The 144,179-nt window shown below is 35.0% G+C and overlaps 11 protein-coding genes and 1 long non-coding RNA gene across 23 annotated transcripts; 10 read left to right on the top strand and 2 right to left on the bottom strand.

Annotated features, from left to right (window-relative positions):
* Positions 1-15,780: 15,780 nt before the first annotated feature.
* LOC108982021 (DDT domain-containing protein DDB_G0282237) lies at positions 15,781-25,060 on the top strand. 2 transcript variants are annotated; one of them, XM_018953288.2, is made up of 11 exons: positions 15,781-15,945; positions 17,090-17,254; positions 17,435-17,607; positions 19,298-19,740; positions 19,830-19,899; positions 20,117-20,463; positions 20,633-21,075; positions 21,163-21,328; positions 21,441-21,602; positions 21,723-21,811; positions 24,610-25,060. In XM_018953288.2, exons 2-11 carry the CDS (start codon positions 17,142-17,144, stop codon positions 24,758-24,760), a joined length of 2,157 nt encoding a protein of 718 aa, XP_018808833.2. In that variant the 5' UTR covers positions 15,781-15,945; positions 17,090-17,141; the 3' UTR covers positions 24,761-25,060. The 2 variants fall into 2 exon arrangements, with proteins under 2 accessions (XP_018808833.2, XP_018808842.2); XM_018953297.2 differs by having other exon boundaries at positions 15,796-15,945; positions 20,120-20,463.
* A 997-nt stretch (positions 25,061-26,057) lies between these two features.
* Positions 26,058-27,793, top strand: LOC108982034 (UDP-glycosyltransferase 88B1-like). Its single transcript, XM_018953304.2, has one exon. The coding sequence runs from the start codon at positions 26,221-26,223 to the stop codon at positions 27,661-27,663; it is 1,443 nt and encodes a 480-aa protein (XP_018808849.1). The 5' UTR covers positions 26,058-26,220; the 3' UTR covers positions 27,664-27,793.
* An 11,077-nt stretch (positions 27,794-38,870) lies between these two features.
* On the top strand, positions 38,871-50,273 carry LOC108982043 (ferrochelatase-2, chloroplastic-like). 2 transcript variants are annotated; one of them, XM_018953317.2, is made up of 11 exons: positions 38,871-39,065; positions 39,153-39,337; positions 41,012-41,339; positions 42,950-43,093; positions 43,919-44,020; positions 44,909-45,012; positions 45,107-45,233; positions 45,490-45,642; positions 47,060-47,160; positions 47,374-47,575; positions 49,770-50,273. In XM_018953317.2, the coding sequence occupies exons 2-11, from the start codon at positions 39,228-39,230 to the stop codon at positions 49,992-49,994; spliced, it is 1,596 nt and encodes a 531-aa protein (XP_018808862.2). In that variant the 5' UTR covers positions 38,871-39,065; positions 39,153-39,227; the 3' UTR covers positions 49,995-50,273. The 2 variants fall into 2 exon arrangements, with proteins under 2 accessions (XP_018808862.2, XP_035550503.1); XM_035694610.1 differs by lacking the exons at positions 38,871-39,065; positions 39,153-39,337; positions 41,012-41,339 and adding an exon at positions 41,392-41,972.
* Positions 50,274-55,395: 5,122 nt separating this feature from the next.
* Positions 55,396-58,236, top strand: LOC108983839 (probable glycosyltransferase At5g03795). The gene is made up of 4 exons (XM_035694791.1): positions 55,396-55,891; positions 55,989-56,218; positions 56,964-57,312; positions 57,465-58,236. The coding sequence occupies exons 1-4, from the start codon at positions 55,511-55,513 to the stop codon at positions 58,128-58,130; spliced, it is 1,626 nt and encodes a 541-aa protein (XP_035550684.1). The 5' UTR covers positions 55,396-55,510; the 3' UTR covers positions 58,131-58,236.
* Positions 58,237-59,004: 768 nt separating this feature from the next.
* On the bottom strand, positions 59,005-64,939 carry LOC108983840 (serine/threonine-protein kinase SAPK7-like). Its single transcript, XM_018955617.2, has 9 exons — positions 64,479-64,939; positions 63,949-64,023; positions 63,758-63,859; positions 63,615-63,668; positions 63,400-63,492; positions 63,217-63,309; positions 61,521-61,625; positions 61,322-61,420; positions 59,005-59,587 (listed from the first exon to the last, which is right to left on the bottom strand). Exons 1-9 carry the CDS (start codon positions 64,596-64,598, stop codon positions 59,255-59,257), a joined length of 1,074 nt encoding a protein of 357 aa, XP_018811162.1. The 5' UTR covers positions 64,599-64,939; the 3' UTR covers positions 59,005-59,254.
* A 7,510-nt stretch (positions 64,940-72,449) lies between these two features.
* On the top strand, positions 72,450-75,718 carry LOC108983836 (patellin-3-like). The gene is made up of 4 exons (XM_018955614.2): positions 72,450-73,996; positions 74,088-74,212; positions 74,309-74,444; positions 75,052-75,718. The coding sequence occupies exons 1-4, from the start codon at positions 72,668-72,670 to the stop codon at positions 75,304-75,306; spliced, it is 1,845 nt and encodes a 614-aa protein (XP_018811159.2). The 5' UTR covers positions 72,450-72,667; the 3' UTR covers positions 75,307-75,718.
* Positions 75,719-82,333: 6,615 nt separating this feature from the next.
* LOC108983837 (defensin-like protein 1) lies at positions 82,334-83,116 on the top strand. The gene is made up of 2 exons (XM_018955615.2): positions 82,334-82,468; positions 82,596-83,116. The coding sequence occupies exons 1-2, from the start codon at positions 82,408-82,410 to the stop codon at positions 82,763-82,765; spliced, it is 231 nt and encodes a 76-aa protein (XP_018811160.1). The 5' UTR covers positions 82,334-82,407; the 3' UTR covers positions 82,766-83,116.
* Positions 83,117-96,530: 13,414 nt separating this feature from the next.
* On the top strand, positions 96,531-97,312 carry LOC108983841 (defensin-like protein 1). Of its 2 annotated transcripts, none has more exons than XM_018955619.2 (2): positions 96,531-96,674; positions 96,787-97,312. In XM_018955619.2, the coding sequence occupies exons 1-2, from the start codon at positions 96,611-96,613 to the stop codon at positions 96,951-96,953; spliced, it is 231 nt and encodes a 76-aa protein (XP_018811164.1). In that variant the 5' UTR covers positions 96,531-96,610; the 3' UTR covers positions 96,954-97,312. The 2 variants fall into 2 exon arrangements, with proteins under 2 accessions (XP_018811164.1, XP_018811163.1); XM_018955618.2 differs by having other exon boundaries at positions 96,538-96,674; positions 96,784-97,312.
* Positions 97,313-105,084: 7,772 nt separating this feature from the next.
* Positions 105,085-107,182, top strand: LOC109021468. The gene is made up of 2 exons (XR_002001090.2): positions 105,085-105,480; positions 106,600-107,182. It is a non-coding gene; the product is annotated as an uncharacterized LOC109021468 (long non-coding RNA).
* Positions 107,183-108,671: 1,489 nt separating this feature from the next.
* LOC109021469 lies at positions 108,672-110,827 on the top strand. Of its 9 annotated transcripts, none has more exons than XR_002001092.2 (4): positions 108,672-108,791; positions 109,036-109,286; positions 109,572-109,665; positions 110,212-110,373. XR_002001092.2 is itself a non-coding variant. In XM_019004098.2 (4 exons), exons 2-4 carry the CDS (start codon positions 109,099-109,101, stop codon positions 110,222-110,224), a joined length of 240 nt encoding a protein of 79 aa, XP_018859643.1. In that variant the 5' UTR covers positions 108,672-108,791; positions 109,036-109,098; the 3' UTR covers positions 110,225-110,372. The 9 variants fall into 9 exon arrangements, 6 of the variants coding, with proteins under 6 accessions (XP_018859643.1, XP_018859640.1, XP_018859636.1 ...); XM_019004098.2 differs by having other exon boundaries at positions 109,036-109,231; positions 110,212-110,372; XR_002001093.2 differs by lacking the exon at positions 110,212-110,373 and adding an exon at positions 110,431-110,824 and having other exon boundaries at positions 108,732-108,791.
* A 21,329-nt stretch (positions 110,828-132,156) lies between these two features.
* LOC108987534 (defensin-like protein 1) lies at positions 132,157-132,953 on the top strand. The gene is made up of 2 exons (XM_018960462.2): positions 132,157-132,313; positions 132,477-132,953. The coding sequence occupies exons 1-2, from the start codon at positions 132,259-132,261 to the stop codon at positions 132,644-132,646; spliced, it is 225 nt and encodes a 74-aa protein (XP_018816007.1). The 5' UTR covers positions 132,157-132,258; the 3' UTR covers positions 132,647-132,953.
* A 7,546-nt stretch (positions 132,954-140,499) lies between these two features.
* LOC118349711 lies at positions 140,500-141,804 on the bottom strand. Its single transcript, XM_035695255.1, has one exon. It carries the CDS (start codon positions 141,802-141,804, stop codon positions 140,500-140,502), a length of 1,305 nt encoding a protein of 434 aa, XP_035551148.1.
* Positions 141,805-144,179: the final 2,375 nt, after the last annotated feature.

Raw genomic sequence — 144,179 nt, 5'->3', positions numbered from 1 at the left:
TGTTATGTTATGTTATACCATATATTCATTTTTCACTCTCGATGGACATATAATGTGTCTAGTTTTATTGATTGGGATGAAAAGGATGGCAAAAGGCATCTTGATTCATGATGATTTATGTTTTCTATGGTTGTGGGAAGATATCCCGTTGAAAGATGACTTGCTCTTCAAGTGTTCCCCCTTTGGCATATATATGTATGAAAATATGTTTTGACTCGATTGTTTGATGGGAACACTTGTCTATCGGTGGTGGTGTAACTAATATAAGATAGACCACTTAACTCAAATTTCTCCTCCTCCTCAGCCACTACTTAGAGCATTGGCAATATGGCAATTGGCCATTGCCACGTCTAAATTTTAGCTAGAATTTCAAGTTTTGGCTATAGCCTTAATCTTTGGCTAGATGAATACATATTGGACTAGCCATTAGATTAGTCATAATATTAATATAATATTATTTTTTTAATAATATTATTTTTAATTTTCTTTTTCATATTTTACAATTACACTAACCATATGTTAATTAATAATTTAATTTGATACTTAAATTATTGTTTCCCAACTAATTCTTTTCCTCAACCTATTATTTTTCATCTACAAAAAATATAGAAGTTCCAAATGTGAAGTAAAAATATAGAAGTTACAAAAAATATAGAAGCATAACCTACTGAGAAAAAAATAGACGAAGAACCTGAAAACTAGACAGAAATGTGAAGTAAAAAAAAAAAACAACCAACAAGGTTGTCATGGTAGACCAGATATGGGGAACTATCTGCCAAAGCAACCTAACCCAAGCAATCCAAAACATCTCCATAGTAATGAAAGAGAGAAAACAAGGATCCCAAACATGTGTTAAATGCTCCCTTTATTTGTTTTTTGCTATGCATCTCCATAGTAATGCATCAGTGGAGTAACTTATCAAAAATAAAAGTAATGCATCAGTGGAGAATGTGTGTCCTTGTATGCTAAAACATAACCATACACAAGCCATACACAAACCAACAACACAGTCCCATACAAAAGAATCCCATACAAAAGAGTCCCACAAATAAATGTCAACATAGTCCCATTCAAGTTCAGCAACACAATCTCATTCAAGTCCAGTAACATAGTCCCAAACTTAGTGCAAATACAAAAGAGTCCCACAAATAAATACCAACACAATCTCATTCAAGACTAACAACACAATTCCATTCAAGTCCAGCAATACAGTTCACTATTCAAGTCCAACAACACACGGCACCAACAGTTCATATAAATACCTCTTTATATACCAAAAGAGTCAGAAAAGTTACCAAAACAATCCACAAATTAGTTGCTACCTAGCCACATATTTATCCAGCCCACATGTGGTTGGGCAGCCACTAAATTCTCAAAATATTTAGTTCTATAAATATTAGAAGATAGATATCTACATAATAAGGTGTCGAATGAGAGTTAGATCTACCTTCGAAATGAAATTTCGATTCCTAAAAATTTGCGTGTTGAATATTATGGAAATATTCTTGTTGCATGGCATTCATGTCACGTAGATCTAGTATCATCATCTTGCCTTCAAATTTCTTCTTCTCTAGTTCAAACTTCTTCTTCTTTAGTTCAAATACTTTCTCGCTTTTTTGGTCTGCCTTCAACGCAGCATTTCTCCGCTCTTCCATGGTCGTGGCTCTATCATCGGTCATTTTAGCGAAGGAAATGCTTATCTCAGACTCTTTGCCTTCCATCGACTTCCACTTTCTCTCCCTTTCTTTCTCAGCTTTTTTGCCTAGAGGTCTCTCAACAAAAACCTCCATGTTCTCCTCCACCATGTCAATAGCTACTTCACCTTGTGGCCTTCTCCTCGTCCTAAGGGTGGAGATGTGTTTCTGCCATTTTGGTTGGTGTCTCAGAAGACACTAACAATACTCCATTGTAAAGTTATTCTTCTCCATCTTTCTGTACAAAATTTTTGCCTTCTCAATCTACAAATCCATAGGAATATTGTTAGTTCATAAATCAGTCCTACATAATTGTGATAATTAAAGGAAAATGTTACATACCTTGTCTTGCTCCGTTGGCTCCGTTGCACAACTCGGATGCAATGACTCTACTTGTGCTAAAAATGCACAAAACTTATTTATGCATTTCTGAATAAAGGACCATTGATTCATAAACGAAACTACAGAATAGTTTACATTGTTCTGTTTTTTATATTGATGATAAAATTCTGAAATTCTTTCCCACATTTGAGTGGACTTTTTATCAGTACCATTTATTGTATCGATACTAATGTTAAGTCAAGCTGAGACGAGGAGGTTATCCTCCTTTGCAGTGAAGGATGCACTCCTATGAACTTTTTTGGGAGGATGCCTCTTTTCACCGTCATTGAATGTTGCTTGGAGCACAACATTAGAATGTTGCGTTGTCGTACTTTTACAACCCTCTCCTCCACTTTGTAATAGAGTGGTGAAAAATGGATCATCATCAATTTGCGTGTTCATCCTTGAAAAATATTACATTCTCAAGGAGTCAGAAAAGTTTTAAAATTTTAAAGTTGCAAAAAACAGCAAATCATGTTATCACAAATTAAACAAACTGACATGCAAACAGTCCACAAATATACAGAAAATTAGAGTCAGAAATAAAAGTCATTTGCTGATCTGGTATGCAAAGAAATATGTACAAAAATATCAAAGAAAAAAAGCAAAGACATATGCAGAAAAACAACAAAGAAAAACAGCGAAGAAATAAACTTCTTGTTCTGTTTTGAAAAGAAGAACAACAAACACATTTTATTCCTTATTTGTTTTGCAAAGAACAACAAAGAAATCTCTGTTTTTGGTTGGATGTGTTGATGTTAATATTCTAATCAATCTAAATCAATATTATCTAAAAAATAATAGGCGTGCTCACAAACCCTTTATCGTAGCAAATCATGTTCTAGATATTAAATAATAAGATTTAGCTTCTGCACATAAAGAAATGCATACATACCCACATACATATACTTTTTATTTTTTTATAAGTATCTTAACGATGGTAACAAATAATATATGTGATGTTTTCGGGATCAAATGACATTCAAAGAAATTATCGATCAACATAGCTACAAACATTATATGTAGCGTCCAAGCCATTACCCACATACATATACTACTACATACGCACATGAATACATCCTAAAGCATACTTACATGAAATGAGAGCTTAAATTAGGGAACATCTGGGACATTTCAAATCAAAACCCTGAATTAATATGCTTGGCCCTTTGATTGAAATGGACATTTAATTGTTGATGAATGATATGAAGAAGTTGGGTGATGATATATTAGGTTGCCGGTTCAGAAACTCATCAAAAAATCAGTTGATGAAATGCATTGAATCAGCCCGAAATCCTTACAATAGCTTCATTATGGAATGTATCAATACCAAGATCAAATGCACTAATACAAGAACCATGTCGATCAGTGGGAAGTTTTAAAACAATTACAATGAGAAGAATTCATATAGTACATTTTTTACCAGGTTTCCAAAGGTCAAATTGATGTTGTCGAACAAGTCTACAATAATAATCAACTTCTGTAGAGATGAAAATGAATTGAGAATTGAGATGAAACAAATAGCCACTTCAACCTAGTCAGTCATATCTGAGTCCATCCTTTACATGATTCACTAAAAAGGTGTTTTGATTCATGTGCACACGTAAAAAAAATAGAGGTGTGGTGATGCACATGTTAACAAAAAGAGGCTCTACATGAAAGCATATAAACTAGTAAACAAGAAAATCCCGACATTATCTTTTCATGTTGAATACAAACTCAAATCAAAATCTTGAATTAATACAAAAACAACAAAAGCAACAACAATACAAAACCAAGTAACCAATAGCGAACACAAAACCAATCGATAACCAGAATGATTAGTAAAACAATAGAGTATGACACAAGAAAATGGCCATGCACAAAAAGCAAACAAACCCAAAAAAATGAAAGCAAAAATAGCAAATTGTAGTTACCGAAAACACAAAAAAAAAATATGGGGGCTCAGCTCTAAGATTCTGAGAGGAGGTTTGGCTAGACGCAATAATAACCAATTGAAGAAAAATCAGCAACACCAACTTCAAAAAAATCAGCAACACCAACTGTAGAAAAATCAGCAACGATAATAACTATCTTACCCAAACAAATTTATACCCATTTCACAAATTCACAAATTCATACTCAAAATACTCAATACAAAGCTTACCCAAATAAAGTTTCGGTAGTTTTACCAACCCAAACCGAGAGAGAGAGAGAGAGAGAGAGAGAGAGAAGGGAAATTGCACAACCGTGAAAGATTGACCCAGGAACTGAGAGAAAATCGATTGAGGAAGAGAGAAGAGGGAGAAGAGTTTTAGAAAAAGAAAATGGAAAATGGAGAGAAGAGGGAGAGACGAGCAAGGGAGAGAAGAGCGAGATGAGTTTCAGAAAAGAAAAATGGCAAACGGAGAGAAGAGGGAGAGACGAGCGAGAGAGAGAAGATGCAATAGGAGCTTCAGAAAAGAAAAATGGCGAGGGAAAGGGGAAAGACGAGAGACGAGGGAAAATACGAGGGAAATGGAAAACACGAGAGAAAGAGAGAGGGGAAACAATAAAATATATGTTTGATCCATCTACAGGAACTCGCCAACTATGACTAGCGAGAGGAATTTACTGTAGCTCAAATTAGGAAAATATAACTTTGCCTATTACAATGCAGGGATTTCATCTCAGAATCGGATGCAATTTAGACTTGGACTTGGCATTGGCAATGGCAAGTCCATTGCCAATGCTCTTAGTAGCTTTTCCGGTTTGTTTTTTGGTTTGTCACCTGTTTTTTGTTGTGTGTTTTTTTTCCCAATAGATCAGAAATGTTTAATCTGTGGTCTTTTAGCCATTAGTCTGCCACACACATCCCCACCATTGTGTTCACCAGTTGCAGATCTTCAAATCCCTGTTGGAGGAGCCGCCAAACGACTGTCGTGTGATTGGCATGCGCTGCCAAACCCGTGCGGCTTTTTTTATGTCATGTCATGTCATGTTTTCGGCCTCTTACCACTACGCTCGCAGCACCGTTGGACTCCCCACTCAGGATCTTTCGAATCTCGACCCCTTTGCTCTGTCCTCGCTGGCGCATGTAGCAAAGAAATCGGCTCCACCACACGTTCCTTTGGAAGGCTGGAGTTTGAGTTCGACTCTGATCGGACTGGGGTCGGAGTTTGACTCTAATTGGAGTTTGGACTCGAAGTTTTGATCGGAGTTGGAGTGGGCTTTGCTTTACTCAGATTGGGCCTAGGCCCACAACCAAATATCGAAGGCTCAATCTGAAATTAACCCATGTTTAAGTTAAAAAAATGTAAAAAATAAATTAAAAATCTAAATTATTGTAAAAAATAAATTAAAAAGTTAAAATTTAAATACAATGATTAAATCACATAGACATGTACAATACAAAAATAGGTGATTTGATGTGTGCAAAGTGCAAACGATAAATTTAAATTTTCAACTACAAATTCACAATAAAGTTAAATTTACAACACCAAAATATAAATAATAATATGGATTTGATTTAAATAGCCTAGTCCCGCATCAGTCCTGACAGTCTATACATTTGAGTCAATGACTTTTAGATCACTGATTTCCTACATGAAGATTTACTGATCAGATGTACTATCTTTTCTTTAGTCATTTTACTATAGACTTCTAAACCATCAACCAAGTAATACATGACATAAATAGAATACATTTACATTATGAACTCACCTCCAACTCTAACTCTGAAGAGTTTACATGATTGTATTGAACTAACCTCCACCTCTAGCTCACATCACCGGAAATTATGGTGAAATATTCTCATGTCCATGACCTTTTTTTACTAGGTTATGCTGGTCGATCGGCATCAACATTCTCCTAATTAAGCATATCAATATCTTCTAGATCTATTGAGACTTGACTACTTGCATAGGAGGTAGCTGCTCTAAATGGGGGTCTATGGCCCGTAATACCTATCGGTGACACTAACGATTGTCCGTCATCCTCTTGTGGAGAATCGTGGTTAGATGGTGTAGCATCCATAATTTGTTATGAAAATAATTTGAAACAATTAATAAACAACCGTCATTTAACATGTTATGAAAATTATCTACACTTTAGAAACACATTGAAAAGAAAAAATATATGTGTCTAGTCGTGTTTGTGGTTTTAAAAATAAATAAAACACAAAAACTAAATGTTTGCTTGAGCCACACTCGAGCGAACAATTTGTGTGAATGTGGCTCAAGTGAACAATCTATGTGAGGGTCGCTCGAGACACACTCGAACGAACAATTTGTGTGACATTCGCTCAAGCCACACTAGAGTGAAGGCTAGAGCGAACAATCTATGTGATGTTCACTCAAGCCACATTAGAGTGAACATAGAGTGAGCATTGTCTCAAGGGCACCATTCGATTTTTTCCAAACAAAATTCCACTAATCTCATGACTAAAACCCTAAAAAGAGAAATCCCCCCATTCAAATTATAACACAACAACAAAAACTATAAAAAAAAAACAAATTTCACAAACAACTTCAACAATTTTTGAATCATAAATCATTTAGTTAACAAGCAATCAAAACCCTTATAACAAAATATAATATGTATGGCTTACAAAAAAGAACGGCAGAAGGAGTTTCCTCTACGGCGGCTCGTAGCTGTGACGGGGAGAGAAGATGTTGGAGAAGGAGAATGAGAGAGGAGATAGAGAGAGTTCCCATGCGAGAATGAGGGGGAGAAGTGAGAATGAAACGAAGGGGGTCCTAGATTTTGGACCCCTTTATGAATAAAATGACGTCGTTCAATTTAAACAGAACGACATTGTTTTAGTTAGGCCAATTTTTTTTTACTCAGAGTCAGAGTTCGAAGCCCATGTAGAGTGATTAAAGATAGAATGGAATTCCCTACGTTGACGAAGAACAATCAAATGGTTTCTAATGGGACCCGTTGATGATGTGTTTCGCACACTGGGTACTGGAACCAGTCACCTGCAACACAACACCCAAGAGAACCTCCGATGCCAAAGTTAAGGCTATAAGACTATTAGTCTGAAAGAGAAAAATCGATCTGACCGAACCGGATCGATAGTCTTATTGGTTGGTCTTGAGGTGTGGTTTTTTTGGACCGGACATGATTGAGATCGACCGAATGTATATATATACACACATTTTTAGATATTTTAGATATATATTATATTATTTTATATAATAGTTGTACAAGTTAATTATATAATTTTCATCAAATGGATCATCATTGACCATATATACAATGAAATTATTTAATATTCATTAACCATATATAAAATGTTCAAGAGATCACTTAATTTTAATTTTAGTAATTTAATTAATTTTTGTATTAATTTTTTGGTAAAAAATGGAAAATAGAGGAAAAAAATGTTCATGGACCAAATCGAATCGAGAGCTAATGGTCCGGTTCAACAAAAATGATGGACCAAAATCTTTGGTCCATGACTCCCCTTAAATCGGACCAGACCGATTATACCCCTAGCCAAAGTTAGTATTTCTTCTTTTGAGTATTCTCTTCTAAAATCAAAGAGAGCCCATTTTTACCTGGTGTCTGGCTTTTATACTAGATATCAAGGGGACAACCCATACCCAATGTCAGGGGTCAAGGCCTCATGCACAAGTGCCAAGTCGTAGTCTTTAATGCGATGTGGCATCCTGGGTTATGCTTTGACGGTAGCCGGACGGAGCAGTCACTTCCCGTGCAGTCTGCTAGAGGTAGGGTTGCTGTCTATGATCCCCATTCGTTTGCCGGATACTATCCTTTAATGCAAGGTGTTCTTGTGGAAGAGTGTCAAAGTTGGTGGCTCTTGTCTGTCCACATCGAAAGTGGCCCAATGGCTCAGGGGCTCATGGGCTGGTGGTCTTATATGGCTCATGGGTCGGTTGTGTTGATAATTCCTGGGAGAGTGGCGCAACTTAGGCCGGGATGAGCTTTAATATCTCGGTTAGGCCCAACCTAGACGCGCCAGGGGGGGGAGGGGGGATGAGAATGTCCCTTCCAATTATCCCGCCAATGTTTACCATACATGTATAGTAGGAATTTTTTTTGTTTTCGAGGACGTTTCGTCGACATGTAATCATCTGTCTGACGTGCTTTTGAGTGCATCCATCCAACTTCCCATGCCTAGGTTGCGTGCAATGACTCCCCTCACACGTCGCTTCGTGCAGCGTGAATCACGGGATCCGCACCTTGCCACTCATCCTCACCCATAGCCTGCTCTAAGGCTTGAGGGGAATTTATGTAGCTTTTGCTCCCATCAGGGGAAAATGGTCGCCCCCTAGAGCCGTTGTTTTCCCACATCGAACACTGGACTCTACGATTCTTCTTCATGTCAGGCAGAGGATGAAATTTTCTATTTGTGCTGTTTGGGGGTCGTGCCAAAAGATAAGGAGGTCCGGTCGACCCTGACTAAAGATGAGGATGCTCGATTGGCAACCATCTGGGCTTGGGTGAAGTCGCATCCACAGGAGGTTTACACCAACACCTTGTTGACCAACACCAACATAAGCCAATATTTGGCCCCTTCGGCTTGTACTCGCTTCGAGGGCCATCGTATCCCGATGCTGTCCCCAGTGCACAAGGATCGTAAAAGGCCCCATAGCCCACCTTTGGAAGGGGAAGAAGCCTCGGGCCGAGAAGTTCGACGACAACAACTCTAACTCGGCTCACAGTCTTCTCGGAGTGGGCGACATGCTTTAGTCCTATCGGGGGGACTCTCTGGCACTTCGTCTGTCGCTCTTTGGTTGGAACCATCTCCGAAAGTGCCCTTGGAGGTGGCTCCCTTGTCCGAGGTATGGGCTTTAATTAGCCAGTCAATGGGAGCTGAATCGGGCTCAGCGTTGGAGTTGTCGGTTGAGGCGATGGTCCTAGAAGTCGGTAAGGTGCCCTTAGCCTCGCCCAAGATGAAGGCCGAGGCCTTGACCCTAGAAGTCATCAAGGTTCCCTTGGTTTCACCCTAAATGGAGGTTGAGGGCCAAGTTGGGGAAGGGTCGGAGTTCGTGGTCAACATTGATCTAGACGTTGAGCTATCTAGCAGTGAGGACTTGGTGTGCTCATCCAGGCTAATGTCAACAGACAACGTCTTTGGCAAGCCTGAGGTTCCTTTAGGGTCGACTACCAGAAGGGACATGGAGGGTCATGGTCCTCCTGAAACCTGCAACCAAGATGAACCTTAGGGACGACTTCGAAGCCACACTCGTATCAACCCCGGCTGTGGAGGAGGGTCGTGCGGGGTTTTTCAGGATGCCTAAGGGGTTACGGGGAGATGACGTTGCAGGTAGCACTAGGGCCTCGCCTGACCCTCTACCCAAGAGGCGTGGCGATTCGCCTTCTCGCCCTCGTAACAACTGGGACCTGCAAGACTATCCAACAAGGCTGGTGGGAGTAAGGCTTCGTGGGCCAAGTTGAGGTTTGATAGGGCATGCATCAAGTCTATTCGGAAGGAGGCTGACAAGCTCATGACTTTCTTCTCATGGGTAGTGCTTGTTGTGTCCCTCATCTCCTTTCTCTCTCTCTTATTTCTCTCTCTATCTCTCTCTCTCTCTCTCTCAATTCTGCTTGTTTTCCTTGCCAGAGGATGGACTAAGTGGCAACTCTCATCGTGGACGACATGGGGGCCTAGGAGGAAGAAGTTTTGGCACTTTGTGCCCTTACCAACCTAGCTCGGCAGTATGCTTGGCAAGCAAATAAGGAAGAAGAAGGAGCTGGAGGAGGTCCTCGTCAAGCTGAACTCGGGTCGCTAGGAGAAGAAAAGGAAGATTACCTGGCTCCGCTGGGAGAGGGCCACTCTTTAGGCGGACCTCGCCAAGTTGTGGGAAGAGGCAGGTCAACTTGCTTGGCCAGCTGGACCGTCGAAATAAGGAGATGGACGAGCTACGAAAGTCATGCCGTGAGCTTTAGGATGAGAATTCGAGGTTGATGAAGCAGCATGACCTCGATGTACGGTTGCATAACTAGCTTCACGAGGCTTACATGAATATTTCTGAGGCTCGGAAGCAAAAGGCATCCCTCTTTGAATCCCGGACCAAGCAGGTGAGGGATCTAGAAGCTGAGGTGGCTATTGCCTGAGTTGACTTGCATATAAGGAGTTCACGGGTGGATAAGTTGGAGGCTGAGTTGGCCACCTCAGAGCGCGAGCCAGCCTCCCACGATTTGGTCTTGGAGGACCTGAGGTCTGACTCTGCCTACATCCTGGATATAGTCCCTCGCCTTTCACAACAGCTTATGGAGGCAAAGGGTGTCCGCAATCAGGCACGGTACTGTGGCTGCGAAACCATTTACTGGATAACTCAAAAAAGACTTGAGGTCCCTCGACCTAATGTCTTTCCATCCAGACCGGGTGGCGCTACAGTACAACAACTCCATAGGCAAGGATCTGGTACTAGACGCCTTCCCGGACGAGCCCTTTCCTTGATGTTGTATTTTTATTTCTCCTTTTTATCCTTCTCATTCTTCTTCTTCTTATTCTTCTTCTTTTTTTTTTCTTTCCTTTTTTTTTTGTGTGTAAAGAACAGATGTAAAGACATCCTTTCACTGTACATGCATGCATTCGTTGCGCGTATATATAAATTTACGCTTGTTTCATGCTTATGAGTTGTCCTTCTCCCCGTTCTTTCCCTTGTTGTATATGTGTATATTCATACTTGTTACGCAACCTTTGCCTTGTCTCCTTTTGTCGTTCCTTCTTTTGTTTGTTACATGCTTATGTGTAAGAGAGGCCGGGTTCCAACAAGAAGTTAATGGGGTTGGGTAGTCAAATAAGGTCGGGCGGTCTAGAGACTTGTCCCCCTTGTTGGCTCATAATGAGGGAGGTTGGGCAGTCAAATGACTCTCCCTGACCCTCGGCGAGTTGTTGATTTCCGTTTGCGGGAGGTGTTTGACCGTGCTAAAAGAGTCGAATCGGTTAACGTAGACATCCCAAGTTACGAGTATGAGTTTTGCAAACCTGAATCACTGTAGGTTCGTAGGTGAGGTTGGGTAATCCCTGACCTTTCCTGCATGTGGGCCGGTCACGAGGGAGGTCGAGCTGTCAAGTACGGTCGGGCAATCTTTGACATTTCTTGCCGGTTGGTTGGTCACGAGGGAGGTCAGATAGTCAAGTGATTTGTCCCGCCTCTTTATCCCTAACGAGGAATGAGTATGTTCGGGCAGTCCTTGACCTTTCCCATCGGTTAGCTTGTTAAGAGGGAGGTCGGGCAGTCGAGTGGCTGGTCCTGCCCATTGACTCTTGACGAGGTATGAGCACGGTCAGGTGATCCTTGACCTTTCCCGTCTATTGGATCATCATGAGGAAGGTTGGGTAGTTGAGTTACCGATCCCGCATGTTGACTCTCGAAGAGGTATGGGTAGGGTCGGGCGGTCCTTGACCTTGCTTGCCTATGAGTTTGTTGTAAGGGAGGTCGGGCAGCTTGATGACTTGTCGCACCTCTTGATCCTCAATTAGAAAGGAGTTAGGTCGGGTGGTCCTTGACCTTTCCTGCCTGTTGGTTTGTGTCGGTTTGGTTTTGCAAAGTGTTTTCTGCAAAGTTAAACACATGGTTATGAAGATAAGGCAGTTTTATTCATAATTTTTAGAGGTTTGTACATACATTTCTCAAATACATTTAACTGAAATATCTCCGTAAATGTTCCGCATTTTATGGGTGTGTGAGTTCCTTTCTTTGTGATTCCTAGAGTTAGTAGGATCTCGGCTAGTTGTTGGCAATGACAACATATGGGCCTTACCATTGTGGCCCCAGTTTTCCCTCTTCCTAGGTAGTTGTCCCTGCTTGTCTCAATACCAGGTCGCCCACCTTGAAGGATCTTGGCCGAACTCTCTTGTTGAAGTAAAGCTCGACCTTTGTTTTGTTGATCATCTTTCTCATCTCAGCCTCTTGCCCCTTTTCCTCCAGCAGGTCGAGTTGCTCTTCTAGCTTTTTGTCATTCAAGCCATGGTCGAAGTGCTAAACCTTGTAGGTTGGCATCCCAAGTTCCACGAGATCCATTGCTTCGCCCCCGTAAGTAAGGGCGAAAGGGGTCTCCACTGTTGGCGTTTTGACCGTGATTCAATATGCCTATATGACCCCAGGAAGCTCTTGTGCCCAAGCCCATTTCTTGTCGGTGAGCTTCCTATTGAGTATCCTAAGCAGCATCTTATTAGTTGCTTCGACTTGTCTTTTAGCCTGGGGGTTTCCCGAGAATGAGTACTTGAACTTGAATCCCAAGTCTTTGCACTAGTCGTAGTGGTGGTTTGATTCGAACTATTACCTGTTGTTTGAGATGATGAAGCGAGCGATTCCAAACCTACATACAACTGTCTTCCACATGAATCGAGTGATATTGTGTGCCGTTATTGTTTCCAGGGCTTCAACCTCTACCCATTTAGTGAAGTAGTCCATGACGACGACCACAAATCTTACACCTCGCTTACTCGGGAGGTAAGGGTCCAACCAAGTTAATTCTGCATTGTGCAAACGATTAGGGAAATATGATTGATGTCAGCTCTTCTGACTGGCAATGAGGTATCAAGGTGAGCACTTGATACTTCTAGCATTTTCAAATGAGCTCTACAAGCAATCTCCTCGCAGCTCCTGCCGCGGAACCCTTGCTTGGTCATATGAGCCTTGAAGGTTTCTAGGTGCTTGAGGGGTCTTTAGACCTGTCGTACATGTCCATCTATGGGGCCCTGAACTTTGGTGGTAATGGTGTAGCCATGACTTTCGTATGGTAGGAAAAATATGTGCTTGACGATGAAGATCCCATCCTTTTTGCCATCTCATCATATTTTTCCATGAGGCTACGCAGCTCATGATGTATCTTCTTTCTTTCTTTCTTCCTCGCTAGCCTGAACCTTGCCCCCGCTCTAGGGTTCTTCTTGTTCGTTTTGACTCGGCCCTGCATCATCTTGCAACTCAATGTTGTTCCTACTCAAGGATTCGTTTTCCCAATTAAGACTTTCCAGTTCTTCCTCCATCTTCCCAATGCTCTCTTGCATCTATGCAAATCGTCCCTCCATGTTTGTCGATGTAGATTCCTATTCGCTTGTTGTTTGTGAACACGTTGTAGCCAGCATACGAATGACACGTTGTGCCTATGAAGATCCCACAGATGATGTCCAATCACCTGCAACACAAAGGAAAAAATGGGCTCAAGGTTGTTCCTGGGAACCTCCGATACCAAAATTAGTATTTCTTTCTTAGAGTATTTTCTTCTAAAATCATAGAAAGCCCATTGTTACCTGGTGTCTGTCTTTTATAAACAACCCATACCTTGTGTTAGGGGTCAACGTCTCGAGCACAAGTGCCAGGCCATAGTCTTGAATACGACATGGTATCCTGGGTTGTGCTTTGATGGCAACAGGCACAGTAGTCACTTCTCGTTCACTCCGTCAGAGGCAAGGTGTTATTGATCCCCTTTCGTTTGATATGATCCTTTAATGCGAGGTGTTCCTGCAGAAAAGTGTCAGAGTTGGTGGGTCTTGTCTATCCACGTCGACATGGGCCTGTTGGCTCAGGGGCTCATGGGCTGGTAGGTCTTGTATAGCTCTAGGGTCGGTTGTGTTGATGGTTCCTGAGGACACAGGAAGGGTGCAACTCAGGCCGAGATGAGCTTTTGTATCTTGGTCAAGCCCAACCCAAAAGGGGAGATGAGAATATCCCTTCTAGGATTGAAAGGTTTTTGGAACGAAGTCGTAGCACCTAACGCTTGTGAAATAAGATGCTTTTTGGTGAAAACGATTCAATCTACCAAAAGCTAAAGGTTACTCATGGAGAAGGTTACGATTTGCTTGAGTATTCCTTCTATGTATGACGTATTCACAATTTGTCAAGGGACCTGTGATGTGGTGTTGTAACCAGAAGGAAGGAGCACACACTTTATGGGGAACTGTGAGGTGTCCATCCTCTGTAAGAACAAGAACAATAATGAATGAAATATTTTATGAAAGCAAACATGTCATAAAAGTATAATGTTCTGATGATGATGGTGTTTTATAAAATCAAGCATGTCATGAAAGTTTGAAGTTCTATTGATGATGCTACTTTTGTAAAAGTAGGTTTACATCATTCATACATACATATCTTTATTGTTAACCATGCTATTATGAACTGTTTGTATGTGTTTAGCCCAACTTACTGGGATTTATATAAATATCATTGTCGTAATCTCAACTACTATTACACTCGGAATGGTAGGATCCATGACAGGTTAGGAAGAGTCAAGTCTTAATTAAGAAGAGGCCACATGATTGGATGGAGTTGATTGACAAGAATCCTCGCTTAGATGGAGGAGTGCTGTTGTATATACGTTATCAGTTGCTTATGATTTATTAAGCTAAGTCTGTGTTATGGAGACAAAATGTGAAGTATGATTTAAGTAAGGAGTTGCTACTCTAATGCAAGACTTTATTATTCAGATTATGTCTTTCTTGATAGATAATGAACAAGTATGTGTGTTTTAAAGTGATGTAAAAGATTTGGAATGTTATTATTTCGGTACATGTTATAAGTCAAAAGAGTTTTTTCGCTGCAATTATTTCATATTGCTAAGTGCATGCTAGGTACTAAGTACATTATATATTATCTGTCACAAATGGAGGTATGTAATCTTGTATTGCATTCTCGACGTTTTAAGCAGAGGTTGTGAGTGTCACAGTTTTACACCACTTCTTGATTGAAGTTAAATTCCTATTTGATATGGAAAAATCAAAATGGACATAGAAATGAAGAAGACGTAAGCATATTCTCGGAATATTTTTGAACAAAATCAAACGGCCCAACTCAATTTGGAGGAAAACTTATTTATTCGCATAAATAAAAATGAAAACCATTATCTTTGGCAAGACAATGCCAGATATGAATTAGAGGGATATATAATTTGGGAATTTGCTAGTTGTCTAGTTTCTATATATGCACCTTTTGATTTTTATATATGTTTTCATTTTTATTGGTTTTGTATAAGAAAAAAAAATAAAGAAATGTGGCTCTTTATCTTAAATTTTATCATCCTTAATCATACATGGTACATAGACTATCTTAAGTAGCGACTATCTAAAGTTGTGTATGAGTAATGACCTATAATTGCTCAAAAAGTAATTAAAGTATCCTATTTTTCCTCCTCTTATTTTCCTTATAATCGAGAAGATAAATGTTTTATTTCTAAAGAGAATTTATAGAATTACATTTATAAATTTTCGTGACTTAATGTTGTCTGATTATATTTATTATTATATAATAGATCTAACATATTTTAATATCAATTTATAAATTTCTTTTTATAAAATTTGTGAATAGATGTAGAAAACTTTTATTCATCATCTCTACGTAACATACTTGCTTTTATTTTATTTTTCTTAACATATGTGTGGTTTAAGAATGATAAGTAGAAAAATTCGTAGTTATTATTCTGTAGGCCTCATTTGATTACGCAGTTCAGATGATATGTTTTGTTGAAAATTGAATAAAATATTGTTATAATATTATTTTTATTTTAATATTTAAAAAAGTTGAATTGTTTATTATATTTTATATAAAAATTTAAAAAAATTATAATAATTATATAAGATAAAGTAAGATGATATAAAATAAAATAAAATAATTTAATTTTGTGTAACCAAATTAAACCTAAATTACCTTAAACGATTATGCTAATTTTAGTAATTAGCTATTTCTCAAAGGTCACAATTGTAATAAACTGATTATCGCGTCCAGCGTACCTATAAATACCGGGCTTCGCACAACGATGCGGAGAGAGAGAGGGGTAGCGAGTGAGAAAGAAAGCGTTAGAAACTTCGTTCCCCTCTCTCTAAAACTCGAATACATTTTATACACAACCGAAAGAACAGCTCTCCCTTCGTCTCTCCCCAAAACTACACGCATTTTTGCTTCCCCACGTTCAGCGCTCAAGCTCTTTCACTGTAAGAACACCACGCACTCTCTCGCTGGTTTTTTTCTCTCTTATTATATTGTTTATCTGCTTTTAACTTCTATACGTTCTTTTTGGTTCTGGCGGGAATGGAGGTTTTGCACGGTTGTCGGTTGCTTTCGTTTTCTCCCCATCTTTTGCTTGCTTTTCTTGTCAATGGGTTCGATTACTTGTCCAGTTTAGCGGGCATTTTGCTTATTGTTGGGTATTGGTGCTGACTGTTGTATTGGTTTTGCTCTTGGGTTGATGTGCGGCCTTTTCCGATTGGATCCCACAGCACAGAACGTTCTAGGGTTTCTGACTGTTCTCTTAGATATGGGTCTCTTTTTTCTTCATTGGGTAGCATTGAAAATTGGCCAACGCAGATACTTATTGCTTTTTGTTTCCATTTAAAAAATTTGTGCGATTGAGCTTATTCTTATCATGTTGTTGTGCTGAAGTTAACATTTTTCTAAAGGGTTTGTGTTTTTTTTTTCTATGACATCTTTATAGCTATGTACATTTGTAATCGTAGAAATTGAGTACAATCATGATTTTTGGAGTTTGTCGTGATACTCTTTCTTAGTTTGTGTTTCTGGAAGTAATTTGGTCATTCATTTTTGGATTTAGGGTTTTTATATTATACATATTGTTTTTAAATCCAATTTACATCACAGAGGATTGCTTAATGATTCAAATTGGAATTATATTTGTTGTGTCATGTAAGAGATGAATATATCCTATCTTGGTGTCTGGTTCTTTGCCTTCTCTCTTGTTCTTATGCTTTGTGATTGATGAAAAATTTTGAGAACGAAAATGGAATAGGAGATTCGAATCATATCAGTTAATGCTGTTTTTGTAATCTAGAAGAAGGGAGAGAAAAGCTCGCCAAACTCTTTATGTTGGCAAGTTACACATGCATCCTGTCCGTATTGAACTTATGCCCTTATCTTCAAGCCTATTCTTAAGTGGGTATAAGTACCATTTGAGTCAGTGCATTGGAAACTACCGTACATTTTGTATGCTGTTACTAAATACAATGCCTAATTTCTGTATTTCTGCATTTCTGGTAATTCTGAGTGTCATTTAAGAAGTGTGAGAATTGTGTTTCTTAAGAGCTTGTTCTAAAACTGTCCATGTCGTTGCATTTGATACAGGAAGTGCGGGTCCTCGTGCGGGTTCTTACTGGTGGTGGACTGAGTTATCACTATGCCTTTACTGAAAAGAAAGCCTTTTTCCTTGGCAGAACCGCCTAAGGATTTGGAGCCTAATGAGCTTGTTTATCAAGTTCGTTTTACGAAAGAGATATTTAGGGATTATCAGTATCCTTTTTTGTAGATCTTGTTTAGTTCTTTGTTTTTGGGTGATTTCCTACCCTATCAAGTTCGTTAAGATCTTGTTAAGTTCTTTGTTTTTGGCATTGATTACATGAAAAACTTAACTCAATAGAGTCTTATGGTTCTATTAGATTCTTTTGTTTGTCTTTTCTTAACCTAGATCAGGGACTATTTGAACCATATAAACCTGTATCGCCGAAGAGTTTGGGTTTGTAAAGTCACTGGGAAAACTAGCTTGACTTATGAGGAGGCTTTGGTGTCAGAAAAGAAGGCAGTAGAAAAGGTCCAACAGTTCCCCAAAGAGCTTATGGCTCCTGCATTGCATGTCATTCAGTACAGTAAGTTGCTAACCCCTATTACGAAAAAGTTGACTTGCTATCCAGCTTTCCTTTAGCATTAGTTGCTAGTTGCACCACTTTTTACAATCAATGTAGCATTTAATGACTTTCAATTTTTCTCTAATAGAGTGATTCATGACCCTTCACATTTTAAGATTAGACATGTGTCTCTATATTATGTGGCATCTAATGTTCATGAACGCCATGAAGTGATAGTTTGTGCGCCCCCACATTGACAGACAGACACATCTTCTTTGGATTTTATAATGGTCAAAATTTTTAGGTTGTAAGAATTTAAGGGAACCATTGTGTACTTCCTTTACACTAAAGGTTAGAGCTAAGTAAAAATTCGAAAATCCGACTCCGCCTTTGACTCCGCACCAACTCCGCTCAGACTCCGACTTATTGGAGTCGGAGTTGGAGGTGGCGATGTACCGACTCCGACTTCGACTCTGACTCCGATATTGTACATATTTTATAAAAATATATGTATTTTTTATATATTAATCATATATATTTTATATAAGTATAACTTATATAGTTAATTAAATTCAATAATATACTAGTATAAGTAAATTATTATAAAATAATATGCTTATACTATAATATAAATAGACTAAATTCATTAATAATAGTTTAATATATGTAAACACCATACTATTAACTATTAATACCATGTAACACTAATATATAATAACATGTAATACTAATGTATAAAAATTAACATATAATAACATGTATAATAACAATAATTTGTACAATGATTTATTTTTTCAATTTTGGTTATGTTTTAATAAAATTGAAATTGAAATTGAAAAAATAATTTTTTTAAAAACTGAAATCTGAAAGATCAAATCTGATTAGTGAGAGCCCAAGATTGTCAAATTGAAATTTCAAATAAGCTAAGAAAAAAAGCCCAAATCTGTCTCCGCTTCAACAAGTTGGAGTCGGAGTCGGAGTCAGATCGGAGGCTATGCGAATCGGAGTTGGAGTCGGAGGTTGGATGTCGGAGTCGGAGGTAGGGCACTCTGACTCCGACATTGTCGGTGCTCAACCCTACTGAAGGTGAAGATTTCCTTGTTCTAATAATTTTTTTCACTTAAAGAAAATGAAAAAAAAAAAAGAGTTGTTACACAACTTTCATTGTAATCCATGTGATACTAATGGGGGGTTTATGGTGACTGTGTGTGCAGTGACAAGCTTAAGACATGTGAATATGATGACTACATAAATCAAAATTCTCAAGCTGTAACTATGCACCGAATATTTTGGGAGAAGGAAAATACTAGATTGTTATTGGAAAAACAGTACATTAAGAAAGAGAGAATCTAGAGACATGCTCATCACGAATTGATTTTTCTAGGCATTATGGAAGTGCAGCTTTACATTTTAAGTGTCTTTTTCGCTGATCTACAATTGTTCTTTCAATTTTGGCAAAAAACTTGAAAGGTACAAGGAATACTTGAAAGAACAATTTAATGCGCTCTAGTTTTCATGACATTTTTTTCCTATTTCTAGTTAGGTGTTCCTCGTTCTACCTTCTGTGTACTTGGGTTATGCCTTTTGCATTCTTTGATAATAACCGCTATGAGTACTTTAAAAAAAAAAAGTTGTTCCTTTCAAGTTGTTATTTGCCCCAGGGTGTCCATTCTGAGGCAGTTGAAAGTCTCTAGATCTTTTCTTTTTGCAGGTATGCTTTCACTGAAAGATCTTGCCGATACAATAGCTGAAAAGTTGCAGAAACGCTTGTTTGTTGGTGCTGAATTGTATGGAAGGAAGGAAAATGGTTTATTTCCCTGCAAAATATTGAAAGTTCTGGAGGAAGCTCCTGAAAGAATCCTATATGAGGTGGCATGGCTTGACAAAAATAAGAAAGTTATGGAAAGTTCTTCCGTAAATGGAGAAGATTTATTACAGAGGAAGTTGCCCTTTAGTAGAGCTGTTTTGAAGTCTTTTATTCGGGAATCTACATGCCGAAGTGCTCCTTGGGTCCTTCATGATAAACTGGCACGACGTCATGGAATTTCAACTGATCTTCCGGAGGAGTTAAGGAGCCAAGTTTTCTTTAAGGATGGACAAGTAGTCTGCTATAAGAAACGAAGGAAAAATGAGGAAGATAGAAAGAGTGGCATGGTAGTTATTTCTAGCTCTCTCTGTTACTCTGTCTCTCTCTCTTGTAATAGTCATGATGTCATTGTTTATCTCATATTTACCATATTCAGGAAATGAAAAAAGAATCTGGAGAAAATAAAAGGAGGCGATTTGATGGAACAGTCATGAAGACTAAGAAAGGTATAAGCATTGAAGTTGCCTTATCGTGGGTCTATTTTTCTCTTTTTAAGGTTACATTGTTGCTTGTGCAGAATACAGTGTCAGTGTATCCCAATCATACCGTCCAGGAAAATTCTATTCCTGTGCATGAGATTTTTCATACCATGTAACACTTGTGTGGTCACAAGTCTGATAATTTTCATTTCATCTTATTTTTATTGCTTTCTTGAATTTATAGAAGATGATCAACCAGTGGAAGAGCCTATCAAATATCCAATTGATGACCTGTTAGTGCAGCCTGGTCCAGATGATCCAGTTTTCACTGACCATCCTTCTCCGTCAAGGGACTTCAATGTTCCAATGGATTGTGTTGGGAATCTTCTAATGGTTTGGGATTTTTGTTCATCATTTAGTGGGCTGTTGCACTTGTGGCCATTCTCCCTTGAAGATTTTGAAAATGCTATCTGCCACAAGGATGGCAGTCCAGTTCTCCTTGTGGAATCTCATTCAGCTCTTCTTCGATTGCTCATAAAAGACGATGGCGAATATCTATTGGCTGTACAGAAAAGAAATCGAAAATTAAAGGTTTTCATCCAGTTTGTACTTTATTTTTCTATCTTTTGTTTCTTTTTATGTGGCATGGTGTGTTTAACCAAGGTAGAGTTTTTGTTCCATCCACATCATGTACGTAACTGCTGTTGCTTTTGCTGCATTTTGGTGCTTGGCATGTCCTGATTTATCCTTTCCATTTCAGATTACAATGATCAATTGGACAGAGTATTTATGCGATTTTTTGGAAATGACAAAACTTCCTGAGTTATGCACTTGCATGGCAACTATTAAGAGGGGTCATTATGGTCTTTTGGATGCTCATGCTAAATTGGGAATCTTACGAGAATTGGTTGATCAAGTGCTTCAAGCAGATATTTTTAAGGAGAAGTTGGATGAGGTTATCGAACAGCGGCAGGAACTTGGCGCCACAAGAAGGGGGGAAGCATTAGAAGAAGCCAGAAAGAAAAGAGAGGAGAAGGAACAGTTGAAGGCTGAGTTTGGTGCCAATGGGGCAACTGATCAACAGTGTGTGGAGAGCAAAGGTGTAGCAGCAAATGATAAGCACAGTAAACAGAATGGTCACGCGGAAAAGAGAAGAAATGGGGAGGTCCTATCTTCTCACCAGGGCAAGGCATCAAGGAATTGGTCTTGATTCTTTCTTTTACTAATTAAAGTACATTTCATAATGATTTCTTTATGTGTGGCTCATTATTATTTTTCTAATCTTTCCAGTGAGAGCAAGCTTATGATCACCACATCAAAGAAGAAGGCCAAAAGGGAGAATTCGGATGTGGACCTCCCATCAGATAAGGGCAAAGATTCATCTAGGAAGGAAGGGTTGGAAATTTTGAAGGATGATAAAAGGGAAGCAACTAAGAAAAGGAGTAAAGAACAAAGGGTTAAAATCAATCTCCGTACTCTCCTCTCATGTCATGTTTGCTTTGTGCTTGTCTGTGTTCATTTATTGTGTTTTCTTTATTCATGTTTTCTTGTCATTGATCCTAACCCAGAAAGAGTATTATGAACGGGAGATGGAGAAACGAGTGATACGCACCAACCCCTTGGGCAGAGACAGATTTTATAACAGGTATTGGTGGTTTCGACGTGATGGGAGGATATTTTTTGAGAGTTCTGACTCCAAGGAGTGGGGATACTACAGTAGCAAGGAAGAGGTAATAATTCTGCTTAGCTAGTTTATATATATCTCAAGGGGCTGAAGGAAAAAAAGAACAAGAAATAAAATTTTTATTAGAATCACAATTGTTTTTATTCAACTTGACATTCTTGATCAGCTGGATGCCTTGATGGGTTCACTGAATATCAAGGGTGAGAGGGAGAGGGAACTGAAGAAACATCTGGAAAAATTCTTTAGCAGAATATGGTGAGTTAATCCTTCACTGTTTTCTTAGCTTCTATTATTTTTTGGAATCATCATTTCTTTTTTCTGCTTTATTAAAGATTGTTTTCGTTCTTTGTTGTTTCTCTCTTTTGCATAAGCTGTAGTTATATGGCCAATTGTGGTGTGCATACACCTACACACGTGATGTGTACACGTTGGCCTGTACATCTATATGCATGTCTGTGCATGTAGCATGTTAGACTAGGCAGTTTGGGGAGGTGTGTGTGTTAAGGAAAACTTTGTCCGGGGAACTAAACCTAAGTTACACAATGATCTGTGATCAAGGGCAGTGAAAAAGAGGTGAGAGAGTATCAAATCTGAACTCTTTTTTGCCACATACATGTAAGGATCCTCAATTTTTGGGCTCATCATATCTAAAGACATTCAAGGGCAGCTCCCCTACCTTTTCATTATGGCTGAAGTAACACTAGCCAGCTGCCATTAATCTCAACGAAAATAAATTTTTAACCTTTTGCTGAATTCAAAACTTTGTTTCCACGGAGGGTGGGTGAACTTTTTTCAGTAGTTATTAATCTAAAGCTACAATTTCGGTTACATGTTTTCACGGGGAGGTTCACATGGTTGGAAAAGTCAGTTTGTAACACCCCCTTCCTGTAGGTTAGGAGTGTTACGTGCTTTTGTAACTGTGCCCGGTAAAGAGACCCAACATAATAAAAATACCTAATTTATTGAAAATAAATTCCCAAAAAAATTACAAAAATATAGCCTCAGCAAGAAAATTTTAAACTGATCTTTTAATGAAATACAAGAAGACACTTATTAACTAAGTCTGAAAATCCCTTGACACATGACCTATGCTTGGCTATTAGCTTGTAAACACTATATCTTTGGACATTTTAAAAACATAAAAAAAATAAATTAATTAATTAAAAAAAAAAAAAACCAACCAACCAACCAACCAAAATTAGTTGAATACTCAATAAGTAGTATGCCTTAGAGTAAACATCATAAAACATTGGGTTTTCTTCAAAGCGTGCATACTTAATACTTATACTAACATAAACACGTAACATGTACTATGCAAACTTATCTTTCCCTTTCTTTAATAGCCAGCACACCTTAACCAAAGCATGCATATTTAATACTTATACTAACATAAACACGTAACATGTACTATGCAAACTTATCTTTCCCTTTCTTTAATAGCCAGCACACCTTAACCCCCGTGTGCAGGGTTGTGCACCAATTCCACTGCCTGTGGCCACAAGAGGAACCCTTTAACTTATCATAACATACTATGGTGGACCATGCTTAGGTCCATGGTTTGCACATTCACCCATAACTGCATTGATATCATACATCTCTTATCGTCATTCCTAAGGTCTCGTTTGGTTACACAGATAAGATGAGATGAGATGAGATATGAAATATGTGAATAATTTTTTTTTTTGATCAGTAAAAAGTGAATTTTCATTAATATGAATGTATGTGAATAATAGTGAGATAGTTTGTGAATAATAGTGAAATGGTTTGAGTTAAGATGTTTTATGGGGTTTTGGGAAAGGAGATAAAAAGTTGAATAAAAATATTATAAAGTTAATAATATTATAATATAATTTTTAATATTATTTTTGTTTTGGGATTTGAAAAGGTTGAATTGTTTTTTATGTTTTGTTTGGAAGTTTGGAAAATTTGTATTGATTAGCTAATGATTAAATGAAAAATTTGAAAGTTTGAAATTAAAAAGTGTTTGTGTTTTTGTTTGAATTGTGTTTGGATGTTGAGATGAGATGCGATGGGATGGAATGAGATGGGCTGAGACCATCTGTGAAACCAAACGGGGTCTAAAGCTTCTTTCATAGTTTGTCTTTTATCTTTCTTATCATGATGCATGTAGAACACATAATGACATAGCTTATCATAATCATAAATGTAAACATATCAAGATGCATGTAAAACATAAAATAAATGACATTGAAACCCACTTTCATCATATCATACCTAGGTACGTAAAAATGAGCCTTCAATAAAAGATCATACATATATGGTACTTTTAAAAAAATTATTGTTTACTGTACATGTAAGGGTACGATCATGTTACTTACCTCTTTTCTTTTATTGATAGTAAACGCTTCAATAATCACACTGGAAAAGGGTTGAACTTGATAGGGTGAGGCTGGTTTTTTTTTTTTAATCTCCTGAAATTGCAGCAGTTATCTAGGGTTAGGGATTGGTCTTCTTGAAGAACGTCACATGGGATTGCTATAAAAACTTTCTAGTCTCACAGCAGCCTCTGTTTTTCCTAGTTTTCAAGCTATACAGTCATTTTAATGAGACCTGAAAAACCTAATAATAGGGCTGTACGAATTAACTTGCTTTATTTTGAAAATGGTTTCTCATACCCTTGAATCCTAATGCCCAGGAGTTCTTGGGTAAATATGTTGCTATTCTTTAGGAGTCATAAATGGGGCTGATTTCCAATTGTTATGAATTTAAGAGCCAAAAATCAAATGGGCTTTGGCTAGAAAATACTTGGGCTTATCCATCCATATATGGACTAATGGGCCGAACATACTCCATTTTGAATCTAGGTCAGTAATTTCATATCCAATCATATCTCCTCAATATTAGATCCTCAAATAATACGTATGGGCTAATGGACCCAATAAAATAATCTTCCTTCCAGCCTTAACAAAATTGTACCCATGGTCCAAACTTATAAATCCTATGAAATTTGGGTCTAGATGTTACACTGTTATACTTCCAAGACTTATCCCTTGATGCTCTGATTGTTGAAATGATGGCACTATTTTTTATAGTGCGGAGCTCCAAAAGAGATCAAAGGACATGGCTCACAAGATTGCATTGGAGGAGGCTGTGCTTCGAAGATCTACTCGTGTACGAGCTCCGCCTAGACAAAATCCTGCTAAATCTTTCCTCAGGTATGTCAACAAGTGGAAGGAAGACTAATTGGGCTAGTGTTCTTTCTGTATTGGGGATTATGTTCCATTCATTTAGTGTAGGTCTTATACTTAAAATTATAGCTCATCGTAGGATAGGATTTATTTTTGATGAATCAGACCGCATGCTCATAAATTTCTTCAGCGAGAATTTGTTAGTAGAGGGTCCAGTGAGTGGTGGCGTAGGGTCATGGGAATGAAAATGGATGGAGAAGTTTTTCTTAACTCATTCCTTTTTGTAGACAAGCACGTGATTATGCTTGACCCACAAATTTTGAAGTGGCGAATGTTACTAGATCATGGTTACTCACTGTTGTGTACTTATTTTTCATCCTTTTGCCTTCTTCTTTTGGATTGCAAGAAATGTTACCGTGCCCAATGCCGAAGTTAGTTCTATACATATGACCAGCAACGACAAAAATAAATGCAATAGCTAAATGATGATGAGCAATGCCGATCGTTTTTAATTTTATAATCAATAGATTCGTAAATTTTATTGCATTTTAAAAGAAGTTAAAGACTATGGATTATGACTTCTTATGGCCATGTTTATTTTTGACACTAAATAGACAGCTTTTGGTCATCTTTTCACCAAAGCAGAATTTTGAATCCTCTGGATTCCCCTGTCTGAATGGTAAGTAATTCGGACAGGGTTGCATAAGAGGAGGTGGAAACTAAAAAAATCAACACGCATAGCATGGCTACCAACTAAAGAAACTACGACGATGTAGCCAGAGTCAGTTATTAGCCATCTATCCACAATCAGCTAAAGAGCAAGATACCGCATGTTCAATCTCGGTTTCTGGTTGGGATTGGGTGCTTTTGATTGGGTCAAAGGTCCTCAAAAACAACAGAGAGAGAGAGGCAGAGGAAGAGTGGAAAAAATTGTGATATTATAGCCAATTTTTGTTATCCCAAATGCAAGTAAGTAGACGCAATTATGGATTCGGGTGATTTTATGAAGCATGTACGAAAAACAATACATAAAAATGGTTTTATTTGTCCCATAATGAGAACACATCAATTTTTCATATATGACGACGATGCTTTTTCTTCAATCATCAATCTCGCCCCTTGCCATTTTGATGCGTGTGTCTTCTATGCGTGAATAAATTATTAATTAACTACACTAACTAAGGTGCCGTTTGCCGTTTGGATGGTAAGTTAAGATGATAGTTAAAAGTTGAATAAAATATTATTATAATATTATTTTTTAATATTATTATTGTTTTGAAATTTTAAAAAGTTAAATTATTTATTATATTTTGTATAAAAATTTGATAAAATTATAATGATGAGATGAAATACTTCTTCTAAATTTGACAATTCTAAATTAATAAGCAGGTGTGATAACGTTAACACACCTACTATGTTAACAAATGCCCTTTGATATCTCTTTACTTCTTTAGAAATCGATACCTCTCCCTTGGTCTCTCTCTCTCTCTCTGTCTCTCTCTGTGAGACAGAAAAATGAAGGAAACCGTAGTGTTGTATCCTGCTCCTGGCTTCCACCACATGGTCTCCATGGTAGAACTGGGGAAGCTGATCATACAACATCACCCAGACTTCTCCATAACAATCCTAGTTGCATCCACACCTTCAGAAACATCCACCACTTCCTCCTACATCAACCTCATCTCCAACACAAATCTTCCCATCTTCTTCTCCCTCCCCTCAATCAACCCTCCCCCACCACCACCCAACCAAGACCTCCATGAAACCCAACAAAGAGTAGCCTCGGCATTCCAGTCCATCCGCCTCAACGTTCCTCACGTCCTCGATGCCCTCCGCGCCATATCTCTCTCCTCTTCCGTCCTTGCTTTCATAACCTCTTTGAACCCCTTCTCTGATTACGACCTGATTCACATCCCAATTTACTTCTACTTCACCTCTTGTGCCTCTGCTCTTAGTTTCTTTCTCCACTTGCCCACCATCCACAACCAAACCTCCAAAAGCTTCAAGGAACTCAATGAAACCCTCCTGGACATTCCTGGATTGCCACCCATCAAAGCCTCACAGATGCCTCAACCTATGCTCCACAGGGAGGACCCCGGTTACCATTACTTCCTTGATCTTGGCTCTCGCCTACCCAAGTTGAAAGGGATCATAGTAAACACCTTTGATTCACTTGAGCCGCATGCAATCAAAGCCATCGCCGATGGTGCTTGTTTTCCAAAGGGCGTAGTTCCGCCGCCGCTATACTGTATTGGGCCATTGATCACGGATGCCAAAGATCGAGCTGGGACCTCCTACGATGCATCATCCGAATGCTTGGCATGGTTAGATGGACAGCCGATAAGAAGCGTTGTGTTCCTGTGCTTTGGTAGTAGAGGGAAATTTTCTGAAGCACAACTTGAAAGGATGGCTTTTGGGTTGGAGATGAGCAATCAGAGATTCTTGTGGGTAGTCAAGAGTCCTGATCAGGGTTCAGTTACTGAGCCAGACTTGGAGGTCATATTGCCAAAAGGGTTTCTGGAAAGGACGAAAGAAAGGGCTCTTGTAGTGAAGGCTTGGGCTCCACAGAATGCGATTTTGAGACACGAATCGGTAGGCGGGTTCGTGACGCACTGTGGGTGGAACTCGGTGCTAGAAGCGGTGAGCTATGGCGTGCCAATGGTGGTGTGGCCATTGTACGCCGAGCAGCATTTGAATGCTGTGGTTTTGGTGGAGGAAATGAAGTTGGCAATACCCATTAATATGGCGACATATAATTCCAAGGAAGGAAATAAAGAAGAAGTGTTAATGGTGAGTGCAGAGGAGGTGGAAAAGAAGGTGAGACAATTGATGGAATTGGAGGATGGGAAAGTTCTAAGAGAGCGAAGTCTAGATATGAGAGTGATGGCTACGGCGGCTCGGACCAAAGGTGGGTCGTCCTTTACAGCCTTTTCCAGGCTGGTGGCTTCCTGGAAGTAAGGTTATGTTGTAGTTGCAGTTGCTGGTGGTAGCTTAATCGCAGTTCAAATCATCATTTATTCTTAAAAATTTAATTTATTATATGTATCTTAGAAATATTTAATTAATAGAATGAGATAGTCATGTTTGAGCTCAAGATCTCTATATTAATATTATATAAAATCATACATAAAATTACGATTTGTTCCAAAATTTTAAACTAATGAAAAGAAATAAGTTTTATTATTTATATTGTATCTGTTGCACTAAGTCTTGGATTTGGATCTAAGAATTCATCTTTTATTAGTATTAGCTGCCTAAAAGTTGATTGAATTCTCTGATAAAAATGCAATCTAAATTATGACTCAAATCCGATTTAAGAATTAATCTAAAACTTTGGCTCCTCCATTAATCAACATTCTAGCTGATGAAGTTGCATGTCACGCACAATTCCTCATGACTCTTTGAACCTGTTTGTTGACTTTGGTTACATGACAACTTTCAAAGGCACATGACTTATGATTTTGTCGTTTACTGTATGATTTTTTAAAATAATTCTGCGACACTTGCACACTCTATGGCTATATATAACATTACTCTTAAGAAAACTTAGACCCATCTCTCTAGCTTCATAGGAATCCAATGTAGCATATTCACATTCGAGCTCGATTTTAATTTATACTCACCTATGAAAATGTCTTTTCACTTGTAAATTAAACTTTGTCCAATTTAACATGGGCTTGGAAGTATTCCAGCTCTATACTTATGGTAAAAGTGTCATTTTACTTTCAGGTTTCATGTTTTCTTGTTTATACAGGCTAAAATATCATTCGTGATGATTATGTTAGTAGTTACGATTTGCGGTAAATAAGTGAAGGACCAAATTGGTATGTACCGATTTTACATTTTTCAAAACTGATTACGCACCAGTTACTATCTTAAACCGGTACTTCCGGTTTTACTAGTTTCTAGTCTGAACCGGTCCTTTTTTCTTTTAAATGTAAGTTTGTTATTAAAAATCTGTTTATAAAAAAAACTAAACTAAAGACCAAGTACAACCATTCTATTAACTATAAACATCCATATGCTATAGTGGGTTTATATATGCTAGAATATATATATATATACACAGATATATATATATTAATATTATAAACTCCAATTAATTTCTTTCACCCGATCCATATATAACATATACTAAAACAGTCTAACTAACTAATTAATATTAATTTCATACATGTTATTATTCCTTATTTTTATTTTTATTTATTTTTGTTGAGTCTTCACAGTTTAAACTTTAAAACAATATGAGATCTTGTAATATGCAGATGCAGATGATAAAATCATTTTGGAACATACAAGAGCATATTGGGATTTTTGACTTAGCAGATGATATGCAGATGCAGATGATAAATCAGTTTAAAACAGATGATATGCAATGGAGCCAAGCCACTTGAAAAAGCTTTCATTCAACTCAGAATCCTAGTCTTCAGATGCTTAATCAAACAAAACAAACAATGCTTTAGGCTAACGTGGTCCTTAGAGAAAAAAAAAACTAGGAAGTCTGCAACCCAAACATATCATCGCAATTTGTAGATTAAACAAACAGAGCTTCACTATTGAGTATTGACGTTAGACAAATAAAGATCCTCAAGAAAAATTATCGTCGAAGTGAGAGAGGGGCTGCCGGCTGCGTGAGACGGTGCGAGTGAGAGCAGAGATGCAGAGAGGCCGTGAGAGCAGAGATGGAGGCTGTGACGCAGAGACGGTGAGAGAGAGGCAGAGTGAGACGGTGAGAGTGAGACTTGGGAGATGGAGCCGTGATTGAGTGAGAGGCAGAGTGAGAGTGTGAGGAAGACTGAAGAGAGGGGCGGGTTAGGCCTTGGGAGACTTGGAGCCTGGAGCCTGGAGGTGCAAGTTTGCAACTGCGCCGCTTAACAATAAATTATAATATCAAAATTATTACCTTTTTTTTGTGGAAAACATATCAAAATTATTCCTAAATTACTAATAGTCTAATTAGACTAAACTCTTATTCTATAAGTCTATAACTATATTAATAATTTAGTATAAGTATAACTATAGTCTATATTAGACTATTAGTATTAGAATAAATATTAGTATTAATTATAGCTATATAATATATTAGACTGTTAGTATTAGAATAACTATATATTAGTATTAATTATAATGATTTAGTATAACTATATTAGTATAAGTATAAGTTATAACTATAGTCTATATTAGACTATTATTATTAGAGTAGCTATATATTTGCATTAGTTATAGCTATATAATATAGTAGACTTTATAGTCATATTAATATTAGACTATTAGTATAACTATTAGTTATATATTAGTATTAATTATAGTGATTTAGTATAGCTATGTTATTAAAAATATAACCATAGTTTATATTAAACTATTAGTATTAGAATAAATATATATTAGTATTAGTTATAGTGGTTTAGTATAATTATATTAGTACAAGTTATAACTATAGTCTATAGTAGACTATTAGTATAACTATAGCTATAGTGAGTTTGTTAATTGTTATATTAGTATTTGTTAATTGTTATTGTGAGTTTAATTTATTATAACTATATTATTGATAGTATTATAGTGATAGAATTAGTATAGTAATTTATTATAGTGATAGTATTAGTATAGTAATTTAGAATTAGTATTACACTATATCATTATTTAGTATAGTGATTTATATACTAATAGTAATAGTAATATAGTATTAGACTTAAAGTATATTAGTAATAGTAATATAGTTTTAGACTATTAGTATTAGGTCATAAAATGTAATAAATAATAATATTGAGAATTTATTAGGCCATCAAAATTAGTAATAATATTTGAGTGATTTTCTTTCTTTTTTGGTTCTTACTTCTTATGATAAAATGTTATTAATAATTTAATATATATATTATGTTTAAAGTATATTATCAATTAAATTTTCATCTTTAAGATTAAACTTTTATTTTATAAGTTATAATAACATTATCTTATATATAATTATATTAATAACATATGATCAAACAAATTATAAATGTTCATATTTATGATTAACATTTTATGTTATAATTTATAAATTATAATATGAAATTATTTTATATATGATATATAATTACATATATTATATATAAAAATTTCATATATAATTATATATTATATATAAAACTTATATATATATATATAAAATATTAATTTATATATATATATTTTTTCCCAATCGGGCCAGTCCAGTCCCAGAAACCATAGAATCGGGTTTGGCCGGTTTTCCAATTACAAGAACCGATCCTGGACCAGACCGATTTTCCGATTTCCTGGTTCAAATTTACACCCCTAGATGGTGAGCACATGACCTCCACTTGTCGCCCGCAGAGGTCTCGAGCACTTTGATAGCTCAAATTGTACAGAGCATGTAAAGCATACCTGATCTCCATAAGAATCCGACTCACAATCAAATTGGTTGGATCATGTGGGAGCTCTCCAGCATGTAAAGCGTACCCTAATCTATCGGACCAAAATAACTTGGTCCACAAGGGCACTCTGGTGTGGTCAGTATCTGTAGCAGGAGTATTTTAGTCCAATATTGAATCTGTAGAGGGACAATTTGGTGAAGCGCTATGATCGTAGGGGAGACAAGCAAAGACTACTCGAAGTCCAAAGGGCCAACAACAACTCGGAATGCGAGCAACAATGCTCACTTTTTAGGAGAAACAAATAAAGAGTGTCCACATCTCGGACGAGCAAAGAATGCTCAGACACAGGGGAAACACTCGAAACCTGTGACAAACAAAGAGAGCTCAAACAAAGGGTGAACAACCATAGCTCCTAATGGACTTTGTACTTACTCGAGGGAGAACATATTGCCTTCCTTTGTACTCATTCGGGGCGAGCATATTGCATGAGCACTTTGCTTGCAAGCATGCTATTCCGTGGTGCTCGTCTTGCCCCAGTGCGAGCACTTTGCTTCTCTATGCTCGCCCTCGGGCAAGCACTCCCCCTTCTCCCATTGCATCCCCGATCACCTTAGCTTGAGTACTTCTGAGCTCGTGGTTCTCCCCGAGGTGGTGACCACTTTGGTTACCGTTGAAGTTGCTTGCCTTTGTACTCACTCGGGTGCGGGAACTTTCCCTTTTTATGTTGCTTGCTTTGATCGCAAGCACTTTGCTTCTTGTGGGTTCTCCCATAGCTCCAGCACTTCCGATCGAGTAGCTTGTCTAGCGGGCACTTGGGGAATGTTTGGACACTTGGAGTATCTTAGAATTTTGTGAATAGTAGTAAAATGGTTTAAGTGAATATGTTTTATTGGGTTTTGAAAAAGGAGAGAGAGAAAGTTGAATAAAATATTATAAAGTTAAAAAATTATTTGAATATAATTTTTATTTTGAAGTTCGTAAAAGTTGTATTGATTTTATGTTTTGTTTTAGGCCCTGTTTGGATTCAGAGATGAGTTGAGATGGTTTTAGATGAGTTGAATAAAATATTGTTAGAATATTATTTTTAATATTATTATTGTTTTGGAATTTAAAAAAGTTGAATTGTTTATTATATTTTGTATGAAAATTTGAAAAAGTTGTAATGTCAACATGAGTTGAGGTGAGTTTTGAATACAAACGGGGCCTTAAAGTTCGTAAAATTTGTATTGATTTTTGTGTTTGAATAATGATTAGGTAATGATTAGATGAAAATATGAAAAATTTAAAATTGAAAAGTATTTTGTGTTTAAGTGATATTTGTGAATAAAACTATGAGAAGTTTTGAGAATCATCATAGCGTCCAAACATGCCCTTAATCTTTTCTCGTCCTCACCGAGTTGCAAGCACTTCCCACCTTTGCTACTTGATGAAGTCCTGAGCACTTTGCTTCCCTTGTGAGCATCCTACTTCCCTTTGAGTCTTTTCATCTTTCATGTGTTAGTTGTCAGGTACAAGATCGAGTAGTACTATTTGCAGTATCTTGAGTTCTGGTTTTAGTGGGTCATTTTAGACCATCAAAAGGTTGGACTAAATATCTATGTGGTGTATGCTCTTGAACTATTTTCCTTGCTTGCACGTGTTGTTAGACTATTTTTATTATTCAATTGTCTCCTACTAGACTTTGGTTTTTACTTTGGCATGAGTTATTGTTTTATAGACATACATATTATGGTTTTTTTAGCATTTGTTTACTCAATTAAATTTAACACATTTCTTGCATGGAGAATCAGGCACGTGCATTGTGCGATTCTTAGCTAATCAATTCATTGTAGATGTTTTTTTCATGCCTTTCATCGACTAATTTAGGCAGCTAAATCCCTATGCCCTGCTCCTCTTGAATTCTTATATTTTCAGAAGTTCAAGAGAGTGCTACCTACTGATGTGGATCTACATAATCATGGGATGTCACACTCAACTTATGTTTATGAAAAGTAGGAGAAAAACCTTTAATGTAAATTAAAAATTACTTTATTGTAAACCAAAAATACTCTCGTCCAAACATGCACTTAGCCATTGAGTCTCTTGTATGTTATGCATTTGGGGGGTGCTACTCCCGCCGAGAGAGTCCGTATCGAATTAGGTACCGACAAGTGCATTGTGTTTTTTTTAAGGAAAATGCTAGTTTGCCCACTCATTTTGACCGCTTGTATATATTTTTTTTTAATTTTTTTTATTTAATGATTAAGAAAGTTATTTTTAATGTATTGGTATATATTTTTTTAATTTTTTAAAAATATTTAAATATAAAAAGATAAGAAAAGAAAAATGAGAAAAAAATAAAAACACACATTTGTACTAGGAGGCACGCCCAGCGGTCAAAGCTGGGCGGCAACCTAGCACAACTCTTTTTTTAAAGCATTTTTTGTGTATTTAAAAAAAGTATACTAAAAAATAAAAAACAAAAATACTAAAAAACAAACAATTCAGTACAACTGATAGGTACACTTTGTCGGTGTACCTATCATTTTCCTATGCATTTTATCCCTTTGTTTAATTACTATGGTAAGAGTATTGGCATTGGCTTCATCAAAAGTCTAACCAAATGTAAAATATGATGAATTTCATCAAAAGAGATAAGTGTGAAGTTTTGAGCTACAGTAAATAGATGTGTTTCTTCAAATTTGAAGAGCTATTGTTCACTCATCAAATCTATTTTTTATTCACTTTTAATCTCCAATGATATTTTTTATTCACGTTTAATCTCCAACCATCTTGTAATAATAATGTAAAAATTAAATTAAATTATTAATTAACATATGATTAGTGTAATTATAAAATATGAAAAAAAATAAAAATATTATTATTAAAAAAATAATATTATATTATTATTTTGATGAATTCAATGACTAATCCAATATGGAGTTATGGATAAAGAGGTTTTAGATGGATGGAAAACATGTACTTTTCATCAAAGTTTGAAGATGAATTTGATGAGTCCAATGCTAGTGCTCTTAGTAGGCATTCTCTCTACTCTGCAAAGTGCCAAACTATCAACTACAAAATTATTAAAATTTGGGGTAAGAAGTTCAATTGATAGTTATATTACTATGAGTAGTGCTAGATACAGTTTGAAGGTGTGCAAGTTTTGTACACTCACTTTAAAAATAGTGAAGCCCACCGGTATTTTTTTTTTTTTATGTGAATCTCAAATTTGTCCACTTTTTTTTTAACAGGAGTGCGTAAGGATTGCATATCCTAAAACTGTACAAATAATTTTTCATTACTAAAAAATAATAATTATTTTAAAAATATGATACAAAAAGAGCATCATCTAATCTATATCTCCAATAATAAATAGTGAATAATTTTAGCTTAACAAAAATAAAATAATAGTTGAAAATTTATGCTAACCGTGTGACGTCTTTGGGCCCGTGCAAACATAGGCTCCAAAAATAATAAGTTGAAAATGTATTTAACCCCTCCTCCCACCCGCTCTATGGCTGTGCAAAACCTCCGTCGGCTCTAGCTCCGACTTTGACGAAATCAGAATAGTTGGAATCAGAGTGACTCCGAAATTTTATGTCAGAGTCAGAGTCCATATGGGCTCCAAACTCTGATTAAAAAAAAAAATCAGATGTAAAACGACTTCGTTTTACATTTGATTGTTTGAAACTAAGTTAACTAAATGACGTCGTTCCATTCACATCTTTCAAGTGGAATGACGTCGTTTTGTGCACATCATGTGTCCAAAACGCAGGACCCCCCTTCTCCCCCTCACTCTTTCATGAATCTTCTCTCCTTTCTATTTCTCTCTGCCCGTCAGCCGTGCCGCACCTTCTTGCCGTTGTCGTGACGGCGTTGCGAGCCCAGCCCCACCATAGACTACTTCCCTTCAATTGTCACAACGTCGTAAGTATATTTTGGCCTCTTAATTTGATTTGCAATTGTTGTTTGATTTGTGTTGTTTTCGATTTTTCAGGGTTCCAGAATTTTGGAAATTCTTAATTATTGTTGTTGTGACTTCACTGTAAATTTAATTTAATGATACATTCCATTATGTTATTTGAGGGCTACCTAATTTTGTTGCCCTATTGTGAAATTTTGATTTTTAAGATTTGAAAATTCTTAAGGTTTTTCTCCGAATTGTGGGTTTTAAATTTCTTGTTTGTTTGGTTCTTAAATTTCTTATTTTTTTTTCTTTTCGTAGCATGTCTTTATTGGCTGTTTCTTTATTTTTTAAGCGCTGTTGATATGGATATGGATGCTACATTTACTCAGGATGATCGTCCACAAGGGGATGCTACAGTTTTTATACCTACAGGTACTTCCACCCCTAAACCCACATCTGGAGCAGCTACTTCTTGTGCAAGTAGTTGAGTACCTATAGATATAGAAGATGGATATATTTTTAATGAGGAGGAGTTGGATATTGATGTCGGTCGACCACCATGACCTAATAAAAAAAGGTTGTGAATATGAGAACACTTTACCAAAACTCCTAGTGATCATGAGAACTCGCAAGTAAAATGCGACTACTGTGGGCAATTTTGTAGTTGTCATTTGAAGAAGCAAGACATTTATGTGTTAATAGCACATCTTACGGACGGACTGCTATGGTATAAGGTACACAAGGGGTTGGTGGCCAATGATCAGACAAAACTCAGTTACGAAACTTCTACAACCACTGATGGTACGCATAGTAAGAAACTGTCAACAATACAATAAAAAGATGTTGAGGGATTTGCTTATATAAATGATCATTACGGATGAGATGCCTTTTCTCACCTTTGAGGGAAAAAGCTTTCGTAGATTTGTGCAGTGTCTTGAGCCCCGATTTTTCATGCCTTCACGGTATACGGTAATGCGAGATTGTTTGAAGAGGCACACCAAGGAGAGAATCGAGATGAAGGAGATGTTTATTACCACTGCCCAGAGAGTGTCATTTACGATTGATACATATACGTCCATACAGAATCTTAGCTACATGTATATTATAGCTCACTTCATTGACAGTGAGTGGACATTGTATAAGCGGATTATTAGATTCAAACAAATTGAAGATCACAAGGGTTCATCTATTGGAAAGAAGATGGATGACTGTATAAATGATTGAAAGATTACAAAAGTACTTTGTATGCCAGTGCCAATGACACTACAATAGAGTGGTTTAAGCGGAATACAACAGCAAAAAAGGATACAATTCGTGACAACGAGTTTATCGATGATCAATGTTGTACTCATATCATTAACCTCATAGTTGCTGAAGAATTGAAGGAGGTTGATGATTCAATTACCAAAGTCCGCAACCTTATGAGATATGTTAAGGCTTCCCCTAGCAAGTTTAAAGCTATAGTCGAACAGCTTGAGGTCTCATCTTCTAGTATGTTGAGCTTAGATGTTTCCACTCGATGTAACTCCATATACATGATATTGGATGTAGCGCCAAAGCACCAAAGAGCGTTCGAGTGGATAGAGGTCGAGGATAAGGGCTTGAGGTATGCTTTGCTGGAGCCAATAGAGGGGAGAAGAGGTATCGACGCGCTGGAAACTGTTGATAGGGCGAATGTGAGTACTTGGTTCAATTTTGAAATCATTTTAGGGCATAACTGTGTGCATATCTGGTTCCAAATATTATATTGTGAACATGTACTTCAAGGAGATCTCAGGACTTTATGACCACTTGCAACAGAGCTGTGATGACACTATCGTTTTCGTGAATAATATGATTATGCGGATGAAATCCAATTATAATAAATATTTGGGATGTTGAGAAGATAAATATATTATTATTTGTGACTACGATTCTTGACCCCAACATAAATTGGTTATTGTAGAATTTTGGATTAAAGATGTCCTTGGTGATGGGAAGGCTGATCAGTTTATTAGAGTGCTGAAGAATGATATTGATAACTTATATAGCCATTACAACAACAATGGTCAATCTTCAAGCCAAAGTGGTAGCTCCTCACGATCGACAGGCTTGACATCTTCATTAGATAACACACATGGAAGGGGTTCAACTGTTTTGATGCGAAGGTAGCATCAAATCCGAGCATTGAGGAATATTATATAGTATAAGTCTGAGATTAAACGTTATTTTATGAAAGATGTCGACACACCTAGTGATACATTTTATATATTAATTTGGTGGAAGGTTCATTCCACCAAGTTTCCGGTCCTTTCTCAAGTAGTCCGGGATGTGCTAGCCATTCCTATTATTACGATTGCCTCTGAGTCGGCATTTAGCATATGAAATCGCGTGTTGGATGCTTATCGGAGTTCATTGGCTTCGACTACCATGGAGACCCTCATTTGCACATAGAATTGGCTAAGTTCAACGCCTATTAGATTAGTTACTGTTGATGATGTCGAGAGCTATAGGCTTGAATCGGATAACTTTATGCTTTTAGCCTTCATTTTTAAATGATTAATTACATATTTTTAATGTTGTAATGATTTAAGTTATAATTTTTATGTTATTGTAGACCTAGTTGTGAACCCCAAAATAAGTTCAGATGAATGAGATGAATGCACCGTGGGATGGAGGTCGGACATTCCAGTATATCATTAACTTTCATGTGAGGTACTTTAATGCTAGTATGTTTAATTTGGCTAAGTAGTGTAATGTCTAACTTTTTTTAATTTCCAAAACAATGTAGAATGCTTGGAATTGGAGGCAGATGGTGCTGATAATTATTGTAAATTGTATCTTTTTGTTTTATTTTGATACATTATTATATTACATTGTAAATTGGTTGAGAACTTTGATGAAGTTGGTTAGGATTGGTTGTGATTATGGTGGACTGGTGATTGTTTGGTGGTGATTGTGATTGTGGTGGTTGTTGGGTTTTGAACTCGTGATTGTGGACATTGTTTGGTTGTGATTGTGGTGTTTGTTTGATGGTTTCAAGCATTTTTAATTTACATTGTGCTTGTGATTGTGCATTTTTTTTCTCTTTAGTTTTGTAATGTATGTAATTTACTCATTGTATTTATGTTTTTTTTAATTTTTTTTATAATATTTTTAGAAATAGGAAGTCTACTGGGCTATTGGTGATTTTTAGTTTTTTTTTTTTTTTTAATTTTTGTAACAGATTTTTTGGAAATGGGGAGCCCAAATAGAGATTGGGCCTTGGGCTGGCCCAACTCCAATAAGAGCTCTGATTGGAGTCTAAACCCGACTCCCATCGGAGTCGGAGTCCGAAAATACTTCCGACTTTCGTCGGAGTCGGAGGTGGGCTTTCCGACTCCGTCAGAGCCGGAGCACATCCCTAAGTTGCTCTATGAGTTTCACGAGGAATATTACAGTTTGAAAGTGTATAAATTCTGTATACTTTTTTTGAAAGACAATAAAGAGAAGTGTGTAAGGTTTGTATATCTTAGAATTGTATAAATTCTATATTATATTATTAAAAAAATTATAATTATTTTAAAAATATGATATAAAAAGAGCATCATCTAATCTATATCTCCAATAATTAAATAGTGAATAATTTTAGCTTAAAAAATAAAATAATAGGGTTCCAAAAATAATAGTAATGTTACATACAGTCGTGAAGTGCACAAGTCCTGTGGAATCATTTTGAAAAAAAATAGAGTCCACTATTAAAAATTTAATTTTTTTCATGTGAATCCTATATTTATTCATTTTTTTAAAAAAATATTTATGATAATTACTTACTCCACAATTATAAATATTATTTACAATTATAAATATCATTTCTAAGTTTAAAATGTACCCCCGACCCTTTTCTTTTGCTTTGGAAAAACAAGGAAAAAAAAAAGAAAAAGATAAGAGTCAGATAACGTGGCGTGGGCTCCTATTCATTTGCCTTAGTGTGGCTGTGGCCCTCCATCGGCTTACCATTACCATGGAGTAGTGCCTCTGTCTCTGCAATGAACCACAAGTAGACGCGTAAGCTTCTTCATCCATCTCCATTACTTCTTCACATGCTCTTCCTCAGCTACCATTCGCTGCACGACGTATTGGTGAGTCTTGGTTTTTTTTTTTTGCCCTCTTTTCTCTGCTTTTTTTTTTTTCTCGGTTTTGATGCTGATGCTTGATTTGTGGTTTAGGCTCATTTTGCGTGGTGGGTTTAGTGGGTTTTGATTTCACGACTTCGATAGAGAACTGGTGGTACTCTTATCTAGATGAATATGAAGGGTCTCATTCAAAGTCCGTGTTCTTCTTCGTCTTCACCCTCTGCGTTTCTTCGTCCTCCTTGCCTCACCTCTGCTTCTCGCGATTCTAAATTCCCACTGTAAAGTTGCAGAAACTCTCTTTCTTTTTTGTTTTTGAGGACTACATATATTTGAGCATGTATGGTTTCATGCATGGTTGCATGTAGATATACATTCCACGATAATATTTGCTTCGTTTTCGCAACTTTATGTGTTGGCTCTTTCTTTATTGTGGTTCTATTTATTTATACAAAAATATCTTGTAATTTTGAATTTTTGCACAGTGATTGATATATCAAATACGAGGAATGGCCTGTTATTCTTGTAATTGAAGGTGAAGCCCAAGAGAGAAGGAAAATATGGGAAACGAAATAGAAAAACAGACGCTTGCATTTAGTTAGCGACTGGCTATTAAATCTTGAGAATGTTACTAGCTTCTTTTTTTTGTAAAGTGCGGTTTCAGTTTCCACCATCTTAATGCAATGCATTTGTCAGAAGTTGAAAGCTGAATGACTTGTCTTCCATATCTTTCTGCCTGAGGTTGCTAGTCTAATATATCTCTGAGCGGCTGAGCCTCAGAGGTCTAAAACGTTTGCCTTGTAATTGTTTTATGAATTTCCGATGCTTTTTGTGAACTAGGCAATGTGAGTTTCAAACTGGAACTATTTGTCTGCAAGATTCCAATCTTTTATGTCCCATTTTGGACCATGTACTTACAGCCATTATATTTGAAGGAGAAATTGAAGGATAGAAAAGTGATAAAGGAAAATCAAGGACATATAAACTCTTTGCTTTGTCTGGTTTGAGAGAAAAGGCGTGTGAAAAGTAAACAGAGGGAGAGGTAGTCCATCTGGGGGAAAATGGGTTGTGAGAGGATATATTTCCTTATAATATGAATGATTCTATTGGGAACCCCCTTGGCTCCCCACCACCCCCACCAAATACATGGAGAGATGATCATGGAAGACCTACTGCTTTGATAACTCTAGCTTGTGTATGGGAGTTGGTAGTAACTAAAAATGAATAAAATATCCCCAAAGGCCAAATATCTTTGTATTAGACTGTCAATGTATTTTAATGATCTCAATATCCACAGCTTAGAGTTTGAAATCTGAGCCAATGGGTAATTTAATGTATTTCATAAATTTTGCATTCCGAATGGTCACAATTTGTGCAATAGCTTGCACTGTTTATCCTTATTATGTTGAAGTATTCAATTACCGTAGGTTCTAATATCTTTCCTTCGTTTTTAATCCCTAGGGGTTGGCTCAAATGGTAAGGGCCTTGGTCTTGGTGGTATGCTCCCTCTAGGTCTAAGGTTTGAACCCTTGGGTGCAAACGATTTCTAGGGGTCATGTCCCATCCGTGAAAAGCTGATGATTTACCTGATCGATGTGTTGGGGGCGTGTTACACGGGTCCGGGATTTAACCGGGTTAAAGACATGTTGCGTTTACACGGTCTCTAGGATTCCTTGTCATTAAAAAAATATCTTTCCTTCGTTTATGTTTTCTCTCATATTGTAAAAGTTTTTTAATACTATTTTTAAGGTTTTCATTAATCATGCTCATTTACCATTGCTAAAACATGTCACTGCATTCTCTTGTAACACCTAAAAATAATGGTGTTCTGCTACTGCATTTCTATAGATAAATTCCGTTGTATATTCAATTAATAAACAAATGTTTTAGAATCATCTGCGAGGATTGATATAGTAAATCAACTATTATATATTTTATGTTCTTTGCTTTCATAGGTTGTTGCCACAGGCAATATGCACCTCCCAAAGGATATATCAATGCTCTGGGGTCTATATGGAGGCTTGCCATAATTCTTATCTTTCAAAACATTGCATGGTTGCAAGATTTTCTTCCGGATGGTCTGAAACACATTCTTTATTTCCTAAGCAATCTCTAAAGAAGTCTTTGTTGCCATCGGGAGCACAAGTGACATCGAAAAGTCAAGATGTCTCCAATGCACCTATTGTTGGTGATGATAAGATTGGAGTCTTGTTGCTGAACCTTGGAGGTCCCGAGACTCTGGAAGATGTGCAGCCTTTCTTGTTTAACCTGTTTGCTGACCCAGTAACGAGCTCTCACTTTCCTGTTTAATGTATCTCAAATAGTATTTTATCATTTGCTTTTGTAAGTTTGCATCATTTATCCTCTATTTATTTTATTCATTTATTTTTTTATGTTTTGCCTTGATCGAACGCTAAGGGGATGCTCCTTGTCAAGTATATTATTGACCATTATACCTATTTTTTTGATAATTTACCATTATATTTGTTGATGCGGTAAAAATCGCTCAACAGGCCGGAAGAGGAGAAAGAGTCATTCCCAGCCCACTGGAGCGACTTGGGCCTCGTTCGGTGTTGTTTGGAGCTCCCGGCAGTGTTCCGGTGCAGTTGTACGGTGACGATGCGTACGTCCATGGCAGTGAATGAAAAACATAAGTGCAGAGAAATAAAAGAAATGAACACATGGATTTACGTGGTTCGGCATAATGCCTACGTCCACGGGCGTTTGGGGAGGAGAAATCCACTATAATATTCTTGTTTACAATCTCTCATGGTCTCTCATATCTCACCATACAATGGTAATGTTGAATATAAATTTACTGGAGAAGAAGCCTTCGTTGGAGCTCCCCTATTTGAAGGAGCTGTTGAAGAGGAAGAAGAAGCACTGAAGAAGAAGATCAAGCCCCCAGACGAAGAAGTGAGAGCCCCTATTTATACTGAATGCCCTTTCCCGCGTGCGCCCCCCTCAGGCAAGGCCACGCCTTTTGACCACGCCCCCCTTGACATGCCCCTGCACCCACCATACCCCTTTGACCCCCCTGACAGCCCACTACTTCTTGACAGCCCCGCGTCCCCTGCTGTCCCTTACTGTCACCTAGCCCTTGCTTTTAGCACCCTCTGCGTGCCTCCATTCCCCCTTGTCCCCTATTGGGCCCAAAGCCAATATCTTTATCCCCTCACAATATTTAATTTGATTCATCAATTTTTCTTTATTAGATGGGTTAATTACTAGATTTAGTTATCTGTTGTTTGTCTTTCACAAATGACATTGGAAGATATATATGGAATGGTCTATTTTGTTGCTGAATAATGTATGTGTGTGGGTGCGTGTGTGTTTATATATATATATATATATATATATCTTGCAAAATTTGAAATAAATTTATTTTTTGTTATCATCTTGGAATCAAGTAATAACATTTGTCACATAATTTTATGAATTCCTTTAGGTACCAGATATTTATTTTTTAGGAGTGAAGATAGCTATCTAATGGTGGGAAATAAAATCTTAAAGTTATGCTTTGATAGACAGATATTTTTGCAGGCATATGTCTTGCCATATGGAACATTCTTTTTTCTTCTGAATTCTTTTTTTTTTGTTCCTTTTTTTTCTGCATATACATGCTCAACGGGCATTTTTTTTTAAATGTAGGATAAAGGATTTTGACACTACATCCAATGTAGAGAGCAGTGGCGACAATTTTGTGATAGTGTTATTGGTAGCACCACAATTAGGTTGTGGGATTTTTACAGCAGTCGTGGGTTTGGGATTAAAATATCAACTTTAATTGATACTTTTTCTTATTTTTTCCTTGGGTGAAAAGGACCTTGGAGTTGGACGTTCATTTTACCATCAATGGTGCTGTATTCATTTTCCTTCATTCTATTGGACAGGATATTATACGACTACCAAGGCTGTTTCGTTTTCTTCAAAGGCCCTTGGCACAATTCATATCTGTTCTCCGGGCTCCCAAGAGCAGAGAAGGCTATGCCTCAATTGGTGGTGGTTCCCCTCTTCGACGGATAACAGATGCCCAGGCATGATTTTTCTGTTAACCTTGATTCAAACTTTTTTAGTAGCTAATATTTTATTATATATTTTTTCTAGAGCTTATTTGTTTAGCTTTTTTTACAAGAGCTTAGTTGTTAATTTTACATAACGTGTATAGTGATTTCGCTAATCAATAATATTGAAAAAATTGCCCCCCTCTCACTGTCATACTGCTAATGGATGGATGCCTCAAAACATCATCCAGTAGAGATGAACTCAGCGATGCATTGATCTCTGGTTGATCTCTAGTATTAGTCGAATAACAATTACAGCATGAGCTTTTATGTATGAGGTGTTTTATAATAATGCAAATGGGCGTCAGAAGGGTTCATATGTGAAGACAAAATCAAGCAATAAAAAATCCTCTGTTTCATTCTTCTAGTATGAATTCTCTGGTTATGTGATGTCAACATAAAACAGAATGCAGCAGAAATGTTCCGAATGTAAAATTATGATCTCTTTTGCTCATTTTACATCAGTAGTGGAGATCCTAGATAGGTATGGAGTATCTCATAGGACTCTTGTCTTTGACTTTCTAATTTTTTATTGCTAAAATTGGTATGTTTTCCCAGATCTGGACTCCATTGAACAAAGCACAGTAATTTATTGAAGCTATCGAGCTTGTAAAAGCTCATAGAAAGTTACCAGTTTATACTAATTTAACTTAACCTTTAATGTTGGCTGATGGTTGTGAAGGTTTTTGCATGCTACAGGCTTGTATTTATATACTTTGGTTCTTAGGAATTTCTCCTTTTGCTGAAAATTTGAGCTCATCCTTGTCTATTTCACTGGCTGTCCTTCTATATGTTCAGGCTGAAGAGTTGAGGAACTTCCTTTGGGAAAAGAATGTCCCAGCTGATGTGTACGTTGGTATGCGTTATTGGCATCCATTTACTGAAGAAGCTATTGAACAGGTATCTGGTGGGCGCTAACATCAGTTTTCGAACTTATTGCATGATACACTTAAATGCTACCGTCCCTGCATCTATTTTCATGGTACTCTTTTACTACTTATTCTTTTTTATTGGTAATAAGATTCTATATCTACTACTTATTTTAGAGGAGAACGCTGCATGATTTATCTTTTCTGAAGATGTCAATGGTCAAAGAAATTTTGTGCTTTCAGAGGATAATGCTATCTCGTTTTTTTTTTTTTTAAAAAAGAGGACGGTATCCCAAATTTATTAATAGCCCTCACTTGTGGCAAAGGAAAACCGTGGTTACAGGCAAACACCTGGGGGTTACAAATAAACATAAATGACCAAAACCCAGGCATCCAAGAAAACCTAAAATAAGGCAACAAAAGACAAATATCCATTGATTACAGGTCAATTAACAAAAAAGAAAACCTTGAGAACAAAAAAGGAAAAAAATCCTGTAGGTAAATGTCAGCTCACACCAATAAGAATAAGAATAAGAATAAGAAAAACAGGTGCAATTTAATAAGTACCTCACTACGAAATATGCAAATAAGGAATTCCGATTTTGTCCATGCGAAGAAGACCCCTCAGCTTATTGGGCAAAGGATCTTTGTCTTCAATCCAGTCCATGTTAACACCCTCCGCTCCCTGCTTAGCTAAAAGTCAGCCACAACATTTCCTTCATGAAACACATGGCTCACTCTATAATCCATGCTTCCTAGGCAGGTCTGAAGCTCATCCCAAAAGTCCTCAAGATACCAAATTTTATAGTCTCCCCTAGTAAGCCATGAAGGATAATGCTATCTGTGTATTCCTAAATTTTCTGTAGGAATGAAAAGATGGATCTGGCTATTGATTTTTTTTTTTGAAATAATTCTGTAGATAAAAAGAGATGGGATTACAAAGCTTGTTGTCCTTCCGCTGTATCCGCAATTTTCAATATCAACCAGTGGTTCTAGCCTTCGACTCTTGGAGAGTATATTCCGGTGGTTACCAAACACTTGCTGCTATTATACTCTAGTAACCCAAAAAAATAATATATTATCAATTGAGCTGACAAATAATTATTTTGTTCATCAGGGAGGATGAATACTTAGTCAACATGCAGCACACAGTAATACCTTCATGGTACCAGCGCAAAGGGTACATAAAAGCCATGGCAGATTTGATTGAAAAGGAGTTAAGAAATTTTGACTGCCTTGAACAGGTTGCTCATCTTTTAATGCTTTTAATACTTTCTTGTTGAATTTATTATCATGTATATTCCCTGTGTACTTGGGCTTTGCCTACTTTTATGAATAAAACTTCTTGATTACCTATAAAAAAGTACTTGTTGAATTTGGTCATGTTTTTTCTGTCCAAACATTTCCTCACTCTGCATTGAACTAAACCACATGCTCCATCACTTGTTTTATCATTCTGGTACATATGACACCCAGTCTAATTGAAAATATGCATTTTAGGTTATGATATTCTTTAGTGCACATGGGGTGCCACTCGCATACGTGGAAGAGGCTGGTGATCCATATAAGGCCGAGATGGAGGAATGTGTGGATTTGATAATGGAAGAATTGGAAACGAGGAAGATAACTAATGCTTGCACTCTTGCTTATCAGGTACTTTTGTTAGGGTAACAACCGTAGTAGTTTGTACTCTTGTTGTTAATTCATGTAGAGCTTTACTACTCATCATCTCCGCACACTGCATACCACACATCACATTTATTTTATTTATTTTTAATAGTTTTTGGTTTTATTATTCATAAATTAATTGATTTCGTCTACTCATTATCCATACACCATATATTTGTTAAGAGAAAAAAAATAAAATAATAATGTGTGGTGTGTGGTGTGAGGATGATGAGTAGAATTTTTCATTCATATAACCTAGTCTTGGTTTGATAAATAGGTCTCTTAAATAATATATGGCTGAAGTTCTCTGTCAAGAAGTTTCAATGAGGAGTTGGTTGAAAGATGGGTATTGAATATTGATTAACTTATATGATCCAAGAAACCAGGTTTAGCGGGCTTATGTTTTATCTTGTTTTTAACATCTTTTGTTTATACTGAAGGGATTCTTACCCTCCTATTACGAGGCTTTGGAGATTATAAGAAACTAATCGTAAATCCACATGATTTTGCAGGAATTACTAAATTTACTAAATTAAAAATACTATTTATCAAAATTACTTATCAGAAAAAAAAAATACTATTTATTAGTTACTTACGTTGAATCATTATATAATAAATGGAAACTTTGAGCTTTTTGATCTTTAAAATTTGGTTGAACATATTAATCTTCTTTCCCCTTCTTTTATTTTATTGTTATTTATTTCAAAGCCCACAAACTTTGATTGAGTGGAGAGAGGGATTAATAGCTCTTTATGTATGCCAAAGTAACTATGACTATCATGAGTCATAAATTAACTTCCTCTAAAATTCCATGACTTTAGGGATCTATTGGCTACAAAATAAAAAAGACAGGGTATCAGGTGAACTAAAAGATTATACTAACTTTAAATAGAAATTAATAACTTAATAAGATACATTATTTTTCATTTAAAAGCTTTTCTTAATTATATATATATATATATATATATATACATTTTAAAGCTTCGTTACTAACATAATATGGGAGTGGATGATGTGAGTGAGCAAAAGCATAGCTCCCCCAGCTTTCAAAATTATATATGAAAGTAGATTCTGATTTTTTGTTGAATATGATGGTTTTTTTTTAATGTTTTTACAAGTAAAGATATATTTTGTTAAAATGGAGAGGGATATTATCCTGGTATACAGGAAGCATAGATGAATTCACTCAACAAGCAAAGGGGAAAAGAGCTATAAAACCCTGAAAATTAGAATTGATGAGTTTTGAAAGCAATCCACACGATGAAATACTTTGTCATCTGAATTGATACTAGTAGTTAGGAACTTTATTGTTGTTCAGTGAGCGTATAGGTTGTCCAGTGAGTCTTTTTGCATATACCCATGATATCATTGTGGAACTCATTTCATAGTCAATTTTTTGCAGAGCAGAGTTGGACCTGTAGAATGGTTGAAACCCTATACGGATGAGACAATAATTGAACTTGGGCAAAAAGGAGTGAAAAGTTTGTTGGCGGTCCCTATTAGGTAATGTCTGTCATCATCATTCTTTCAATACTTTATGCTTCATGTACATTTACTTCATGTTGTTACTGATAAAATAAATTACTTCTTGTTGGTCTGTCATTAACTCTCTGTCTGTCTCTCTCACACGCACAAACACTGCATGTTGTTCTACCATTAATTCTTTCAATACGTCGTGTTGATCTTTCATTAAGACTTTTATGCTTGATTTAACAGCTTTGTCAGTGAGCACATTGAAACTCTGGAAGAAATTGATGTTGAGTATAAAGAATTAGCCCTAAAGTCTGGTATAAAAACATGGGGCCGTGTTCCTGCCCTAGGTTGTGAACCGACCTTCATATCTGATTTGGCTGATGCTGTGATTGAGAGTCTCCCATATGTTGGAGCTATGGCAGTCTCAAACCTCGAAGCTCGACAGGTACCTTTATATTGGAGATGAATCGATATTTACTGTTTGGAGTAGATACTAGAACAATAAACTTTGGTGCAGTCTTGAGTCTAAAACTTCACTTTTCATGGTAAAAAAAAATCCAGATTATTTTTCTTTCCTTTTGTTTTGGAGAAAGTAAATGATGTAGAGTCAGTAAATAGCAGGATTATCCTAAAGATGGAAAAAAGTAGTCTCAAGTCTAGAACTTCACTCTCCTATATTATGCTCCAAAGGCATGGTTTCTTTTCGCTTCTTTATTTCTTGTGTGCATGTGAATGTGTAGTGCACATATCACAGGGGATCTGAAAGAGCAAAAGAGTGAAGACCATAAGTCAGTCTACTGCCAAGTCTAGAAAAAGTTTATTTATTTATTTATTTGCATATAAATAAAGGCCACAAAACCTCTTTCCATTGCATATAATCAGAACCTCATTCAAACTACACTATAGCATCTCCATAACACAAGTGTTTGCACACATAATTCCAAGTCTACACTCTACATAAGTAACACCAAGTACATCTCCACAACTGGACACAAAAGATGTACTGTCCAAGCAGCACCCCATTTCATTAAAATCTAAACGACAAAAAGTGCTAAAAAAATTCCATTAATTCATCTGGTTTGGCCAGTAACAAGCAAACGACCAGATCCATTAATTCAACATTGTCTTCGCTTCCAATCTTGTCAATTTTAGTCATCCGAAGTTTGCACCACAAAGCCATTCAAAATACTGGGTGGAATGTTTACCAAAGTTCAAGACCAGATCTTTTCAAACTGCGCAATCAGAGGATGGGCAGAGGGAGGGTCAACGGCAACCAACAGGGGTGCTGGGCAGAGGGGGTGTGGGGCAACCTAGGGCATTGTTTGGGTGACACGGGGGTGGGGCTGGAAGATGGGCGACGTGGGGGTGGGGGAGAGGATGGACGACGAGGGTGGAGGGGGGGGGGGCAAATGAGAGATGCTCAAGCTTATTAAGGGATCCAACAGAAGCATGCACCTCAACTAAGTTTGTACAATCAGCAAAATCCAACCACTCTAAATTTGGAATCCGAGAAAGATCGGGGATTTTTGTCAGAAATTCAGAACGAGAAAAGTCCATTCTGGCCAAGTTCTGGAAATTCTCGCTCATACTAAACACGCCTAATACATGGAGAACCAAGCTTGTCCATACGTAACATCCCTAGAAAAAGTTGGCCTTTCTTTTGATGATGCATGTCATTGAAAAAATGGGCATTCAAATGTTAGACAGAAGTTTCTAGGTCTTAGGCGTTGGAATGCTTTTCTAAGTATTGCTGAAGGAAATGTATTTAGGTGTTTTCTTTTGTATACTCCCTGTGGACATGGGCTATGCCTATTTTCATTCATATCAATGAAACTTACTTCTTACTTATAAAAAAAAAAAAAGTATTGCTGAAGGAAATACAATAGAAAGTATCAGTTGCTTTTGTCCATTTTATAGTACATCATATTGACTGTATGAATCTAATGGCTGTCAAATCTTTAAGTCCACCCGCCCAAGGAGCGATCCTTATAATTTTCTACAGTGTATGGGACGGGATAACTGCTCGTGTCTAGAGATTAGTGACATGATCAAGGATTTTTGGAAACCTTAAGCAATAAATGACGGACTTTATGACAGACAATTAGTGGAGTATTTATATTGGTGAGACTATTCTTAATTCGAAATAAGTGATGGTAATTGTGGTCTTGTACCCCTTGTATGGATGCTTATTTGGTTGGTTTTTAGATTTAATGTTGATTTGTGACATGAACCTGTTTGTTTAAATTCTCATTGGAATAGCCTTGACTTCCCTTCATCGAAACAAGCATGCCTGTGACAGCTCCCCCTTGACTTGTTTTCTGAATGGATTTCCTTTAATGCATCTCCCTCGTTTGTCAAGGTGATTTTAAGTGTGAATGGGTCAACTCTTGTGCCATCCTCATTTCCATGGCGATCCATCTAAACATGTCAATATTGTCTTTTGAAGAACAAAGTCAAATCTAGGTCTCCCTTCATAAGTTCCAGTTAGGTATACAAGTAAATTTTGCTGATAGTTATACAGACAACCTATCCTGGGACAATCCTACCAGTATTATCTATTTTGTTCAGCTTTATTATAATGGTTGCCTTTTGTGTCACTTTGTCTGGTCTGTCCGAATTGAGGTTTGTGTTTTTGGCAGTCTTTGGTTCCCCTTGGCAGTGTAGAAGAATTATTGGCAGCATATGATTCACAACGCAGGGAGCTACCACCACCTGTTACAATGTGGGAATGGGGTTGGACAAGAAGTGCAGAAACTTGGAATGGAAGGGCAGCTATGCTGGCAGTGCTTGTGCTATTGGCCCTAGAAGTCACCACTGGGGAGGGTTTTCTACACCAGTGGGGTGTATTATCATCGCTTCGGTGAATCTTTCTCCCCCCAGATTTATGAAGCCACCTGTGCATTTTGTTTGTGCATACTATCAGCATCTTCCGCACGTGTATCGCATTCGGTCATGCTCGATTCTTATGCATGTCACACAGGATAAGATTTGGGGTAATTGTCTGGTGACAACACCGCTGTGGGTGAAAAGAAAAGAAAAGAAGAGGAGAAAAAAGAAATGTATAATAGTGGTTTTGGTTTATATACATCCGCAATGTTCCTTGAATGTCTGTTGTAAAGTTTTTTGCTGTGTTTTTTCGTTCCTCTGCTGGTTTTCACAATTTAGAAATAACTGAAGAGTTTGTTTGCGGGCGATCTGTTTATGTAATTTGAAATTAAGCAATAATCTTTGCCACCAGCTATAATAATGGAGTTATATCAGACTGACATTATGAAAGCAAAGAAAATATGCCGGAGGTCATTTCCAAATGGGCATTGAAATGACCGTAATGTTGGTAGTGTTCCCATTTTTTTTCTTTTTGGTAGGCAAGTTTCATTGATGAAAAGGAAGCTGTTACAGAGTTCTAATAGTAATTAGACAAATAATTATACAAAGAAAGAGAGATCCTTTCCACTGTGAAAGTCCAGGAGACATTGTGGGATTGAAATGAGGGGAATGTTTCCAAATTTGAGTTTGAATGCTACCCATTGCACCAAGTTGTGCGCACATTGATTCTGAGATCGATAAAATTTTTTTCACCTTCCAGTCTTCAAAACTGCATAAGCTGTAGTGAATATCCTTTGTTATGGTTTGCATTGTCCAGTCTGAGGCTGTATTTGGGTTAGAAATAGCTTGTACAACCTGTTTTGAATCTCTTTCTATCACAATCTTTTTTATGCTCCTGATTGCAGCCTGTTGAATCACCATAAGAGCCGCAGATGCCTATTCTATGTTTGGGTTGGTGCTGTGGATGTAATCTGTCTGAACAAATATTGGGATTCCACTTTCTGCTCTGCATATTGAGGCTATGCTACTTCCTTGATCTCTAATTGCTACATCAAATGTCAGTGAATGGTAACATTTCGGTAGAGTTTGCCAGTTCAGTTCCTTTTGTAGTTCTTCTGTGATCCAGGATTTATTATGTTTCTTATAGAGTTTTGTGACTCTAGAAACAAACCACGTAGGAGTTGGGCATTGAGTGTTGTGGATAAATTGATTTCTGAGAAACCAAAGATTATCCATTGCAAGAGTTGCAAAGATTTGGAATGAATGGATTTCCTCTTCTGGGATTTTTATGAGATGGGCTGGATTGAGGATTATTTGGATCCAATTAGAGATTGGTTGACTGGCAGAAGTGGAGATGTTGATTGGCCATTGGGATTGCCTCCATAAGATTCTTGAGAGGGGACAGTTAAGAATGAGGTGGCTAAGATTTTCTTCTTCTGTCTTACAGAGGGGGCAAATGATGTGATCTCCTTGTATGGTGAGGATAACTCTCTTGATGACTACTTTGGTGGGTAGTGTTCCCATTTTGCTCGACCATGATTGAGATTGGAATCATTGGACTACATTATGAAAGCAATGAAAATTGTATCCTTCATATTGCATGGAAATTTATCCTACGTTTGAATGTTGAGATGAGATGAGTTGAAATGAAATGAGATGATATGAGTTTCATTCAACAACCCAATACAAACTTTTACATGAGCCTCATTTGATCTCAACACAAATCTATCTTATCTAATCATTACAACTTTTTAAAACTCATACACAAAATATAATAAATAATTTAATTTTTTAAAATTTTTAAATAATAATATTAAAAATTATATTTTAATAATATTTTATTTTGTTTTTAACAAAATATCTTATCTCATCTAAACTGCGTAATCAAACGAGGCCTCAAAGACTTGACAATGCAAGCAAATTTTGAGAGTAAGATGAGAATTTTTAGTTTTAGATAAAAGTTTTAAATATTATTTTAAAATATTATTATTATTTTAAAATTTAAAAAAATTGAATTAGATGAGATGAGGCCAAACCTGCCAGTGTGAGATGCACAGACAACAAAGTTAATCAGTACCATTCATCGTGATCTTGAATATTTGTAGGGACACAGTTGCACGAGTTCACCACCAATGCTAAACTCGACAACGACAATAATCTTTATCATTAATGTAGTAAAAACATATGTAAGTTATAACCCCTTGTGAGAGAAAGAGTACAGTAAAAATCTTGCCGACAAGGGGATCCAGACCAATGTAACGTCCAGTCCTTAAAACGAAGACTGTATTTCATCGTAAGTTCAGTTAATTTTATTTTTAAATTTTTTTAAAATTATAATAATATTTTTATAAAAATTATATTTTTTTTATTTAATAAAAAACTTGCACATACATGCAACAAGAATTTCTCGAAGATCCTTCCTAGTGTGAAACATCCTAGGATTTCCTCCTGAGGCTCTGGATGCATTTTATCATAAAAATTGATTGGTAATATTGAGTTAAGATGAGATGAATTTTAACAATAAAATAAAATATTATTAAAATATAATTTTTTAAATAATTTTTATTTTTTAATTTTTTAAAAATTAAATTATTTATTATATATTTTTTTAAAATTTTAAAAAACTATAATAATGAGATAAAATAAAATAAAATAGTTGAGGCTTTTTGTATTTAAACCTTCCAGTTTGTTGATCTAAATATTTTCTTTAGTTTAGAGAAAGATAAACATAGATTGTGAACTTGTTTTGAAAAACAGAAATGATATATATAAAGTTGAACGTATAAATTTAACGTAGACCTTTTATATATATATATATAAAAATAGACTCTATTATAATTTTTTTTTCCCTTTAGACTCATATTTTTATAAAAATTTATATATAAAATTTATCTATTTAAATTTTATAAATACTATTATTTTTTAAAAAATGGCAATTTTGAAAAATCAATACAGTCAATGAGATGACTCAATTTATGAAAGAGTCGGACTATCTGCCGTTTAGAGTAACTTGTTCATTTTAATTTATAGTGTTTTTTTAGTTTTTCATTTTTTTCTATACATATTTTTTAATATATTTAAATATTTTTAAAAATAAAAAAATATAATAATATATTTAAAATTACTTTTTTAATTATTAAATAAATAATAATAATAGGAGGCAAAGTAATATTTCTCCTCGTGAAAACAGTAATGTTATACCCACCGGGGTGCTCCTGATAAAGTCAATTGAATTTTTTTTTTATATTTTTTTAATATTTTTTTAAAAAATAGTAATATTATTTAAAAATACTTTTTTAATTGGAATTGTGATTTTTTTTTTCCCGATACAAGGACTATTTTATCTCATTGATTACAAATTAAGCTTCGTTTGATTCCTTAACTTCTCTCAACTCATCTCAATTTATCATTATAATTTTTTTAAATTTTAATATAAAATATAATAAACAATTCAATTTTTTCAAATCTCAAAATAATAATAATAATAAATAATAATATTTTAACAATATTTTATCATCTCAACTCAACTTAACTTAACTCATTTCAATATTCAAACACAACCTAAGTGACCCTGCACGAATATTTTTGTAGGAGCGTCAAGTCAACATATCACTGGCTGCTGGTCCTCACAAAATGTGAAGAGTTCCCATCAAAGAAATCTTGGAATTTTTTTTTTTTTAGAGAAGGAAGTAGCTCATTTGATTATCTCGCATTGCTGTCCACTGTTAGGAGTTTTTATTTATTTATAAGTCTCACATATTATATATTATATTTTTTTATTTTTTAAATTTTATTTGATTTTATTCTTCTTAAAATAATTAAATTATTCTATTTATTATTTATATATCATACATTTAATAAAAAAAAAATTAAAAAAAAAATAGTACGTGTTGTGTGAGATTTATAAATAAAATTTTTTATTTTTTAAATGTGAAACATATAACGTTTGGATTCATCTCATCACTCTGTACGTGTTGTTTTGAAAATGCTTTCTCATGTTTTGCAAGATGACAAAATTGTAAACAGTAACTTTTCAGACGAAAGAAAAAAAACGTGCAGCTTATTTGAATATTTCATAACTTTTCCGTACAACGTGCAGCTCATTTGAGGCATAACTTTTCCGTACAGCTGATTTTATAAATATTTCATAATTATTTAATAATATTATAAATAAAATATGTTTTTATTTGATATTTTTTTATATAATTTAATTTTATAAAAATATTATCATCTTATAATATTATTATAAAATATATTATAAAATAAAATTGTTATAAATATTATATAATTATTTGTGAGATTCACATCTACCTTCTCAAAAACAATTTAAAAATATTTAATCTCACTTTAAAATTTTTAAAAATCATCTCAATTCGTCTCAACTCATAAATCTGATCATTATTATTCATAAATCATCTCAACTCAACTCATCTTTCAATCCAAATGGAACCTTATGCTCCGAATGTACTTTAGATTAATTTTGTATTTGTAATTTATATTATAAAATAAAAAGATTAAGATTCTTGACAATTTTCTAATTCAAACATTTTTATAAATTGGAAAAGAAAAACATACAATTTGTGATCCCACAACATTAAGGAATTGTTTGAATATTTAGAATATTTTAAGATATATGTAAATAGTAGTGAAATAATTTAAATTAATATATTTTATTGAGTTTTGGGAATGAGAGAGAAAAAGTTACAAAAAAATATTATAAATTAAAAAAAAAATTATTTGAATATAATCTTTTGAATATAATTTTTATTTTAGGATTTAAAAAAGTTATATTATTTTTTTGTGTTTTATTTAGGAGTTTGAGAAAGTTGTGAGGATTAAAAATTGATTAGATAAAAAAGTTTAAAATTTGAAATTGAAAAGTATTTTGTATTTGAGTGATGTTTGAGAAGAAAATATCTTAGAATATGTGAGAATATTACTTATGTTCCCGCCTATGTAAATGACTTGATTAAATACAATGGAATACAAATGTTAGTGTTTATCTATCTCTGAATTATAGAAAGTATTGGGATAAAAAAAAAATTTGAGAACATCCTTATCCAAAACAACTGGAGTAGAACTGTAGTCGTTGGTTCAACCCATTGTCGAAATTATAAGATTATTCTTGCCTTCCATTATCATGAGTTAGAAGATGGTGTTAACTTATACGAGGATGTCCTCCACCATTCCATTCCGCTTGTAACAGAGACATCTTGACACATCTATATGAAAAGATCAATAGAAAAGAGAAAAGATAGAAAGTGATGAGGAAGACAAATAGTACTACGTATATAATAAAAGAAAACTTAGATCTTATTGATAATTACAAGGAGAAATTAAGAAATAGCATCAGCCAATTCGGGGGAGACATGCGTCTGCCGTTTTGTTACTATCAACAAGAACATATGTCTTGTCAAGCAAAGAATAAACCATCCACCACGTAATGAATCCCCACACCCAATTACTCTCTCTCTCTCTCTCTCTCTCTCTCTCTCGTTTGCCAAGATTCTGGATAGTGCGAGTGTGGCTATGGTAGAAGCTGCCTGAGGAAGAGATGGGATCACAATTACCAAACAAGCCATTTTGTTCTTCATTAATGTCTTGGTCTTCTTCTACTTCGTTTTTGGTTCTATTACTTGTAACTCTACCGATACTTGTTATTATTGGTTTCTTGAGTTTCTATTCTCCACCTTTCTCCATAGAAAGTTCGTCTAAATTGCTTGAACCAGCAGCAGCAGCTGCAGCCCTCCGTACTACTACTCCTCCATTAATTAATTCTAATTCACAACATGGTGAAGCATCAGAAGCACCAACAACTCCACATGGTTCTGCAAAACCAAACAAAGAAACACCATCAGATCAAGCTGATGAAACTCATACTCCAATATTCAGTTCTTCAGAGCCCACACCAGCGCCATCAGCTTCTACTACTCATGTAGGAATTACTTCTACTTTTTTTTTTTTTTCATTCAACGATGTTGCACGAACGTTCTGTCACTGATATTTCTTCTTTTTGGGTGGTGGGTGAGCAGGGAGAAGAGAAAGAGACAACACTGAAGCATGAAGCTGGGCACGATCAAGATCATTTTGTTGGCGCTTCTAAGAGAAAGAGCAGGTCTTTAAAGAAAGTCGAAGCAAGTTTGGCTAGAGCCCGGTTTTCAATAAGAGAAGCTTCTCAAATCCGGAATTGGACATCAACTTATCAGGACCCAGATTATGTTCCTCATGGCCCAGTGTATAGGAATGCAAATGCTTTCCACAGGTACGACCATATTTATTGCCAAAAGTTTTTAGTCTATACAAAAATTAATTTATATAAAAGAGTTTATAAATTGATGCGGTTTAATCCAATAAATCAAATCTATTTTAAAATAAAAATAATTTTATAATTTAACGGATGACTTATAAGTCATGTTAATTTATAAATTTTACATAATAAATTTTTTTGTATAAAATTTCTGTATAAACCAAGCATTTTCATATCTTTTTAGAGTAATGTTTCATGCAGTCATGAAGTGTGCAAACGACGTACAGTTGCTTTGAAAAATAGCGGAGTCTACTATTAAAAAATTATTTTTTTTTCATGTGGATCTCATATTTATTCACTTTTTAAAAATAATTACACGGCGCTTACGCATTTATGACTGCAACTATCATTTCTCATCTTTTTAAATCTGTCTAATTCTGTCTTTTAAGGATCAAGTGTTTTCTAATCCATCGAGTAAGAAACCCGGCCGAGTAGACTCACTAGTGAATTGCATTGATCAATTTATTTTTTTTAAAGACTATTTAGATAACCATATGATCGGGTAATGATAGCATAAAATTTAATAAGAATGTTTCATAAAATTTAAAATTTATGAATTGTACGGATCAACTTGCATTCTCTATACTTGAATCTAGCATTGCTTTTCAAATAAACTGAATATATATCATTGAGTTTTATATTGAGTACTGTAGTTAATTCCTTATTAATTAATTAAAAAATGATGATTGGATATATATAGGAGTTATCTAGAGATGGAGAGGCTGTTCAAGATCTACGTATACGAAGAAGGAGAAGTGCCACTGTTTCACAATGGTCCATGCAGGAGTATATATTCCACAGAGGGAAGGTTCATCCATGAAATGGAGAGGGGACAACTTTTCCGTACTAGAAATCCTGATGAGGCTCTTGTCTACTTCCTTCCTTTCAGTGTGGTCATGATGGTTCAGTACCTCTACGTTCCCAATTCTCATAAAGATCATTACTTTCAACACGTTATGGTCGATTACATTGACATAATTTCCAACAGATATCCCTTTTGGAATCGAAGCCTTGGTGCTGATCATTTCATGCTCTCTTGCCATGATTGGGTAAACAATCAAACCCATAAAAGATTCTAAAATACACGCACATACATGCGCGCACATATATATAAGCTGATCTAGTTTGATAGGATACGTCAAATTGTAAAGTTATTTTTACACATATTTCTCATTACTCAAATATAGTACTTCTATTACAGGGGCCGAGGGTGTCTTCCTTTGTTCCACATCTATTCCACAGGTCCATAAGAGTTCTATGCAATGCTAATACATCTGAAGGATTCAAACCATCAAAGGATGCATCCTTTCCAGAAATCAATATTCGGACAGACAAAATCACAGGGCTAACTGGCGGTCTCCCCCCGTCCCGCCGGTCGGTTCTTGCTTTCTTTGCAGGTCGTTTGCATGGCCACATTAGGTACCTACTTCTACAGCAATGGAAAAACAAAGACCAAGACGTGCAGGTTTATGAGGAACTTCCACATAAAGTATCTTATGACTCTATGTTGAAGAAGAGCAGGTTCTGCTTGTGCCCAAGTGGGTATGAAGTAGCCAGTCCAAGAGTTGTCGAGGCAATCTATGCTGAGTGTGTGCCAGTGTTGATTTCTGATAGCTATATACCACCTTTTAGCGATGTTCTAAACTGGAAGTCGTTTTCTGTTCAAGTCGAAGTGAAGGACTTACCAAATATCAAAACGATTTTGATGGGCATATCTCAAAGACAGTACTTGAGGCTGTACATGAGAGTAAAACAAGTACAGAGACATTTTATGGTGAATGCAACTCCCAAGAGATTCGACGTTTTCCACATGACTCTTCACTCTATTTGGCTTAGGAGATTGAACGTCCAAATTCAAGATCAATAACCATTAATGGAAAAGCTTGGGACTTCCTTTGTATTAGTCTCCAAACAAGGGAATGGCCTGTTTGGGATTACTTCAGAAGTAATCTTAAAAAGTGTTTAATGATAAATTGGATTGTTTGGTTGATTCATATTAAAATATTTTTTTACATAAAAAAAAAAAAAAAAAGTTAAAAAGTACATTTCAGGAAAAACATCAAATTAATGCTTCTCTTCAAACGTATTTTTTTGAATTTTGCAGAACGTAATTACACTTTTAAAAAAACTGTCAATAGACAAAAGTATCCATATAACTTTTAAATAATTACAACTTTACCTTTGTCTTATCTTATTAAGTGACAGTCTCATTTTATCAGTATTTTCTATTTTATTTTGAATTTTAAATTTTAAATTTTTATCATTTTCAATAACTTGCACATCAATACGTATGGACCTATGATTATGTATGTAAAATTGACATTTTATGTCATTTCTACTTCAAAAAGTATTTTTTAAATTTGTTTCTAAACTAATATAATATATTTAAAAGTACTTTAGACATATAGTTACTAAATAGTAAATAACTTTTGAATAGTAGCTTTTTACTTTAAGCTAAATAGTAAATAACTTTTGAATAGTAGCTTTTTACTTTAAGCTCTACAATTATAAGCCTCAAGCAAAAAGCTATATTACCAACTGCAATCCCAAACATGCACATAGCATGCAAGGATAATTGACTCTATAAATTTCTTCTTTTACACAATTAAAAGGTGAAATGTTTTAGGCACAAATAAATCCCAAAAAAATAAACTAAAAAAATTGACGTGATTTAATATGATACGTTATATTATAAAGTCGAAATAGCCATTTCATACAGAAACGAGGATGACAAGAGGACATCGATCAAACATATTCAAGTTCGCATATAACAAGAAAACTATCCTTTTCTGATACTTTTGGCCTCCATGGAAAAACAGATAGTAGATTGCATGCAAAGTTCTATACTCTAGAATCCACCATTCCTTTTTTTTTTTTTTTTTTCGAGATTGTAGCATCAATTATTAAATCATACATACAAATTGATAAATATGCTACGGCCACAACTTTAAACACTTCAATTATCTTATGACCACAGAAGGATGAAACTGCTTAGCTGATTTGAAACTCTCCACTTGCATGAACCTCTTTGACCCTCTTGTCATACTCGTCTTCTTCGCCCTCTTCTTCCTCCACCTCCGCATCTATGTCTTCGTTACCTTCTTCTTCTTTGTCTTCTGCTCCCCAGCTAAAGGCCCTGATAGGCTTAGATGATGGAGGTGGGTTTCTTGCCTCTCCTACAATTTTCATGATCTCATCCACACTTTGAAGAGAGAAGCTTGGATTGTCTCTCTGGTAATAGATAGCTTGAGCAGACTCTGTTAGCTCCCTTGGCAAATTCTTTAAAAACCATGGATGGTTCTTGATTTCTTTAATTGTAATTCTCTGCAAAACCAACAATACAAGGGGAATTACCTATATTGTAACTGTTATATAAAAATAAATAATAAAATCTATTTCTTCCCATCAACTTTAACTTTTGAGACAAGTGGTGATTTCACGTGGTATCAGAGCATAGGTTATAAGTTCGAATCCCAATTCTACACTCTACCCCATTTAATTAATTATTACACGTGTTAGGCCATCGATTGGGGTGGAGTCTGGCCTACACGTGAGGGGAAGTGTTAAGATATAAAAATAAATAATAAAATCTACCTCTTCTCATCAGCTTAAATTTTTGGGACAAATGGTGATTTTACAGTAACATGGTGGTACAAATTCTAGCCCTCACCACTCAATCAAGGTACTTTATCACAATAGATTCAGTATCTTAGAAAGCAACTTTTAATCTAGTAATCCACGTAATAAACTCAGAACCCAAAGAGTAACTATGACATTATCCTCCCAATATACTCTAGCACCCACTAAAAGAAACAAACACACAAGTTCTTAGTTATGTTTCGAATACATGTTGCATTGTTGTGCTACATGCCATATTTATATTACTAATCAGAGAGGGATTTACTATGCATCAGCTACTATTCACTCTCACACCCCACACCTATAACTTTTTCATAGGGTGTGTGGATGTTTTTCATAGGATATGGAGGTATTTTTTATAGGGTGTGGGGTGTGGGGTGGTGAATAGTAGTTGATGAGAAGAATTTTTCAATCAGAGAATACCATTCATTATGCATGCATAATTAAAAAGTCAGGCCCAAAGTCTTCCTTTCATATCGAGCCTTCTATCAGTGACCAGCAAACGAAATCTGAGTATTCTGCCTTAGCAGCAGATTGTGCCATACTATACCAAGTGAGATCTGTTGTGCATGCAGATTTGACTATGTGAGTGCTGCGTTAAAAACAAAGATATTGAGTAGTTGATATGCAAAACTGGATCTTCTTTTAGATTTCTAAACTTGTCGATTGAAGTTGTGTCCTACATGTATCAAAATGTTCTCGGTGGACTCTATAGGCATCTCTCTTTTAGAAACGTTTGGTATGTGGCTCCATTAACAGTGCTAGCGATTCATGGAGCGAGTCGTGGTTGGTGGCTGTAGCATTTGGTGCAATTTTTGTATGAAAAATGACAGTACGGAATTTTGAAGGACTCAACGTGAAAGGGATTAGGTTGATTTGGTATAGGCATGCATCTGAGAGGAGAGTTAGCTAACCACTAGATCATTTCATAGAGAAGCGAATGAAAGAATTATTCACTACCAGCAAAGGCATCATGTATACAGAGGGGAACAGTGGGCCATTTGCAATGTCAGTCAAGACACGGGTTCATTTATCTAACCATAGTATTTTTATTTTTTTTTAATAAGTAAAAATAGAACTTGCTAAATTTATCTAACCATACTACAAGTGGATTCAGACAGACAAGAGAGTTTATTGTTGCCTTTCTATCATTTCAACCATCTTGTTCTATGCCGCTGCGTTACTGCAGCCAAGCCAATCAAACTTGCCATTAATTCTACTATGCCTCTCATTGACATGGTACGATGAAATTGTCCAGGAAGAGGAAGAATAAAATTAAGAAGGTAAGTTCCAATGAGATGAAAAGGGCTAAAAAGGTAAGGTATTTTCCTGAATATTTCATGACATCCTTAAGCTAGCTGAATGAATCCAAACTTTAATGATCGGAATAAAGTTTAGTAACTTCAGAATGGTACATACCCTGGATGGACTTGCAACAAATATCCGAGAGAGTAGGTGCCTGCAATCTTGAGATATGTGAACATAGTCGGGGATTTTGTACTGAACAGCCATTATTTTCTGCAGAAGATCAATGATAAAGAGAAAGAAGTATCAAATACGAAAATAATGAACACACTATTTTTTTTTTTAAATTATATAGATGGAGAGAGATAATCACTTGAATTGTTTTTCTAAAATTCCTGGGGTCATCTTGGTCTTCAAAAGGATATGCTCCCACCAGCATGACATAGAGAGTTACTCCACAAGACCATACGTCTGCCAACTAAAATAAATGAAAGAAAAGATATAATCTTCCTCAAAATGATCAAGTTCAAGTTACTCCCATTTAAATGTTGTGATTTTAGCAAGCACATAACAAAATGACTCGGTTACTATTTCATATATGTTATACCCATAACAAAGGTTTATAAACTTAAAAGCTTTTGGACTTATTTAGAACTCGAGCCCCTTATTGTTGGATAGCATGACCAGAAACACGAGTAATTAATTTAAGAAACCAATTATGCAGAAAGAGAGAATTTCAAGGCCCCCTGAAACTTGCGTTGGGGATCTACATGCAGTAAACCAAATGCTAGGATGGTGGATAGTGCCATATACCGGACAGAAAAGGTTGATACAGAGCAAGTTCAGTTAAACATTCCGAATGCATCAAAAGCACTTGGATTAGATCAGCCAACACAAAAATACAAATGGCCATAGAATAATGGAAGACAGATAATGCTCAAAGGAATGGTCCATCTAAGGTCTATCTACAGGAATGGTTCGTCTAAGATTTATCTACCCATCCATAACATATTTCAACAAAGATTCCTCCCCTTTTCTCTTCCACCCCCATAAGAGGAGAAGGCGGGAAAAAGAAGTCAAAGACATCATAGAAGTTTTATGTGGTGGTAGCTGATGCTACAAAACTCAAGATTCAACAGCCAGTTAAATACTAGTGGGGTTAACAAGTACACTAGTGGTCATTATTTTACGAAGTCCAAAGAGTAGGTATGGCCCTCAAAATTGGCCAAAATTCAAACCGTACAGCCACATGGAGTGTCTATGAAGTAATTGACTATATTATATGGTCATTAAAGAAAGGTTGGAGTAACAAAAGGACAAGCTAAGCGCCACTAGCATGTACATCCAAGACAATCCATTCACAATAATTATAAACAGTATCCTATTAATCAGGAAAGTTACAAAATGTCCATTATCAGAGGTGCCCAATACTTAGAAAAAGAGAACTCACACTTTATCTATTATTGCTTGGTGATTGCATACATACACGCATATTAACCACCAACTCATAGTTGGCACACAAGAAACATTACAAAATTATCCCAAAATTAATCCAAGTAGGGTGAGGTGGGGTGGGCTTCTCCATCCCCATCCCTGCCCACCTAATATCTGGAACAGGCGAACATATCAATCTCCATCCCATAGAGAGTTTTCAATACCCAAACGTTAAAAAAACAAAGTAATTTCTAGAAGATAATAAGATAGGAAGGGAGGGGGGAAATAGTTGACACTGCATTGAGCAAGGGAGATACAGAACAAACAAAAAAAATGGATGGGAATTGTGATTTACAACTTTTTATAATATTCGAGCATTTAATAAAACAACAAAAACATAAAGAAATATAGGTTGTTGAAACAATCAATGTGACTTTCTTAAAATATGTGCTTTATCAATGGAGACCATAATAGGGACAAAGGGAGCACTAGTTTTAAGGGTAAAGCACAAATATATATGTGATGCAATGGGTCACACTTCTAACCCACCCTATGTAATCCCTGATTGCAAGAACAGGCTAGAGAACAGAACAAAAGTTTCTTTTCTACTGAAAATGAGTAATTAAAAATTTCACCTTGCCATCATACTCTCTCCGAGAAAGAACTTCTGGTGCAATGTATGCTGGAGTTCCAACCGTAGATTTGGGTCTTGAATGCAGTAGGGATGACTACAGCAAGAACAAACAGTATAACCCAAAAGAAAATTCTCAAAACTACCATATTAAATATCAGAAAAAAAATGAAAATAATTTCCAAACCTTAGAATAACCAAAGTCACAAACTTTTAGCCGTGGCGCAGGGCTTCCATCTAAAAGTGTGTTTTCCAGCTTCAAATCTCTATGGCATATTTGCTGCAAGATAAGAGTTAAACATAAACATTTGTATTCGCTATTTGTAATTTCAATGACAGAAAAAGAGAAAAGGAGAAAAGTGAGCGAAAGAGAAAGCTTCTAAGAGTGAAAAGGGATGTTACCATGGAATGACAATAATTGACACCAGAGATCAGCTGCTGAAAGAAATACCTAGCCTAGGAAATTAAATGAAGAGAGAAACATATTAGCTACGAGAATAATATCAACCAATCAAACAAGAGAAAAGAGAGACAGTAACTTTTACCTCATCTTCACTAAATCTACCGGCATTGCAGATGCGTTCGAAGAGCTCTCCGCCGGCCGCATATTCCATCACAATCGCCAAATGCGTGGGTGTCAAAACCACCTGATTTACCCAAACAACAGAAGAAGAGTTAAGCAATAGTATTCATAACTTCTTTAACAAAGTTCTTGGGATAGGGGAACAAAACTAGCCTCCTTGAAACGGATTATGTTGGGGTGCCGGAGCGATCTGTGGTTGATAATTTCTCTCGCCACATTCTCATCAATCTGAAATTCAAGAGATAGAATATAGATCCAGTGATCATGTTAGAAAGAAGCCTTTTAATACTGTTTGGTTTCTGGGAAACGGAAGGAGAACAAGAGAAAACAGAACAAAAAAAAAAAAACAAAATGACTTGATCCAAATAAGTACGAAATATTACAGTTGGGTTCATTTTATGGGTCCTCTAAAGTAGGAAAAATCTAAGATTCCCGAACTGGAAATTTCTTTTGCTTTCCTGGTACTGAGCCTTAGAAATCTTCCCATTGTTGGAAATTCACATAAAGCCAGTCCTCCATTCATTTCAGAAAAACACACCCTCCTAAATGTATAAATTCCTACTAATTAATATCCGCTCTTCGGAACCAACAACACCAAACGTAAAGCGTACTTACAAAAAAAAAAAAAATTTAATATCTTTTCCCAAGTTTTCTTGGCAACCAAACAGAAAAGCATGACAAACCTTGCGGCCACGCTCGATGTATTTCATGGCGACGAGTTCCTTGGTCTCCTTGTGCCTCAAGAGTCTTGCCACCCCGAAATTTCCAGCTCCCAAATCCTTCATCAACTCGTACTTTTCCATCTTCTTGGAGTATCTCTTTCTCCTGCTTCTACAACTATATGTCAAAGATGATCTTACAACGAATCGCTATGCATGCGACTAGTTCTACAGCCCCAGTTCTTGTATGAAGATAGGCACGAAAACTGAAACCTGCAGGGCAGTGTCTGCAAATCTCTGTGGCTATATATATATTTAATGAGGGTGGAAGTGAATTACGGAGGGAGTTGAAGTATGCACGTGGGTGGATGAGTATGGGAATCCATGACCAGCTTGAATCCAATCACTGCCAGTATCAGTACTGCAACCGCCTTGCTTCGTCCATACCATCCATCTTGATTCTTACTTTTCTATTTTCTTTGTGTATCTATATAAATAATATATTTAAATTATATACGAATTGTTTGCTATCGGATTCGGATCTCTAAAAACGCCGTTGTGCTAGGAGACAACGCGGAGTCGATTTGACTTTTGGATGCCATTTTGCCAAACCATACCCCCATCAAACAAAGAGTTACACTTTCACCGTTTCACTGCTTTTGAGTTTGCCAAGGTACCCCCCATCTGTTACTATTTATTTATTTTTAATGGTAAAATAATGGCAAACACAACAATTGAAAGTGGATATTTCCACGTGGACTTGATTATAGTAAAATAATAATATTATTTTTTTATTTTTTAAAAATATTTAAATATGTTAAAAAAATAAAATTTATACTAATAGATACGTCCAATAGCCAAAACTAGATGGCACACTAGTACTGCCTATAATAAAATTCTATTGTCGAGAAGTGGCAAGAGCTTCCTTAAATCAATTCTTAAAAAGTATTAATATATATACTCTCGAGTTTTCATATGAATATTAAATACTAATTATTTATTTCCATTTCTTTCATTTTAAGTTAAAAAGTTGGATCTTGATTGTAATTAAAAATAAGCAATTTCATCAAGTGGAACATCTCTTTTAAGTTATATATATTATTCACCCGGTGGATACCCTATTCGGTTCCCGCCCCGCCCAATAATATTGGATGAATTACCGGCCCAATACCTAGCAAGTGCGGACGGATGGACCATACAGACCGGATACGGGAACCCATCCAGCAGGCCCATTTCTCTTTTTTTGTATAAAAGGAAAAGGAAAAAGCTATTTTGTGTGGAATTATGAAAGTACATGTAGGGGTGTCAAATTGTGTTAACGGGTCGTGTTCGTATCGTGTCAAGACATGTATATTATACTATATAGATCAACCCTAACCCGACCCGTTAAGCTTATCGTGTCAAAATCTCAAACCCTAACACGACCCAATAACATAACGGGTCGTGTCGTGTCAATCCGTTTTGACCTATTTATGTAAATGGATTGAAACAAACTCAAAATTAACCTCTTTAAGTTGTGTTTGGATGTTGAAGTGAGTTGAGTTGAGATGATAAAATATTGTTAGAATATTATTTTTTAATATTATTATTATTTTGAGATTTGAAAAAATTAAATTGTTTATTATATTTTGTATTGAAATTTGAAAAAGTTGTAATGATGAGTTGAGATGAGTTGAGAGTATTTGAGGAACCAAATTAATCTAGTTAAGTTTAATATAAATTTATATAAATGTTAAAATTACAATATCTATAAAAAAAATATAAAACTAACTACAAGTCCAAAATTACAATCTAAATAATAAAAATATCGAAATTAAAATCCCAACAATTTTATTTTTTAGGTATAAGGGTATAATTGTAATTTTAACTTTCTTAACGGGTCATAACGGGTTGACATGTTATCAACCCGTTAAGTTATCGTGTCTTAACGGGTCAACCCGTTTTGACCCGAATCCGTTAAGGGAAAATGCTTACCCGCTTTTATCGTGTCGTGTTCGTGTTGGGTTAATGAGTCGTGTCACGTATCGACACCCCTAAGTACATGTATCCCACCATTCAAATAGAATATTGTTATAATAAAGAGAAACATGTACTAAGATGTATGGAGATCACGTGGAGCACATGTGCCAAGTGTTCGCTGCCATCTGTAATCATTAATTGCTGCATTATTTTAATCATGGAGTTCCTTCGGCGTTGGAATTACAAACGGCGGTGGCTTAAGCACGTGGTTAAGATTTTCCATATTATTTAAAGATGAATAAAGTATATTTAATTGCGTCTATAACTATTTAATATTGATTTGATTCGTATAATTTCAGTATTAAAAATTATGAGATTTATATAAGAAATTTGCCTCAATTAATTAATTACTTTATATTCCAGATTTGGGGTATATTAGTCCAAAATTATATTTTATTTAATGTACTTGATTATTAATCATAGAGACCACAATGAATTTTCTTTAATTATCCTGTATTTTTATTTTATTGTTTTTTAAAAAGAATTTATTTCTCAAGTGGTTTGCTACATGCAATCCTACTGAATTTTAAAATTTACTCACTTAAAATTAACAAAAATTATTTGTACAAGTTTTAAATATATAAAATTTGCATAAATTTTTTATAAAAAAGTTAATCCCACCATGAGAAAAAAAAAATTATTCTAGTGGAGCCTAGGGGTGTGCAATATGAGCGAACCTCTCTGTATGGATTCTGCTCGAGCACCACGTTGAGCGAACCTCTCTATTAGAAATGCAGAGAAATAAACGGTCCGATTCCAATCAGCAGTCGGAGCTCCAACCTCCAATCGGAGTCGGAGTCGGAGTCGGAATAACAATTTGGCTCCGACTCTTGTCGAAGTTGGAGGTCAAAAACGACAACTCCAAAAGGCTTTAGTAGAGCCCAGCTTTAGTGGAGCCCATATTTTTACAAAGGGCTTTTGCTGAGCTTTTAGACTTAGGACATATATCTAGCATAATTCTAAAATTAAATTAAATCTGTGTAAGTTACTTCGATCGTAAACAAGGAAGGTTAGATTAAGCTTAATTAATTAGCATTATTTTCACCTTGGTCAGTTCTGCCTTGATCAGTGCTCTCACCAACCCACGTGAAAATGTGCCACAACAGTAAAACCTTATGTATATAATTAATAAAAATTGTATGTGAAGTCATTGTTGTGTACTTTTTATACACTTTATTAATATAATTAGTTGTGTTATTTTTTTTAATATAAAATAATAATTTTAACCAATCACATTAGTGGAATGTACAGTAAATTGTTTTACTTTTTTTTTTTTTTTTTAGCTGTTGGGTGACTTTTGGCACATAATTCTGTAGTGGGTTTCGTTCGGTATACGAAAACCGTAGAGCTCATAATTAATCTAATTAATTGATATTTTAAGCTAATTAATAAGAATTAAAATATAATTCTTACCAATGCATCCCGCAAATTTTATTAGGAAATTTCATAATTAACCTTATTAATTGGAATTGAGTATGTCAACGGGAGATCAAATCTCGACTATAATATGGACTAAATTGGAAAGGTACTGAATAGCATTAATATGGGCCTGCCCCAAGATTTTATCCTCAGCCCAGTTTGGAATTATAAAACCTATCAAAGACATTTGAGATCCATTCTTTCTAAGATCATATTTTCCCACTTACCTAAAATAAAAAAAATAAAAAAAAACAAACCTGTAAATCACAGTTATGCTATTTAATAAATTTAGTGTAATTTTAGTGTGTAAAATCTGACAACCCTTTTGAATGAATTTATCCACTTTTATTTTTATTTCATTTTTTTTAATTTAAAATATCGATTTTTTAGAAGAAAATTAGGGTTGTATATTATTTTACTTTATTTAATAAAATTCAAGAATTGAAAAAAAAATAAAAATAAAGCAGTAATTACGAGCATTGTATATTACCAAACAAACAAACAAACCGGCTTTACTTACACAAAACCCATCCCTTTTATGTTTTTCGCTCACGAGGGCTTGCCCCACCTCTCTCGACCACCTTCGATAAAGGTGATTCTGGTGACCAAATATCTGCACACACACCCACCATGCCACTCCCCAACCGTCGATCTATACTACAAGGTGGAACTACTGCAAAACGATTGGCATGTGAAGCACACACACGGCCTATCCCACGTATGACTTCACATGTTGTTGTGACTAGAGCCTCTAGCAATTACAGATTGATATTGTTTTGAATGACAAGAGCAAGAAAAAAAAAAAAAAAAAAAATCAATCACACGTGAATATAAGATTTACGTGATTCGACAATAGGATTTTATCCACAAAATTACAAAAGATTGTTATTTCTCAAATGATAGTCGAATATAATGTGCGACTGTACGGCATAATACAATATATATATATATATATATATATATATATGACAAGAGATAAAACAAGATCAAGTCAGCACTCCATGATCCAAATCTCATTAAAAATTTATAAAAAATCATAATAAATCTTTGTTGGGTCGGGTGATCAAATTAGGCCACCCTAAAACAAAACCAAACTCTATATAAAAAGCCCAACACACGTGCCTAACCATAAGAGTCAACATCCTTATGTATCATATCTGACCCATCCCACCCAATTCCCCTTCTATGTGGTCCCCATGTGTCACCAATATGAATGTGTAGATTTACGGCCTGCGGCGATTAATTGGATCAGCCGATTTCCTATCTTGCTATGTTACGTACAATTTTCTCTAATTAAGGATCTTGAGGAGAGGAAGTTGGTCACTCTAATAACAAACACTAATTCAGAGCAATAAACTGCAACGTACGTAATAAATAGCCCACAAAACTATACAAAATCGTCATTTAAGATAACTTTTTCTTTCGAGAAAATAACATTTCATAATATATTTCATAATACATGTTATAAAATAAAAAACATTTTTATAAAATAAGTTTACTTTTTAAGGTATGTAATAAAAATACTACTCATTTTATAAAGAGTGAGTTGTGAAAAGTGACATGTTTATTATTTATTATTTTAAAGAAAATGTATATATGAAAGACAAATGCTTTGGATTTCGATTTTTTTATTTATTTAGTAATTAAGAAAGTGTTATTTAATGATGTTGTGAAATTTTTTATTTTTTTAAAAAATGTTTATAATGATTAAAAAATATATAAAAAAAAATACACATTGGAGACATATTTTCAAACTATTTTTTCGCTAACCATAAACAGTTCTCTATATGAAAATACCGTTGAAAGAAGCTAGCTAGCTAGCATTGCAAAGCGCATGTGACATACCATAATGATAACCGTGAAAACGCGGTCGATCGGTGAAGAGTAGCATGCAAGCTGATATTTCTAACGCCGGCTAAATCAATAACCACCTGCATATATTATATGCACAGGTCTCTATGAGTACCATTTAATTTTGTAATTCCAACTTTTTTTTTTAACTTCCTTGTTTTTATGATCAGGCCCTTGAAAAACTCATAATTATTACTTTTTATTTTCTCATAGATGCATTCTAATTAAATAAGAGATGCAAGATCAGATCACTGCATCAAATAAATGTAAGTACTGAAACATTCATGATATTCAACGGATCTTTGATTAATTTGTGGTTCTTAACAATATTTTGAATACCGAATTGGATGTGGTACCGGTCAAGTCACTGAAATGAAATATTTTAATATCGATACCGTTTCATGTACCGTTTCGGAATAGTCGATATATGAATAAATTATATATAAATTATATTCTAAAATAATAATTTATATATGAATAAATTATATATAAATATATATATATAAATTATAAATAGCCTAGTTTGAATTGGGGGTCAAAAAATAAATTTATAGTTTGAAAAAAAAAATTGAGACTGAAATATCGGCCGGTACAGGCAGTGTTTTAAATTTCGTACCGTACCGGCCGGTACAGCCGAAATTTTTCGTTTCGGCCGTCCGGCCGGTACAGCCGTACAGGTACTATATCTGTTCCGTACCGGCTAAAATACCGGCCGTACCGGCCTATATTTCGGCCGGTATCGGCCGATATTTCGGCCTCTGTATGTGTGTGTGTGTGTTTTTTTTTTTTTCGTTTTTTCAAACTACAAACTTATTTTTTAACCCCTAATTCAGCCTAGACTATTTATAATTTATATATATATATATATGTATTTATATATAATTTATTTATATATAGACTATTATTTTGAAATATAATTTATATATATATATATATATTTATATATATAATTTATTTATATATCGATTATCCCGAAACGTTATCTCGAAACGCTATTCCGAAACGGTACCGGTACCAAAATATTTCGTTCCAGTACCTTGACCGGTACGATGTCCGGTATGGTATTCAAAACATTGGGTACAGGTCGAAATATAGGCCGGTATTTCGACCGGTATGAAATACATATAGTACTTGTACCGGCCCAATGGCCGGTACGAAAAATACAGGCCGTACCGACCGATACAGTATAGTATTAACAACACTGGTTCTCTACACCTCTATTATCAAAATCACCACAAGATTTTCAAAAAATAGATAGTACAAAACGTATTGTACTATGTGAGAAAATTGTATAAAAGTTGAGGTTTGGCTATTTTTTAAACGTTTATCTATAGAGAATATCAGCAATAATGAAAATCAAACCAGTTACAAAAGAAAATAATACATTGGTAGAGCTTTAAATGTATTATTTTGGTTTATATAGAGATATCCCAGAATGTATCCACTCATGAATGTGAGTTTCTTGATGAATGAATGACGATAATTTTTCTTAAAAAAAAAAACAAAAGAAAATCCTGATCAACATTTAGGCATTGTTTGTTTTCCAAAAACATCTCATCTCATCTCATCTCATCTCACCTCATCATTACAACTTCCCCAAATCCCCACACAAAATAAAATAAACAATTCAACTTTTTCAAATCCCAAAACAACAATAATATTAAAAAATATATTCTAACAATATTTTATTCAACTTTTTAACTTTAATCTCAACTCATTTCATCTCATCTCATCTCATCTCAGAAAACAAACGAGCCCTTAATGTGCATTGAAAATGTACAAGGTGGATTATTTATAATATAATAAGACATGTGTAATAAAGGAAATATAATCAATACCTAAATACAAAATTATATTCTGACCTAGAATATTTACATAATATTTTTAGATTAATTAATCAGCTTAGACAAGATACTAATCTAATTAAGGTATGTAGTAAATATGGTATAAAAAATATATGTAAATAGATGCTAACACTCACGTAACCTCGTTCTCCTCATTTCATCGAAAATAAATTATCAAAGCAAACAACAGTACAATATTAAAGAGGTTGCATGTAATGTAAGCATAGAATATATTCGAACATGCAGTAGGCATTTGATCATGACAGCCTAGAAGTTGAGAAGGAGCAAATGCAAACGGGTAGTCCCCAAAGTCATGATGATATATATGATCTGGGGCCTGCCTCCTGCTTGATGGAGGGTTCCACAAGATGTTTAACGTTGCAGATATATATATGCAGGTTGAAAGAAACAGCTAGACAATGAGCAGTGAATGCAATGGATCCTAGGTGTTCTTTCTTTTTTCTCTTAGTCACTTTGGCGTTTTCCTCGAGACTTACGCCATCAAGGCATGCATGTAGGCCCTTCACAGTTCACAAATCACAACCCCCCCAACACACGAAAAACCTTTCAATTCATTTTGCAACTCACAAATTAAAGACAATGCCCGGCAAATACGCCTGTGATTGATTCCCATTTTACGCCGTTACAATGTCAAATTAGCCAAGGTTGTGATCTGTCTATCTGATGAAAGGAATGTGTTGACAGATTGGAAAACTGGGTTTAGTCATGGGGTCCCACGAAGTGGAATACTCATAGCTGGCTTAATATATTTGAACCCTTTGACAGTCTGGTACTATCCCCACCCACACAGACCGCCACTACCCCACAAAGCCCAACGCCCACGACGCCTAATCACTCTTTAAAAACTCTCTTCCTTCCCACAACCCTTTCCCACAACCCCTCTCTCTCTCTCTCTCTCTCTCTCTCTCTCTCTCTCTCTCTCTCTCTCTCTCTGACCAACTTCTCTAATTCTGTATATGATCATATTTACAGTTTGAGAACGTGCTAGCTCTTTCTCATCCCTGTCAAGTTCTAAAGCAGTTTTGTGTTTTTCGAGTTGGAACTAAAGAATCATTTGGCATGGCTGAGGAATCTGTTCAAAATCAAGGCCAAGAGACATTGACACAAGAAGAAGAGGTGGTGGTCACTGATGTTCCACAGGCTGAGAAAGCCAGTACAAAGGTGGAGAAGGAGCCTCAGTCAACGCATGTACGAGAGACTGAGGAGCCCGTGAAGCCTAGGACTGTCGAAGAAGAGCCTGCCGTTGAGAATGACATGTCCACAAAGCCTGCTGACAATGTTGAGAAGATCCCACAATCGGTTTCTTTCGAGGAAGAGAGCACCAGAGTTGCTGATCTTCCTGAGACCGAGAAAAAGGCACTCGAAGAGCTTAAGCAGCTCATCCAAGACGCGCTCAGCAAGCATGAATTCACTACTCTGGCTTCATCTCTAACTTCGCCATCACAACCCAAAGAAGAAGAAAAGCCAGCCGCTGTAGAGGAAAGAGAGGACGAGAAACCCGCTGAAGAAAAGGCATCGGAAGTGACTGCTGATGTTCCTTCAATGGCACCGGAAGAACCCACAAAACCAGAATCAGAAACTTCAGAAGAAACCAAGGATGGAGCAGAGAAGAAGGCAGAACCAGCAAATGAAGCAACAGTCGCGGAACAACTAACAGAAACAGTGGTGGTTACAAAAGTTATTAAAGAGAAGGTGGCTGCGGATTCTGTAGATGATGATGGTGCAAAGACTGTGGAAGCCATAGAAGAAACCATTGTGGCGGTCTCTTCTTCAGTATCACAGGAGCAGCCTCCTACACCTCCAACGAAAGATGTGGAAGGTCAGAACGCTGCTCCACCTCCGGAACCGGAAGAAAAAGATACCAAAGCCCCTCTGTCTCAGGAGGAGGTCTCCATCTGGGGTGTACCACTACTGGCCGATGAGAGGAGCGATGTCATTCTCCTGAAATTTCTCCGAGCGAGAGATTTCAAGGTGAAAGATGCGTTCTCTATGATCAAGAACACCGTACGCTGGAGGAAAGAGTTTGGGATCGATAAGTTGCTTGAAGAAGACCTGGGCAGTGATTTAGAAAAGGTGGTGTTCATGCACGGCTTTGATAAGGAAGGACACCCCGTGTGCTACAATGTCTATGGGGAATTCCAAAGCAAGGAGCTCTACCAGAAAACATTTTCCGATGAAGAGAAGAGGCAGAAATTCCTGAGGTGGAGAATTCAATTCCTGGAAAGGAGTATCCGGAAGTTGGATTTCACCCCAGGCGGTATTTGCACTATTGTTCAGGTCAATGATTTGAAGAATTCTCCTGGGCCTGGGAAGTGGGAGCTTAGACATGCAACCAAACAGGCCCTCCAACTTCTCCAAGATAATTATCCTGAATTTGTTGCCAAACAGGTATGTTATGCTCTATAGCCATCTTCAATTACATGCAGGTTCTTCAATGTTATTTGGAGTTTTATAATTTTCGTTTTGGATGTTGTGTTAGGTGTTTATCAATGTCCCTTGGTGGTACCTGGCAGTCAACAGAATGATAAGCCCATTCCTGACCCAGAGGACCAAAAGCAAGTTTGTTTTTGCTGGCCCTTCCAAGTCTGTGGGGACCCTTTCGAGGTGAGTGCCAAAATTTTCATCTATCACTCGTGGCTTGGGATGTATGTCTAAATTATTTAGGTAGTCTTTGAGTCTTAACTGGCTTGTAAAATGCAGGTACATAGCTCCAGAACAGGTACCAATCAAATACGGAGGATTAAGCAAAGATGGTGAATTTGGCACAACTGATGCCGTTAATGAGATTACTATTAGACCAGCAGCAAAGCACACAGTGGAATTTCCGGTTACTGAGGTGAATTATTCTGTTCTTGGTCAAGGGTCTTTTTCTTTTTATAGTAGCTAGAATGAATTTTTTTGGGTAAACTTTTGTAGTATCTTGTGCTGTTGAAAACAGGGAATCCATCCTTGGATTCTCTGACTCTAGTGACATTATTTACTGTTGCATGACTGCTTTTTCTGTACCGGTACCATTTAGCTAGGGACAAGCTGACTGTGCATTGATAATTCTCCTTAAAATCCATTTATAGATTAGCACGTCACCACCAATTGAAATGGTACAGTTTTTACAGCATCTCTCTAGATGTTTGCTTATGGTGATGCCAAATACTTTATGGGGTTTGAAGAAACAATAATGTTTAGAAAAGTTGTTCTGCACGGATGGTTTTTCACAGAAGGTAACAGAATGCAGCTACTGCACTTTCTTCAATTCATCAGAGCATTATATATTATTTAGCTAATAATATGTAGAAATGAAGTTTAAGCTGTGATCAAAGTGCTCACGTTAAATGATACCATTTGTTTTCCCCTTCCTTATCCCCCTCTAAGCCAATATAAATTTTGGGTCTTTCTTTTGATGAGTATTGAACTAAGGTCTAATATGTGAAATTATTGATATGCAGTCCTGCCTTCTCTCTTGGGAGGTCAGAGTAGTGGGTTGGGAGGTGAGGTACGGTGCAGAATTTGTGCCAAGCGCTGAAGAAAGTTACACTGTGATCATACAGAAGACTAGAAAGGTTTCCTCATCTGAAGAACCAGTCGTTTGCAATAGTTTCAAGATTGGTGAGCCTGGCAAGGTGGTACTGACCATTGACAATCCTACCTCTAAGAAGAAAAAGCTCCTTTACCGCTTGAAGACCAAGCCTTCTTCTGATTGAATGAACTGATTGTTAGAAAATAACTCGATTGCTCTGCTTAAAGTCCTTCATCCAATTTTATCATCATCATCAGAGCTTGAAGAATGGGGTTTGTTGATTATAGATAGGGAAAGCAAATATATTTGTTGAAAGTGGTTCGTGTTTCTTTTCTTTTGGTTTTGTTTACCTTAACGTGGAATTATACAGTTTGTGTTTCTTTATTAAATATGAGTATTTGATTAATTAAATTTTTTGAAGTGTTGTTGGTCTGAGAAATCTTAATTGATTTGGGGAACAAAATTCAATGCAAGCATTGATGTTTCTTCGGGGCTATATACAGAATGTGTAGGGACAGCAATGAAGCTCTGTTACAACTGCCATAAGAACTGCTGAAAAGTAATTTTATAATCTGATACACTGCATTAAGCCACATCAGTTTGTGAATTTATTTTTATGTAATCCATTTGTGACTAAAATATTTTTCTTGCATTTAACGCTTAGTTTGGATTAAGAAATACTCTCAACCCATCTCATCTCATCTCATCTCATCATTACAACTTTAACAAATTCTCACATAAAATACAATAAATAATTTAATTTTTTCAAATCTCAAAACAATAATAATATTAAAAAATAATATTCTATTCAACTTTCAACTTTCATTTCAATTAATTTCATCTCAACTAACTATTCAAACCTAACCTATATTTTTCTTGCAAATACAATATATAAGGAGTAATTAATATATAAAAAAAAAATGTTCTTGTTTTCTTAGGCTGGCCTTTTTTTGGTCAACCAATTTTTTTAGTAAAACACTTACATTTGGGTGGGAGTGAAACCACAGTACAAACTTCTTTTAAAAAACAAAACAAATCACTATACATGCCACTCCCATACAACACAAAAAACCAATAATTAACATCTCAGTGTAGGTAAGACAGACCTATCCACAACCCTTAATCTCTCTTGGAGGATCTCCAAAGAACATAAATTCCTGAGACGTGCTCCTTGCACCTAACTTTGCTAACCATCAGCAATTTTCTTGGTTTCTCTAACATATGTTTCAACTGTGCATGCATGACTTAAAAGCAATTAAAAAATGAGAAATGCTGGGGACAGCCGGAAGCCGCAGCACACTGTAAAGAAAATGTTTTTTTTTTTTTTTTTTTTTCAACCCAGCACGTTGGGTGTGCTGGGGCTTCTTCACACAGTAAGTGTGAAGAAGAATTTTTCTCAAAAAATCAGTTAAAAATCAAACAAAGACCAATGAAAATGACCCTTTCCAGACAACTAATTGACTACCAGCTTGGAATCTGATTCAAGTTCAACTTCATGGAAACGAAGGTTACGGCATGATTTCAGACCATCCAAGATAGCACCCATTTCTGCCATGTTATTAGGGCCAAACCCATAATGGGAGTTAAATGCAGTCAAAAACCTCCCATCAAAATCTCTAGAATGTTCCTCCACTCCCATAAGAACCAGGATTACCAACACTGCTCCCCTCTACATTGAGCTTGACCAATCCCAGTTTAGGTCTAAACTGAGTCAATTCTTAAGCTGGCATTCAGTGGTCTTTCTTTTTTTGGGGGCGGGGTGGCTGTTCTTATTCATTTCTATGGTACTACAGCTGTAAATTGTAACTATCTTGACTACTTTTAACTACAGAAAGCTGAACTGATGTAATGTAGAAAAGCCGTAGATTCTGTTCAAATGCAATCTAGCTCTTTCTGAAAGCCATTTTAAGATTTGGGAGGTAGTACCTTTCTTCTTCTTATAGTGTAATCTATGCTTTCTTCCATTTGGATAAAGCCACTTCCTTCCTTCGAGGCCAGTTTTGGAACTATAGCGATACACCTCTTTCAAGATTACTGTAAACTTATAATCACTAAACGATCATATTTACATCTCAAAGAAGAGTGCTTTTGAAAGTTTCAGTGGCTGCTTTAACAGTTGGATACTCTTTAAGAAACGGTCATTTTTAGATCATCACCTTTAGTTTATAAGACCAACTTAAAACTTGAGCATGCGTCTCAAGTATCTCCGGGGCTGCTTCTTCCGGCTTCCTGAACTGTGCAAGTCATGGTTGCACGTGCCAAAACAAGGTATTTGGCGATATCTGGAACTACTATTTTTTTTCTCTTTTCAGCACTGATTTTCATCCTTAAACCCACTTTACTTTGAATTCTATAATCATTTAATTATGCTCCAAACAAATTATTTCCCTTTCTCCCCCGTGTTTTGATCCTTTTTAGGCATGAACAGAGGCGATTTCTTTATCTTGCAAAAGCAGTGGATGGTCATCATTTAGACTATCACTTTACTTTATGAAAGTCAAAAGTGCAAGATTGTTTCCCTTCTTTACTTTGTTAAAGAATGTGAATATTCTATAGGTTTTCATCTCATCCTCTATCAAGATTGCCAACATATTATAAAAAGCATTTCCTCCAAAGCCAACACAGGGTAGTACGATAACTATTAGCAAATGGGAAAGAGGTATCCAAAGTGATACATGTATATAGTTTAAACTAGTACCCTGAATCGTCCAGCCTTGTCCAACATCTTTCTTTTTTCCCATTTTCTTGATTTGTTTATGTCAAATGAGATGACAAAAGATCATTCTCCGATCTGGCAAAGTGAAAGTGAGCAGCAAAAGCATGCACCCGGGTTTATAATGTGGTCGGGAGTGGAAAGAGCAGCAATGCAGGGGCTGCAGCGGGCAGCAAGCAAGCAGGTGTGTGCCTTCAGTTGGCATCATCATTATTTTGTGCGGTGGTCCAAAGGGCAAAGTACAACTTCACAGTTCTGTCTTGCCCCCATTTGGTGCCGACCTGAGAATTTTGGCTACTGCTCAACACTTTTTCTATGCCATCACTGCATCAATATAGTGGAGTTTCTCTCTATAAAACTTCAAACGAGCATTCAAACATGGGGCCCGGCCACCTTTCATTCCTCTCCTCGATGGCCATGTAAAGTTGGCTAGATTCTTCAAATCTTTGAGAAAGTGGGCTGTACATGCATGCCTGAACACGGGCCCTCCTTTCCTGTCAGTTGCTTTGGACCCAATAATACTCCCAAAGGAATCCCTTCACCGTTCATCTACCCCATATTGGATTTAAAAATTTGTCACAATCCGAGGAAATGATAGCCATAACTGCACTATTATAAAGCCTAATTTCACCTCTTATTTTTATTATACAGTAGATTTAACGGATTCTATGAAACCACATCAATTTATAGATTTATTTTGTGTAATCTCTTTATATCTGTAACAACTCTCTAATATGAAACTTAACAACTATTATATTCGGAATTGAATAATGATAATATACGTATAATTATTTTACTACTATTTTATAGCTAACCAATGCGATAGTGCCACATCGTAAAAAAAATGCTAAAGTTTTCTTGATTTGGATAATTTAATTTTACATAATTTTCCTCAAAACTATAAAAGAGTTGTAAAAATGTTGTAGCTGCATATATAATTGCTCTTCTGACTTATAAAACGTGTTAAGTCTCACATTATTTTGAACGAGTTGTGCCGGGATCGTATGGGTGCTAAAACTCACATACAAATGTTTACCAAGTGAAATTAGGCTCTAAAAATGACTTTCATGACTCTAGCCACAAGATCAACGTTTAGACTTTATAGCAAGCAAGTATAGTGTAAATGTGGTAAGCATATGCATTTATTTTTGAACATAGGATGGGGTTTGATCGTTGACGTACCAAAAAGAGTGTCCAACGAGTGATAATGGATCAAGCCCAATGGAGCTGGGTCATCCGATGAGTGTGCTTGAATAAGGCCTACTGCCCATTCAAGTAGGGACCAAAGCAAGAGAGTTGGGCCCTTGGGTTATATGATCATTTTAATTTGTGGAAAACAGAGGTCAGCAGAATTTGACTACTAAAAGTAGAAGAATAAATATAGATAGAAATTACTATTGAGAGTATTCATTTTACACACATAATGTGACATCATGTAGACCACACATATCTTCAAGTGAATATTGAAAACAATCAACTAGAAGTAGTCACGCAGTGAGTGTAAAGTGTGCACTGCTATAATGACTTCTCTCTAACATTACTCATAGACGAGTTGAGATATTCTTAACATCTAAACAGAACCCGAAAATGATCTATAAGTATAAATGGTGAATGATGAGAATGACTTTCTAATTTAACCAAACCGACAAAGGTGAGATTTCAGTGTGAATGAATAAGTGGAGTGGGGCTGCTTGAAGATAAGATGCGATTTCGGGTTGGGATAGGTATCTGTGTGAGTTGTTTCTTTGTTTTTTTGTTTTGTCTCTTCCCTTTCATTTTTCTCTCTTTCTTTCCACTTTCCAATTGCATGGCTCTCCAGTTCACACCACCTCTCATACATGATATCATGTTAAACTCATGGCTAATGATACCTTGCAACCTGTTCACTACTCCATTACTATTCTTTAATCATTAAATAAAATAAAAAAATTAAATAAAAAATAATAATAAATAAATAATAAGAGAGTAGTAAATTGACGTAATTTTATATGATGTATTAGACTTATTTAATATTAAAAATAATTTTATAATATAATTTATTATATTAAAATATATTAATTTATAAATTTATTTTTATAAAATCTTTTAAAATATTTATCTTATATGAAAGCAACTCATCAACACTCATAAAGAGGGGCGTAGATTTTCAACAAACACCCTGTTAAGAAGGGGCCACCTAATTAAATGATGAGTTCTTTTAATTTACAATTCGACTGTATAAAGTGTAATAGTTGAAGACTGACAAGTTGTGATGATTTGCTGTTTTGGAGTATTGATCGTTCAGGATCTTTAGTTTATAGATCAAAAAGTGATAACCTATAGAAATTGAACATGTATTTGAAACAAAATGTGGCCCCCAGCCCACGCATGCATGATTTTGACACGTTTTACTGGATGGAGCCCTTGGATTTCTTTCAATTTCTCCTCGCCGCGATACAACAGGCCTGCAGACAAGTCCTGGCCTTCGTGTTCATGTCATGATTCATGTCGGAGTCAATTTCCACTCTTAACTTTACGCCATGTCTTGTTGTGTCGTGTGTTGTTTTGAACTGATTAGTTTATTATACATCACAGGTACAATTATTGCATGAAGAGTAACAACTTGTTTGTAATAAAATAATATTATTTTAAATTTTATATTGACTTTTATCTTTGATTTAATAAATTTAAATATAATAAAAAATATTACTATATTTCAAATTATGTATAAATTGTAAATAGTTCGCAAGCCTATCACTGCTCTGGCATAATATACGCAGGTAGGGAAGAATGTGAAACAGATTCTGAATTTAAGTAGTGAGGATTACAACTTATTCAAAATTTATAGATAATTTTAAATATAATAATATTTTTTATTAAATTTAAATCCATCAAATTAAAAATTAAAATCAAAATAAAATTTCAAATAATATTATTTTATTACATAATCGCAAACAAGTTATTACATAATAATTCTATCATTTTCTCACTTCTCCATTTTAGGTAGAGAAACTCTCTCATTCTCTCTAGAAAACTCAGTCTACAAATAGGGTGCTATATGGTAATTATAACAAATATTTAGGCTTACCTATTATAGTAGGTAGGTCTAAGTATAACAATCTCTTTAAGTGCCTTCCGCACATTATGTATATACTTTATGGTTGTATTTTTTTCTCCCTTCACCGATATGGTTTTGATAAAATCTATTACACTCCAGTTGTCATCAGTCGACACGCGTACCACCACGCCGTTCTACAACTATCGATCTATTGGGACGGAGCTGAATCGAGCCAAAAAGCTCTACGCATGGCCCTCACACACAGTTTGTTTTCATGTGTGGTCTTCACGCATCGCCATGCCATGACGCCTCTGCCGATTACACGCACCGTATCAACAGATTCCCCACGTCGAGATCTTCCACCACAGATGCGTGAGAAGATAGATGACTAGCCGAAGATCAATCCATCTGATGCCATCCTTTCGACTATGTCATCGTTTTTCCTAACTGATAATCTTGAAAGAGGAACTACGAATTTTTCTAAAAAACATCTCAAGACAACAAACTGTCGTACACCCAAAACTTTCACCGCTTCCAACGAAGGTGTAGTTCTATAGTTCGTATGATTTTGTAAACTGCTAACTACCGTCTTTTACGATGACATCCTCTTTGTAGGGCATGGATGGGGATAAAAAAAATTGGTCCCAAAATCTATTTTTTTTCATTACTTTAAATTATAATTAGAGCCGTGCTATTCTGTTGCCTGAGTAGCATTACTCATTTTGATCGCTAGTTCAAAATTTTGTTTTTATTCATATTTTTTTATTATTTTAAAATATTTTTAAAAATATAAAAAAAATTCAATATATTAATATTACTTTCTTAATTATTAAGAAAAAAATTTAAATATATAAGATGTTAAAATAAAAGAATAAATAAAATGAACAAAATAGTGTTTTTTTTTTATAATCATTATTCGTTTGTTGGAACCTCACCCCTCTCATTTATCATCTTTGCGATTTTTAATAGAAATTTACTTCCTTAAAAATTAAATAAATGAATAAATAAATAAATAAATAAAAACTCTATCATTTCTCTTCTGAAATAATGTCATTCCAGATCTGCCGACGTACAATAACTTTACAAATGCACTGTCCTCGATCTTGACAGCACTATGCCGAGCGGGCGGATTGGTCCGAGTGGAGTGAAAAAAAAAAAGGATAGCATTTTCCGCCATGGAATTACAAGCATGCTTTTTGGCTCGTGTATCGATATTGCACACTCTTTAACAGATCAGCATTTGTATTTGACAAAAAAAAAAAAAATAGTTACAGTGAATAGTAAATGTATAAGAACAACACAATTACTTTTAAAAAATAATATATATATATATATAAAATCATTAAAAAAATAATAATTTTTTAATAATCAACCTACTTTTACTAAACCCACACAGATGACCCAAGAGTAGTACGTACGTGTCGGTCACAACTCCACTATATATGTGGGCAAGTATACACTCGGAAGAGTAATTATTAGCATTTGCAGTAGGTATAAAGAGTTGGAGCCGAATAAAAAGAAGAAAGAAGAAGAAGATGATGATGGAGAGGAAATCACTTGGGTTTTTCTTGATACTGCTCATTTTCTTGGCTTCTCGTAAGACTTTCTAGCTTCCTATCTCCACTATTTTGATTTTTTGGGACATTTAAGTTTATTCGGAATATGAATGATGTCTGTTTGGGGTTGGGGTTTTATTTATTTATTTATTATTTTTTCATTACAGAAGAGATGATTATGCCAAGTGAGGCAAGAGTTTGCGAGTCACAGAGCCACAAGTTCCAGGGACCATGCGTTCGCGACAACAACTGTGGTCTGGTGTGCAAGAACGAAGGTTTCTCTGGTGGCAAATGCCGTGGATTCCGTCGCCGTTGTTTCTGCACCAAAATTTGTTAATTGGTGCTACCAGAGATGAGGATCATTGCACGCCATGCAGCATATGGGTTTTTAGTAGATTGAAGTAATGAATAATTGCCATGCATATTTGTAGCTCTAGGGTTAAAGTACTTTAGCTTTGTGAGTTATATGTAAATCATGATGCCTGCACATGTTGTCAATGCTGCATGGATCTTGAAGTGATCAATTAGTACTACTGTCATCTAGTCATGACTTTCTTGCTCGATCCATAGTGTTTGTAATTTGTTTGAATAAAAGTACCGAGTCTGAGTCAAGGTGTCTGTCATCTATTCGTGACTTAATTTCTTGTTAATTAATGGTGTTTGCAATTTTATATATATGTTAACTAAATGAGAGAAGTGTGTACGCATTTGCCTTTCATTTTATGGTTTTCAACCTAATTACGTAACAATAACGCTGCCATATGAGACAATCTTATAAAGGGTCTGACTGTTCATCCCAAAATATCAGCCTTCCAATAGAAACATGCACGTACGTATAGCAATTATGTTGTGACCGCACTCTAGCAGAATCCCAATCTCATGAATCCCCATCACTCTTTAAACCTTCGTTCCCCCTCTCTCCTTCACTCCCCCTTCAACATTCAACTATAGCATCCTCGCCCATCACCCCCCACAACCCCCTCACCCACCATCGGCCACCTCTTGGCAAACATAGAACAAAATTGCCTTGCCCACCCTCAGCCCAGTCCCCCTTCGTTCCCCCTCTCTCCTTCACTCCCCCTTGCATGATTCACAGCACCCTCGCCCATCTGCAGCCCCTTCACCTACCATCGGTCACCTCTCGGTAAGCACCGAACAAAATTGCAACAGCCCTTCGCCCACCCGCAACCCCTCCCACCTTCAGCCACTTATCGGCAAAAAAAAAGAAAAAAAAAAAGAAAAAAGAAATCTCATCGTCCCCCTGAGCTGCCCCTCTCAGCCACCGGTTTTTGCTCTTGACAAAACTAGATGCAAAACTCTCAGAATCGTAAGCCAGTGCAGATCGATGGCACATTCTCAGAATCACACCATTGAAGAACACTCTTTGAGCTATGCAATTTCATTGCGTAATCTCGAATTTGTGGCTACGAATTAGAACTCTGTTGCATGTATTAATAATTGGATTTGTTAGAACTTTCTTGTATTAATGGTTGGATTATGATAGAACTATTTTGGATTGAATGTTTGTATTTAGGAAAGCACAAATGAGCTACAAACTGTATTAATTGTTGAATTAAAAGGAAAGCACAACATATGTTGGAAGAAAAGTTCAAATGAGCCACAAACTGAATTGGCGATATTGTCACATAAATAACATAAATGGTCCCCATTTTCTAGGTAGAAATCATCATTAATAGTCAACTAGCAATATTGGCATGCAATAGACAATAAAAGTGGTGATATTGAAAAATAATAAGCAAGACACGAGCCTCACAAATTTAGGCAATTCAGGCATGAAGTTGAACTAAAATTTTAAGAATTGAGCTTTCTGGAATAGCACATATATTTCATTTCTGCTTATGTGTTTTTTTTACCCAAAGTCCATGACTTTACAATTTTTTCTCTTAGGTTGAAGGGAAAACCAATTTTTTCCAATTTTGGCTCATAAAAGTCTAGCTTTTTGTAGCTGCTACTTAATTATTTAGTGTTTCAGACCTTGTTTCATTGTGTGTTTTTTTCCCTGATAAGTAACTTTGTTTCATTGTTTTAATGCTACATTTGCTATCTCTCAAACCTAGTGCCCCAATTCTCTTTACATTATTCGTTTATGTTCAATGTTCCTGTCCTTGTCTGCTAGAGTCAAGTCAAATATGGGACCAAATATAGCTCATCTTAAATGTCCCTACCCCTCTTTTGGTAACCTAGACCAAATATAGGAAACAAGAATGCCCCTACTAACTTGCATACATTTGACCCCACTAATGCCAACACCTGCATACCTATCGGAGCAAACTGCATGCAAATCTGCATCATGCAAACAAGATTATCTTAGTTTCACGAGGTATCTCTAAGTAAGAAGTCTTGTTTCTGTAAACCCATTTTCTTTTTGCTACATGCACTACTAGCTCTCAGATTTAGTGCTTACTTTCTTCCATATTTTCCAAGTTCTCATCCTGGTTCAAGTTCATGGATTCCAAAAGGGGAAGACAAAGTTATTTTGGAACGAGAGGGTATTTCTTGAACATGTTGCGATTGAGCAAGTCAAATTTAAAACAATGGAGAAGAATTATAGTAGAACCTTGAAAATATTGTTGTTGTCATGGTTTACTTTTATTGTAATGAACATGTGGTGGTGAATGTAATGGACATGTGATGACTGATGTGGGAATGTAATAGACATGTGGTGACTGATGTGGGAATGTAATGAACATGTGCTAAATGTAATGAAAATGTTGAATGTTGTTCTTTTTATTTTTATGTAATAGATGTTTCATACAAAGATTACCGATATGGACAACAAAACTTCAAACTATAAAAAGAAACCCTCAAACATAAAAAAATACTAGATCAAGACATGACATAATCACATAAAAATATAGTTTCAAAACATTCAGAATTACATAGAATAATAAATCCACTCTCAGTTACATCCACTCTCAGTTAAAGACTATGAGAGGAAAGTAGCAAAACTTCAATCCACTATTCAAACCTTCAATCCACTCTACTCTTCAAAGCTCACAATCTACTGTGTTCTTCCATGTCATATCAAACTAAAGAGGGATGAAATTAACTTTGTAGTAGAATTTGTTTAAATTAACTATCCATAACAAAAGAGACAAGAGACAAAAATTTCATACTCCACTTAAACAACTTTACTAAGAATCCAAATTTAACTCAATGTTATCAGACCGCACCCCAAGATCCCTACATAAAACATAACAAAACACAAAAAATATTAACTTCTTCAATTAAAGACAAAAAAATAAAACATAAATATTAATAAGGTATTATACCTCATTGAAAGACAATTGTTCCTCACATGTCCCTCATTCTTGCAAATGTTACAACGTCTTTTCTTTATTGTTTGAGTTTCTTTTAGGTTTTTTGCTCTCAAAAATTTTGGTTGTCCTTTTGTTGGCACTCGTGGAGGATCCTAGACCGTCTGTGAAAAATTCGATATAACGTAACTTCTTAACATCTGTGAATCGTTGGTTGGCACCTCTCAACATGGAAAAATTGTTTTCTCAGTATCTACATGATCTTCCATCAGAAGTAACTCTTTGTAAACATTCTCTAATGCAAGAGAGAGGTTGTTTAGTTTTTTTTGTTGACTGCGACCCAAGTTCTGCAATATCATAAAATTGCATCATCAACTTACTTGTTCTCAAAAGCTGATCATCTTGTGTCAGGACTTGCCCTTCAAAATGTGGTATGTCTGGAATAGGTCGACTCTTAACATTAACAATTCTTCTTTCTAGAACATACTGCTGCAATAGTCTATTTAATTTCGATTTCGTGGCAAGGACACATAAGATATGCCTACAGAGAATCCCCATAAACTCAAACATGTGGGATGTACATATTGCATGTTTTTCACCACTCTCGAATGTCACATAATAAAGAGGTATTTCTTTGCCATGAAATACCACTCCATATGTCTTCCTTCCACCCTCTTTGAAAATTTTTGTTGATTTGTACCGTTAACTATTAAAAAGCTCATCTTTGAAGATCATGAAAGACTTTCTTGTATAAACCATAGTCATCTCCTCTTCAATTTTATTGACATGTTTTCAATATCGTCCGTGTAGATTTTATCCGCACATCATTTTCTTTCTCTTTAAAATAACGTGCATATATAGCTTTCTCATATTGATGCAAAAGTCACTAACCATAGTGCTTAATCGAACATAATCTTTGAAAAATTTGTTCATGATTTCACTACTTTGAGTTGTTGACATACACGCATAGAATGTTGAATGCAAGTAAGCTGGAACCCACTTATCACGTCGACTGTAAAAGATTTTGCAGCCAATTATTTTCTCCTAGCCCATACTTCACTAATATCAAACTTCATTCATCCTCAAACTCATTAGTTGTAATTGTCTCATGTATACAATGACGAAAATCTTTTTGAAAGTCTGGAAACTTGTTATACACATGAGACAAGTGTTCTAAATTTTTTTATAAAATATGTCACAAGCACAATGTATTTGGAAGCACCTCTGCAATGGCCTTGGCCATGACTTTGTCATTATCAGTAATTATGGTTGAAGGGACATGCCCAAGCATTACCTCTTGTCATGTTCTTAATAACTATATATACGATTCGACTATTTCATTAATTAACAAAGCACAACCAAACATTATGGTTTGGTGATGATGGTTAACTCCAGAAAATGACACAAATGACATCTTATAAATATTGGTCAGGTAGGTGACATCAAATGTGACAACATCCCAAAAATATTGATATGTAGCTCTAGATCGGATATCTGTTAACTTTTCATGCACCCATCCTAATAAACTTGCATGGAGTACACAAAATCAGGTTCTTTGTATTGTCGATTAAGAAAGTAGGCATATAACATTTGTACATCCCCGTCCTCAAATAATTTTTTCCTTTTGTTTTTCAAGTATTTTTCAACATCATTGCCAATACAACCAATATTAAAGTCTTCACCTAAATCTTTACTTAACACCGACATTATTTTTCTTGTCGGTACACCAGACACATTTAAAGTCATAATAAGTTTTTTTTAGACTTTAGTAACTCCTCTATGTCCACAGAGCCAGCTCGTACTTCTAGGCGTAAGTAGAATATGGTTATGTTCAAGTATAAACTTGTTAACTATCCATTTTTCACCATCTTTTTTCTATTCCCATCAAAACTTTACATCCAATCTTTGTCTTAGCAGGTTCAGGAATTGTTCGTTTTTTTTGTTTTGGACTTTCTTGTCGGTATCCTTCCCTTGAACAAAAGTAGTCGACTGCAACTAGTTTTTCTCATCTTTTGAACAGTGAGTATGGTTGGTCCGAATTGTAAAATCTTTTCGTCTTGCATATGCCTTGCAAAAATTTTTGGCGTCTTCCACGTCATCAAATACTATACCAATGAATGGCTCCATAGGACCACTACTCGAACATGGGTTTAACTCATTGGCTCCATCACCCATACTCACTCTATCTTCGACATTCACTCCATCTTTCAAATTCACTCCCTCTTCCAAATTCACTCCATCTTCCCCTTTCACATTACATTGTTCTTCTATACTTTCAGCATTAAGTCTTGCATTCTCAACTTCTTGACAATCTCCATACATCTGTAATGATATACATGATATTTACATTATGAAATGAAAAGTTGTAAAGAGAAACTAGATAATTATAATTTAATCTAAAAGATTAGGAATTTCTCATCCAAACAAGTAAATTATTATTAGTACCTATTCTTTTATATTCAGACTCTACGTACTACTGCTTTCAACAAATGTTTTTTGTGCATAAGACTTGAAATGCTTTTTGTGCCTACCCTTTTATTCCCAAATTCATTTGACAACCAGACAAACTTTCGACAAATTCTTTTTGTGCATAAGACTCGAAAAGTCTCAAAAGCGGCACCATGATGTCGGCTTGAAGAAAAATTCGCAGCAACGAATTCATTGCTTGAAGAAAATCGGGAGAAAACTGAAAAATGAAATTAAATTGAAAACAGAAATATCGACAGGAAAAGAAAAGGATTGAAAACTGAAAACTGAAAGTAAATTGAAAACTAAAATATCAGCAACAAACTGTAAGAACCTCACTTTGAACAGATTCCATTGACCTCTAATGTTCTGATGGTCTTGATTTTGGTTTCATACTAAAAAAATAATAGAATGCAGCTGATGTGAAAGAGATGGAGAGGGAGATTTCTGCATCTATGAACACATCTCCTACCCGAGAACCATAGAAAAATCCAAATTGAAAATTACCATGAAAGTGACTCAGGTGATAAGGCTGCTAAAGTGCACTCCTGCGGCGGCTTGAACGATAGATGCTGTTGAAGTATTTCGGGTGTGAATAGGGCTCCAATCAATTTGGTGTAATAAGTTTCATGCTGGTTTGGTAGACTTGCTTATGTGTCTTAGTTTTAACTGAAGGCTATTAAGGCCAAAAATACAACCCGACTAGTCCAAAGCAGACCTGCTACTATATCGCTTTGTTTTGCGCTCTTCTCATTTTGACCGTTAATGCATTTAAATTTTTTTTACTTACTAATGTCTTTGACAAGTGCTGCACACTTTATTCACATGAATGATTAATATAGAGTGCATAATTATATAGCAAGATTTGTAGAGTGCATAATTAATTAAGGATTTTTTATCAAGCATATATATATATATATTTATATATATATATAGCTAGCATATGATTAATTTGCTAATTGGCATCTAACAATATTTTGTAAGTATATATTTTTGAATTATAAATTATTAGAAGTCCTAAATAGTATATAACTCATGTATAATTCTTGGAACTGTCGAGGGCTTAGGAACCCTCGAACAGTTAGAGAACTTCACTTTCTAGTGAAACAAAAGTGCCCAAAGTTGATCTTCCTAATCGAAACAAAGTGCACAAGGGAGAAAATGGAAAGAATCAGAAACAAACTTGGTTTTGACAGAAGCTTTATAGTAGATAGTAGAGGTACTAGTGGAGGTTTGGCAATGCTATGGAAGTCAGATTCTAACATAGAGGTTGTGACTTTTACAAATTTTCATATCTCAATTAGAATGAAGGAGGCAATTACTGGAACAATATGGTCCATAAGAGGTTTTTATGAGAATCCCATAACAGCCAAAAGAGAATGATCTTGGCATCTTTTAAGGCTCCTAAGACCCACAAACCATAGGCCTTGGTTGTCTATGGGAGATTTCAATGAAATTCTCTATAGTCATGAGAAATTCGGGGGAACCTAAAGACCATATGCTCAGATGCATAGTTTCAAACAAGCCTTACAGGACACTGAACTATATGACATGGGTTACTTTGGGTCAAAATTTACCTAGTCTAACAGAAGAGAAGGCTCAGACTTTATTAAAGAGAGGCTTGATCGTGTGTTTGCCAATACTCAATGTCTTAACAGCTTCTCAGACTTTTCTACTAGCATCTTACCGGTTTGCTCTTCTGACCACAATCCTATTCTAACAACCTGGAGCAATCAAACACAACAATCAAGGAGAGCCAGAATCTTCAGGTATGAAAATAGTTGGGGCCTAAACAATGAATGCAAAAATATGATTTCTACATCTTGGAAGAACAATAATTGTGCTGGCAGGTCATTGATAGACTTCTCAAACAAACTAAACAGATGCAAGTACAAACTCCTATCTTGGAAGAAGAAACAAGCAAAGGATACCAAATGGGAAATTGATCACAATGGCAATGAGCAGGCTACTATCAAACATATTCAAAACCAAGTTCAGAAGATATTAGAGCAAGAGGAAATGAAATGGAAACAACGTTCTAAGCAAAGATGGTTGACAGAAGGTGATAAAAATACCAGATATTTTCATTCATGTGCTACTCAAAGAAACAAACAGCATACCATCACAAGTATCAGAGATGGAATGAGAAATCAATGTACTTCACCTCAGGATATAAATCATTGCATTCAGGATTTCTTTACAAAGCTCTTTACTTCATCAAATCCAGTGGGGCAGGATCAATATGTGAAAGACATTCCAACTCTTACCAGCAGTGAGATGAACCTCTATTTGATAAAGGATTTTTCTCATTCAAAAGTACAAGAAGCCATTCATAGTATGAGTGCTATAAGTTCTCCAAGACCTGACGGATTCTCAGCTGGTTTTTATCATCACAACTGGGATATTGTAGGTGAGGATTTGTGTGAGGTAGTCAGTAAAGCACTAAACACAAATAGATGGGATAGCTCTATCAATAGGACCTATATAGTTTTGATTCCAAAGGTTAAAAATCTCATCTCGGTTTCAGATTTTAGGCCAATAAGTTTGTGTATTGTGCTTTATAAAGTTATGGGTAAGGTTTTAGCCAACAGATTAAAACCTTTACTGCCCTCAATCATATCTCCAAACCAAAGTGCCTTTGTGCAAGGAAGGCAAATAACTAACAATATCATAGTAGCTTTTGAAGCTTTACATTCAATGCACAGCAAGATGAAAGGATCCAAGGGTTATATGTCTCTTAAGTTGGACATGAGCAAAGCATATGACATACTAGAATGGAATTTCCTTGAAAAGGTCATGCTTAAGATGGGCTTTAATAGGAAATGTGTGGATATCATTATGAACTGTGTAAAAATAGTTTCTTATTCTGTTTTGATTAATGGCAATCCACAATCTTTCTTTTCACCTTCAAAAGGTATTAGACAGGGTGATGCTTTATCACCCTGTCTATTTATTCCATGCTTAGAGGCTCTAAGTCAAATGCTCAAATTAGCTAAGAAGAAAAAGCTGATAACAGGTTTACCTTTGGGCAGAGAAAAAATGCATATAAGTTATCTTTTCTTTGCAGATGATTGTATGGTTTTTTGCCAAGCAACTGACTCACAATGGACCAGGATGATGGAACTAATCAAAGATTTTGAAAGGGCATTAGGGCAAAGATTGAACAAAGACAAATCTAGCTTATTTTTCAGCAAAAACACTCAAACTGCCACAAGAGAAAGAATAACCAGAAAAGCAGGCATCAGAGTCACTTCTTCATATGAAAATTATCTTGGATTGCCTTCCTTAATAGGTAGATCAAGAACACAAGAATTCAAAGGAGACCTTGACAAAGTCAGTAGCAAGATGAATAACTGGAAGGTAAAATTCCTATCACAGGCAAGAAGATAAATTTTATTAAAATCAGTCATACAAGCCATTCCCACCTACTCGATGGGTGTCTTTAAAATGCCAAAAGGCTTGTTGATCCAGCTTAACAAAATGATGAGAGGCTTCTGGTGGGGCCAAGAAAATCAAGAAAGAAAAATTAACTGGTTGAGTTGGTCTCAAATGGGGCAGTCAAAGATCAAAGGAGGGTTAGGCTTTAGAGATTTTGAAAATTTTAATAATGTTTTGCTTGCAAAGCAAGGATGGAGGCTTATAACCATTCCTAACTCACTAGCAGCCACAATTTTGAAGATAAAGTACTTCCCAAAATCAGACTTCTTAAATGCAAAATTGGGAAGTAGCCCCTCATACATATGGAGAAGCATCTTATCAGCAAGACCTTTAATCAAAGAAGGTCTTATATGGCATATAGGCAATGAAAAAACTGTTAAAATATGGTCTGACCCTTGGTTACCTCAACCAGTGTTATACAAGCCTCAAAGTGGAGACAGAATATTGGGAATTGAAGCTAAAGTGGAAAGACTCTTAACTGCATACTCAAAAAAGTAGAATATTCCTTTAATACAATCCATTTTTAATAAGGATGAAGCTGATCTCATTGCCCTAGTCCTTATTAGCCATTGCAACCAGCCAGATAAGTTAATTTGGAGAGGTAAAGCATATTGGAGAGGCAAAACAGATAGTCTTTTTACAGTCAGAAGTGCCTACCATATACAAGGGGAGAGTAAGGAAAGAACAAGGGGCCAACAGTCCTACTATAATAACAATTAAGAAGAATGAACAAAAATTTGGAAGCTTGAAATTCCACCTGCAGCAAAAACTTTTCTATGGAGAGCTTGCAAGAACATTCTGCCCACTAAGTTAAACCTATGTAAAAGGAAAGTTTTGGAAGATCCTACCTGCCCTATGTGTTTAATGGAACCAGAAAGCATAGAACACTTATTGTGGGAATGTGTCTCTACTAATGATGTCCTCAACTTATGCAACATGACTAGGGGTGTAAACCGGTCGGTCCGGTCCGGTCCGGTCCGGTCTGGTGATGGACCGAATATCATCGGACCGGACCGGACCGGACCGAACACCCCATAGGGACCGGACCGGACCGGTAGTTATCGGTCCGGTCCGGTCCGGTCGGTCCATTCGGTCCGGCATATTTTTTTTTTAAATCAATTAATAAAAAAAATTTATTTAAAATACTAAATTAAATTAAGTGATTTATTAATATGGATTAGGTAACAAACTCAATAAAAAAATATTTTATATGGTCAATGATAATAAATTAAATGAAAATTACATTATTAATTTATATAATTACTATATAATTAACTAATTGATATTATATATTAGTTAATTCATAGAATATTAACAAGTGTTAATAACATATTTAAATAAGAGGTTAGATTAAGATATATATAAAATATTGTTAATTTATAAAATATTAACAAGTATTAATAACATATTTAAAATTTTATATTGTTAATTGTATAATTATTATATAAATAATATATATAATTTTTTTTTTTAATTATTCGGTCGGTCCGGTCCGGTCCGGTCCGAGAAATCTCCACCCCGGGACCGGACCGAAGACCAAAACTTTCACATTCAATGGACCGAAACCGACCATGCATTTGGTCGGTCCGGTCCGGTCCGGACCGAACCGGTCGGTCCGGTCGGTTTCTCCGGTCCGGACCGACTGGTTTACACCCCTAAACATGACAATTCAAAAAAGTAAAAACTCAACCAAGAATATCATGGATCTGATGCAACAAATGTTTAAAAAATTGAACAAGATTGATATGCAGGAGCTGGCTTTAGTTCTCTGGACCTTATGGTGGAGAAGAAACCAACTTGTTTTAAATAACATCTACATCGACCCAAACTCAATAATCAAAAGAGCAAGACACCTACAAGAAGAGATTTCAGCAATGCAGACAAGAGCAACCATCCAAAGCACATATGTTAACCACATAAGAATATTATGGGAATGTCCACCTCAAGGTTTCTGCAAAATTAATTGGGATGTGGTAGTTGATAAGAAAGTTTGTAAAATAGGGATTGGTGTTTTTGTCAGAGATGAACATGGCAGTTTTTTGGCAACTTTGGCAACCTCGAAAGAGAAACAAGATTCATTACCAGACCCTCTGCTAGCTGAGGCTTTAGCAGTACGAAGAGCAGCAAGATTTGGTTTGGAACTTGGCATGTATAGATTTATTTTGGAAGGTGATTTCCAAACTGTTGTAAATGAGGTGAAACAGTTGCAACAAAATCAGGACTACTTTGGCATGATTATTTTTAATTTAAAAATAACATTAGATCAATTTGATGAGTGGAAGATATGCCATATAAGAAAATTCAGTGGCTCATGATCTAGGTAAATGTGCATTACTTGTAACTGATTATAGAGTAGAGTTGGAGGAAAATCTAAACTATTTTCAATTCATGTAATGGTTATCTCAATCAATGAAAGAGGTTATTTAAAAAAAAAAACTCATGAATAATTGGTTCAGCGATAACAACGAGGTTGGTGGCCCAAGTGGCAGTGTGAAATTAATGAAAAAGAAGTCAAATAAAGCTTCAAATACGACAAAATTAAAGTTACATTGCATGATGACGAGGTAGATCGAGTAGCATCGAAATCCCAATTAAAATCACCGACAATTTATAAACTTTAATTTGGAATGACCAAAGTGGCTTTAATTTGGACAACAAAAGCAGTGGCAGCGCATTGACTACTCTCAATTGGCTTTGGACCGTCGGTAGCAGATATTCTGTTCACTACAAGTAATTAAAAAAGTATTATTTCATATGATAACTTATTTATTATAAAAATATTACAAAAGCCAAAGTTCAGACGACTTGGCATTCATCCCGTACGTGCTAATTAATCGATTTTATCTTTTTTTTTTTCTTTTTATATATATATATATATACAACCTGTTGATACACCGAGACGGCGTGACGCCGCGTGAGGCGTCGTCGGGGACGTTGGAGCCCAATAATCAAGTTACCGTACCCTCTGACTCCCATTTTTCTTTTTACTCTTTTCGAAAAATATCGCTTGTTATTTTTAATTTGTTTTATTTAATTTTTAAAAAATTAATTTTAAATATATTGATATATATTTTTTATTTTTTAAAAATAATAAAAATAAATTCAAAATAAATGGGCGATATAAATGAACGGAACTACTCACGCGCTAATATCCATCTAAAATCAGACATATACGTGTTCAAAAAGAAGTTAAAATAGGAACAAAACGAAAAAACATAAAACACCTATATATCTTAAAGTTCGAATCACGCTTAGTTAAATATAAAATCTTTTATTTTTACAATTCTTTTCAAATTCATCTCATTTAATTATTATAATTTTTTAAAAATTTCATATAAAATAAAATAAATCATTCAATTTTTTTAAATTTTAAAATAAAAATAATAGTTAAAAAATATATTCGAATAATATTTTATTCAATTTTTAATTTTAATATTAACTCATCTTATCTCATATGCGAAAACAAACGAGATTCACAATGTTATGTGGGAAGTAGGCAATGCATTTCTCAAAAACTCATCAATCAAGTAATATTGCTTTCCTCGTTCCATCGTTTCCGCTTCATTGATATAAAAAGCCAAAGTTTTGAATCTTTGAATAGCCTACAACACATGATAAGAACTTGCATTTTATTCAAGTGTTGGCATCACTATGGCATGCATCAGAGAACACAACAGTCGATGAATTCCTTGGAAACCAATTAAAACGTTGTTGTGATCTATATATCACGTCGGCGCGCATTAGCAACAAGATCATCAGGGCATCAATTTGGGACACTAGCTACCAGCTATGAAGCGTTCTTGCTGTCACTTCACATCTTATTTTCAGTTTCGATCTATTTCAAAATTTTCTTGATCTGCCTCCATTTTTTTTTTTTTTTCTGTTTTTTGCCTTTAAAGTTGTTGGGCACGGGGTTTTGAGTCAATCCTACTGTATGGCACCAAGTAGGACGCCCTACTATACGCAAATGACTGGACGTGCCCAATCATGATCTCGTTAGATTCAAGGCACATCATATTCAATGCATGTTTCAGAAGACCAGACACACAACAACGTAGCCCCCGAGTACGTAAGATTGCTCGGCCACAACCTAATACCCAATCTTGGCAAAAAAGTGGCAGTAGGTTTGAGCTAGCATGGTTGACACGCCACAATCTCCATCGGTCGCCTAAGTCGCAGATTGTCACACTATTGCAGTAGGGAATGAGTGGTAGCAGGTCTAACTCAGGTACGACTTGACACACTACGATCTCCTTCAGTAATAGAGTTCGGATCAGATATAAATAGCAGTCATCCCTTTTACGGGAAGGCTCTCTTAAAACCCTTTATTATTCTTTCTAATCTTCTGAGCTTTTCTCATCACTAGAGAATTATTCATTGACTTTGACATCAGAATGACTCCAGACGTCATTGGAGTCTCTTCTTCCTCTTAGTTGCAGGTGGCATGGAGCTTGGTTATCGTTGTACTGTTTGGACTGTAAAACATGATATCAATAATCAATGGAAATGTAAGGAAAAAAACTTAAGTGCTTTTTGGGATTTTATGATCTCAAAATCAAATGCATGAAATCAAATGTTAGTATTATTTTGTTCTTTGGTTGCTTGGAAAATGAAGGTAAATTTATGATATTGGACTCTTCGGGTTTTTATTTTTTTCTCCGTATCTAAATACATGAATTGCTTATGTTATACCTCATTGGACAATAACAGCACAAATGCACTGTCCTCGATCTTGACAGCACTATGCCAATGAATTAAAAGCATGCATTTTGGCTCGCGTATCGATGCTCACTCTTTTACAGATCAGCATTTGTATTTATATATGCACCGGCCGTCCGATCACTCTTTTGCTGGACCGCTGACACGAGAGTAGTACGTACGTGTCGGTCTCGACTCCACTATATATGTGGGCGAGTATACACTCGGAAGAGTAATTATTAGCATTTGCAGTAGGGATAAAGAGTTGGATCAGCGGAAGGAGAAGAAGAAAGAAGAAGAAGATGATGATGATGGAGAGGAAATCACTTGGGTTTTTCTTGTTGCTGCTCATTTTCTTGGCTTCTCGTAAGACTTTCTAGCTTCCTATCTCCACTATTTTGATTTGTTGGGACATTTAAGTTTATTCTGAATATGCATGATGTCTGTTTTTTTGGTTTTTATTTTTTCATTACAGAAGAGATGATTATGCCAAGTGAGGCAAGAGTTTGCGAGTCACAGAGCCACAAGTTCCAGGGAACATGCGTGCGCGACAACAACTGTGGTCTGGTGTGCAAGAACGAAGGTTTCTCTGGTGGCAAATGCCGAGGATTCCGTCGCCGTTGTTTCTGCACCAAAATTTGTTAACTGGTGCTACCCGCAGAGATCATGAGGATCACTGCAGTACGCATGCAGCATATGGTTTTTAATTAGTAGATCGAAATAATTAATGAATAATTGCGATGCATATTTGTAGCTCTAGCCTCTAGGGGTTAAAGTACTTTGGCTCTGTGAGTTATGATATAAATGATCTTGCATGGATATATGTTGTTAATGCTGGATCTTGAAGTGATCTATTACTACTGTCATCTAGTCATGACTTTCTTTCTCGATCCATAGTGTTTGTAATTTGTTTGAATAAAAGTACTGAGTCTGAGTCAAGTGTCTGTCTGTCTGTCTGTCTGTCATCTAGTCGTGACTTGTTAATTAATGGTGTTTGCAATTAATTGGGGATTTTTATATCAAGCATATGATTAATTTGCTAATTAACATCAAACAATATCCTATAAGTATATATTTTCGAATTATAAATAAATTATTAGAAGTCCGAATTAACAGTCCTAATTGGTTCAACGATAACAACGAGGTTAGTCCAAGTGGCCGTGAGAAATTAATGAAAAAGTTACAACAGAATTAAAGTTACATGCATGATGACGAGATAGGTCGAGTCGCAACGAAATCCCAATTAAAATCACCGACAATATAGAAACTTTAATTTGGAATGACCAAAGTGGCTTTAATAATGTGGATGGCAAAAGCACTTATAAAAAAAAACATGTGGATGGCAAAAGCAGTGGCAGCGCGTGAATACTCTCAAATGGCTTTGGACTGTCGGTAGCAGAAATTCTGTTCACTACAAGTAATTAAAAAAGTATTATTTCATGTGATAAACTTATTTATTATAAAAATATTATAAAAGCCAAGTTCAGACGACTTTAGCATTCATCCCGTACGTGTTTTTTTAAAAAAAAAATTCATTTCATTTAACTGAAACAGTTACAGATATAAAATGCTGTCTGCAATAAGCATTGTATTTTTTCTTAAGTTATGAGCTATTACATTGGCTTGTCTAAAAATATGTCTAACAACATAATTATCAAAACACTTAAAACTTTTTTCTGATGTCTGACATGATCAATCCGTAGTGACTGTCGTATTCTTTGTGTGTTCTTTGTGTGTTTGAACATCCATGACTATCTTTTTGAAATCTTCTTCAATAATTACTCTTCTCATTCTTAGTTCTATTGCAAACTTGATTGTTGTTAGTGCTCCTACAGCTTCAGCTATCAAAGGATTAGGACATAGGTTTGTTCTTCCCCAGAGTAGCCAAGAAATGTCATTCCTCATCTCTGATGGCTATCCCAATACCAATCTTATTGTTGTTTTTATCCACTTCTATATCCTAATTTATCTCATAAAAATTAGGAGGTGGAAGATTCCATATTGCAGATCTCTGTGTGTTGCTTCTAGTGTTAGTATTGGGTGTAGTATGTATCCATTCCAAATCTTGCTGCATATTTTGTACTCTTTGTAGGACTGTCTTAGGATCAATAAGAATGTTATTAAAAACATGTTGGTTCCTTTTCCACCATATGTTTTACAAAATTAAAGCCAATTCTTCCATTTCATTTTTTCCAAGCTTGTTAACCATTTCTGCCAGTAAGTTATTCATACTTTGACTTGATGCCTTACTCTTCTTAATTTGTTTGGAGTTTTTTTCCAAAATGTCATTTGCAGCAATGCACTCCCATAAAATGTGTTATGTGGTTTCTAGTTCACTTAAGCATAAGGAACATGTATCATCATTTAATATCTTCTTCTTACACAGATTTGCCTTGGTAGGTAGGATATCAAGGCAAGCTTTCCACAGGAAATTTTTTGAAGCAGGAGGGATGTGTAGATTCCATATGCAAGTCCATTCTTCATTTTGTGACCTTTTAGAACTTTGCCCTCTTTTTCTTTCTTGTAATTCAGCTTGTAGATAGTATGCACTTTTGACATTGAAAATCTTATTTCGTGTGACTCTCCATATCAGTTTATCAGATCTGTCATTCTGAGTAAGTGATATCTTCTTTATACTTTCAGCTTCTTCTGGTGAGAAAATAACATTGAGTAGGTTTATATTCCACTCCCTTGTTCTTGATTAATGAGATCTTCATCCATAGTTTCTGAAAACAATGGATTAAAACCAGATTGTGGTTTGAAAGAGTGGGATTTGGCAGCCACTTATCCTTCCAGATTCTGACTGATTTTGCATTGCCTATCTTCCTGATTGTTCCTTTTTTAAGAAGAGGTCTAGCTCCTCCAAATATAAGATGGATTATAACTCAATTTGGCATTCATAAAATCAGAATTAGGGAAATACTTCAAATGCAGTATCTGTGCAGCTAAAGAGTTGGGAAATTGCAATAACCTCCACCCTTGTTTTGCTAACAAGGCCATATTAAAATTTTCAAGATCTTTAAACCCCAAGTCTCTTTCAGTTTCTGATTTCCCCATTTCATTCCAATTAATCTAGGTGAGTTTCGTTTCTTGATTGATTTGTCCCCACCAGTACCATTTCATCAGCTTATTAAGTTTATTCAACAATCCTTTAGGAATCTTGAACACTGTCATTGAATAGATATGAATAGCTTGAATGACTGATTTGAGAAGAATTTCTTTCCTTGCTCTCGAGAGGAACTTTTATTTCCAGTTGTTCATCTTACTCTTCACTTTATCAGTCACATTTTGGAATGAATGCATTCTAGATTTGACTATCACTGCAGGTAAACCTAAGTAATTATCATATGAGTTAGTAGTTCTAATACCTATTATGTCTAGAATGGATCATCTTGTGTCATTGCTTGTGTTTTTGCTGAAAAAAATGGATGACTTCTCTTTGTTCAATCTTTGTCCTGAGGTCATCTCATATTGTTCAGTGATTGATTACACTCTGGTCCATTCTATGGGGGAAGCTTTACAAAATAAAAAGTTGTCATCTGTAAAAAGCAGATGATTTATAGTAAGCTTCCCTCTTCCCATAGGAAATCCTGAAAAGATTTTCTTCCTCTCTGCATTATTGAGGCTAAGAGCGAGAGCTTCTGAACACATAATAAAAAGATAGAGTGATAGAGGATCACCCTATCTTATGCCCCTTGATGGTTTAAAAACAGGTTGTGGAATTCCATTGATTAGAATGGAGTAGGACACACTTCTTATGCAATTGAGAATAAGTTGTATCCATCTATTTGCAAACCACATATTCTTCATTACAACTTCTATAAAGTTCCATTCTAACCTGTCATAAGCCTTACTCATGTCCATTTTCACAGCCATGTATCCCTCTTCCCCCTTCAATCTGTTTTGCACAGAATGTAAGATCTCAAAAGTTGCTATGACATTGTCTACAATATGTCTCCCATGCACAAAAGCACTTTGATTTTCTGAGATTATGCTTGGCAGAATATTCCTTAATCTGTTGGCTATCACCTTTGACATTATCTTGAATATCACATTACACAAACTAGTTGGCCTATAATCAAACACTTGAGTTGGTTTTTCTTTTTTGGTATTAGAACCAAGTAAGTATCATTGACTGATCTTTCCCAATTATTAGTGTTTAAGGCTCTAGTTATAGCTCCATAGATCTCATTACCCACTGTTTGACAATGTTGTTGGTAAAACCCAGCTGAAAAACCATCTGGTCCAGGAGATCCCATAGGTTTCATGCTAAAAATTGCCTCTGTTACCTCATTGTAAGTGAAGACTTTCAATAATTTATGATTCATCTGCTCAGTTATTATCTTTTGCATAGGTTTCAAACTCTCATTAATACCACTAGGATCAGAGGTTGTAAATAACTTATTGAAATAAGTATGAAGAAAAACCTGATTAATACCTTGAGAAGATGTTTGATTCTGTCCACCTTCATCATTAATACTCCTGATTTGATTTATTTTCCTTCTTTGAGAAGCACACTTGTGATAATAACTTGTGTTTATGTCCCCATATTGCAACCGATTTTCTTTAGCTCTTTGCCGCCACTTTGAATTCATTTCCTCCAGAATCTGAGACATTTGTTGCTTAATCTGGTAATTTTCTTGTATATCCTCATCCTTAGTACTTTGTTGTAGAAGCAGCAATCTTGCCTTCTTTGCTTCCATAAGATCTCTTTTGGCCTGCTATTGAGAACTGTTCCAGCTGATAAGTTGCAATTATGCAGGTTTTTTGTGACTGCTTCTAATGAACTATCATTTATGTTGCTTTGAATTCATTCATTAAAAATAAGTCTTTGACAATTTGTTTTTTTTTCCCAATTATTCTCATATCTGAACAGTTTTTCCTTTCTTTTTTCTTCTATAAAATGAGTATTGCAAATGACATAGAGGATGTTGTGATCTGAAGTACATGCAGCAATGTTGTAGACTTGAATGTCTTGATACATGTTACTGAACTGATGATTTGCCATCACTTTGTCCAATCTCTCCTTAGTAAATTCAATACCCTGTCCATTGTTAAACCAAGTTTACTTAGGTCCTTTACAATCCATATCCAACAGATTAGAGTCTTGTAAAGCTTGATCAAAAGACTTCATATGATTATATGGTCTCAAAGCCCTTGCAAACTTCTCATGTTGGTATAGTATTTCATTAAAGTCACATATACAAAGTCAAAGTTTATTATCTACTGGTTTCAAAAGCCTTAGCAGTTACCAACTCCCATCTCTAAGAGCTGTACAAGGATTTCCATAGAACCCAATAATAAGCCATTTCTTCCCAGTGTCTTGTACTGTAATATTCACAGAAATATGGCTTCTAGTGTAGGAATCCAATTCATTTTGATCATCAGCATTCCATATCATAGCAATTCCGCCATTGAAACTTTTACTATCTACAATAAAACTTCTGTCAAACCCCATTTTATTTCTTAGAGCTGTACAAGGATTTCCATAGAACCCAATAATAAGCCATTTCTTCCCAGTGTCTTGTACTGTAATATTCACAGAAATATGGCTTCTAGTGTAGGAATCCAATTCATTTTGATCATCAGCGTTCCATATCATAGCAATTCCGCCACTGAAACTTTTACTATCTACAATAAAACTTCTGTCAAACCCCATTTTATTTCTTATTCTTTTCATTTTTTTCCTTCTACATTTGGTTTCCATAAAAAAGACTACATTTAGGTGCTTTTGCCTCACCAAAAGATGAAGCTCATGAACTGATCAAGAGTTTCCAAGCCCTCAATAGTTCCAGCTCATGCATTTCATTTTTGTAGGTGGTGCTACTCAGCAGCCACCACCTTTTGGTCCTGAGTTAAACACTTATCAGGGTTAAGTGTATTTTTATGTTTCTTGAGAGGACCCTGTTGAACGACCTGCTTCACATATGTTATGTCTCTTTTCTTTGGAGCATTATCAAGCTGAGTAGTGTCCATATGATCCATGTCAATTACCCTACTCATGTGTGATTGCCTAGTTTTTTTTTTTCCCAACCTGTCTGCTTAATCACTGGTTCCTCTGGTATTGTAACTAAATTGCTTGGTTGAATTGGTCTGACTTCATATTATAGACAGGTAATACTAGGCTCTGTGTCTTCCCTCAAAGAGTTGCAGGTCTCACATTCCCAAACTCCCTTGTTAAAAATTACAGGTAGTTGAAGGAGATCTTATGATTCATGTATAAATTGATCTTTATCAATCTTTATCACCGACCGGTGCCTACTCTTCTTCAAAGTCTTGAGAAAGGCCCAGGATTGGGATGAGTCCTTGAGTAAAAGCTTTCGCCGATTTGAAGCTGTACTTGAGCCACCTCCCACTACTAAACCAGACAAGACTTGGGGAGACCCTGACCATGTACCTAGCAGTGTTCTCGCATGCCGTATCAGCCAGGCTTGTCTAGGAAAAGGAAGAAAGGCAGCGGCCCGTCTACTATATGAGTCAAGCCTTCTGCGGAGCAGAGGCAAGATACCCCTGAACAGAAATGTTGGTATTCGCCCTAATCGTCGCTGCCAGAAGATTAAGATCGTATTTCTAGGCCCACTCGATGAAAGTGCTCACCGATCTCCCCCTCAAGAGAGTGTTGCAGAAACCAGACACCTCAAGAAGGCTCACAAAGTGGGCGATCGAGTTCAGCGAATTCAATATGGAGTACCTGTCCCGAGCTACGATCAAAAGATAAGTGTTGGCAGATTTTGTTGCCGAATTTACCAGCTTTCCGGAGGAAGTACTGAATGCACCCTAAGAAAAGCCTTGACAGGTCTACGTAGAAGGCTTAGAAACATCACGTGTGTGGTTATGTGCCTTATCGCCATGAGCACATCCTAGAGTTAAGTATTCAAGTTCTAGAAAATCATATATGGGCAGAAAATCATGCATGGGCAGCTAAAATTTTAATGCTTTAGATCCAAAAAAATTATTAATAAAAGTATAACTGTTGAATAAATTCATCATCCCTTGAACCTGAGGAGATGTTTGGATTTGAAGATGACTTGAGATGAGATGAGATGAATTTAGATGGATTGTGAATAGTAATGAGATGAGTTGTGAATAGTAGTGAGATTTGTGAGTTAAAGTTACTGAATAGTAATGAGATGAGTTGAGATGAGTTGAGATGACTTACGAATCCAAACAAGCCCTGAATCTTGAATGGGAGTCTTCTCAACCACTATAGACGAACAATGATTGAGTAGATTTGGCTAATTAGTTGAAGATGGAAATGGTTTGATTAGTGACTGTTGCAATTTTGAATTATTCATGTGTAAATACTTATGACACAAATAAACAAAATGTATAAAACAAAAAACTAAACAAACATATTACCTAACTTACACGTGGGTGATCATAAGAGTTGGCATTTGAATAAGGAATCAAATGAGGATAAGGGTTGAAATGAGAAAAGAATGCAGGTGTCATTGTCCCAATAGAGCACTAGCATAGACTTGGGCAAAATTGAAAATTGGCTAAAATTTAGATAAGTTATACTAAAGAGCAATGCTAGATACAGTCCCCATTTGGGGACTGCAATGCAAGCCTAGACAATTTTATCTTTAATTTTTTTTAAAATTACAAAACTATCCCTCCTGAAATGATGCTTTTTCTCATTTAATAAAGGGCCTGCACATGCAGTCCCCAAGTGGGGACTGCAAATAGAATTTCTCTATACTAAAAAGACTCCACATTAGATTGGACATCTCTAAAATAATTTGAATTTCTGTTACAGTTTTTAGCCAAATTTGAAGAACCAAATTGATTCACCAAAAGTTAAAATAATAATTTCTCACTCCATTGAAAATATGGTTAGTGAATATTTAGATAGAATATTAGATATTTGGTTAGTGAATAAGAAATTTAGATAGAAATTTAGATAAGTTTAATCTCAATTTTTTGTTATTAGTATTAAATGACTATTGAAAATATGATTTTTTTAATATTAATTTAATTAGAATATAATTATTATTAATATTAAATTGGTAGAATTATAAAAAGTGATACAAATAAATTAAATAAACAAATTATTAATTTAATAATATTTAATTATTTTATAGAGATTAAATGACTAATCTAATGTGGAGATTGAATTTAAATGAAATAAACAAATAAAAAAATATGATATTGACTAAATTTTAAAGATGTATTTGATTAAATCAATGCTAGTGCTCTTATATTTCAAAAAAAAAAAAAATGCTAGTGCTCTTAGAGCATTTTTATTGAATTGGCCAAATTCATCTTCAAAATTTAGTCAATATCACACTTTTTTACATTTACCTATTCCATTTAAATTCAATCTCCACATTGGATTAGTCATCTACTCTCTATATAATAATAAAATATTATTAAATTAATAATTTTTTTATTTAATTTATTTGTATCACATTTTATAATTCTACCAATTTAATATTAATAATAATTATATTCTAATTAAATTAATATTAAAAAAATTATATTTTCAAATGTTATTTAATACTAATAAAAAAAATTGAGATTAAGGAGACGTTTGGATTTGCAGGACATCTCAGCTCAATTCAACTTATCTCACTACTATTCGTTACTATTCAGTAATTTTAACTCACAAATCTCACTACTATTCACAACTCATATCATTATTATTCATAATTTATCTTAACTCATCTTAACTTATTTCAAGTTATTTTCGAATCCAAACGTCTCTTAAATAAAGCAATTAGTCAAATAAATCTAAATAAAATCAAATAAATAAGTTTGATTGTGAACCTCTAGTAGCTTCAGTAATCTAGAGGAGTTGTACTGTTTGGTATATCCTGTCATCTCAAATATAAGCAACGACAAAATTAACATTTTTAAAGGGAATAAATTTATAATAATAAATAACATAAGTCTCTTCAAGAAGAATATTATACTTGAGTTGAAGAATTGGGATTGAAAGGTCTAAACACCATGTTGAAAGACAGAAAGTCGGAAGAAGAGGGGAAAAATTGACTGAAATATGGAGTTTTTTTTTCTCATTAATTTTTTTTTGGGTAATTATTAGCATTTGCAGGAGGGATAAAGAGTTGGCGCCGAAGAAGAAGAAGAAGAAGAAAGAGGACGAAGATGATGATCATGGAGAGGAAATCACTTGTGTTTTTCTTGTTACTGCTCATTTTCTTGGCTTCTCGTAAGACTTTCTAGCTTCCTATCTCCACTATTTTGACTTGTTGGGACATTTAAGTTCATCCTGAATATGCATGATGTCTGTTTGGGGTTGTTTTTTTTTTTTTTTTTTTTTTTTTCTTTTTTCATTACAGAAGAGATGATTACAATATACACACCCATTCTTTAATCTGCCCTCTCTCTCTCTCCCCTCTTCCCCCATCACTCGTTGATCTCCCTTTCTCTCTTTCACTAAAATACTCTCTCACTAAAAATAGAATACGATTAAGGACGGTCTTGATGGATAAGATATTACCAAGAAAGTTGAGGGGAAAAAGTGAGAAAGACGCCGCCAACAACTACAGGCTGAGATTTCTGCTCTTTAAGACCACTTTTTCTATTTATTTTTGAATTCTCTCTCTCTCTCAACATCTGAAAGGAGTAGCTGTAATTTTTATGTGACTATGGAGGAATAATCATCTTTAGATTATTGTGGTTTGCTTCTCCCTTTTTTGCTTTTTTTTTATCCGATTTCTTTCTTCTTTCTGGTTCTATTTTTGCGTTTACAATTCCGAATTTAACGTTTTTTGTAATATGTGTTCGATTTCTTAATTTTACTTTTTAATGGAGAATGCTATCTGATTTTCTAGATCATACCCAGATCTAAATTCTAATGAAATTTATGTTTGGATGCTGAGAAAATATATTTTTGTTTGGATGCTAAGAAAATGTATTGCTGTTTGGATGGTGAGAAAATTTGGGATTTATTTCTGTTTGGCTGCTGAGAAAAGATCTTGAGTTTGATTTTTGTTTTCTTATTTCCACCATGCCTTTGATTCGACAATTGCCACTCTAATTTATCAAAATGTCGAGAGATGCTGATGAGAAACTGGGTTCGTGGGAGGGCTTTGGGGGGAAGAGGAAAGAGAGAAGGAAAAAGGAAAATGGGAGAGGGGAGTAATGATGTGCAACTACCGTAACTTCAATAAGTCCACCACGTATTGCAATTTTATTACTTGGTGTATAAAAGAGAAATGAACACCCGATCTGTTTTAAGTTTTTCTCTTTGATTTGTTGGGATATTTAAGTTATTCTGAATATCCATGATGTCTGTTTGGGGTTGGTTTTTTTTTTTTCATTACAGAAGAGATGATTATGCCAAGTGAGGCAATACGATTGCTAAAAATACCATGGCCAATACCAAGACCAAGACCAAGACCAAGACCAAGATCAAGTCCAAATCGAAGATTTTGCAAGTCACGGAGCCACAAGTTCCAGGGAACGTGCGTGCGCGGCAACGACTGTGGTCTGGTGTGCAAGAACGAAGGTTTCTATGGTGGCAACTGCCAAGGATTCCCTCGCCGTTGTTTCTGCATCAAAATTTGTTAACTGGTGCTACCCGCAGAGATCATGAGGATCATTGCAGTACGCTTGCAGCATATGGTTTTTAATTAGTAGTTCGAAATAATTAATGAATAATTGCCATGCATATTTGTAGCTCTAGGGTTAAAGTACTTTGGCTTTGTGAGTTATGATATAAATGATCTTGCATGGATATATGTTGTTAATGCTGGATCTTGAAGTGATCTATTACTACTGTCATCTAGTCATGACTTTCTTTCTCGATCCATATGTCTGTAATTTGTTTGAATAAAAGTACTGAGTCTGAGTCAAGTGTCTGTCTGTCTGTCTGTCATATATCTAGTCGTGACTTAATTTCTTTTTAATTAATGGTGTTTGCAATTATATATATATATATATTAAAATGAGGGAAGTGTGTACGTATTTACCTTTCATTTTATGGTACTTTTCCAACCTAATTATGTAATGCCTTTGACAAGTATTGTAGTACCCTTTATTCACGTGAATGATTAATATATAAAATAATATTTAATAGATAAGTGATGGTTCATACATATCAAATTACAAATTAAATTTCATAACAAGATTAGATTTGTAAAGCGCATAATTAATTGAGAATATATCATTACAAGAAAATTATTTATTTGTTATAAATTATTTTTAACGAAATGATTATTTTTTTATTAAAATAAATCTATTTTTATCGTAAATAATCATTTTTGTTATAAATAATTAATTATAAATATCTACTTTTCTTGTGTTATTTTATGTCAAGCATATCTATATTTCTGCCTATTAATTAAAAGCACTTATACGTGTACTGTTTATTAATGTTATGAACAGTAAAGCAGCTTTTTTCCTTTTTTTTTTTTTTTTTGGTTTTTCCGTATGAAATTCAATGTGCAACGTAATATCGCAATCGTGCGTAAGAAATGAGAGAGGAAGAAAGAAAAAGTGGAAAAAAATATTGATTTTTAAGTTTTAAATGGACAATAAAGAAGTTTTTTTTTTCTTCGCATATTTTTTTTGCATATCCTATTACCGTTTATTATATCTTACACTAAAAATCAATTTTAATTTATAAAATACTAATTTTTCATCATTAAATAAATGATGAAATTTTACTGTATATTTTTAAGAGAAAAAAACTATCTAATTAATTTAAATTTTTAATATAATTTAAATTTCATAATAAATGATAACATAAATAAATAATAATTTTATTCTTATACATTAGACTATTTTAATATTCAAAATTATACTTTATTTTTTTCTTCAATTTGACAGATTTGGCAAACGTGCTTTTTTTTTTATCAATTAGAAAATCTTATGCTATACAGAATTTTACACAAGTACTATTAATTTTAAAGTAACCAAGTTTGATCAAATGGTAAAAATTTTAATGATGATTTAAATAAATTTAAAATAGATAATTAACATATAGATATCATATCATAAATAAATTATCAAATTTAATTTATAAAATACTAATATTTCATCATTAAATAAATGATGAAATTTTGTTAAATATTTTTAAAAAAGTATAACTATATAAATAATTAGAGTTTTAACATAATTTAAATATGATAATATTCTTAATTAACTAAAGAGAACTGATATAACTAACAAAAAGGTAGTTCGAAAATATGTTCTGAATATGTATTTTATTTTTTTATTTTTCTTTTTTTTAATATATTTTTTTAATCATCATAAATACTTTTAAAAAAATAAAAAATTTACAACATCATAAAAAAATAGTTCCTCAAACATTAGATAAAAAAAAAAAAAAAGCAATCGACGTTTCCTACTGCTAGTTATTATATAAGTGGCTAGAAAACGGTCACTAAATAGAAATTTCTGTTTCTTTCTTCTCACCGAAGTGACCTTCTTCTTATTCTTCTTCTTCTTCTTCTTCTTCTCTCTATATCTCTCTTATCTGCATATTCTCTTTTCAAGTTTGTGTTCTCTCTTCAGGTTTGTTTTCTGCACCATTGAGTTTTTTTTTTTTTTACCGTTGAACTGGTTTGAAGATTGTAGATGGATTCTTGTGATCTTATCCTTTCTCATTTTTTTCCTCTTCCCTTTTCTCTATCCGGAGTTGCATTTTTTTTAGTTGTGTGATTTACAGACTTATAAAAAAATAGATCTTTTTTTTCATGTTTTTGAAGATGATCCAAGATTTGATTTTGAATTTTTTGTTTTTTATTTGCATGTTGAGTGAGGAGATCGGGGAGAGAGGGATTAAGCGAGGGGTTGCCAGACGACTTTGGTGCGCCTCTCAATGACTGATCACAGCGACGGATATGGGCGACTTTCAGGTGGCTGGGCAGGACTACCCTGGGTGACCTTGCTCGTTATAAATGATTATATGGGGAGGGTGACTCCAAAAGCACAGAGTATACGGCAGCGTCAAGGTACAACTTGTAAGCTGCATCTCTTTGGCCATCAAGTGGGAATCCCCATTATCAGGTTTTCCCATTTATTAACACTGCTACTATTTATCCTAATTGCATTTTGCAGGACTTTATAACACTTTTCTCTTTTGCTGGCTGAGTGAATAGTATATGCTCATTGTATACAGTGATAACTCCCTTCTTATTAATAAAATTTATCTATCTTGTAAAAGAACTATTTTTTTATCGGTACATCTTGTAAAAAACTTTTGATCCTAATATATTCCCTGTTTAGGCCGTATTTGTATATTTTATTATGATCTTGATCTTTTACTATGATATTCTCTGATCTTTGTGATAGCTTGCTATCTTGGCTTCATATTCGGGGATGAGCTGGTGGCTGTGTATCGATATTTTCGAAGTCTGGCAGTAGATAGTCCATCTTCAACCATGAGGTATAATTTGATTGTTGCATTTCAGAAGGTATAGTGTTTGAACTGATTGGTTTATAACATATATATTATTTACCTGAGTTGTAGCCATTTTGCAAAAATGTTATAGCATGTCTAGAGTTATATCCTATTGTGTTGTTTTATCATCAGCATCATTATTTTTCTGTTTGAAGTATTTGTTTGGTTTGAGGAGTTAACAGGTAGCCCTTGTGCATCCTTCATCTCATTCATTAGTTTCTAGATTACTAAACTGAATTTGCATGTTAAATGCTTCTCTTATATTGAAAGTCTGAAGGCTTACTGCATTTTGAGTAAGAGTGGAAACTAGGCTATTGTTGTCAGCTGGAAGTTATTTAACAAGTAAACAACATAACATCAGTTAGATAAAAATGAGCATGCTTATGGGTTTGGAATCTAATTCACTTTCTTGATTTAAAGGCAAGCCACTCATTCTGAAACTTGATATTAGATAGCCTGAGTTAAAATACAACTCTAGTCAACTCAGAGAGAGGCTTAATCTTAGCTAATGGTTCCTAATACATCTTCTAGGGGTGGAGTGTGAAACGGAGGACCTCAATATAACAACAGCGAAGAAATGCACTTCCGCATGCTATTTGTATGGGCGCGCAAACACAAATGAAATGAGAAAGAAACTTACATGTGATTTACATTCTAGCTAGCTAGATGACCATGACCATGACCATTAACAAAGAATACTATTATTATATCACCTTAATAAATTCTCCACATGATCATGAAGTTGGCCAGGATTTTGAAATTAACGACACAAGATATTGATGGGCACTAGGAGCAGGAGTGATTATCGCGTTGCAGACCAGCTGGCGTCTGAGGAGAAGATACAGTAGGATCCCAAGATCTTGATGATCATTTTGTGTGCTCTTGATTGAAATCGTACGATCATTGTTCACGAATGTGGCCAGACTTGTATAGTATCCTCATGTTTCTTCACTGCAGCATTACATATAGGGAGATGTTTTTCTTGGGTTGCGAGCAAACTAGCTGGCCATTAAAGCATGGTATATCTACGAGACACAACAACACTACCAATGTGGTTTTTTTTTGTTTTTTTTCTTCGAGACCACCCTTATCAACACTTACATGAACCTGCTCTATCTAATAGCCAAGAAAGCAGTACGGAACAAAGAAAAAAGAGAAAATATTTTAAGTCAATTAATTATTTTACAAATACATCTTTTTTAGCAATATTTTAATGCAATTAGACTTTTAACTTCTTCATTACCAATATATATAATGACTAAATTATCAATTAATAAGGAGAATATAATTTCATAAAAGTCTATCTAATAAAAAAAGCTCATATAATACCTGAGAATATATAAATAAAAATTAATTAGTTATTAGCATAACTCTAAAATTATGAAATGTAAGCTAATCAAATGTTATAATAAGTATTGTTATTGTTATTGCTAAAAAATGTAAAATATATACTAAAAAATATAATAAGGTGGTTCCGCTTATAATTTTTATTTGCCACTTGCTTTGAAGAACAAATAAATTTTAGTAAATATTTTATTTAAGAATTCTCATGTGTGATATTGATCTATTCTTTTATAAATTTCATTTTCTTGATATTTTTTGATTTGATATATTATTTTGTTAAGTTCGTTTCTTTTTTATTTAAAGTATAGATAATTTAATTGATTGTATTGTTCAGTATAGAAATCAATGAAATTATTTATTGATTGTTTATTAAAATTGAAATTGTTTATTGATTGAAATCTATATTTTTTTTTATAAGAATCATATTATTTCTTAAAATTAATCATTTCAGTAAACTATGCAAACGTGCTAGGCACGTTTCTCTTGCACTAGTGTGTATATATATATAGTTAGCATATGAACAAGAGTACCACAGTAGAAACATAACTTAGGTAATTTCTGAATCCATACTTTTTCATCTTCAACCCTTATTGTTCTTCCCCTTGCCACTACTACCTTCAATAAATCCATCTCTACTTTGACTCTAAGATACTTTCCCCAGCCTAACTCATTATTATCATCCACATTCACCTTCATCACTTTTCCCACAGAATTTCCTATCCTCTCTCCATAATCTTTATTCATTAATGCTAAAGATAAGTTATGAAATTGCACCCAAAACTCCTCTGTCGAACAACATCTTGTTTGGTTGTGTAAACCCATCAAACCCCTTTAATACAAGCAAAAAATTTTCAAATAACCATGGCCTTCCTGCCATAATCTTCATCTTATCAGCATGATTTGCAAAAGTAATCGTAAACATGATATTAACACCACACTCCTTGAACACTGCTGGCTTACTAATCCACCAAATTTTTGACATATTTGCTGCTAACACCTCTCTGCTAATACCTCTTTCCATCGACAATTTTCCTATCAGACTACGAGAGCCTACCTCATTTACACCGTATTCTCCCTCTCCTTCCAGTTCCAAAACTACAGACTCATCCTCATTAAGATTCATTCCTAGCCATTTATCTTCCAGTTCTTCCATCTCAATTCCACTCGAAATTGTTACAGAAATGTTCGACAATAAAATTCACAGAAAAAAACCCTACCTCTTCTTCCCAAAGGAACAGATTAGAGACTCTTTCTCCCACCGACTCAGCACCGCCTCAAGTCGCAGGACTTCAGAAAAGGCATAACTCATGTATAATTGGTTCAACGATAACGACGAGGTTGGTGACCCAAGTGGCCGTGAGAAATTAATGAAAAAGAAAGACAAATAAAGTTTCAAATACGACAAAATGAAAGTTACATGCATGATGACGAGATAGGTCGATTAGCAACGAAATCCCAATTTAAATCACCGACAATATATAAACTTTAATTTGGAATGACCAAAGTGGTTTTAATTTGGATAACAAAAGCAGTGGCAGCGCACCGCCAAATGCCAATTATTCTGTACTTGCTAGCACGTGATGGGTTAATCATTCATATTTTTACTATTATCTTGAATTCCGTATTTAATATTAGAGGACGCATTTTAGATCAGAGTTCATTATTTTTTGAGATTGTCGAAACTTTTATTTGTATTTAAAATTGGTTAAAGATCAACCTTATCAACATCTGTGAGTTAGAAGAATACATACAGTTGATAGACTTTAAAGATAAGTTTAAAATTTAAAATATTTTTTTAATATTTATCTATATCGATTTATTATCTATCCAATTTATTTTTAATATTTTTTTAGATGATTATCTATCTTTATCTTTATCAGAGCTATAAATCTCTCTTTATAAAAAAAATATTGAGTAAGTACTTTTATATTTGTTACACTGAATTGTTAACTTTAAATTTCACAACGATTCATGTAGTTGTACTTTACCTAAAGAATGTGACATTTCCTAGAAATGGTGAAAACTCTTGTTTTCACATGAATACATTGAATACCACACTTTTGTTTTGGGTCTTTTTGGGATTGATCACTTTTGACATTGGAAACATTGATTGGAATCTATGCTCAGCATTGTCATAATTTTTTTTTACATGTATCTATCTTACAGAGAAAGAGATAGGAGATAATCCAATCAGAATGAAGTAATTTGTGTTAGGTAAGCTTGAAAAAGTTTCTGATGAAATGTCAGCAAAGGCTTCTTTAGGGAGCTTCTTTGGCTAACGAGAGTATCTCAAGTAATGGTGGCTAACAAGAGTACTTCAAGTACTCTCAAACACTCTCACTCCTATTTTTTATTTTATTATTATTTTTTACTTACTTTTACTACTATTTATTACTTTTCACCTATTTTTTTATTACTATTTAATATTATATTATTACTTTTCACATACTTTCCACTACTATTTACAAATATTTTTCGAACACTTTCACTATCCAAAAGTAAATCACTGAGGGGAAGACTGTATTGCTGATTTTGTAACTCATTTCTTGTAATTTTGTGTTTGGTAATGTAATTTATAAATACCAATAATATAATATGTAGTGGATTGCATTGTGATGCATGCTTAGATGAATATTTGATTTATTTTTTTGTTTTACATGCATTTAGTATTTTTAATACATAAATATTATGCGTTTAATGAACATATGACTTCTTAGAAAAAAAATTTAATAAAATAAAGGCTTTTACTTAAAAAAAAAAAAGAATATTTGATTTGTATTTTTGTTTTACATGCATTTAGTATTTTTAGAACACAAATATTATGCGTCTAATGAACATGACTTCTTAAAAAAAAAAATTTAATAAAATAAAGGCTTTTACTTAAAAAAAAAAAAATCCGGGTGCAATCTGTTTTCGTTTTAAAAACCCAGATCTAACCCGGACCAACCTAGTCTGGGTTCCAGTCATGATTTGAAACCCGGGTCCCGGACCATAGGAGTGTTCAACCGGATCCGGATATCCTGCCATAACCGGAGATATCTGAATCCGGATCCGGATCCGTATCCGGATTTAATCCAGGTGGATAACCAGATTCAATCCGGATATCTAGATTGTAACCAGATATCCGGATTTAATTCATATTTGGATTATAACCGGATAAATCCGGTTTTCATTTTTATTTTTTTTTAAAATACTTTAGAACTTAAAAAAAATATTTTATAGCACTTGTTTTTTTTAAAAAATTATGATATGCTTAAATTGCCCAAATTTTTAAAAAAAATAATTTAAACACTTTTTAAAAGATTTTTATAAAAAAAAAATCAATTAACAAACAAAATAAATAAAAATGCTAAATAAATGATATTGTTACATCACAATGCAAAACATAAATTTGCAAAAACAAAAATAAATAATAATACATCCCAACTAATTAAGTAAAACATAAATTTATAAAGAACAAAAAAAAAATAATACATCACAACTAATTAAACTAAAACATAAATTTACAAAGATCAAAGATCAAAATGCATTAGTCTTCATATCTTGAATATGGCATCAGTGCTGATAGCAATCTGGAATGGAAACCACAGGAATTTTAAAAAAAAAATGGGTGGCCAAATTTAAAAAAAATGCTGATAGCATCAGTGTTCCAAAAATAACATCCTTACATGGATTATAAATCCTATTGTTTCGTTGTAATAGAGAAGCTCCTTCCACTGTTTCCCAATGCTCAACTGCAACAAACAAGTTTGACATAAGATGCTTGTCTATATTTTACAATCAAAGTTAAATTTGAAAATGACCCAATCACATTATATTATCAACCAGGCTTTAATTAGGGTGAACTTCAACCCATTAAATATAAAATTTCTTAAATTGAGCTAATGAATGATATATCAAGTCTTAATAACATCACAACTGATACTTCTGGCTAAATTACATTGACATTATATATCAAGGTCTCAAATGATGAGAAGATTGCAAGTTTGAGTACATTACAACAGCAACCATTCCAACTTGCACTTAATTTTTTTTTTTCTTTAATTAACTTCTTGCAATCTGAGTGGAGCATTAAAAAGTTGAAACAAAAGACTAGGCTAAGACCAATTGTCTTCAGTCACTTCTAGTTGAATTTTCATTAAGGAAATCAGGAGTTTTGAGCTCCAGATCTGTCCTATATGATCATACCTTGCTGTTATTGGCATCAAAATCTAGACCAAGCAATTCCAATGCCTTTTTGTCATTTCCACTCTCGTACTCCTACATAGATTCTGCAAGCCCAAGTACACGGGGTGTTCACCATATACATTACAAGGCAAATTCAATCGGCTCAAAGAAAAAAATAGAGTATTACAAGAGTATTACAAGGTAAATTACATTGCTGCTTCTTCTTGCTCATCCTAGAGAATCTACAAGATAATGGAATTTTGATATAGAAGGAAAAATAATATAAACCAAACAAATAGAGTATTACATAAACAGTGATTAAAACTTGCATTTTTTCACTTCATACACGAACCGAATAGAAAAAGTCTCCTCTTTCTTCTAGTACACTCTCAGATTCATGCTCCATGACTGACTCATACTACAAATATTTAAATGCACAAAGCAGTTTCATATATGTGATAATGCTTAAGCACAATATTAATTCTAATGAATTATTACAAAAATAATGGGAACATTAAGAAGAGGGTTAAGTTGAAGTTAAAGTTGTTTAAGTTGCTGAAATTAAGGAAGAGGGTTAAGAGGGTGTGTCTAGTAGGAACATCTAGACACACCATTTTTCTACACAATATTCAGCTCATTTGCACATGTTTTAAACATATCAAGCATTGCCGGTGAGGACCTCACAAATCTTATTGCTTCTCTAATCTTATTTACAATGTCATGAATAATTTTTAAACCATCATATACAATGAGGTTTAAAATATCTGCAGCACATTGCACATGTATGAACTCGCCTCCCAAAATTGTGAACTCATTATCTCTTATGTTCATCCTCACATGATCAATAGCAACATCATTAGAGGATGCATTATCCATGGTGATCGTACAAAGGCGGTTAATCTCCCAATCTGCCAAGCAAGACTCTAACATCCAAGCAATGGTCTCACCCCTATGATTAGGAATCTTGAAAAATATTATAATTTTCTTGTGTAATATCTAACTTTGATCAATATAATAGGCATGTAACACAAATATAATTCTTGTTTTGCACTGATGTCCATATATCGGTGGTCAAACTCACTCTTTGACTTCTCAACAATGCCTTCAACCTTTGCTTCTCCTCCTTGTATAAACCAATACACTCTTTTTGGAAGGTGGTTTGGGATGACTAGGTGTGTCTAGGCTCTAAATAACCCAAAAGTTTAACAAATGCCGGATGCTCTATAACCTTGAATGGAAATTCATACTGGATAAACAAATTGGAAATCACGACCTTTAATTTTTCATAATCATATTGTCCTAACACTTGAGGACTAGATCCTTTACCATTCATCCTAACTCCATTGTGTGATGGTGATTTATCATTCCCAAGATTTTTATTCTCTCTAATGGGAGAGTTCAGACAAGCATATCTTAGGTGGTGTGACATTGATGAAGTATCATTTTTATAATGACATCCATAAATCTTAAAGTAATAATTGCATTGAGGTTTGGGTGCAATGGGATCAATAGGTTCAACCATTGTAAAATGATCTCATACAAGAGATTAGTTCGTAGCCTTCTTGGCTCTTTTTGACTTTGAGGGGAGAGATGGTGTGGGGTTTTGGATATTCATAGAGGAAGACACAAAAGGACTAATGTTTTCCTCCATGTCCAATGAAATAGGCGTTGATCCACCAACACTACCACTAAAACTACATTCCATCTATTTTACACATAAGAAAAAAAAAGAAATATAATAAAAATCAAACCAAGAACTAGTGTACAACTTTGGTTCATCTAGTAGTAGTACTAGTACATATACTGAAGCGAGCAGCCTTATGAAACTTGCCACGGGCCCCCAAGGGTCGTCGGAATTGTGCTCATGGTTACATATACAAGGAAACTGTCATCACGTAAACAAAGCAACAATTGAGGAGAACACAAGTATATTCACAGTTGGGGTTTTTCTTAAGGGATTCTTAATAATATAGTGTGCATAATCATGTATATTCACGTAAACAAAAACCTGAATCTTTTCCTATTTATAAGGCTCTTAAGGGATTCTTTTCATATATAAAATGAACCGAAAAACATCTATCTTAAAGCCTCAGAGCATATCTGGTGTGTAAAAGCCAGTGTAATCCTCCATAGAAATCTGGTGTTTTTTTTCCTGCAAATTAGGTGGGGAGTGACATTTCTCTCTAATAGCTGCTATCATCCATTCACAATGACTGATACACAGTTGAAAATGAACAACAGACCCATAACAAAAGACTTTACAGTTACGCATCCTTGAAAAGGAACTTTTGGACTTGAAGTGAAAGATGACCCTAAAACTTTGATATGTACCCATTGAAAAAAATAATGACTGCTAGTGACTAAGATCTAATCCGGAAAAAAGTTGAGAATTGTTGCCATGTTTATCCTATTTTGTCCATAGATTTCCAGCTAACAGGAAAGCTGGATCCCATCTTAATTAATATTGTTCTAATTATTTGACCTAATGAAGCATTAATTCACATGCATGCATTCAATGCATGCGTCTATAAAACAGGATCAATCTTTTGTCATGCATTGGTAAAAGGGAAAGAATAGAAAATGCCAGGGAATTAATCTTTTGTCAAGACCATGCGTGCATGCATATAGTTGTTTATTTTGTAATTGTCACCTAAAACAGGATCAAACATTGCATGCATGGGTCTGATAAGCTAATTTGATATATGTTGATCGAGTTAATTAAGCAAATGGAAGACTCATTGGATTGATAATCCAGGTATTATGAAGCAAACATAGTTATAAAAGCAGTACTAGTACGTACAACTTTGGTTCATCTAGTAGTAGTACTAGTAAATATACTACTACTACTCATGTCATGATATGCATGTTGATCTAAACGTATATATTTGTAGTACTTAATTTCTGCATTAAACTTTAAACTAATCATGTCTTTTTCTAGATACGAAATGAATTAAGAAAATACATGACAATTAATTAATACATAATTATAATGACCCAATTGAAGTAGTTTCCTTTTATCACATCCATAAATATTCAATATATGGCACCAAACATATATTGTTGTGGAGCAGGAACTGCTGCCGATACAGGGACTGTAATAGCTATTTGTTGGGTCTGAATTTAATGTGATGATGTCGCATAAAACAATGATTAAAACTAAATCTCCTGTAAAAAACAGAGCAAATGAAAAATAAAATAAACCAAACAAATAGAGTATTACATAAAACAATGATTAAAACCAAATCTCATGTGAAAAACAGAGCAAAGGAAAAAATCCACTAATAAGATATCGAAATAAGCTTACAAAGCAAATGAAAAATAATATAAACCAAACAAATCTGAGCTTTTTCTGAGAAAAATCTGAGAACAAACCCTAAGTACAAAGAAAGGTACCTTAAGAGCTTAGAGAGAGAGAGAGAGAGAGAGAGCCTTCGATAGTAGCCTTCGCGTGTCTCACCCAGATGCGCAAAACACTTCGAAGTTTCTGTTTTCGTGTGTCGGTGGTCGAAAGATTTGAGAGAGAACAGAGTCTTGAGAGAGAAGGCCAGAAGGGATTCGGGAATTGGAAAGACTTGAGAGAGAAGGCCAGAAGGGATTGGAGAAGACAAGAGAGCTACAAACCCTAAGCGAGAGAGAAGGCGGATTCGAGACCGAGTGAGACAGTAGATTCGAGAAGACGAGAAAGAAACCCTAAGCGATTCGAGAAAGCAAACCAGACAATTTCGACTGAAGATGAGAAAAGGGCAGGTTTTTTTCATTTTAAAGGACCCGGTTACGGATAACCGGGTCACATAACCGGATCCGGAATCTTTTTAACCACCTCGGTGTAATCCAGGCGGATTACCGCCTGGATTTCTGGGTTTCGGACCGGATCCGGAAAAAAACCGATCCGGTTGAACACCCTTACTGGCCTGGGTATACTTGGGGTTCCTGGGTTGAAACCCGGATGAACACCCCGGCATGACAACTCTCAAATGGCTTTAATTGGACTGTCGGTAGCAGAAGTTATGTTCACTACAAGTAATTAAAAAAGCATTATTTCATGTGATAACTTATTTATTATAAAAGCCAAGTACTTCAGACGACTTGGCATTCATCACGTCTTAATTAATTGGCTTAATCGATTTGATCTAATATATATACCTGTCAGTTTTGATCCAATTATTAATATACCGTTTGCAAGAGACTCTTGAAACCGTTCAAGTAGGAGATAAAATCCATCTCATCTAAAATTAGGCATATATGTGTTAAAAAGAAGTCAAAATAGGACCAAAATGAAAAATTAAACATAAAACACCTATCTATTTAATTATATAAAAGCCAAGTCTTCAATTGCTGACTTGATATTCATACCATAAAATTCAGAAATTCAGGAATGAAAGCGTGCAAAGAGTGACTTGCACTAAGTGAAAAGAGAAGGTGAATAAATCGGCTTAAAACAGTTTATTTGCACTTAGAGATAAGCATTCCAACTGTTACAACTATATATTATTTCCGTGAAAAATTGTGTTGATTTCCTTGAAATCTTTTGGCAAAAACTTAAGCATCGCAATGACACTTCAACCAACACTCAAAGCATCGCAACATTTCCTTCCTTGCAACGTTTCATAGTGTATTGAGTTAGTTTTTTCGTATGTGACCCTTTGCAAATATTCTGAACATCATAACGTTTAGTTTCGAACTCCTCCCTTTATATAATTCTTAAAATCTCTCAGAAACCTTTGCATATTCGTCGCAAGACAATCATACGTAAACACAACAAGCAAGCATAGGATTATTTTCATGCTTCGATTTCTGAAGATGCATAGGCTTCTTACACTTTATGTGTTTGTTTTGTGTCTCATGCTCTGGTGTGGTACAAGCAAAAAATGCCTGCTCCTTCGCAGGAGCCAACGACGTTGACGCCACCAACGAAGTCTCCTTCTCTGTCCATTTCTCCAACGACTTCATCGATGACTTCTTCTGTCGTTTCTCCGACGTGGGTGAGCGAAGGCGGCTGCCTGAAGCAGCAAGACATGAAAATGAGAGAGAGAGAGAGAGATAGAGAGAGAAATCGAGACTTCAGAAGAGAACGAGTTTTTCACGTTGTTGCCATGCTCGGAAACTTCACGTGCACCGGTTTGGTGTTGGGTGAGGGTGGTTGGGCACAACTTGGGTTTGGCATCATCTATGGCTGAGGGAAGGCTGTGAGGGCGCCACCATGAGGAGCTACGGCTCGTTGTGCTTTGTTGCTGAGGTGCTCTGTTTTTGTAAGGCTAAAACAGGGGCATTCAATACTTCTTCATCCATGGTTGGTTGCCTCTAGGATATTTCTCTAGGAACTTCTGGTACATAGGTTTAAGGGGTACAAATACAATGGGACAACCAAATAGAGGTTAGGATCCCACAAGATTGGGGAGAGTTTTGGCGGGGCAGGACGAAATGCACCGTTCTGGAGGTAAGGTTCGTACTATATTGCGGAAAGGTGCATCTTGATGTCGTCGAGGGTTTCGCACTAGCGTAGATTATTGTAATCAGCGGCAGCCTAGCCTGCTGGCCGCTGATGATCGCCTCCAAGTATCCAACATGAATGTTCAAGGTGAGTGCTTCGAATCCATACATTTTCCTCTAGAAATTTGCAACAAGAAAATTATAGCGATTTGCAACAAAAGGGTTTTTGGGGGATTTTCGACGAAAGAGACAGAGGCCTGCTACTATACTGCCACGGACCCACGGTACAACTCAGATTGATCGAAGCTAAGTTCTTCAGTTTATGATCAAACCAATAAAATATCGAAGATGGCTTGGATCTCTGTGAATTCATATCAAAGAAAGAAAGATATGGTTAGTCAAAGCTTTCAACCATAAAAGCCACAGAGATAGAAGGAATACTGGAGGTCAAAGCTTTAAGCTAAGGCACATGGAGGTCTACAATTCTTTTTAATTTTGACAAGGGAACTGGGGGATGGAGGGGAAGGTGACAAGTGACAACCATTGATCAATATATGAAGGATTTTGGCTTTTAGTTTCTGGCGGCCTGTGAATGGTGAATCTTCTTTATATTGCTTGGACATTCATTTGGAGGGTATGTTGCAGCTAAATATGCTCTCAAGGTAATCACTTCCTCCCATCGTTTTTTGAGTTCTAGAATTAATATAAAGTACCATTTATGACTTCTGATGCTAATTTTATTTTTATTTTTTTATCTATAACATCCCAATCATGTTCAGCACTTGATTTTAGTTGGACCTGCTGGATTTTCATTATAGTTAGATGCCTTTGAGTCGCTTATCTGGTTTAGAGCGACATGGAAAGGAGCAATTCTAAATCATTTGTGGGAGTCTAATATTTTTATTTTGAGTGTTTTGTTTTCAAACCAAGGCCATTTTATCTTTTTATTCTGTTTCAAAGAATGCCAATCGTTTCCACGTGGTATTTGATATTCTATCAGAAATCACAACTTTCACATCGAAAGTATATTTTAATAGTTAATAAAGTGATTATGTATAATAAACTGTTTAGAGTAATAAAATTTAGCATAAATAACGGTCATAAGTTATAGGCTTGTATACGTTAAAGTTCGAATCACGCTTTGGAAAAGCATTTTAATTAAGTTCACATCGTTAATTGTGCGGGAAGTAGGCCATGCTTCACCCCCAACAAACCAAAGTAGGTTCTACAGTGGACAATTTTAGAGTATATTAATGTCTCAAAAACACCTTAACAAAGACAACTCCATCACACCTCTCTCTCTCTCTACCTCTCTCTCTCTAGAATATCATAGAGACACGTCATTTCTCAAAAAATCATCAATCAAGCATTGCAATATTGCTTTCCTCATTCCATCATTTCCGCAGCTTCATTGATATAAAAAGCCAAAGTTTTGAATCTTTGAATAACCTACATACGTACAACAGATAAGAATTTGCATTTTATATATTCAAGTATCGGCCTCACTAATCAATATGGCATGCATCAAAGAACACATGCAACAGTTGATGAATTCCTAATTGCACTACAATTAAAATGTTGTTGTGGTCTATATATCATGTCTGCACTCATTAGCAACATGATCATTGATCAAGGCATCAATTTGGGACACTAGCTACCAGCTAAGAAGGGTTCCCCCTCTCTCACTTCACATCTTATTTTCAGTTTCTTTTTCTCCCTCTATTTTTTTTCCTGTTTTTCCCCTGTAAAGTTGTTGGGTATTAGAAGAAAGAAAAATGAAATAAAAGGCATCTTGTTTGTGTAATGGTTTTTCCACACTGTGTATTCAATCGCATTCGTGCCATTATATAGGCATACGGTTACATGCAAAGCAATGCGAATATTATAAAAATAAGGGAATAAAAGTTGGTTACAATAACTGTACAATAAGCACAAGAACAAAATTGGCAGTCACTAGAATCTTCCTGAAGAGTCAATGGAGATGGATTCCTTCATTTTATTTTTCTGCTATGAGTCATTATTTAAACTTAGGTTAATACGGCCCCTTGAGTCCAATGGGGTGTCACACACATTGAGACTCATCCTTAGAGATGAAAACTTATCAACAACTAGTGGTTTTGTAAAAACATCTTCAAGCTTATCTTTGCTACTGCAAAAAGAAACTTGAAGCGTCTTGGCAACTACCCTGTCTCAGACAAAATGAAAATCTATGTCCATGTGTTTAGTACATGAATGATAGACAGGACTAGACGTAAGATATAATGCTCCCAAGTTGTCACACCATAAAACAGGTGGATGGTGAAGAGAGAAGCCAAGTTCTTTGGCTAGAGATTTGTACTTAGCCTCCATACTTGACCTTGCGACTGTGTGTTGCTTACGAGAGCTCCAAGTTACTAGGTGATGACTTGGCAACTGTGTGTTGTAAATAACATGAGCACAACAACTACCCACAACAACATATTCTGCCTCAGCAATGGATAATGTAATAGAATTTTGTTTTTTACTAAATCATGAAACAGGTGTATGACCTAAGAAATGACATGTTCCACTAGTGCTTTTTCGATCAATTTTGCATCCAGCATAATCTGCATCTGAGTAGCTGATTAGATCGGAAGAATTGTGCTTAGGATACCATAACCTTAGGTCAATTGTACCAACAAGATATCTAAAAATGCGCTTAACTTTTGTCAAATGATATTCTTTTGGAGATGATTGAAAACATGCACATAAGCATACAATGAACATAATATCTAGTCTACTGGTTGTCAAATCTAATAGACTATCAATCATACCTCGATATACCTTTGAGTGAATTGGTTTACCGATTTCATCCTTGTCAAGTTTGGTAGATGGGCTCATTGGTGTTCCAATTTCCTTCATGTCTTCCATCCCAAACTTTTTGAGTAATTTGTTTTTATATATTTTGATTGATTAATAAATGTTCCACTTTTTGCTTGCTTGATTTGCAATCTAAGAAAGAAGTTAAGTTCTCCCATCATACTCATTTCAAATTCTTCCTGCATACTCTTAGCAAAAACTTGGGACATTTTTACATTAGTAGCACCAAATATTATAGCATCCACATAAATTTGAATTAAAAGAAAATCATCATTTTCTTGTTTAATGAAAATGGTTGTGTCAATTTTTCCTATTAAAAAATTTTTTTCAATAAAAAAACCACTGAGTCTCTCATACCAAGCTCAAGAAGCTTGTTTGAGTCCATATAGTACTTTTGTGGGCTTGAAAACATGATTTAGAGAAATATGATTTTCAAAAGCTAGAGGTTGCTCTATATATACCTCTTCATTTATAAAACCATTTACTGTTACTTATAGAGGACATCATGCATACATAGCAAAACAATTAAAATGATTTTTCTTGGTACTCAAGTTTTTTGGGTCCTTCATTTATTAGTATTAGAAAAAACAAGAGTTTTAGGTACCCATATAACCCTAATAGTCATTGTACATTTTCTTCTAATGGAACAAGCATGATAATTATGACCATTTCTAGTAAAAAAAATTACAGATAACATGTGACATGTATGAAAAATTTGAGTGACTGTAATAGTATATTTCTTTAAAAATTTTATATTTATGAAAGTAATTTTGAATATTGGACTTTGATTTAGAAGAAATATCAAATAAGTTTTTATAAGATTTATATTTTTATTTTGGCATGTATCTCAAGCCTGCCTTGTTAAAAACACGTCTTTGACTACCAAGAAGTTTTTCAAAATTTGTTTTTCTGTTTGTAAAATTTTCAACAATCTTTTCTAAATCAGCCACTTTCTTCTTGAACTCATGATTTTTAATATGTTTTCTTTTCTTAAAACATCAATTGCGTTTGTTAAAGAAGAATTTTTCTTTTTCAAAGTAGTATATTTGATTTCCAATTTCTCAAGTTCCTCATATACTTTTCTTCAAAGACATTTTGCAATTCCTCATATGAAGGATTTTCAATATTGTCAAGATTTATTACTTCAAAGTTGTCTTTAGCCATAAGATAAAAATTTGCAGATTCTCCATTGCTTGCTTCGCTGTTTGAGCTGCTTGAATCATCATCTCATGTAGCTTTCATTGCATTCTTGTCCTTGTTTTCATCTTTCTTTAGCAGAGAACAATCCCTCTTGATATGTTCAGGCTTATTGCATTTGTAACAAGTTAAAGAGTCATTTTTACTTATATCTTTCTTGAAAAACTTTTTGAAGGATTTCCTTGAATGAGCTATATTTCTCTTTAAGAAACTTTTAATTCTCCTTGTTATTATCGCAACTTCTTCATCTTTATTAGCACTTTCTTCATCTTTATCACTTTCGCTTTCATGAGGAATAACTTTAAGTGCCAAGCTCTTATTGGCTTCCCTTTGTCTTCTCCTCTTTAATTTCAATGTGTACTTATGGGTGGTAAGTGACCCGATGAGTTTATTTACTTCGAGTTTCTTGAGGTCTCTAGCTTCAAGAATCGCTGTCACTTTTGATTCCCAACGTTTTGGCAAAAAGTTGATAATTTTTCTTACTATCTCCATGTTGGAATAGATTTTGCCAAGAGCTGTCAAACTGTTTATGATGTTAGTAAAACGAGTGTACATACTAGAAAAAGATTCATCATCATTCATTTTAAACATTTCATATTCATTTTAAATAGATTTTGCCAATAGCTGTCAAGCTGTTTATGATGTTTATAGTCGTTGCATCCAATGTTAGAATTCTCTCGTCTTCACGATTATAAGGGTGAGCTGGGTTGTATTTAAAAATTCACAATTTTAAATCAAATACACAATATAAAATATGAAAAAAATACGAAGTAACAGTAAACATAAAGAGTAAGGGTAAGAGGAAGTAAACTTAGTATTTTAACAAGATTTAGCCTCACTGCCTACGTTCTCGCCTCAAGCCACCCTTTGAGAATTCTCAAATTCACTATTCAACCTCCTTCAAGTGGAGATAAAATCATATTACACATTTGAACAGTACCGCTACAAAGAATTCGTGTAGAACACCCTCTACACTTACAATCACCTTACACGTGGTGATTCAACTATTTCCTGTGTAGAACACCTTCTATACGCACAAGGATTATACACACCGTTTTACTGATACAATAGTTGATAGTGGATAGGTTATCAGAAAACATTCCTCAATGAGTGAAATAAGAACAATACAGTGCAAAATATATCTTCTCAAAATGTACAATGGTTAAAGCTTAATGCTCAGAGAGGAGAGATTGAAAGTTTTGAATGAATTTTGTAAAACTTGCAATTGTTGTGTGCATGCTATTGTTGTTGTCTATGTTGTTATTAATTTGTATATCTCAATTGAGCTATTTATAGGCATATAAGATTTCATTTTCAAATTTAAAAAGATTTACATATCAGAAAGGAGCACCACTCACTTTTCAAATTAAAGTTCTTCTTTTTTGCAATTGTAAAAAATAACATCATTCACTTTTCAATTTTTTCAAGCCTAATCTTTTACCTTTTGCATATGACAAAATGAGCACGATTTACATTTCAAACAAAATCATCTTCCTTTTGCGTATATAAAAAAGAACATCAATCACTTTTGAAAAGTTTCAAACAAAACATGCACAAACATGCACATGTGAAAGATAACAATCAATAATCTTTCAAAAATTCAAATTTCAACTTTTAATTTTCAAATATGTCATGCACATGTGGAAAATGCAATTTGATGCTTTATGAGAAAATATTGATTTTGAGCATTAATTTAATTTCGAATTATATCAAGAGATGTACAAAATTACTCCAAGAGCTTTATTTGTAAGTTTGTTCCCTTTCTTGCTCATGCTTGATTCATTGATGTGCTTGGCTCCATTGTGTAGACAACTTAAGATTGAGACTCCTTTATGCTTAAATTCATTTGTTATCATCAAAATCCATATGTAGATATATAATTATATGAAGTTTGAAACCTTGGGTTCAATAAAGTGAAACCAGAATTTTTTGCAAACAAGAGACCATGCTTTATGGAAAATTAGTTTAGGATCATGCATAAACTGACAAATCTTATTCACAGCAAAGGAAATATCAGGCCTAATTAATGACAAGTATTGAAGGCTTCTAACAATACTTCTAAACAAGGTGAGATTGTCAAAAGAGGGAGAGTCAAACTTCAAAACTTTAATGGAGGCAGACAATAATAAGACTGAGAAGCCAAGTGCTTATCTGAGAAAACCAGGCATGGGGTGCCTGTTTGAGGCCATAAATGGCTTTGTGGAGTTTAAACACATAGTCAGGATGTTTAGGGTGAACAAAACCAGGGGTTGTTGCATAAAAACAGTCTCATTGAACGTTTCATGAAGGAAAGCATTTTGAATATCAATTTGTATGAGGGACTAGTTCTGAGCAATAGCAATGGAAATGACTAACCGAATGGTGGTTGGCTTTACAATGGGGCTGAAAGTTTCAGTGTAGTCCACTCCAAGCTGTTGATGAAAGCCTTTTGTAACTAGTCGAGCTTTCCTTCTTTCAATTGAACCATCCGAGTGTAATTTTGTTCTACACCCACCTACAACCAACAAAATTAGATAATGTGTAGGGGGAGCAAGTGACCAAGTTTGGGTTTGAACAAGAGCATCATATTCTCTGGTCATGGCTTCTTGACATTCGAAAAATTTCGAGGCTAGGGCAAAAGAAGAAGGATCATTTGGGGTGGTTTCAGTAGAAATCAAACATGTTTGAGATAGGTAGGGGATGGTGCCATCAGTGGGGACTAGTGGACGGGAGGAATTAGTCTGGGAGCGTGTGATGACTGGTGATTGAGGATGAATGAGGCACGATGAAGGATGAGGGAGCTGAGATACAGAGGTAATTCCGAGAGAAATAAAAGAGGGGGGAGGTATCGGGGAAGAAGTAGGAGTGGATATGGGCTAAGTCATTAGAGATGAGCTTGTTGAAGTAGGCTGAGATGGGCCAGGTGAGGGTGAGGAAGAGATTGGGTAAACACAAGAGGATTCGTGTGATTAGTCTGAGACGGGCTAATGGAAAGATTTGGAGGTGGGCCTAATGTGGAAGGTAAAAAGCATGGAAGTTAGGCAGTTGGGTTGGTTGATGGAGATGATATTGGATTGGGCTTTTGATATGGGAAATTTTGTTCAGCAAAAATAATATCTCTAGATATGTGAAGACTATTAGTTTTGAAATCAAGACATTTGTAGCCTTTGTGGGAAGAACTGTAACCAAGAAAAAGGCACAAGGTAGACCTAAAATTTAATTTGTGACGATTGTAGGGGCGTAAATTCGACAAACATTCACATTCAAAAATTTTAAATAAAGAGAATCTGGTGGTTTGTGGTAAACTATCAAATATGGAGATTTATTGTTTAGGACAAGAGTGGGAAGTAAGTTTATCAAATAAGTGGCTGTTTCAAAGGCATCATCCCAAAATGAAAGAGGCAGAGAGGCTTGGGCTAAAAGGGTGAGCCCAGTTTCTACTAAATGGCGATGTTTGCATTCAATGAGCCCATTTTGTTGATGGGTGTGTGGTTATGAGAAACAATGAGAAATGCCAAGATTTTTGCAAAGTGATGTGAGCGAATGAAATTCACCACCGGCATTAGTTTGGAGTGATATTATTTTTGTTTTAAAGAAACGTTCAGCAAAAGTAATGAAGGAACTAAAAATTGACAAGACATCTGATTTAAATTTGAGAGGAAATATCCAAGAAAATCTAGTAAAATGATCAATAATAGACAAGTAGTATTTAAAGTCGTTTCTGGACATAAGAGGACTTGGGCCCCAAACATTGGCCCAAAGCAACTCTAAAGGCTTAGTAGTGCATGTTGAGCTTGAAGAAAAGGGGAGCTGCCATGCCTTAGCAAGAGGGCATTTTGGGCAAGTAAAGTTTGAAGTAGTGGGGAAATAAGGCAAGTAGTTGGAGTGCAGTATGCGATAGACCAAATTGAGTGAAGTATGGCCAAGCCGTTAGTGCCATTGACTAATGGTGGTACGTTCGCCAAGAAAAGTCATCGAAGAATAGGAGAATGAAGAAGGAGGGAACTGGTAGAGACCATCATGTGTTGGTCTGTTGATGATTAGCTTCCTAATCGATTTGTCCTTAACAGAAAAATGATTGGAATGGAATTCAAAAAAGCAAGCATTGTCAGTGCAGAATTGTGAAACATACACCAAATTTATTTTTAATAGTAGGTACATGAAAAAGATTGTGAAGACAAAATGAAGTAGAAATAGAAATAAGGGAGGAATCACCAATGTTGTTGATAGGTAGTCCATTACCATTGTCGACTCAAATTTACTCGTTTCCTGTGTAAGGTCTGATGAGAGATTTAGTTGTGAAAGGTTATGAGTGATATGGTGGATGGCAGCCGAATCAGGGTACCATGTGGAGTCTGCTATGGCTGAAGAGAAGGTGTAGTTTGCAGAGAATGAGAGAGGTGCTTCGTACTGATAAGCATGATCAAATCGGTAGTGACACTGAAGAGTGGTATGACCTGGTTTGGAGCAGACTTGATAGGTGGGGCGAGGGGAATTTGGGTTAGAATAGTTGTTTGGAAAGGGTTGGGCAGGGGAGAAACACCCTCTGAAGGGACGATTTCGACCACGGCTACTCCTGTTCCCCCGGTTGGATCCTCTACCTCGTTGGTCGCGTGGTTGCCCAGTACTTAAATTCACAGATGGTATAAATGAAGTAGGAAACTAGCTGTGCGTGAAGTATGAGATATTATGCTTTCATGGATGAGAAGGAGGTGGTACAACTCATGTGAGGTTATTGGCTCAGTTCTTGTTGTTATGGAAGTAACAAAAGACTCATATGAACATCGAAGGACATTTAGAAGGCAAGTAAAAAATTCTTTATCAGGCAAAGGGTTTCCAGTTGCTGCAATTGTATCAGCTAACATTCTAACTTTGCTGAAGAATTTAGAAACAAATTGCTCTCCTCTGGACAAATTGTTGAGTTGAAACCTAGCTTGAAACTCTTTTACTTGGGAGTGAGAGCTGAACATTGATTCAAGTATGATCCATAGCTCTCTTGAAGTTCCTGCTGAGACAACATTACCAATTACAGATTCAGTAAGAGAAGAGAATAAAATACTAAGGATCAATTGATCTATTTTTTGCTAAGAAAGATAGTCTAGGTTGGTTTTTGGAGTAGAGTCTGAATCGGTCTGAAGTGTTTTGGAGGGAATAGTCTGTGTTCCATCTACAAAAGAAAAATGATCATGCCCTTTGAGGTAAGCAAAGATCTGGACTCTCCAAAGTAAATAGTTATGTGGGTTCAATTTAATTGTGACTATATGAGAAAAGGATGAGGAGATAGAAGTGGGAGAGGAGATGAAAGTTGATGAGTCTGCAACCATGGTGAGGATGAAGGTTGGATAGAGAGACTGCTAGTCAGCAGCTCTGATACCATATCAGAAGAAAGAAAAAGGAAATAAAGGATATCTTGTCTGTGCAATGGTTTTTCCACACTGTGTATTCAATAGCATTCGTGCCTTTATATAGGCATACGATTTCATAGAGAGCAATGAAAATATTACAGAGAGAAGGGAATAAAAGTTGGTTACAATAGCTATACAATAAGCACAATAACAAAATTGGCAGTCACTAGAATATTCTTGAAGAGTTGATGGAGATGGATTCCTTCATTTTATTTTTCTGATGTGAGTCATTATTTTAACTTAGGTTAATATTGGGCATGGGGTTTTGAGTCAATGTGAGCCTTGTGAGGTATGTTTGGATGGTTCAAACTTGTTGTAACAGGGCAAGAGAAAAAGAAATCTATGACTGTTGTTGTACAAAATCTTAGAAAGGTCAGAGGGAATTTGAAGTGAAAGAGTTTTGGTGCATATATAAGGTGGTACTCTGTTTGGTCAGTGGAAACTATATATAAGGAAAGAAACTAAAGTTTAGTTTTTGGGATCATATCATCCCAAATTAAATCAAATGCATGAAATGGAAAAGCTAGTATGTTTTTGTTGTTTGGTTGCTTGGAAAATGAAGGTAAATTTATGATATTGAACTCTTGGGGTTTTATTTTTTTCTTCGTATCTAAATACATGAATTGCTTATGTTAAACCTCATTGAACGTTTTATTATTATGGTTTCAGTATTTCAAGACTAATTATTTGTGACAAATTATATATTCTTATTGCATGAGTGAGCTTAGTTCATAAGATCATATAAACTAAGCTCACAGAACAGCTATAGACTAGCTCGTTACAAATAGTTTGTCACAAATAATCATTTTGGACCGCATGCATGCATGAATAACTCCTCTTAAAACTGAAAAAGAAAAAGGTGATTTGTGAGATTCAAGTTATGGCTAGACAAAACCACACCAAGATCATTAGCTAATTAAGGCAGTTGGGAAATAGGTTTCTAAGTCATGTCTAGACTCTCATGAGAGTAGAGTACCGAGGGAACTTCTGTTTCTCTCCATCTGTCTCATAAGGCTTGGGTACTTGGTCTTCCTTATATAGTTTGGCACGAAGATTCACTTCTTCTCACAGAGCGATCTAGGAGGCGATGTGCTATTTATATAATGAGCAAGCTGCGTCATGCATGGGTACTGATCATCGATGGTTAATTTTTGGTAATTACTAATTTGATTGTTCCTTAATATTATTATATATATATATTGTCCCCTAGCTAGCTAGTTCCTTCAATGGGTGATGGTTTTTGGTTCTTCGAGGTACGTAGTCACATGTTCCTCTTGCCATTCAGAGTTCCCAAGACCTGTTAACTGTGCCCCAATTAAACCACACCATGCTCGATCAATCCAATTTTGAACAACTCATAAATTTTGTTCCGTAGTTGAAAGGAATCAAAGGCGCTTACTGTTTTGAGACCACGGCCCTTTTTTGCATGCTTTATTCTTATGAAAAAAGTTTGGACTACAAAAAAAATCTTACAAAAATAACTTATAAATTAATGTGACTTGATAAAATATATTAAAATATTTTTTTATTATAAGCTAGACTTAACGTGTCATATTAAATTATATTAATTTATAAATTTCATTTTCTAAAATATTTTTGTAAATCTAATACTACTCCTTTTGGATTGACATGATATATGAGTTTCATCGTTTAAACATCATACGAGCCACAAGTCCGAGGAATTGTATGTCCAATATGAGGCGGGTCATAAGCCCAATAAATTGTGAGGCTTTTTTTTAACATGAGAGATGTACGTTGGACCACATGATCAGGCTTCACCTCGATCCCCCGGCCATCTTCCCACTCTCACTCTGCGCGCAGTCTCCACACCACTCTCCGAGCTTTTGTCACCTTTCCATCTTAGCATCGACGACGTGTGTTTTGCTCTTACCAATATATATTATATTAAATTCCGTCCGATATAATCGAGGGTACCTCGATGTGGAGGAAAGTCTCGAACTTTTTCACAAATGAACAGTTGTTTTCATTATAAAGATTCGTGTTCAGACAAGCATGCTGCATGTCGTCCACTTTTTGCACGTGAAGAGACGGAATCTCACAGTCACCAACCATGCATTGATCAATCTTTAATGAGATCACCTCGTTATTTACCTCTGAGCTCCCTCTATATGTATTGATGAAGGAAACTATTTGGTTTGCAGGAGGTTTCAACAGTGAATGAAAGAAGATCAGAGCAAGGGTAAAAGATAGACAAGACATGGAGAGAAAAACCTTTGGGCTTCTGTTTTTACTGCTCATTTTCATTGCTTCTCGTACGCGACTCTCTATCCCTACTCTTTAGCTAGCGGATGAGCTAGCACATTTCTTTGCTTCCATTTATAATGAGAAATCTAACCTATCATTAAATATGCGCGCCAAAGATTTTTGTTGGGTTTTTCTTCAAGAAGGCTAAACCCTTTTGTTTTTTCAATGCAGGAGAGATGGTGCTGCGTGCAGAGGCAAGGGTTTGCGAATCCAAGAGCCATGGGTTTCGGGGTATGTGCGCGAGAGACCACAACTGTGCTCTGGTATGCAGGAATGAAGGTTTCTCGGGTGGCAATTGCAGAGGATTCCGTCACCGCTGCTTTTGCACTAAGCTTTGTTGATCCTACTCGATAATATGAATAATGATCATCTCTTCTATTTTTAGGAGAGTTGTCGTGCTAGCTAGCTTGTCTCTTTCTTTGAATTTAGGGTCATATTGTCGTGGAACTTGCTCAGAAAAACGAGACAAGCATTAACTGTTTTTGGCAATATCGTTCTTGTTTAATATAGACCTCTAGGCTTGGCTTTAAGATCAGAATAATGTATCTTTTGCAATATCTTTCAGAAGCAAGATCCCACTGTTCATGTCATGTGTGTTCTTAGCGTACGTAATGAGTTTTCTTTTAAGTACTTAATTACTATTTTCCAGACATTTGATTTAATTTCTATCTTCATGATCTGCTGGAGTCTTATTGACATAGCTAGCTAGCTAGAGAGAAGAAATAGACAGAAAAAGAAGTAATCGGTCGGGTCTGATGAAATGAGGGGTAGGGAGAATCCGTACGTCAATCGCAGTACTTGATCAGGAATGGGTGGGTTTTAGCCGCCAGGTACGTGGATGATCTGATCAGAATCTCTCCTAATTTACATTATAATTTATAACATTCTCGAGTTGCATCTCTCAGTTACCGGCCATGCACGCAACAAAATTGGCTAAAAAACTGCGACGGGAACTACTTGATCATATAATGATCATAAACCTACCATCATCGATCCTTAATTCGCTCGGCCTAAATAATGGGCAGGATTATTGTTATTCTTTGTTAATTAATTACATCTTGTTGGACCCGAAGCTGTTAATCCACTTAAAATTAATTAGACTATGTTTGTTGAGTTGACTTCTTTATAAATAATAATAAATTGAGATGATGTAATGAGTTTTGTGGGTCCACTTAAGATGAGTTTAAATGTATTTATGAAAAATTAAAAAATGTTATAAGTCCCACATGTAAGAGCATCCTCATTGGCTTGACTAAATTCATCTTCAAAATTTAATCAATATCACATTTTTTTACATTTGTCTATTCCATTTAAATTCAATCCCCACATTGAATTATCCATCCACTCTCTATATAATAATAAAATATTATTAATTTAATAATTTTTTTATTTAATTTATTTTTATCACATTTTGTATCTCTACCAATTAAATGTTAATAATAATTATATTATAATTAAATTAATATTAAAAAAATCATATTTTCAAAAGTCATTTAATGCTAATAAGAAAAATATTTGATTAAACTCATTTAAAATTCTATCTAATTTTTTATTACAAACAAAATAGTATTTTTGCTTTGAGTGAGAAACTAATATTTTAATGTTTGTTTAGAGTGAGAAATTAGTATTTTAATATTTGGTGAATCAATTGTGGTTCTCCATATTTGGCCAACCACTATAGCAAAAGTCTAAATTATTTTAGATTTGCCCAATTCAATGTGGGATGTTTTTTACATCAATTATGTAAATTTTAGCCAACCTCCTCATTTAGCCAAGCCAATGAGGATGCTTAAAGAAGTGTTGAATTGAAAAAGGTTGTGGGTTTCATGTGTAAAGAGATTTTGAGTTGAGATAAGTTTAGTAATTTGAGAATTTGGGTGTTTGGATATTAGACTTAACTTAAAATTAGACTGAACTGAGTTAAACTCAATTAAATTTACAACCAAACGGGGCCTAGTCACTCAAATTTTTCATTGCATTTGACAATATAAATATAGATAAATGATATTTGCAATTTTAGGATGCACAAGTCTTGCACACATTTTTTGAAAAAAGTAGATCAATATGTGTTGTAGTATGTGGCTCATATTGAGTGGAACACATATATAGAGAAATCAGACTAATGCCGAGAGTGAAGCAGAGCGAGTGAGGGGAGCGTTCTAGTACCTCTTGTACGGCTAGAGTTTAGTCTAAATACATATGATATAACTCTAATTTCATACTTAGTGAAAATTCAGCCCTCGCTCCTGTGGATGTAAGCACACTGCCGAATCACGTTAAATTTTGTGTGTTTTTCTTGTTTTCTCTTTTCCATACTATTCATCATAATTGATGCACGAAGCACAACAATACGAGATCCATATGATAAAATATATATTCTAATAGTAGATTCTGCTATTTTTTAAAAATAGTACACAATATATCTAGCATTACTCATAATATATATATATATATATATATATAATACTCGAGCCATGTTGGTTTTAATTTTGAGAATGATTTAGCCATAGAGATTATATCTCAAAAAAGTAAATTTATAAACTTATATGACTTGATGTGATACGTTAAATTATAAAATTATTTTTATTATAAATTAGATATTACATATTATATAAAATTATTTATAAAATTATTTTTATAAAATCTATTGGAATACTTCTCTTTACTTTTATATGCTAATTGATAAGATTAGTCTGCATTCACTTCGGCCCCCAATTGGGTCGGATATTTTTAATATTAGGCCCAAAGCTAATCTGTTAATATTGGACTTTTGTTGATAGATATAGACAGTACTCTTAATTAATCGACACAAAAACCCACTGTGTCATGATGCGCTGCCGATCGAGAAAACGACTCAACTGCATGCATGGCATGATTGCCAGCCTAATATCAAAACTAATGTTTTGAATACATTACCGGATGCTATATCGATTAAGACATTGAAATAAAATATTTCGATATCGGTATCGTTTCAAGATAATCGATATATAAATAAATTATATATATAAATATATATATAAATTATATTTTAAAATAATAGTCTATATATGAATAAATTATATATAAATTATAAATAGCCTATTCTAAATTGGAGATCAAAAAATAAACTTATAGTTTGAAAAAAAAAAAAATTAAAGGCCGAAATATCGACCGGTACAAGCTGATATTTGGGCCGGTATGAAATATATATAATACCTGTACTGGCCTAGTGGCTGGTATGGTAAATACTGGCCATACCGGCCGGTACGGTATGGTATTTGAAACACTGATCAAAACTCTACTTTCTTGGTCTTGTTTTTGCCTTTTTCAAATTAACAATAAGGTTAGTAGTACTGTACCATATTACAACTCTCAAGTCATGATAATCTCCTTGGAGAGGACATTCCAACCGGTTAAATTCCATATGGGCTTGGGCCTTTATTCGAGCCTTAAGCTTGCTTCACTTCTTATGGCCCAGCTTGTTATCAAGAGGATCCAGCCCACAGCCACCACCGACTGGATAACTATCCAACAGTGGCATGAATCCAAACGATTATCATTCAAATTTAGTAAAGATGTAAACTCTTATCTCTTGGTTTGAATTTGAATAACAGATATATCCATTATCAGTTAACAACAGAATAGTTCAAAGACTCTATACAAGAGAAGAATCCAGGTATGTAAAAGGGATCAGATTCTTTAGTATTAAGGGATTACTTTCAGTGACTGACTTAGGCATCGAAGGCATTCCCTTGAACTACCAAGCTGTCTGTTCTTTGGTTGTGAGTAATCGTGAAGCAGTGACAGTGAAACACGTCCATAACACTCCTAATTTATTCTCTAAGGAGATATTTATTACAAGCTGGTTTCATGGTAATTACTGATAGCCAGTGTTCGTGTCCTTTCTTCCACATGCATGCAACGATCGAGTAATAATCATAATTGGTCATGCTTTTTTTTTTTTTTTTTTGTGGGGTATTGATCATAATAACAAAGTAAAGATTTTGGGGCCTCCTATCTGCAACTTTTGTTTTTTCAAGTGTATCAACATATATAATTTGTTCATATTCTTAACTTAATTGCAATAATTAAAGCTCATGAACTTACAAAATTCTCTAAAGTACCATGTCCAAACAAGTGCACTTGGCCAAAATTAAACATTCTTCAAAGGTTGGCTAAACTATTTACATGAATATGAGGGGGCCGAGCTGGGCAAAATGCTACCAAAATTTTGGTAATTTCTGTTATAACGTCCAAATAGAAGGTTCAAATCACTTGACTTATACTCTAAAAGGACTAGTCAATATACAATTGGAGCCCCATTAGAACTTTATAAAGAACAATAATTTTTCCTTCCCAAACAATCATGTGAGATCTCATTCGCTACCTATTCTTATCTTTATCATATGGGATATCTCATCTGTATGTAGCTAGCTCTTCATTAATCAGGCATGAAAATTAAAAGGTATTGATCTAGTACCTGTTTGGCATATTTAAAAGGTGCCAATAATGCGCCCCTCAAACATTTAAATATTAGAACGCATATGTGCCTAAGACCCCGATCGATTGAAGAAAAGAAATATTTGATATAATATGGTCATTATAAATCCCCTTTTCTGGTCTGCCTAATTAATGTGGACCCAATTCTGAAATAAAAATTTCATGATCTGTGACAAATATTAGAATTATATAATTTGTAGTCAAAAGATCATGATCCTCATGTATAAGATGATCAGCAATATATAAGGATAAGCTAAATCACTAAAAACAAAACCATACATATTTGCAAATGGGAATAGATAACATGAGAGGAGCACAAAGCACAAAGGCCCACTTGCTCCAATATATATCAGATATATGAAGTACTTGGCAAAAACATATAAAAAACTATATATATATATATATAGGTCTGGAGGTGGGTAATTAACCAACCTGAAAGATTCTTCCATTTTCTCCCCTTTTCCATGTTCTATTTTTAATAATTTATTTTCTTCAAACCCTAGCTTCTAGAAGCAACAAAAGCTTAAGTTATAAGGAAGATGGCCCTTACCAACCTTCCCCATAAAAGAAATTCACATGCAATATGACCGGTCTAAAATGAATTTCTTTTGCTGTGGAATGCTGGAATAATATTATGTTGGCAGGGTTGGTTGAACAATGAAAATGACCAAAAAAAACAAAAAAACTTTCAAAATTCAACTAAAATGAAAAGTAGTAATATTTACGCGTCACATGTTCTAGAAATATTTTCAATTTCCGGGGCATTTAATATTCAATAATATTAGTAGTGGGTAGGATATATATTATATATTCCACGCGTGAAGGAAGATGACGGCCTTCATCAGCAAAGGCCAGCTTAATTACTAGATATATATGATATTAGTACTTAATTGATACAGAAAATAGTATTAATTTTTCGATATCAATCAATATCATGAGATTAAAAAAAAAAAACAAGTACTTAATTAGATCCTTATTTTGGGGTTTTATTATTATTGGGACAAAGAAATTATATGCATGATGTGGAAAAATGATAGATATTCATGAAGTTGGGAACAGTTAATCTCATGAATGATCATGGCAAGTAGGCAATTAGTGTGTTACATTCATCATCCTGAATTGACAGGAGTAAGTGGAGAGTAAGTGGGAAGTGCTTAATTATATATATATATATATATATATATGTATATATATATATATATATATATTGATCTTCTAGAATCCTTTTATTACAAATATTGGCCATGTATATATAATTTATGAATTTTGTTACATATAATCATTTTTACATATTTTTTATGTATTCTATTGATACAATAGAAATGATTGGTCAAATTAATTATTTTATATTTAAAAGAAAGTGACGCAACTAATCACATTAATTGAGTACACAAATAATATTTAAAAGTGACCGTATATAAAAGTTTTGATAATTTAATTAAAAATTAATGTAGGAAGAAAAGAGTGCGGAAAGGAGGAATACCATAAGTAAAAAGTTAGAAAAAAGAACAAGCTTGGAAGATGGGATATGTTTAGGTTGGGAAAGTCTAACAAAAAAGTTTGGTAGGACGGCCTCGGTTGCCTCAAGTCGAGACTCATGAATGCGACCATATTGGAGTCTATCGATCCTGTTTTATATTTAGAATATCTGAATAGTTAAATATTTTGAATTAAAATATTTTATTAGTATTTTTAAAGAATAGAATAAAATTATTTAAATATAATTTTATTTTAAAATTTGAAAAAAATAATATTATTATTTTTTATATTTTGTTTTGAGAGTTTGAGGAAGTTGTACCATTAAAAGTTTAAAATTAAAAAAATGTTTTATGTCTAAGAAACATTTAAGAAAGAAATATCTGAAAATATTTAAAAAATACTTAAAATAGGATTGGGAAAAAAAAATACTTAAAATATCAAACCGGATCTTAATTTGCTGATTTTGTCATTGATCAGTACTACTTTCATCTTTCCAAAGGTTCTACTTACGTACCTACCAACTGTTCATCTTGCATTACATTTTTTTGGTCCTTTTTTTCCCGTCGCCCCCATGCTTAATTTCTGCCTGCTGATCAATACTTTTCATAGAAATAATTAGGGTCACTTTTTAAAGGTTTCTATAAAGAAAAATATAATTAATTTTTTAGAATAAAGAGATATCATGATTTTGGGATTTGATAAAGACAAATTAATATCTCTTTTTTTTTTTTCCTTATTCTTTTTGTGTGTAATTGCTAAAGTTCATGCACCTATCTGTTATGGAAAATAATAGGATTATTATTCTCATACTATTCATTTACCACTTTTTTTATATTTGATTTCTTTTTAATTTTTTATTTTACTTAATATTTAAGGAAATGAATATTAGTCTAATTATATATATTTTTTAATTTTTTTTAGTGATTAAGGATGTTAAAAAAATAATTAAAAAAATGATAAAAAAAAAATAAAAAACTTAAAATGACTATGGATAGTAAATAGATTGTAATAGAGTATAATCCTATCACTACCCTACTATATATATAGTGATCAGCTATAAATTAAAACTCTCTCGATTGGCCAACAATTTTTTGCTCATCCATGACTTTTTTAATAACATTTTTCCTTCTTCTTTGTGATGCACAAGCATGAAAAAATTTGGTATTTCTGTCCCCCATTGCATACCAATTTCTTTTTGCTCTTTGTTTCCATTTTAGATCTTCCTTTTCAAGCAATGCCCCTAACTCCCTCTGAACCCTTTTAATCTCTGCAACATTAAAACTGCTCTCTTCATCTTGAAGCTGTTTCAATAACTCAGTTTTCTCCTTAATATCTTTTGATCTGTCTGAACTGGTCTGTCTACTCCACCTTTGAAGGGCTGTTTTACAAGACTCTAGCTTAGCCTGGATCTTTTGACTTTGTGAATTCCTATGCATTGAATGCCAAGCCCCTCTAATGACTTCCTCACAACCCTCCTCCATAACCCAACTAGCTTCATATCGAAAGACCCTTCTCTTCCTCCAAACCTTATCACCTCTCTTCTTCATAGTCAAAAGGATTGGCCTGTGGTCTGAGCTTCTACTAGTCAGCACTTCCACATAATGATCATTGAACACTTGTGACCATTTTGAATTAGCCACTGCCCTATCTAGCCTTTCTTTTGTAAATGTCTCATCTTCATGCTTATTACTCCATGTAAACTTATTCCCTCTCCATCCAAGATCAAATAAATTCCCCCCTTCTAGTGCTGATCTGAACCCTTCCATTTGTCTCTCTGATCTTGGCCTACCTCCCATCTTCTCATCATTTGAAACAATCTCATTAAAATCTCCTATTACACACCACCCTTGATTGGAGTTTGGTTTTAATGCTTTTAGCAAGTTCCACGCTTCTTCTCTTCTGTTGGTAACAGGCTGGCCATAAAAACCAGTCATTAACCACTTTTCCCCTTCTCCTTCTTCTGAGATCCATGCACTAATATGCCTTTGTGAAAAGTTTTGTATCTCTACCTCTATTCTGCTTTTCCACCATAGAGATAAACCTCCTTTTGATCCCACTGATCCCACAACAAAACATCCCTCACAGCTAAATCTCTTCTTCAATCTCACACACTGCTCACTTTTCAACTTAGTCTCCATAATGAATATCACATCTGGGTCCTTTTCCTTCACCATAAGGCAAAGATCTTGAACTGTCCGAGGGTTCCCAAGCCCTCGGCAGTTCCAACTAAGGATTTTCATTGGGAATGGTGGGGCTGTTGAACAGCCACCACCATGCTTATTGAAGAATTGTATTCCTCCCCCTCTCCACTTTCACTATCCTTTTGTTCCTTCAACCTCTTTATAGCTCCCCCCTCTTCCCCTTCATACCTTCTTTTTTTAACTAATTGCTCACCTCTGTTTATTACATTTTTTCCTTTTTCTCTAGCCCTTCTCTTCCATTCTCCCTTCTTGATAATTAAATGTTGTATTGTTTCATTCAGATCTCCCTTCTGCTCCTCATCCACTAATATAAGCTCCTTTTCATACCCTACTCCCTTCATTACTTCCTCCCCATTGGTTCTTTTCTTTACTGCTTCTACTTGTTTATTGCTAATCACTTCCCCATTTAACTTTCCCTCCTTCTCATTTTCCTTTGCACTTATTTCCTCTGACTCAACCTCACTCAGTCCCTCTTCCATTCCATTAGTTTTTCCTCCATTTAACCCTTTCTTTCCTTTTTCGATATTTGCAACATCATCTCCCTCCACCTGAATATGCCCACCCTTACCTACATTATTCTTCATTAAATTGACAGATTCCCTTTCTCTTTTTATTTTTTCTCCTCTTTTCATATCTGCTCTTAACCATACCCCATATTGTTCAGTCCCTACATTTTTGTTTTCACAGCCTCCTTTCTCATGAATTAAACAACCGCAAGAGAAACAAAAACGAGGCAACTTTTCATACCTTATGGGGATCCAAAGTTTCTCTCCTTTCACATTGATGGTTCTGCCTCTAGCTAGAGGTTTTTGAAGATCTATCACAATCAGGACCCTCAGATATCTTCCCCAACCACTACCATCCTCTTTAACATCCACCTTCTCCACCACACCAATGGTATTGCCCAGCTGCCTTCCTCTATCTTCATTCATGCAGGACAGTGGCAGATTATGGAATTGGATCCAGAAACGCTCCTGCATGAACCTCAGCTTCTGTGGTGGTGTGTCTTCCTCAAAAAGTTTTAACGCAAACAGATGGTAATCAAAAGACCAAGGTCTTCCACTCCAAACACGATATTTGTCTGCTGGATTTGCAAATGTAATAGTGAATACATTTGTATCTACTTCTAGGAACTTAGCAGGTTTGCTTATTTTCCACACTCTCTTCATCGTGTTCTCCACCACTTCTTTGCTAATAGTTCTGTCCATACACACTTTCCCCACCAGGCTGCATTCTCCTCTGTAAGATATCTCCTCGCCAACTTCTTCATCAAAGACTATAGCAGCTTCTTCTTCTTCCAGCAGATTTAGCTTATTCCATTGTTCTTCTAAATCCTCCATTCTTTCTCCTTGTTCCTCCCTGTATTTTTCTGTAATTTTCCCACCCTCAGCGCCTTTCTCCACCGTATTCCTCCGTACTCCACTCCCTTTCCACTCATAAACCACCACCTAAATTCCGTTAGAATCTAGTGGGCCCCCCCACTCCACCTCAGGCTCCCAATCCGTGGGAGAGAGAGAGGAGAATTATACTGCATGCCAGTCTAGGTGTGTTAATGGTTCGGTCAATTGCCGATTCAATTTCTAGCTATTTTTCTAAATACACAGTGAAATGTGCAATTATTGACATATGTGAGGTGTTCAATAATGTCCTTATCGAGTAATGCTACGTATAGTCGTGGAGTACGTAAATGTCGTGAAGTCATTTTAAAAAAGAGTAGGATCTACTATTAAAAAATTAATTTCTTTTCATGTGAGTTCCATATTTATTTATTTTTTTAAAGTGATTGCATGACGCTTGCACACTCACGACTGCAAGTATCATTTCTTTTGTCCTAAATCCAAAGCTATTTCGCTTCGACTTTAAAAATAGATTTAGGCTAAGTTTGAATCTTAAGGTGATTTTAGATGATTTGAATTAATTTCTGAATAGTAATATTTTGTAAATTTCATTGAAATATATTTGAATGTAAATAAACTGTAATATGTATTTGAATGTATAAAGTAGATTGAGATAGATTTAACTTTTTATAAAAAATTGAAAAAATTACATCAATAATTAGTTTGAGATGGATTGAAGTGATATTAACATCCGAACATAGGCTGGGTTAAGAATTATTCTTATCTATTTTTTGATTGGATATTTAAAAAGAGAGATGATATTTATCATTCCTACAGCCACACCACACACAATAATATGATTTGTCATTTTATTTAGAAAAATTCTACTTATCATCTCACACTACACACTACACACTACACATAATTTTTTTTATATTTAGTTTTCTTACCAAATGTGTGATGTATGGATGATGAGTAGAAGAACTCAACTAAATTAAAAAGAAAAAAACTAAACAAAATTAAAAAATAAAAATAAGTGTGGTGTGTGGGGATGATGAGTAGTGAAATTTTTTATTATTTAAATATACATATTTATGTGTGTTTAAATATAATAAATATAATAAAAAAAATAAAAAATTATATATTGATATGTGACGGAAGAGATGATAAGGAGAATTTTTCATTTAAAAAACATTGGAAATGTTGATTCGCCAGTATGATTCCCTAGGCAATGGGGCACATTAAAGTGTCAATCCAAGAAGAGAGTCATGTTCAACGATCTTTGACGCTGAACTGCAAAGGAGGGAGGCACATCACATTCACCTCCACTTTTTCGTTTCTTGCTAATGTTGTTTTGACAGGAAGAATCTGGGTGGTCCATAATTTGTGCCGCCCACTCTTTAGGCTCAAGTAGCCTACTGGTTTGTACCCATTTGTGTCCATCCATTTCTTATATTTTCATTTATAACTCACTTTCTCAGGAGTCATGGTCTCACAGTCCATGCAGCCATGCTTGAGGAGGATAGGGGATCTTGGGGTCAGGTCCTAGTTTTCCAATCTTGAAAAAGCACCCGAAAAACCTTTCTAAATAATGCTAATGGCATTAAGTGGATCTCATGCTTCTTGTGTTACAAATAACATTTATGCATTGACTTTTGTAGTATATAACAAAATGTTAATTTTTCATTGAAATATAGAGGGGGGAAAGCAGCTTCTTGTACAAGAACCATAGTGCAAAGGAAAAGTAGTATTAGGAGTACTACTGCGAAAGCTCTTAAAACAAGTCTGCATGTCGAATGACGCGCTGGTTTGGATAGTGAAGTATTCTCAGAATAAGAGTTACTATTATTTATTATTTTATTATAATTTTTCACTACTATTTATTAATATTATATTATTATTTTTTTACTACTATTCACAGAATATTTAAGATCATCTCACTACCCAAATACAACATAGTGTACCTTCTTTAGTATCAATGGGTTTTAGGTGAATTTTTTTTCTTAATTTTATAAACAGCTTGTTTTATTCATAAATATCTATAAAGGAGAGAGAATACAATGAGAGCATCCTGTATACCAAGAGCATCCTGTATACCAAGAGCACAAGCAATTCTGTTTTTATTCCTACCAATGTGATTCACTACCCAAGTATCGAATCTAGCAAGCAAAGATCTTGTATAAGCAAGTATCATGTCCGTGCTAGTCCAAACCTCTTCAGAGCTTTTGATTCATTGAACTACCTGGCAACGCATCTCCTTCCAGAATAATATTTCTGAATCCCAAGTTGATGTAGGGGAATCCGAGTTTGATGAGGCTTCGCTAACAGATGCGACATTAAAAGTGCTAGACTACTTCGAGAAGGTAGACTAGCGCAAA

Source organism: Juglans regia, chromosome 10 (assembly GCF_001411555.2).
Source record: "Juglans regia cultivar Chandler chromosome 10, Walnut 2.0, whole genome shotgun sequence".
Lineage (NCBI taxonomy): Eukaryota > Viridiplantae > Streptophyta > Magnoliopsida > Fagales > Juglandaceae > Juglans > Juglans regia.
Note: the sequence above shows the minus strand (reverse complement) of the source record. Positions and strands in the feature narration are given on the sequence as shown.

Coding starts and splice junctions, on each gene's coding strand:
- LOC108982021 (XM_018953288.2), top strand. CDS start 17,142: ATGCCTTTACTGAAAAGAAAGCCTTTTTCCTTGGCAGAACCGCCTAAG. Junction 21,076..21,162: donor GGCAAGGCATCAAGGAATTG/GTCTTGATTCTT, acceptor TAATCTTTCCAG/TGAGAGCAAGCTTATGATCA. Junction 21,329..21,440: donor AAAGGAGTAAAGAACAAAGG/GTTAAAATCAAT, acceptor ATCCTAACCCAG/AAAGAGTATTATGAACGGGA.
- LOC108982034 (XM_018953304.2), top strand. CDS start 26,221: ATGAAGGAAACCGTAGTGTTGTATCCTGCTCCTGGCTTCCACCACATG.
- LOC108982043 (XM_018953317.2), top strand. CDS start 39,228: ATGAATATGAAGGGTCTCATTCAAAGTCCGTGTTCTTCTTCGTCTTCA. Junction 47,161..47,373: donor TTGTTGGCGGTCCCTATTAG/GTAATGTCTGTC, acceptor TTGATTTAACAG/CTTTGTCAGTGAGCACATTG. Junction 47,576..49,769: donor CAAACCTCGAAGCTCGACAG/GTACCTTTATAT, acceptor TGTTTTTGGCAG/TCTTTGGTTCCCCTTGGCAG.
- LOC108983839 (XM_035694791.1), top strand. CDS start 55,511: ATGGGATCACAATTACCAAACAAGCCATTTTGTTCTTCATTAATGTCT. Junction 55,892..55,988: donor CATCAGCTTCTACTACTCAT/GTAGGAATTACT, acceptor GTGGGTGAGCAG/GGAGAAGAGAAAGAGACAAC. Junction 57,313..57,464: donor TGCTCTCTTGCCATGATTGG/GTAAACAATCAA, acceptor CTTCTATTACAG/GGGCCGAGGGTGTCTTCCTT.
- LOC108983840 (XM_018955617.2), bottom strand. CDS start 64,598: ATGGAAAAGTACGAGTTGATGAAGGATTTGGGAGCTGGAAATTTCGGG. Junction 64,024..64,478: donor ACATCGAGCGTGGCCGCAAG/GTTTGTCATGCT, acceptor CTTGAATTTCAG/ATTGATGAGAATGTGGCGAG. Junction 59,588..61,321: donor TTGTTGCAAGTCCATCCAGG/GTATGTACCATT, acceptor TTGGTTTTGCAG/AGAATTACAATTAAAGAAAT.
- LOC108983836 (XM_018955614.2), top strand. CDS start 72,668: ATGGCTGAGGAATCTGTTCAAAATCAAGGCCAAGAGACATTGACACAA. Junction 73,997..74,087: donor CTGAATTTGTTGCCAAACAG/GTATGTTATGCT, acceptor ATGTTGTGTTAG/GTGTTTATCAATGTCCCTTG. Junction 74,445..75,051: donor TGGAATTTCCGGTTACTGAG/GTGAATTATTCT, acceptor ATTGATATGCAG/TCCTGCCTTCTCTCTTGGGA.
- LOC108983837 (XM_018955615.2), top strand. CDS start 82,408: ATGATGATGGAGAGGAAATCACTTGGGTTTTTCTTGATACTGCTCATT. Junction 82,469..82,595: donor GCTCATTTTCTTGGCTTCTC/GTAAGACTTTCT, acceptor TTTTCATTACAG/AAGAGATGATTATGCCAAGT.
- LOC108983841 (XM_018955618.2), top strand. CDS start 96,611: ATGATGATGATGGAGAGGAAATCACTTGGGTTTTTCTTGTTGCTGCTC. Junction 96,675..96,783: donor GCTCATTTTCTTGGCTTCTC/GTAAGACTTTCT, acceptor TTTTCATTACAG/AAGAGATGATTATGCCAAGT.
- LOC109021469 (XM_019004091.2), top strand. CDS start 109,099: ATGACTGATCACAGCGACGGATATGGGCGACTTTCAGGTGGCTGGGCA. Junction 109,241..109,571: donor GCAGCGTCAAGGTACAACTT/GTAAGCTGCATC, acceptor TCTTTGTGATAG/CTTGCTATCTTGGCTTCATA. Junction 109,694..110,422: donor TGATTGTTGCATTTCAGAAG/GTATAGTGTTTG, acceptor ATGATCATGAAG/TTGGCCAGGATTTTGAAATT.
- LOC108987534 (XM_018960462.2), top strand. CDS start 132,259: ATGGAGAGAAAAACCTTTGGGCTTCTGTTTTTACTGCTCATTTTCATT. Junction 132,314..132,476: donor GCTCATTTTCATTGCTTCTC/GTACGCGACTCT, acceptor TTTTCAATGCAG/GAGAGATGGTGCTGCGTGCA.
- LOC118349711 (XM_035695255.1), bottom strand. CDS start 141,804: ATGGAGGATTTAGAAGAACAATGGAATAAGCTAAATCTGCTGGAAGAA.